This window comes from Erinaceus europaeus, chromosome 4, assembly GCF_950295315.1.
Source record: "Erinaceus europaeus chromosome 4, mEriEur2.1, whole genome shotgun sequence".
Classification (NCBI taxonomy): domain Eukaryota; kingdom Metazoa; phylum Chordata; class Mammalia; order Eulipotyphla; family Erinaceidae; genus Erinaceus; species Erinaceus europaeus.
The window spans coordinates 56,222,680-56,365,691 of NC_080165.1; the positions used below are offsets into that span (position 1 = coordinate 56,222,680).

At 41.0% G+C, this 143,012-nt stretch overlaps 6 protein-coding genes and 1 non-coding gene across 9 annotated transcripts; 2 read left to right on the forward strand and 5 right to left on the reverse strand.

Annotated features, from left to right (window-relative positions):
- The first annotated feature begins 2,488 nt into the window (after positions 1-2,488).
- Positions 2,489-11,066, forward strand: LOC103117419 (HLA class II histocompatibility antigen, DQ beta 2 chain). Its single transcript, XM_060189565.1, has 6 exons — positions 2,489-2,629; positions 3,513-3,782; positions 7,115-7,396; positions 8,124-8,234; positions 8,657-8,680; positions 9,469-11,066. Exons 1-6 carry the CDS (start codon positions 2,533-2,535, stop codon positions 9,480-9,482), a joined length of 798 nt encoding a protein of 265 aa, XP_060045548.1. The 5' UTR covers positions 2,489-2,532; the 3' UTR covers positions 9,483-11,066.
- A 25,928-nt stretch (positions 11,067-36,994) lies between these two features.
- LOC103117420 (HLA class II histocompatibility antigen, DO beta chain) lies at positions 36,995-51,702 on the reverse strand. 2 transcript variants are annotated; one of them, XM_060189567.1, is made up of 7 exons: positions 51,442-51,702; positions 45,275-45,544; positions 43,856-44,137; positions 39,505-39,615; positions 39,238-39,269; positions 38,064-38,139; positions 36,995-37,948 (listed from the first exon to the last, which is right to left on the reverse strand). In XM_060189567.1, the coding sequence occupies exons 1-6, from the start codon at positions 51,533-51,535 to the stop codon at positions 38,104-38,106; spliced, it is 825 nt and encodes a 274-aa protein (XP_060045550.1). In that variant the 5' UTR covers positions 51,536-51,702; the 3' UTR covers positions 36,995-37,948; positions 38,064-38,103. The 2 variants fall into 2 exon arrangements, with proteins under 2 accessions (XP_060045550.1, XP_060045551.1); XM_060189568.1 differs by lacking the exon at positions 39,238-39,269.
- Positions 51,703-70,621: 18,919 nt separating this feature from the next.
- TAP2 (transporter 2, ATP binding cassette subfamily B member) lies at positions 70,622-81,277 on the reverse strand. Of its 2 annotated transcripts, XM_007527410.3 has the most exons (12): positions 81,218-81,277; positions 80,482-80,978; positions 80,279-80,393; positions 77,434-77,564; positions 76,952-77,157; positions 76,612-76,809; positions 76,330-76,458; positions 74,727-74,915; positions 74,384-74,557; positions 73,841-74,000; positions 73,383-73,519; positions 70,622-73,013 (listed from the first exon to the last, which is right to left on the reverse strand). In XM_007527410.3, exons 2-12 carry the CDS (start codon positions 80,972-80,974, stop codon positions 72,834-72,836), a joined length of 2,112 nt encoding a protein of 703 aa, XP_007527472.1. In that variant the 5' UTR covers positions 80,975-80,978; positions 81,218-81,277; the 3' UTR covers positions 70,622-72,833. The 2 variants fall into 2 exon arrangements, with proteins under 2 accessions (XP_007527472.1, XP_060045549.1); XM_060189566.1 differs by lacking the exon at positions 74,727-74,915.
- Positions 81,278-83,007: 1,730 nt separating this feature from the next.
- PSMB8 (proteasome 20S subunit beta 8) lies at positions 83,008-86,663 on the reverse strand. Its single transcript, XM_007527411.3, has 6 exons — positions 86,309-86,663; positions 85,448-85,595; positions 85,199-85,310; positions 84,418-84,547; positions 83,559-83,763; positions 83,008-83,336 (listed from the first exon to the last, which is right to left on the reverse strand). Exons 1-6 carry the CDS (start codon positions 86,627-86,629, stop codon positions 83,248-83,250), a joined length of 1,005 nt encoding a protein of 334 aa, XP_007527473.2. The 5' UTR covers positions 86,630-86,663; the 3' UTR covers positions 83,008-83,247.
- Positions 86,664-87,660: 997 nt separating this feature from the next.
- TAP1 (transporter 1, ATP binding cassette subfamily B member) lies at positions 87,661-96,893 on the reverse strand. The gene is made up of 11 exons (XM_016190109.2): positions 95,992-96,893; positions 95,380-95,494; positions 94,690-94,820; positions 93,443-93,648; positions 92,866-93,063; positions 91,858-91,986; positions 91,516-91,704; positions 90,798-90,971; positions 90,123-90,285; positions 89,695-89,831; positions 87,661-88,451 (listed from the first exon to the last, which is right to left on the reverse strand). Exons 1-11 carry the CDS (start codon positions 96,602-96,604, stop codon positions 88,239-88,241), a joined length of 2,268 nt encoding a protein of 755 aa, XP_016045595.2. The 5' UTR covers positions 96,605-96,893; the 3' UTR covers positions 87,661-88,238.
- Positions 96,894-97,014: 121 nt separating this feature from the next.
- On the forward strand, positions 97,015-102,745 carry PSMB9 (proteasome 20S subunit beta 9). The gene is made up of 6 exons (XM_007527413.3): positions 97,015-97,206; positions 99,674-99,741; positions 100,585-100,716; positions 101,461-101,590; positions 101,792-101,933; positions 102,582-102,745. Exons 1-6 carry the CDS (start codon positions 97,147-97,149, stop codon positions 102,707-102,709), a joined length of 660 nt encoding a protein of 219 aa, XP_007527475.1. The 5' UTR covers positions 97,015-97,146; the 3' UTR covers positions 102,710-102,745.
- A 21,095-nt stretch (positions 102,746-123,840) lies between these two features.
- On the reverse strand, positions 123,841-124,004 carry LOC132538342 (U1 spliceosomal RNA). Its single transcript, XR_009549739.1, has one exon. It is a non-coding gene; the product is annotated as a U1 spliceosomal RNA (small nuclear RNA).
- Positions 124,005-143,012: the final 19,008 nt, after the last annotated feature.

A 143,012-nucleotide genomic window follows, 5' to 3' on the forward strand; every position in this document is an offset into this window, starting at 1 on the left:
TGGAGTTGAAGCAACATAATGACTACAGATATGGAAGCTGGAGGAACTATAGTTTCAGGAAATACACCAGGAATCACTAGGAAACATAGAAATTGCAGAAGGAAATCAGAAATGAGAAAAATTACATGTGTAACTAAGAAATGAGTGGGTGAACAGCACTGGCTCTACTGAATAGGAGAGTGGATGTGGAGACTGAAAGAGAAAGAAATTGGATAAATAAATAAATAAATAAATACCTTACAGCAAGCCCATAACAGGCAGTGTGGTTTATCATGCCATTCTCCTGTCTTCAAGGTCATTGTCCTATAAATAGAGTCACTGTGAGATTGGTGAACTCTATACCTGTATAGATCTACTTTTTACCACTTACCTCTAATTTTCCAAAAATTTTGTATGTCCTGATTTTCTATATTCTTTCAAAGCCCTTTCCCAAGGGGTTCTTTACTTTTTAATATCCTCTAAGATACTACTAGAGTTTTCTTCATAAGCCTCGCTTAGCAGAGCACTTTCTGAGCACAATCTTTTGATGATAAAGGATGTGTTCTTCAAAATGTTTGTGTCAGTCTCCAAAGCCTGGCATCTCTCTCTTGTCTGAAAATGGTTCAGAAACAGAGATTCTGGGGGGAAAAGAGAAGATGCTGGGATTAGAAGGGTACAGGGTCCAGTGGGGGAGCTGTAGTGCAGAAAGGAAGGAGCCATTGATCAGAGGGGTAGAGGTGAAGGTGTGGCAAGAATTGGAACCTGCAGTCATGACTTGGCCTTTTGAGTAGAAGACTGAGAAACAATATTCTAAAGGGATCATATTCTACAAACTTATCAGTCTAATTCTTACCTGAATAAAAACTGTAGAAAAACTGGTATAAGAGTATGCCACTGTATCTATGTGATAAATTATTGACAAAGAGGGGTAGAGATAGGAGAGGAAAGTGGATAATAATAAAACAAGGTGGATAATGACACAGAACAATTCAACAATGATACCTAGATTAAAATAGAATAAAAGTACTTATGAACAAAATCTCATTTTCTTTTCTCTTTGTCTCAGGTCTCCCAGCTACCTAGAATTTTCATTAGAGGGTTTTGTATTCGAGAAGTCTGATTTAGAAACAAGGAATGAGTAAATGTAACTTGAAGCTGGATGTCCTGTGTATACTGAAAGATTCTTTTATCCAGTATGATGATTATTCAAAAGCATATAAAACAGGTTCTAAAATTGTATAGTTAACTATCATTCATTTTTGCCTTTATAAATACATTTGTTATAAATTATCATGGAAATTAGGCTTGCTTCTTAGTGGAAAGAAAGAGTTGGAACCAGAGAAAAAGAGGATGAGGGCCATCTCTAAGTTAGAGAACCCAGGAACTAAGAAGGTTGTATCATTGTCCTTTAATACACCTCCAAGTTATCTAATATGAATTTATTCACACTTTAGAAATAAAAAAATGAAAAAACATAAAAATGAGTTTGAGGCACAGCTTTCATTTTGACAAAATTAGCAGTGGGTCATTGTCTAATTCCTCAGTAAACTCACTCTTAGTAAACTGGGTTCATCCAAGTTAACCTGGCTTTTTTTTTTTTACATTACATAAAGCAATTTGCACATTCTGCTTCCAACATGACTTTGTAAATGGAAAGGTATTTTTCCCCATACCTCAGTTTAAACTCCATTTGGTCTTGTAATACTGTGACAGCACTACACTATTTTTACCACACTTAAGAACCTCTAGAGTGGGGGCCAGGTGGTGGTGTGCCTGGTTAAGTATACACATTATCATGCTCAAAGACCTGGTTTTATCTGCCTCTTCTTACAGGGGAGAAATTTCATGAGCTGTTCTTCTTCTGTGAAGCAGTGCTACAGGTCTCTCACTCCTGTTACCTTTCCTTCCCTTCTCAATTACTCTCTGTCCTATAAAATAAAATAAAAATAATAAATAAAATAAGGAAATCTCTGTAGTAATAATTGTATCTTTTTTGAAATACGATTCCCATTTGTTTTCACCTATAAACTGCACTGAAGAAATAGCATCAGATTTGTATGCTTCAGGTTCCAGAGGCCCCAGGTTCCATCCCTGGCACTGTTAGTCTAGTATATTCCAGAATTTAGAAGTGCTCTGGCCTCTTTGTCATTCTTTCTCTTCACTTATTTCTCCTAAAAATATACAGATAAATCATAAAAGTAAAATTTGTTTTAAGCAACTATCACAAAGATGTCTACTTGAATAATTCTGGTCTTTTAAACCTTTGTGGAATTTAATTTTTAGATCTTCCAAAACTAAGAGAAAATCTTTACTTCAAATGTTGCAATTTCATGAAGAAACTGAAAAATCTTGGCTTGAGCACCTTCATAAAAAATGTCTGCCTAGAGATAGATGAGGTACTTCAATTTCAGTTTTGATTGGTTACTTTTCCAGCGGTTCTCCAATCCTACTGTACATACACAGGTTTTTATTTTCTTAAGTGAGTTCATTTCCATTAGGTGTGAGCTGTATTAACTGTTACTACTTACTCTGTTCTAAATTCTTCCTGTGAAAATGACCCTGTGTATCTCCAAAGGCATGTGGACAGTAGCTGTGGTGGTGGTGCTGGTGGTTCTGAGCACCCCAGTGACTGAAGGCAGAGAGACGCCAAGTAAGTGCAAAAATAATACTCTGGGAACAGGCTTTGAGGAATATTTGAGCTGGGTGTGAAGGAAGGATGCTATGATCTCAGAATACAGTGTTTTATCATATGTTTCTTCTCTTTGGGAAAGAGAGAGAAGATACATTCTAATTTCCATCTTCTCAAATGATGAAGTAAGAATATTTCTGTCAACAGGCTTCAGCATGGGAATATTGTAGTGGTGAGGAGACAGTGCGTGAGTCTACCACAGAGTAAAGTGAGGCATGGAGGGGCAGGGGGAGAGAGAGAGGGATGGAGGGACAGAGGGAGGGAGAGAAAGGGATGGAGGGACGGAGGGATGGAGGGACAAACGGAGAGAGAGAGAGGAGAGAGAGAGAGGAGAGACCAGCTCTGTTTCATTAGATGCAGTATTGGGGATCATCTCCCAGAGATGAGTAACCGTCCTTCCTTAAAGGAAAATAATTATGGAACATTGGCTCCCAGTTCCTTATCACCTTCCTGCCCCCCCCCACCCCCCCCCCCCGTCTCTAAGTACCTGAGCAGGAGCAGGAGTAGGTCAGGTCCCTTAAAGAGAGAGGTCTCTATCAGGGGAGGGGGTGGGATGTGGAGATCGGGTTATGGGAATTGTGTGGAATTGTACCCCTCTTATTCTGTGGTTTTGTTAATGTCTCCTTTCCTAAATATAATAATAATAATAATAATAATAAAAAGAGAGGTCTCTGAAGATCCAGGGTTCAGTGAGGCAGGTGCAGGAGCTGGTGGGGTGCGGGAATCTGGGGTCGCACCGTCAGGTTTCAGGTTCTTCAGTCTGTCCTCATGGCTTCCATAATGTTGGGCCAGGCACAAAGGTTGCTATGGGCTGAGTCTGACTGACCGCGATTGTTCCCCGCAGAGGATTTCCTGGTCCAGTTTAAGGGCCAGTGCTACTTCACCAACGGCACGGAGCGGGTGCGGCTTGTTACCAGATACGTCTACAACCAGGAGGAGTACGCGCGCTTCGACAGCGACGTGGGGAGGTACGTGGCCGTGACGGAGCTGGGGCGGCCGGACGTCGAGTACTGGAACGGGCAGCAGGACATCCTGGAGCAGACACGGGCTGAGCTGGACACGGTGTGCAAACACAACTACCCGATGCAAGAGAAATTGATCTCACATCAGCAAGGTGAACGGTGATGGCTCAAGGGTCTCCGAGCACTTGGGTGTGTGGGTGCAGCTGCTGTAAGGCTGAGTGAGACCCCATCGCGCAGCGACCCAGGGCAGCCTCAGGGAGGTGGAAGGAGGCGGGGCAGATCCACAGCGTGTTCCTTTCATGTTCACTCAGAGGGTGGTCAGGCATATTCTAATATGCTGATACTGGTACATGAGCACTGTAAGTAATTAGCCCGACTGTGCTTCACCAAATCCTGAAACCTCCCCATAACACACAAGGCATTATATTCTTTATTGTCTATAGTGTGCTCTGGGAGTAAACGCTTCATTTAAGCTGATAATGACCAGAAATAGCAATATAAACTTATTAACTGCATATTTTCAATGTTGAGGGACAAAATGATATTCCCACAGGTCTGAGCAATTCATCAGTTAGCTATCTGATGCTATCTATGTATGTTTAGATGAATTTTTAGAAACTGACTTTATACTTTTGCTTGATTCTCATCTATATTCTAATGCCACCACATATTTATATTTTTGCTGTTTTATTTTTTTATTCAATACAATGTTTTATTAGTGATTTAGAGACTATAAGATTGCAGGGTATAGTTTCACATTGCACTCATCACGGAAATCCTATGCTTCCACTATGTCTATTATTATTTTTTTAATCTTTAGTTTAGACAGAGAGAGATTAATAGGGGAGGGAGGTAGAGATTGAGAGTGAGAGAGACAAAGATAATTTCTCATAAAATTATCCCAATTTCTTTTAGATACTTCTTTTTAAGTTTTTTATTTATTTATTATACTTGACAGGAGAGAGAGAACTTGAGAGGGAAGGGGGGTAGAGAGGGAGAGAGAGATACCTCTAACAGTGCTTCACTGCTCATGAAGCTTCCCCCCTGCAGGTAGAGACTAGAGACTTGGTCCTGTGTCCCTGTGTACTGTAATGTGAGCTCTCACCCAGACACACCACTGCCTGGTCCCTATCATAATGTTTTACTCATGAAGTTCTGCTGTCTTTTTAATTTTTATTTTTAAACTCTCAATCTGTTTGAGGTGAACAGACTTTATAGTCCATACAGCTGACTATGATTCCACTCAGACTCCAGTATGTAGAAACTAAACAGAGAACAAAAGTTAAAAACGATCTTCTAGATGATACTCATGAGTGCCATTCAGTTGGGGTGATGAAACTGCCAGCTAATCTCAACAAGTTTCACTCCTGTTTATATGTTTGTGTCACATTGTCATTAATCCAGGACAATCTCTGAAACTGTTTCAAAATAGAATATGTTTTACAGAGAACATACATGACAATGCCTAATTTCAGAACAAAGTGAACATTTTTAAACTTTATTTATTTACTTATTTTGAGAGAATTTCTTTGGCATATGTGGTGTCAGAAGGTAGACAGAAGAAGATACAGCTGTAGCAATGCTTCACCACTCATTAAATTTCCCCACTGGTGAGGCAGGGAGTTTGAACCTGGGTCCTAGCACATTATAGCACATGTACTCTACTAGGTGAGTTGTTACCTGCCCCAGGAAGAAATTCTTAACAATGAAATGGAATATGATAGACAGCTATTGTTTGATTGATTGATTGATTATCACAGGGACTGCATTCCTCCAATCTGATTTTTTTTTCACAGAAACAGAGAGGGAAAGACACCACAACCAGAAATGTTCCCTAGTGTAAGGGGTGTGGTTTGAATTTCAGTTGCACAAATGACAAAGCAAGCATACTTCACTGGTGATCTGTTTTGCTAATCTAACAATGAACATTTTTCTCATTTGAAGGGCTGAAGAAACAGCTCAATGGGTAGGCTTCTTGCATTATTATACTGGCAACCCAACTTCAAGTCCCAGTACCACATGGGAAGTGCTATAACAGTGGAGGAAGCTTTGATGCCACAGTGTTGCTTCCTTTATTTCTTTCTCTGAATGAAAAAGTTGCACAAGAGGTCTTATTTATGCTCCGCCACACACTTCAAAGAAAGAAAAGAAGAAGAATGAAATGTAAACTCACTTGAATGTTAAGAGAAAACTAGGAAGAACATAAGATATAGTCATAGTAAAAAAAAAAAGTGTAAACAAAAGAAATGAAAGATGTAAAATGACTGGAAAGGTAAAAGATAAGAGATGTAAAATAGGAAGTGTTTCTTCTTATTTTCTTTTTTTTACCATAAATAGCAATATTTTGGTTTCTCTTTAGATTGTATAAATCTTTCACTGTTTACAAATTTCTCTTTTTGTTGAATGAATAAAAAATCAACAAATAAGCAATTATATGTAAATAACATTTATGATGAAGTTGAAGTTTATGTATTTAATAATTCATTTTACTGTGGGGTTCTTTAAAAAAGTGACATGAGCTCAAGTTATTTAAAACCTGGATACCTTGTTAATCTGCTACATGTAAGAAGTACTATTGTTCTTAAAATTTTTTAGTATTAAAGACCCAGAATTACAAAATGTAGTTTGTTTGAGAAAACTTACTTTTTAGGAAGAATATGATGGTCACTATTTTCCTACCTTGTTCGATGTAGAAAAATCTTAATTCTCAGTCCATATTACTATTCCTGGGGTCATGATACTTGATGGTATCATAGTAGCAGGGAAAAATCAAAAGTTGTATCTATTTTTCTCTGCTGTGAAAAGCATCAGAACTGGCAAAAAAAAAAAAAGTATCACTGGGTAGGGGAGATAGCATAATGCTGATGCAAAACAGACTCTCATTTCTAAGGCTACGAGGTCCCAGGTTCAATCCCCTAACCACCATAAACCAGAGCTGAACAGTGCTGTGCTAAACAAACAGAGAAAAAAACCCACTATCACTGTCTTAGAGTGAGTCACTGTAGTTGATTCTGATGGTAACTTCCAATAGATGTGAAAGAAGGGTAAAGAAGTCCAGGTTTACTATAAAAAGTTTATGAATAGTGGCTTATATTACATAGCAATTTGTAATTTTAGTGTCTTGTGTTATCAACTAGGATTAACAGAGTAACTCCTATAGGATTATCACTGTTAGGCTGGCAGAATAGCTTACCTGGACAGTGTGCCTGTTTTGTCATAAATGCAGCCCAGACTCAAGCCTGACCCCCACCTTACTGGAGGAAGCTTTGGTGTTGTAGTGTCTTTTCCTGTCTCTTATCAGAAAAGACATTCTAGGGTGGTGAAGCCCCAGAGGGGACCAAAAAAAAAAAATTATTACCTCTTGAGTGATCAAGCTTGGATCCTATTATTTGGAATATTTGGAAAGGCTACCCCATGAGGACACTTGCTGTATGTCTCATATCTCATTATGTATTTTTTTTCCCTTGTATGTTACTCTCTTCAGCGGAACCTACAGTGACCATATCTCCATCCAAGACAGAGGCTCTTAACCACCACAACCTGTTGGTCTGCTCCGTGACAAATTTCTATCCAGCACAGGTCAAAGTTCGGTGGTTCCGGAATAACCAGGAAGAGACAGCTGGCATTGTGTCCACTCCCATTATGAGGAATGGAGACTGGACGTTCCAGATCCTTGTGATGCTGGAAATGACACCCCAACGTGGAGATGTCTACACCTGTCATGTGGAACATCCCAGCCTCCAGATCCCCATCACAGTGGAGTGGAGTAAGGGGCATCTTGCATCTTTAAAAAAATTAAAATTATCTTTATTTATTGGATAGTGACAGCCAGAAATCAAGAAGAAAGGGGGAGACAGAGAGACACCTGTGGCTCTGTTTCACCACCCATGAAGCTTTACCCTTACAGGTGGGAACTAGGGACTTGAACCCAGGTCCTTGCACATGGTAATATGTGCACTCAACTAGGTGTACCACCAGGACCTAGCTTGTATCTTTTTACCCAGGGATCCCAAAAATCAGTGGGAAGAGCTTTCTCTGGTTCATTTTATCATATTTCTTTTCTCAGCACCACTGAGCTGGAAATCTTAGTAGAATAGAGTGCCTCTTGCCCTGTACCAAGAATATCAGAATAATCCTAGTTTCATTGTCTTTCTAGACACTGGGGAGATCATTCCATGTACCATGACCTCAGAATCCAGCACTGATAGTTCTGCTGGATTGATTATAGTTGTTACCTGGGATCTTAAGGTCTAAGATTTAGGATGTTTCAAGCAACTGTGATCCACCACTCCCCACTTTCTCTCTCATTTACCCACTCAATCCAGGAGTATTCACGATTCTTTCCTTGTGTGTTCAGTATCATATGATCAGAATGGAGAACTAGGTTCTTCTGGCACCTCCACCTCTCTTCCTATCGATGAACTCTAGGTCCTCAGCCAAGAATCATGTTTGGGTGTGGCAACATACATTGACACTCAGACTCTACTCCCCAGGGGCACAATCTGAATCTGCTCGAAGCAAGATGCTGAGTGGCTTTGGGGGCTTCGTGCTGGGACTGATCTTCCTTGGACTGGGTCTTTTCCTTCGTCACAAGAACCAAAAGGGTAAGGCACTGGGGGTATTATGGAAGATAAACTGTTTCTTTCTAGATGAATCTCCTTTTTCCTGGTCCTGAAAGGAAGGAGACTGATTTGGTGATGAAAGGAGACAGAACAATATAGGGGAAGACTTTGGAGACTACTAATTGTAGTGAGTCATCATAAAGGTGGAGTGTTCTCTAAAAATTTGCCAACAGTCCATTGTTGTTTTGGTGGGTCCTTTTTGAAAACGTTATCCTTTAAGAGGATGAGGAAATCAGCATTCTTATCTTCCAGTGACAATATTATTCATTTTGGGAGATTTTAGCCTAAGGAGGATAATGTCTGTATAGAAAGAAATAAATGTATAACTTGTATATCTCATTTCATGTTGTAGTAAGGAACTGACTCTGTAGTGAGACCCTTTTCTGCATAATTTTCTTTTGTAGGACTTCGTGGACCTCCACCAGCAGGTAATATATCTGTTCTGATTCAGTGGGCATGTGGGGACAGGTAAAAGAGGAAATAGCATAACGTGAGTGAACCTGGGCAAAGTGGTCCCATTTCACGGCCCATTTCCTGTGACAATATCAGGAGTTAGGGGGAGCATTCCTATTTTCTAATGGGAGTTCTGGAAGTTGTTTTCAGAACCAGGGTATGCTTTAGTGGCATCTTTCTGTGAAACTTGAAGGCAAATTCCCATTTGGGTGGTAGATACCAGGATGATGCCCACTTTGTGCCATCTGTTGATGACCATTGAGTGTGTGTGTTTGCAAGTGACTTGAAAAGAATATTATTGGTAGAAAAAGATGAGCATCATTATAATACTAAAAATTGGGGCTGCTAAGTAACTCAGTTAGTGTGCTACTTTGTTTCATGTACAAACCAGGTTTAAGCTTAATCTTATCACTTGAAGGAAGTTTCAGTGTTGTGATCTCTTTCACTGTCTGCCTCTACCAAAGCAAGACAAAGGCAAAGGCAAAGGTGAAAAACAAAACAAAACAAAAAAGCTCTTAAATACTGAAATTTTCATATCCTCTAGACAGATAACTGTTCCTCCAAATGCCAAACATCTGAATGGATTTGTAGTTCTGGTCCTTGTTAGCTGACTTAACCTTTATAAAGATATTAAGGGAGGTGGTGATCATATGCCCTGGAATTTTTTTTTCTGATATTGCAGGATCAATAAGTGTAAGGGGGGTGGGTGGGTGGGTTGTGTTTCTTAAGGTGTTCTGTGCTAATCATCTTCTTTCCTCTGCAGGTCTTCTGCACTGATTCTTGAGGATACTATAATGAAGATTAGTTTTTGATTTCTGTAGTGTCTACCTATTCTTCCCCAGAATTCTCAATTACCTATATGTATGTCCTTTTGGGACCAAAATTCTAGATAATTATGGCAGTCACCAGGTCATCGTCTATGAGCCTGCCTTACGGATCTGACTATGATACAACTTTGTGCTCTGATCCCAATGCTTGTCTGTATGCTGCCACCAATTTCTACTCTGATGACAAGGATGCTTTTAAATTTTTTCATAGTGTTCAGGAGAAGCACATTGAAGCAATGTACTTGGCAATCAAATTTTGTCATAATTAAACATGATTGTGAGTGGTTTATATCCTGAGATTTACACCATGGGCCGCATTTTTTAAAAAAAAAAAGTTTATTCCAATCATAGATCTTTGAGACATAATTGACATAACATGATTTTCACACGTACAACATAGTGGCTTGATATTCATGTATATTATGAAGTGATTGTGACAAAGAGTCTAGTTGACATACTACCACGCATAATTATCTTTTTTCTTTTTTTCATGTTTTAAAATGTAACTTTTATAAAAAGATGTTTAGCAAATCACAGTTCCTTAATAACTACTTTCATTTTTTATCTTTGTACAAATCAAACATATCTATTCATAAGGTTACAAATGATAATGGGTGCTCAATTACACAATGTAACACCCTAAGAATACCCCAGATTTTAAGTTCAGAAGTCATAATAACCCAGAAACTTAGTAATATATTTATAAATACAATGTGGGAAACACCAAAATATCTCTGTACTTCTGTTAAATGCCTTATCTCATGTGTAACAGAGGAATCAGAGACAGAAACCACTGGTAGTCTCCAGATCACAGAAAGAACATAACCAAAGATAAAAAAAATTTCCATGCTTTTTCCAAAAATTTCCAGTGACCACAAAGTGGGATATGCTAGTTTATGAGATACATATGAGAATTCTGTCTCCTACTTGTATTATTGGGGAAATATTTACAAGACAGCTGTTGTAAATTGGGAATAATTTCTTATTTCCCCACAACAGCACACCACTTCCCAACTTCCTCCACCATTGTTTACCTGGGTGCCTCTTAACACTCCATTAAGTCTTAGATTCCTACTAGTTGATTTCTATTTTAATTCATCCAAGTATATGATATCATTAACTGCAATCACTAAAGTATACATTATGCCTCTAAGTCTTATTTTATGAATGAAAGTTTGTACTTTTTTACTATCTTCCTCCTTTTTGCTCATTTCCCTCCTACCACCAATATGTTCTCTGTCTCTATGAGTTGCTTTTTAAAAATTCCATATATGTGAAATTATAAGGTGTTATTTTACTCTGACTTATTTCATCTAGCATTGTGCCCTCAAGGTCCATTTATGTTGTTGCAGATAACAAGATTTGCCAAGAGTTTCTTCTCCATGCTTGAATAATATTCATATCTATCTGTAAACATACACATATATACATTTTATTCACTCATTCATCCATAAGTAGGAACTTGAGTTGATTCATATCTTTCATGTCTTGGCTATTATAAATAATGCTGAAATAAAATGAAGATGTATATGTATTTTCCAAGTTTGTGTTTTTGTTCCCTTTACATAAGTATCTAGGAATAGAACTACTGAGTCATATAGTATATTTTTAACATTTTGAAGAAACTCCATACTATTTCCACAGTGACCTTACATTTCCAACAATATACAGAGTCCACTTATTCCATTTCCTCACCAACATTTGTTATTTCTCATCTTTGAGATGATAATTACTCTAACATTCTAACTGCTGGGCTAGCGTGGGGGTGCCTTTTCTTAGGTGCCTACTCTCTGTGTTGCAGAGAATGTGACCCGAGCCAGCCTGGGCTGCTACTCACTAGGAGATGTGAGAGAGATGACCCAGGAACAGAGCTCGTGATGGTGAGGTGATTGGACTCTTTATTGATCAGAGAGCCAAGGCTTTTAAGAGTCAGACCTGGAAGTGGCAAGTCGGAAACTGAAATGATTAGGAAAGGGATAGAGAAAGGCGAAAGGGGCTGGGAAAGGTAGGAACTTCCTTAGCAACTGTTGCAAGGGTTTTAACTGGTAGGATAAATAATACCCTGCAGGCAGGGAGGATCTCCATTGAAGCCAGGCTAAGAATGTGGAGGAAGTGTCAGTGGGGGTTGGGGGGGGATGGTTGAATGGGCACTGGGAACCCAATACACAGTGGTATACAAAAACCTAAATTAGTGGTGGAATCAGTGTGACCTATCCTTGAAGGATGAGAGAGATTATACCCATGTGACAATGACTATCCTATAAATTGTTATTTTAAAAAATGTTACTGAGATTATATGTGGTATTTGTGATTTGTATGTTTTTAAGTTATTAAGATATTTGAACTACCTAAATTAAAACAAAATTCTCTTCATTATTTAAAATTAATATATGCTTCTGAATACATTAAATATAGCAATATATACTTACTTATTGGCCTTCACATATTGGTTTTCTATATCCATTTCAAAATTATCCTTAAAGTAACTCCCCCAATAAAAATGGTAAAACATGTTTCCCCTCTGAATGTGGGTGCTACTTCTCCAGTTTTTGCAGTAAATGCTATTACTCTGGTGCTGAGTAATTAGAAGCCTCTATTTTTTCTTTCTTGTATTTTAGTATATCATATATATATATATATATATATATATATATATATATATATACATTATATCTTTTAAAAGTAAGAAATTTTTTTAAAAAACTGATTTTTAGTTTCTTTTTTTTAGTTAATGATTTATTATTAATTAACAAATTATAAGATATTAGGGGTGTAATTCCAGACTGTTCCCACCACTAGGATACTGTGTACCCATTCTTTCCATTGGAAACTGTGGTAGTTCTTCCAAGATCACAGATATGGGTTGAATCTTATTTCTCTATCTATCATCTATCTATCTATCATCTATCATCTATCTATCATATATATATATATATATATATATATATATATATCATCTATCTATAATCTTTCTATCTCTCTCTCTCTCTCTATATATATATATATATTTGCCCATTTTTTATGATTCTCCCTTCTCTTCTTTTCTAAGTCACACCTACACCTATTACTACTTCTGAGTGCCCTTCCTTTTTCCTCTTTTCTCTCTGGGTCCTTATGGAATTGGAGTGCATAACCCTCTGCTCATCTTCCCTTAATATTGCTCCCCTTCTGGGAATATCAACAAGAAAAAAAAAAATTTAATATGACTTCTCTTTTTAAAAAAATTTTTTAATTAATTTTTTTAAATTTTTATATTACAGAATTACATGTCAAAAATGGTTTGAATCCACACCATTCCCACCATGAGTCTGGAATCTTCACTTTCCCCATTGCAATCCACCATAGTTCCCCTAAGGTTGTAGACACGGGCCAACCATCTTCTCTACAACTATCTGTCCACATTTATACATAATTGCCCCTTCTTGTTCTGATTCAATCCTCTCTTCCCCTCTAAGACACTCATGACATCACAAATATCTCCATATGTCCCTCTAAGCCACTCAAAGCATTGTAACTACCTCCATATGTCCCTCTCCTTTTCCTTCTCTCTCTCTGGGTTCTGTTGGAGCTGAAGTGCAGAGCCCTCTTATCTTCATCTTATCAATTATATCCCACTGGGGTATGGATCAAGGTTGTTTATGGGGAGCAGAAGGTAGGAGCCCTGGCTTCTGTAGCTACTTCTCCACTGAGCATGGGTGATGACAGATTGATCCATACCTCTAGCCTGTTTATTTATTTTTTAATTTTTTATTTATAAAAAGGAAACATTGACTAAACCATAGGATAAGAGGGGTACAACTTCACACAATTCCTACCACCAGAACTCTGTATCCCATCTCCTGGCCTGATAGCTTTCCTATTTTTCATCCCTCTGGAAGTATGTACCCAAGGTCATTGTGGGATGCAGAAGTTTGAAGGTCTGGCTTCTGTAATTGCTTCCCCACTGAACATGGGCATTGACAGATGGATCCATACTCCCTGCCTGTCTCTCTCTTTCCCTAGTGGGGAAGGGCTCTGGGGAAATGGAGCTCCAGGACACATTGGTGGGGTTGTCTGTCCAGGGAAGTCTGGTCAGCATCATGCAAGCATCTGGAACCTGGTGATTGACAACAGAGTTAACAAAGTCAAACAAGTTGTTGACCAATCATGGACCTAAAGGCTGCAATAGTTCAGATGAAGACTTGGGGGGCCCTCCATTTTGTAGATAGCTAGTAGGCATATTTTAGTTATATTCCAACGGGCCTGTGGCTATACAAACTTTGTTTATTTGTTTTGTTTTGTTTCTTTTTTCCTCTGAGCCTGAAGTCTGATATGCTGGTGGATCCAAGTGATTGTCTGGGGAGATAATGTCATGACTGGAAAAAGGACCAGAAAGCTGGATCAGGGAAGAGAGTAGCTCCCTAATATGGGAAAGGGGTATAAATATTGTTGACTGTAAATCCCATCGATTTGATGTTATCTGGTGCCCATAATCAGCTTAGGAGCCTAGGTGACCTCTACATCCTTCTAGATCTGAGCTCACATTCTGTGGTCATGAATAGGAACATTCCAGGCTGCCCCAGTATCAACCCATCTTCCTCAGGTGTAGCAAAAAGTATGTTGCCCATCCTCCCTTTGGAGGATGGAACTTTCTCTACCATTATTAATCCAAGTTGAGGGCAAGGTCCTATGGGGGCCTATAAAGGGGTCTATTGTCAGGCTACCAATGTGATGGAGAGAGATGACCCAGGAACCAAGCTTGTGGCAGAAAATCAATACAAATATTTACTCATACAAACACCCCAGAGTCAACAGTAGCACACCTGGTTAAGCCACGTGACACAAACCACAATGTCCGGCATCAGTCTCTTGGTCTGCATGCCCACCCTATTCCAGCTCGGGACACTGAAGAGATAAGAAAAAAATAGAAGTGGCTTGACAATACCATACATGGTTAGGAAAGGGATGAAGAAAGGCAAAGGGGGCCAGGAATGGTATGGACCTCCCCAGCAACTGTTACTAGGGGTTTTAACTGGTAGGATTAATAATAATGCCCTGGAGCCAGGGAGGGTCTTGAGGGTAGAAAGAAGATAAATCAAAGGAATGGAATGGGTGGGGGTCTTTCAGGCAAAACAATGATTATGTATATGTCCCCTCAAGTCAAGCCCTACCAAGCTCAACCACATCCACAAAATTTCCCTACAGTCTATTTTGTTGTTCCTGGTAGAAATGACCAGTAACAATGGAGAGAGGGATTTATTTGAGGTTTAGGCCCATCATGTCTGTTTGGGAATCTCAGGACTGCCGAATTAGCGCCCCAGATGATGGAGTGGCCTAATAGTGACTAAAGAGTAAGCATTAAAGTATGCCAGTCTCTTGTCCTTATTCAGTTTTTGCAGTCATTGCTTTGATAAGGTTAGTTTTGGAGTGAGTGAGAGAACTGTAATAGGAAGTAGGTGAGGAGGGTATCTAAGTCTAAGTGGACACTATTTCATTATGAACTTGATACTGACTCACTAAAGACTATTGTGTATTTTTGCTTCCAGGTATATATTTTGCCCTAATTTATGGATACATGTGAACATATACTCTATTTATGGGACCTGGTCTATATCTATGTTTTGGTACTTTGTTAGGAAGTGAACCTCCTGGAATGGAATTAGAGAATACTATGAAAGGAAAGGTCTCACCTAAGTAATGAGGGTGAAGGGTTGACATTCCATGCCTAATGTCTCTGGACAGAGTCTGAATTGAAGCATGCTGAGGTGGTACTCCATGCATTGATTAGGTTGGGATCAGTGAGAGAAGCATGCAGAAAAGTGAGCCCCACCCTAGAGGTTCCAGGAATGGGGGAAATATAGGCTCTATATAGGAAGCAGGAGGTTCCTGCTGTCTTAGGGTTTAAGAAGGCAATAGATAGTTATTGCTATAACCAAATTATTTAACTTTGTGAAGTCTCAAAGAAGACAATATATAGTTACTGCAATAATCACATTTGGCAATTGGGTTAACTTTGAAAAATACCTTTGTTAGGATTTGCTGTATCATACACAACATCACCATAATTTATGTCCTTTGACATTATTTGCATATAGCTATGCCACCAGTTGCTTCTGTTCTCCTTGGACTAAGCTTTGAAGAATGTCAATATATCAAAGACTCAGCCTATGTATTAAAACGATTCAGAAAAAATAAATTAATTAATTAATTAAATGATTCAGTCTGTGCATAAAAAAGTTTGAGACATTCAATCAGTTTTCCCCCCTCATATTATTTAAATAGTGATTTATATGACTAAAAATTAATAGGAGTGTACATAAACACCATTCCCACCACCAAGACTGTTTCCCATCCCATCCCCTCACCTCTTCCCTCCCCCACCCCATGAACCTAAACATCCACCCTCACCCCAGGGTTTTCAACTTTGGTGTGCTACTACAAATTTAGTCAAATCCTGCTTTGAGTTTCCCTTTCTTTTATTCTTTCTCAACTTCTGTTTATGAGTGAGATCATCTCATACTCATCTTTATCTTTCTGACTTAGCTCACTTAACATAATTCCTTCTAGCTCCATCCAAGATGGGTCAGAGAAGGTGGGTTCATTGTTCTTAATAGCTGTGTAGTATTCCATTGTGCATATATACCACAGCTTTCTCAGCCACTCATCTGTTGTTGGGCACCTGAATTGCTTCCAAGTTTTAGCTATTATGATACAAATTGTGCTGCTATGAACATAGATGTACATACATCTGTTTGGTTGGGTGTTATTGAGTCCTTGGGGTATACACCCAGGAGAAGAATTACTGGGTCATATGGAAGGTCTAGCCTTGTGAGAGTTCTCCAGACTGCTCTCCACAGAGGCTGTACCAATTTACATTCCCACCAGCAGTGCAGAAGGGTTTTTCTGTCCCCACAGCCTCTCCAGAATTTGTTACTGCTGTCCTTTTTGATGTATGCCATTCTCACAGGGGTGAGGTGGTATCTCAATGTTGTCTTTACTTGCATTTCTCTGACAATCAGTGACCTGGAGCAATTTTTTTATGTCTTTGTTAGCCTTTTGTATCTCTTCTGTAGTGAATGTTCTGTTCATATCCTCTGCCCATTTTTGGATGGGGTCATTTACTTTTTTGTAGCTATGTTTCCTGAGCTCTTTGTATATTTTAGTTATTAGTCTCTTGTCTGATGTTGCTGGCCTGTTTTTCTATCTTCTCCTCATGGACCAGAGCTCTGGACACATTGGTGAGGCCATCTGCCCAAAGAAGTCAGGGTGGAGTCATGGTAGTATCTGTAGTTTGGTGTCTGGAAGTTGGTATGACCTAAGTTGAGACAAGATGGTTAATGAACAGGAAAGCAAAAAGTAGAATAAGAGCAGATGAGAGTAGGGATTTTATGGTAGAAGAAAGCTAGGAGAACCATTTTTGATGTGTTCCTGGGGTCATACAACTATAGAAGTTTTGCTTGAGTTTGGTAGCTTAGCCCGAGGCTGGATGAGAATATTGTCTGAGAGAATCTTGTCAGAGTAGAGAAAAGGGCTAGACAGTTGGATTAGGGCAGGGTATAACTCCCACTCTTACCAAAAAAAATTCCGTGGCTAAAATTAACTATTTACTTCCATCCACCTGCTCCAGGGCCCACAAGTAAATGCATATTTATTAGTACCAGAGCCTGTGTAACCTCTAAATCCTTATTGGTCTGAGCTTCATAGTCACATCTGAGGAACACTGCAGGCTGCACTTATTTCATGACCAGTCCTTTTCAGGTGGCACGGCAGGATACCCCCAGCATCCCTTCAGAGACTGGGGTTATCCCTACTGTCATTGCTTTACGGTAGAGTCAAGGTCTTAAGAAGGCCTACAAGGTACTGTTCCTTATGGAAGTGACCAGTGGTAGTGGAGAGAGGGACCCTTTAGGCTTCAAGGCCCATCATATGTGTATGGGAATCCAAAGATTCCCTAACTAGGACCCCAGATGATAAGATGGTGTGATATTGACCAAGCAGGCCATTATTCAGTGGTCCAGTCTCTTGCCCTTACCAACTTTTGCAGTCCTTTCTTTATCTGATTATCTTAGATTTTCTGTCAGTTGTTAAGGCATTGAGTAACATTTGTTGAGCCCAACCAGAGTTAGGCTTTGGAGATCTGTCTTCTTTAGGTCTTTCTGCTAGGCTGCCCTGCTAATTTGGCCTAAATTCAATCAATTACAGAATACCTGATGCCTTCTTTAGGCACTTCAACCATTATTGAGCAGTTTGACTTTGAGTTATATGATTACCCCTTGTTTATGGATACGTGTACACCTGTATCTGGTACCCTAAACCCTAGTCTAATCTGGTATCTGTTACTTAGTTAAATGACATTCCATATAACTTGGATATAGGTGGTCCCATGTGTTAGGAAAGGTCTCACTAGATTTGAATAGTTGTGAGGTTGACTTCTCAGGTTGGTATCTCTAGCTACAGTCCACAGGAGGATTTCAGTAGCAGCATAATGTGGGATAGCAGCACCAGTAGCGATTTGGTTGAAGTCAACAAAGTTGGTATGGTGGTATGGAATCACAGAGAAGAAAGTATGGGCATATTCTAGAGGTACCAGGACTAGGAGAAATGCGGGTCTTAAAGAGAATTCAAGAGGTTTCTCATAGTCTTAGAGAGTTAAAATATCAATAATTAATTATTATAGCCAGGTTAGTTGGGGGTGTCATATTTATATTAATAGACTTGACTTCACTATGCTTTGAACCCTTTTAGTGGTATCTGAACCTCTTTGTATTTTAAATACAGGTCAAAAGGTCTTGACCTGTCTGGCCTAAAGCTATAGTTGATTGATGTTTGCAGAGCTATATTTTCAGATACATTTTTAGGGATCCATGAACAGTTAATCCCCTTATCAGAGTTTGATTGTTTTGCAAATCTAAGATAAATATTAGCAAAAGCTAATATTTGTGCTTACGGCTACAGTCTAGGCAGTTGGGAACTTGATATATTAAATCTATTCATCCTCCAACTTGTCGCATTACTATTGATAGGAATAAACAGGGATAAGACTAGAGTTTCACATCTCCCCTGCCACCAAATGTCTGTGCCTTCCCCACTACCCCCTAGGTAACCACTATAATTTTCCCTATTTAAATATGGGTTATGTTGTGACTGGTTATTTATTTATTTTATATTTTATATTTATTTATTTATTTTCCCTTCTGTTGCCCTTGTTTTATTGTTGTGGTTATTAATGTTACTGATGTCATCATTGTTGGATAGGACAGAAAGAAATGAATAGAGAAGGAGAAGACAGAGAAGGGAAGAGAAAGACAGACACCTGCAGACCTGCTTCACTACTTATGAAATGACTTCCCTGCAGATGAGGAGCTGGGGGCTCGAACCAGTACCTTTTCGCCAGTCTTTGCACTTAACCCACTGCACTACCACCAGACTCCCCCTGGTTGTTTATTTTAAGTATGTGTATTCAGTTCTCTAACTTCCACATATGAGTGAGACCATCCTGTAGTTTTCCTTTACCTCCTTGCTTATTTCACTAAGCATAATGTTCCCAAGTTTCATTCATTTTATCCCAAAGGATGTAAAATTGTCTCTTTTTTTCTTCCTTAGTAGTACTCCATTTTGTATATGTCCCATAACATTTTAACCAGTCATCTGTGGAGGACATTTTGGTTGCTTCCAAATTTTTGCTATTGTAGATAATGCAGCTATGAACCTGGGGGTGCATATATCCCTTTGAATTAGTGATATTGTCTCTTTTGGATAAATGCCTTGGAGTGGGATTGCTGGATCATAAAGTATGTCCGTTTCATTTATGATTTCATTTAAGTTTGCTATTTCTCTATTGATTTTTTGTCCAGATCTTCTGTCTCTTACTGTGAGTGGTGTGTTGAAATCTCCTACTGTTATTGTGTTGTTGTCAATGTCTCCCTTGAATTCAGTAAGTGTTTGTTTTATATATTTGGGTGCTCCTAAGTTGGTGGCATATATATTTATGGTGGTTATATCATTTTGTTGGATTGAACCTTTAACCATTATGTAATGTCCTTCTCTATCTCTGATAAATTTCTTTGCCTGAAAGTCTATTTTATCAGAGAATAGGACAGCTGTTCCTGCCCTTTTCTGCGAGTTAGCTTGGAACATCTTGCGCCAACCTCTTATATTCAGTTTCCATTTGCCTTTTCTTTGGATGTGTGTTTCCTGAAGACATATAATGGATGGATCCTGTTCTTTAATCCATTTAGCTACTCTGAGTCTTTCGACAGGTGAATTCAGGCCATTCACATTTAGGGTGATTATTGATCTATTTTATTTACTCATGTCCATTCTGATTTTTGAGTTTCTTTGAAATTGTTGAATCTTTGCCCATTTGTTTCTATCTGACCTATTGTGTGGATGAGTTTCTGTGGTGAATTCCTCACTGATTTTTCTTGTGGTTTCTGTAAATCTCTATTCACTGTTTTGGTTTGTGGTTATCATGTGTGTAATAACTAGCATTGTGCAAGTATACAAGTATTTTTTAAATTGATATTGATTAACAAATGTTAGATGGGGTATTTTGTCTTTTAATCCCCCCCTCCATTTGCTTGTTGTTCTTTCCTATTTTATTGTGTTCTTGTTTCTAGTCTACTGCTGTTCACCTCCCTTAGGATGGGTGTTCCTTTGCTACCTCCTTTCCTGTGGGACTCCATTCAGTACTTCCTGTAAGGTAGAGTTTGATTGTGGTAAATTTCTTTAGTTTTTGAATATTTGGGAATAACTATTTCTTCCTCATACTTGAAGGATAATTTTGCAGGGTAAAAAATTCATGGCTGGAATACCCTTTCCTTTAGTGCCTTGAATATGTCATTCCACTCTCCCCTAGCCTCTAAGGTTTGTGAAGAAAAATTGATGAGACTCTGATATTTCTCCCTTTGTATGTAACTTCTTTCCTCTCCCTAGAAGCCTGCAAACTTTCCTCCTTGTTGTTGAGTTTTGATAATTTTACAATAATGTGCCTTGGTGTTGGTTGTTTTGGATTTATGAACCTGGATGATTGGTCTGCCTGCAAAATAAGTATGTTCTGAAGATTGCCTAGTTGAGAAAAAATTTTATCTAAAATTCCTCTGAAAATTACCTCTGGACCTTTTCCCGGTCTACTTCCTCAGTTATCCCTATAGCTCATATATTCAGCCTTTTAATGGAGTCTGCAATTTCACAGAGAGCAGCTTCATTCTTTCTAAACCTTTCCTCTGCCTCATCTTTGAATTGAAAGAGTGGGCTAATTGTATCTTCTAGATTGGAAATTCTTTCTTCTGCATGTGTGAGTCTATTTCCTAAGCCTTCTACCTGAGTTTGAACTTGACTAAATGTGTCTTTCAGTCCTTGCTGTTCTGTCTGAAATTTTTCCTCCATGCTGCTTAACTGCTTATTGCACTCTGCTTGGAGTTCATCTTTCATGTTTTGTAGCTTCTTATCAAATTCCAAAGTAAAATGCGCTTTCAACTCTTGCTTAAATTCTTGCAGAGTTCTCATAAGCTTTATATAGTTTATCTCTGATAGACTCTCTGCATCTGGAATTTCTTGGACTTCATCTGGTTTGCTTCTCTCTGAATGATATGGCATATTGTTTATCTGTCTACCTCTTCACTTTTGCATGTATGATGTTGGTTATTGTTGGCCAGCAGGTGGTGCTGTTGTGGTCTTTGCAGTCCATTTATTTGTATAATCTGCAGTGGTTGGTGGGGGAGGGGTGTTTTGGGCTATCTTGTGGGCTGAGTTTTGTCTTTGTCTTGAATTCAGACCGAGAAGAAACAAAAGCAAACACTCACAAAAAAAAATAATAATAATAATAAACCCGAGTCAAAGACTGAGAGGTTTTAAACTCCAGTTTCTTTTCTTCTGGGGAGTCTGATAATTGTGTTACTGTCCAAAATGGCACAGGTCGGTGCCGAGTGCAGTCTGCCCAGAGCTCTCATTTCTACCTACCTTGTCTTCTAACCCACTCCCCTGTTTCCTCAACTGTGCGTGCTGGCACCCACCTGTGGCTGTGGATTTTTTTTTCAGCTGTAGATTATGTGTCCAATTTGATCTCTTGTTGTGTACAATAATTGTATCAGGAAGAGCAAAGGTCTGGTTGCAGCTACTCCATAAACCACGCCTCCTGTAAGTCCCAATATGACTTCTCTTTTAAAATTTGTTTAATTATCTTTATTTATTTATTGGATACAGACAGGTAGAAATCAAGAGGGAAGGGCAAGATAATAAGACAGACAGAGACACACCTGCACCACTATTTCACCAAAAACTTTGCAAAGCTTTCCCTCTACAGGTGGGGACCAGGAGCTCTAACCTAAGTCTTTGCTCATTGTAACGTGTGCTCAACCAGGTGTGCCACCACCCAGCCCCTTGATCAAAATTCTTTATGGGGTACAGAAGGTGGGAGTTCTGGCTTCTGTAACTGCTTCTCTTATGGACACAGGCATTGGCAGGTCAGTCCCTATACCCATCCTGTTTCTACCTTTCCCTAGAGGGGTCGGGCTCTAGAAAGGTGAGGTTGAACCTGTTTTAGTGAAAAATGTCTATTCAGATCCTCTTCTCATTTTGAGTCTTTTTCTTTGGTTTGGTTTGGTTTGGTTTGGTTTGGTTTGGTTTGGTTTGGTTTGGTTTGGTTTGGTTTTTTTTTGCTGTTGGATTGCATAAGATCTATGTGGTTTGGATATTAAGTCCTTATCAGATACTGTTCAACTTTGGTCTATAATAGAGCTGGGAATTAAATCCCAGATATTTGGAGCCTCAGACATGAGTGGTATATCATATTGATTTATGGATGTTGAACCATTCTTGAATCTTGAATAAATCACTTGACCATGCTGTGCTATACTTACTGTAGTATTAAATTTCATTTAATAATATTTTAAATACAAATTTATTGATTTTTTCATTGGCTTACAAACCTACACAAATTTCATAGTACCATGTCATATCTCTTGTTTGTATATTCCATGGGAGTGGGTGGGGGAGGGGTGTTTTGGGCTATTTTGTAGTCATAAAAGCTATCTGATTTTTGTGTCATTGTCTTAAACTCAGGCTGAGAGAAAAAAACTGAGTCAAAGATTGAGAAGTTTCAAGCTCTAATTTCTTTTCTTCTGGGTTTGTTAACTGCGCTGCCATCCAAGATGGTGCAGGTTGACACTATGTCACCACCTGGAGCTCTGGATTTGACTGTGTCTTCCAAACTGCTCCCCTATTTGGCCCAACCACATGAAGCACCCACCTGAAGGTGTAGATCTTTCAACTGTATATTATGTGTCCAATTCTGTCGGGGTTGCATGGCGGGGGAGAGAGAAGAGACCAGGAATTTTGTGGTGGTTCAGGGACGCAAATCTTTATTCACGTTAATACCCCAGAGTTGTGTGAGAGCACAGTGGTTCGGGCCACATGGAGCTAGCAAAATGGCCACCTCATGCTATGCCCAACAACCCTTCTCCAGGTCTGGTCATGGAAGAGAGAAGAGCAAATAGAGTGAAAGCAGAAATACAAGCGGCTTTTATGGGAGGATTCCGGAAGTGGCAAGTTGGGACAGGATTGGCTATGAAAGGGGGTGAGCAAAGGGCATGTTGGGAAGGTGGAAGCATCCTTAGCAACTGTTGCAATGGTTTTAACTGAATTATCAATACCCTGAGGGGATACGTGGTGGATATCTGTAAACAATGCTTGCATTGAAATATAGTGGTTTGTGGGCCCTGCCAATGTTTGACCACATCTGCACAATTCCCCAACACAGTTTGATCTCTTGTTGTGTTTAATTGTTATTTTGGGGAGAGTGTAGATTGGATCCCAGGTAATCCATAAACAATGTCTCCTGGAAGTCTGTCATATCTTAATATATATAGCAACCTCACCCCACACACAACCAAAGTTCTAGTGCCATCATACTATTAAAATTATCCACTTTGCCTATTCCTCAGACTCTTATTTCCCTTTCCCTCTAGTGACCACCATATTTTCCAAAGAATCTGAGCTATTTTTGTTGGTTTACCAGTTCAGTTTATTTGCTTTAGTTATTTACACTCCACATATGAGTAAAACTATTTAATAAATGTCTTTTTATTTTCTTTTTTAAAAATTTCTTTATTGGGGGATTAATGGTCTACAGTCAACAGTAAAATACAATTGTTTGTACATGCATAACATTTACATATAATAATACAGCCCACTCTAGGTCCTCCTCTGCCACCATGTTGCAGGACCTATCTCCATCCCAAAGTCTTTTACACCAGAAATACACCAGCTACAGTCCAAGAACTGCTTAGAGTTTTCCCTTCTGATCTTGTTTTTCAACTTTTGCCTGGGAGATCATCCATATTCATCCTTTTGTCTTTGACTTATGTCACTTAACATATCTTTGAACTCCATCCAAGATGGGGTAAAAAAGATGAGTTCATGGGAGTCAGGCAGTAGCACAGTGGCTTAAGCACATGTGGCAAAGCACAAGACCCACTTAAGGATCCCAGTTCAAGCCCCTGGCTCCCCACCTGCAAAGGAGTCACAGGTGTCTATCTTTCTGTCTCTCTCTCTGTCCTCCCCTCTACTCTCCATTTCTCTCTGTCATATACAACAGTGATGACATAAATAACAACAACAATTAGAACTACAACAACAATAAAAAACAAGGGCAACAAAATGGAATAAATAAATAAATACTTTTAAAAAGGAGGTGAGTTAATCATGAGCCTGAGACTTTGGAACCTCAGGAATAAGAGTGTCTTTGCATAACCATTATACCATCTACCCCTGTTCACATATCTCAGTTTTCAACATAACAATTCAGTGCCCATCTAGGTCCTCCTCTGCCATCTTGTTCCAGGACCTGAACCCCACACACCCACTCCAGAGTCCTTTACTTTGGTAAAACACACCAGACCCAGTCTAAGTTCTACTTTGTGTTTATTGTTCAACTTTTTTTTGGTAATAAGATATGTTTCATTGAGGGTGCCTTTAAAATTTAGATGAAAGAGACTCTGCCAATATTTTCCTCTAAGTATGTGAGAGTTTCTGGTCTAACATCCAAGGAATGTTGAAATTCACTACTATTACTGTGTTGTTGTTAATTTATTGCTGTAGCTCTTTCAGTTGATGTTTTATGTATTTAGATGGCCTCTCATTGGGTGCATAGATGTTAATAATTGTTAAAACCTCATGATTGACTGACCCTCTGAATCTGAAGTAATGTCCATCCCTATCTTTTAAAATTTTACTTGTTTTAAGGTCTATTGTGTCAGACTGAGAATAACTGTTCTGTCCCCTTTTTGTGGTCTATTGTATCATAGTTTTCCATCATCTCACTTTGAGTCTGTTTGTCTTGTTGAGTTAGGTGGGATTCCTGCAGACAACACATGGTTTTGTTGTGTTTTCTGATCCATCTTCCTACTCTGTGCCTTTTAATAGGTGAATTCAGGCCATTGAAATTTATTGGGATTATAGACAGAAGCTATTTTAATGTCACTATTCTAAAATTTGAGTGTTCTGCTATATGGCATATTTATTATATGATTATTTATAGGAGACCTTTCAGAACTTCATTCAGGGCAGGCTTAGTGATAGTTGATTCCTTCAACTGTTGCTTGTCTGAGAAGATTTTTATGCCTGCATCTAGTCTTTGATGCCTGCATCTAGTCAAAGGTTTCTTTGAGATCTTTTACTTATTTCTTAGTTTTCTTTAATTCATCCTTGATCTTGCTAATTCAGTATTCTACCTCATTTATTCTATACTCTCTCTCCCCTCTGTTTTCTGTAGCTCAGCTATCTTTTCACCCTGTTCTGATACTGTATTAGCTTTTTCAGCTAGTTGTGTTCTTAGCTCAAGTATTTCAACATTCAGCTCTCCAATTACCTCAAAATAGTTAATGTTCTCTTTCATAGTCTCATTTGATATTTTCCCATTTCTGATGATATTACTTTCAAACCCTTTCCTCACTTTTGTGACTAATACTTCAATTAGTGTTTGAATCTTGTCCTCAAAACCCTTTGAGAATATTTTATCTGGGCTTTTGTCCTGGTTCATTTCTCCAATGTTTCTTCTTGGCTTAACCTTTGTACATAGTGTGTTATGAGGTCCCTTTCCCAGTACCATTCAATCCACTAATCACAACTGCTTGGACTAATTTGTGTCTGACCAGGGAGAGTAGAGAGATGCAGTTGCTGCTACTCTGTACTGGTTATTGATGGCCTGAAGGTGGTGCTATTGTGATCTCTAGGCTTCTCTTGTTTGATTGACCTATAGTGGGTGGAATGGAGTGGAGTGGGTGGTTGTTTTGGTCTGTCTTGTGGTCATAAATGCTCTGTTTTATATTGTGCCCTTGCATTAAATCCAGAAATCTAAATACCCCCTGAGTCAGTGTTTGAGAGGTTTTAAGCACTTTTCTATTTTTTTTCTGGTACTAGAAACAACCTTAATTGCTTGCTGCGCTTGAAGTGAAAGTGGCAAAATGGCACAGCTCAACCCCATGCCACCTGGAGCTCTGATTTAACTTTGCTGCTCTTCAACCCACACCTCTTTTTTGCCCCAACCACACGTGAGCACCCACCTGAGGCCATAGAACTTTCAGCTGTGATTATGACTTCAGCTGGATCTCTTGTATTTATTTGATGTTTTGGGAGGAGAGAAAATTTGATCCCTGTTATTCCACAGCCATGCCTGCCAGAAGTCACTGTCTTATTTCACTTGGCATTGTCACTTCAGTTTCCATCCATAATGTCATGGCAGGCAAGATTGGTTTAAACTCTTTTAATAACTGGCTTATATTAACTAATTATCTATAGCATAACTTCTTTACTTAGTTGTCTGTAAATAGTTTTTAAGTTGATTCTATGTATGATATATATCTTTACAATTTGTGTTTACATCTTCTTTAGATAAATATCTAGGAGTGGAATACTAGTCAGTCAATATATTTTCTTTAGAAATTTTTATGTAATTTACACAAAGATGGGCACCAATTTACTCTGCTACCAGCAATATATAAGAATTCCTTTTTTCGGCACACCATTGCCAACACTTGCTTCCTTTCTTTGGTATGGGCCACTCTCACAGGTATGAGATGAAACTTGATTGTGGTTTTGATGTGTATTTTCCTTAATGAAGTGTTGTTGAACATCTTTTCATGTACCTGGGTGTTTTATTTAGAGAATTATCTATTCAGGTCTTTTGCCCATTTTAGATTTTGCTGATCTGAGTTTTTGTTTTTTGTTTTTTTATATAAAGAGGTAGAGAAAAATCTGAATTCTAAGCCATGTAAACTCAAATATGTACTTACCAATATATATCATAATTAAAATGGTAAAATTAAAGATAAAGAGAATCCTGATGACTAGAAAGTTAACTCATAGATAAAGTTCATGCCTTGCTAAGTTTGTAGCCCAGGTTTGATGCCTGCTGCCACATGAAAAGTGTTACAACACTAAAGTAATTCCTTCTAAAAAGCAAAATGGAGCAGTGAAACCACAAGTGCACATACCTCAGCAGTAAAACCACAGGTGCACAGCACTGAGAACAACAAAACAAAATGAGAAAACTCTGAAAGCAGCAAGAGAAAAAAACAGCAGACTGTCATATAGGAAGAGAAACTCCATAAAATTATCAGCAGGTTTCCCAACAGAAAGCCTAAAATCTGTAAAAGAATGGCAGGATATCAAAGAGTGCTTGATGGAAAAGACTTCTACTCCCTCCAGGTAATTCCCATTTGATGGAGCAATAAAAAAATTCTTATACAAGTAATTATTGGAGGAATAGAATAATAGAGTAATAATAATAATAATAATAATAATAATAATAATAGTAATAATAATAGTAATAATAATAATAATAGAGTAATAATAATAGAATAATAGAGTAATAGAATGAATCTGAAAACATATTATAATCACTTACTATCTACATGAGACTCATTAAAGTCTTAATGACAAAAATGGTTTAAATCAAAAGATTAGAAAGATATATAAGGGGTCAGGTGATGGCGCACCTGATTGAGTGCACATGTTACAATGCTCAAGAATCTGGGTTCAAGTCCTTAGTCCCCACTTGCAGTGGGAAAGCTTCACAAGTGGTGAAGCAGAGCTGCAGGTGTTTCTCTGACTCTATCTCCCCCTTTCAATTTCTGGATTTTTCTATCCAATAAATAAATATAATAAAAAAGAAAGATATATAAATAAAAGTTTATAAGCAGGGATAGTCAGACTTATCAAACACAGTAAGATTTAAGATAAATATTTAAAAGGATAGACATTATATAATAACCAAGGGATCATTTTATCAAGAGGGCAAAATACTTATTAACATATATGCATTAAATGAATTATTAACAGGGCAGAACATAGATATAATAATACAGTAATAGAGAATAATTTAATTTTTTGTTGTGAGAATTTTTTATTAGTGATTTAAGTTTTATTTGCAAAATTATAAGATAATAAGAGTATAATTTCTCACTGTTTCCACCACCAGAGTTCTGTGTCCTTTTATTGGAAACTGTAGTAGTTCTCCCAAGGTCACACATAGCTGACAGTTGACTTTTATAACAATCTATGCCTATATCTATCTATTTATCTACATAACTCTCTATTTTGTAAGCTCTCCTTTTTTTTTTGCCTTCAGGGTTATTCCTGGGGTTCTGTGTTGGCGCTATGAATTTCTTGCTCCTGGCAGCCATTTTTTCTTATTTATTTATTTGTATTGTATAGGACAGAGAGAAATTGAGAGGGATGGGAAGACAGAGAAAGAGAGAGAGACCTATTAGCCACTTGTAAAGCTTCATCCATGTTTGTAGGGAGCTGTGAGCTTGAACCTTGATCCTTGGCGGGTCCTTGTGCTTAGTACTATGTGTGCTTAACCAGTTGTGCCACTACCTGACCCCTTCTGCACACTTTTTTTTTGTTCTGCTTTCACTTACTTTTACTTCTGTTTCTGACTTATTTTATTTATAAAAAGGAAACACTGACAAAACCATAGGATAAGAGAGGTACAACTCCACACAATTCCCACCACCAGAACTCTGTATCCCATCCCCTCCCTTGACAGCTTTCCTATAATTTAATCCTCTGGGAGTATGGACCCAAAAATATTTTATCCTATTAGTGATTTAAGAATAATTTTTAAAATTATGAGATAATAGGAGTATAATTCCACACCATTCTTACCACCACAGTTTTTATCCCTATTTCTCCCATTGGAAGCTGGAGTAGTTCTCCCAAGGTCACAGATATGGGGTGAATCTTATTTATTATTATTATCTTTATTTCCTGCATAGAGGCAGCCAGAAACTGAGAGTTAAGGGAGTGATAGAGGGGGAGAGGGACAGAGAGACATCTGCAGCACTGCTTCCCCGCTTGCAAAGTTTTCCCTCTGTAGGAGGGAACCGTGGTTTGGAACTTGTGTCTTTGTGCATTGTAACATGTGCACTCAGCCAGGTGCACCACCACCTGGCCCAGAATCTTATTTCTATAGCAGTTTCTCTATGTTTTTGCCCACTTTTTCTATGATCCTATCTTCTCTTCCTTTCTAAGTCACACCTACACCAAATAGTACTTTTGGGTGTCCTTTCTTTTTTCCTCTTCTCTCTCCAGGTCCTGGAGGAATTAGTGTTCCAAGCCCTCTGATAATCCTCCTGTAACATTTCTTTCCCCCTAGGAGTATGAACCAAAATTATTTATGGGGTACAAAAGGTGGAAGTTCTGGATTTTATAATCGCTTCTCTGATGGACTTGCCATTGGAATGTTTCTATCTTTTCCTAATGAGGTACAGCTCTGAAAAGGAGATGCTCCAGGTCACATTGGAAGTCAGAATAGAATCATAGTAGCATTGGAAACTTTGTGACTGAAAGGCAGCAAGATATAAAGTAGAACAAAATGTTCAATAAACAGAAGCCAAAAGGTAGGTATAGAGAAGATGAAATTAGGGATCTTAGTAAGGGAAAAACTATGAAGTCTATTTTATTTTATTTTACTAGTGATTTATTATTTGTTTACAAAATTATGAGATAACATGGGATAATTCCACACTGTTCCCACCACCAAAATTTTGTGTCACCATTCCTTCCATCGAAAACTAGAGCAGTTCTCTTAAGGTTACATATATAGGTTGACAATTCTATATCTATCTGTCTCTAGTTATATATATTTGGCAATTTTTTCTGTGGTCCTGCCTCTATTACTTTCTTTTTTTTTTTCTTTTCTTTTTTAAATTAAATTAATTTATAAAATAAAAAAAGTAAAATATCGGGAGAACCATAGAATAAGGGGTGAAACTCCACACATTTTCCACCACCAGAGTTCCATATAGCATCACCTCCATTGGAAGATTTCCTATTCTTTATCATGGAGGAATATAATTTGGAATCGACCAAGTGGACATGGGGGCTACGGAACCATACTGGGGCACAGTATTCTGCAGTGGAATAGCATAATGCCAGAGATGATGATCGTAGTGTGGAAGTGCTCGCACCCCATGAGGAGCTGGCCAGTCTTGCAATGATGTTATTCCTCGCACCCACCTTTGCTGCAGTTTTTATGAGATGTTCGTGAAATGACAGAGTGTGATCGAGAATAACGCCAAGATAGACTGGCTGGGCTTCATGCCAGACTCTCGTATCGCCAAGCTGCACATTAAGCTCACGCGAGGCCGAGGCATGGTGTAGATGGAAAACAGATGATACCGTTTTTGCAGTGCTAGGGATTAGTCGCCATTTTTTACAGTAATCAGATATCAGAGACATGTCTTTCGTGAGTGTTTCCTCGAGGATGTCGAACTTGGATGCCTGAGTTGAACAGCAGATGTCATCGGCGTAGATGAACTTCCTTGAAGAAGTTTCTGGGAGGTCATTGATGTAAATATTAAATAGCGTAGGAGCCAGAACAGAGCCCTGGGGGAGGCCACTTGAGACAAGTCTCCATCTGCTAGACTTGTCACCCAGATGCACCCAGAATCTTCTGTTTTGGAGAAGAAATGATATAGTGTTGGCCACCCATGGAGGCAGGCATCTTGAGATCTTGACTAGGAGACCATGGTGCCAGACCGTGTCATAGGCTGCTGTGAGATCAACAAAGACAGCACCCGTCTTTAAATTCTTCTGGAATCCATTTTCACTGTAAGTTGAGAGGGCCAGGGCTTGTTTGCAGGTAGATCTTCCTGGGCGGAAACCAGCTTGGGCGGGTGATAGGAATTTCTCTGTAAGAGGAGAAATACGTGACAGAAGCAGCCTCTCAAGGAGTTTGTAACACACGGAGAGGAGAGAAATAGGTCTATAGCTGGTGGCCAGTGTTGGGTCTTTCTTTGGTTTCAAAACTGCTATTATCTTCGCACGATGCCAAATTTTGGGCATATATTCAGATTCCAAGATGTGGGACAGGAATGAAGTGAGCCACTTCTTTGCCACAGGGCCCAAGTTAAGAATGAGTTCTGGGGTGATGTTATCATAGCCAGCAGCCATTCCCGGTTTAACCCTCTTCAAAGCGTCTTCCAGTTCAGACAGTGATCTACCCATTTTTTTGATTAACATGTTTCTTATTTTTATGTTCTGTTGTTCCTCAGTTGTTGTGTTTTGTGTACAAGTAACTGTACTAAATACCTTTATGACAAATGCAGTCACCTACCTCATAAATTACAATAGCAGCTTAAGCAAGGATTGAAGCAGTTTAACCACTACCAGTTAGCCAACCATGTCTCCAGTCTGTGAAAAAATAGCAACCAAGTCCAAGTGAAAAAGAAACAGAAAGGAAAAAAGGGATAGCAAGAATAGACAATTATGCAAATCTACTATCCACTGCATAGTCTAGGGGTAGCAAGAGGAGAAAGGGAAGTAGAGCAGAGAGACACACATAAAGAGGCCACTCTGAGTCAGATGTCTTCACAAAATTAATTCACAAATGAGTATAAGTGAATTCAGAAAGCTGAAGGAGGAAGGAAGGAAGGAAGGATGACAAGAATAAGAAAAAGATAAAAACAGAAAAGAGAGAAAAAAAGAGAAAGAAAAAAATATAAAAAAAAAGAACTGTAATAAAAGAGCAGTGATAGGAAAGAGTTTTTATTTTATTTTATTTTATTTTTAATTAGCTAGGAGGAGGGAGAAGGGGAAAGTGGGTAGAAGAGGTAGGAGGAGTTAAACAAGTTCTTCTCACAATGGATAAGACACCCAGTAGTACCCTAGCAATGGAAAATACACTAAGTTAATTCTGGTCAACCTGAAGGAGGGGGGGAAAGGATACACCTATATATAATGTTAATAATAAAATAGAGCAGGGTAAAAAACCTGTCCTGTTTTCAGCTTGGATGGCTCCAGATTGCCTCAAGCCATCTGAGCAGAGGCAGCTGATTGTTAAGAAAGTAAAACAAAAAAAAAAAAAAACACCCTAGGGCAGTCTTTCCTGTTTGTAGGTCCAATTGTTGACTTAGACAGAAAGAAAAAGGGCCTGGGGTTTCAGAAATGAATAGGGTTGGAATGAAACCCCTGTTGGGCCAGGAATCTTGGTAAAGAAAGAAGCTCAGCAGGGGAGGCTGCTAGGAACAGCTGTCTGGCATCCAGAGTCTGGTTATGGGTGGGGGGGGTGGCAGGGGTTCACTTCGGGAAATATAAAAAATTTTTTCCTTTCTTTTTTCTCTATATTCTAACCCAAACTGAGCTATATTCACCCCCTTGGTGTCACAACTAGGACGCCAAATTTACTGTCCTGCTGAAGGCAAAAAATCCTACTGTTTCCAGCAGATATTGTCGGAACTCAAACCAGTAGCTACTTCTCAGTCCTCATCTTGGCTCTGCCCCGTTTTTTACTTCTTTTCTTAACTCACTGAATAAAATTATCATGAATTTCCAATATTTTATCCCAACAGACAGAAATCTTTTTTTTTTTTTTACATTCGACAGTAAACACAATAGTTTGTACATGCATAGCATTTCCCAGTTTTCCATGTAACAATACAACCCCTACTAGTCCTCTGTCATCCTTCTTGTACCTGTATTCTCCCTCCCACCCAGCCCAGAATCTTTTACTTTGGTGCAATACACCAATTCCAGTTCAGGTTCTACTTGTGTTTTCTCTTCTGATAATTCCTGCCCTTTTTTGTGGGCCATTGGCTTGTATGATAGTTTTACATCCATTCACTTTGAGTGTGTGTTTGTCTTGTTGAGTTAGGTGGGGATCCTATACATATTGTTGGGTTGTGTTTTCTGATTGATCTTCCTACCATGTACCTTTTAATAGGTGAATTCAGGCCATTGACATTTATTGATATCAAAGATTGAAGATATTTTCACAGCATTCTTGTACATTTTTAGAGTGTTCTGATATAAGGCATATTTATGGTGGTCTGACAATTTATAGGAGACCTTTCAGAACTTCTTTCGGAGAACTTGATGATAGTTGATTCTTCCAACTGTTGCTTGTCTGAGAAGGTTTTTATGCCTCCATCTAGTCTGAATGACAGTCTAGCAGGATACAGTAGTCTTGGTTGAAAGCCTTTCTCATTGAGCACTCGATAGATATCTTGCCATTCTCTTCTGGCCTGTAGTGTTTGTGTGGAGAAGTCTGCTGCTAATCTTATGGGTTTTCCTCTGTAGGTGACTCTTTATTTTTATCTTGCAGCCTTCAGGATCCTTTCTTTATCCTTATTCCTTTCCATTCTAAATATGATGTGTCTTGGTGTCTTTAAGTCTGGGTTAATTCTGTTTAGGACCCTCTGGGCTTCTTGAACCTTTATGTCTTTGATGTTGTCTAGACTAGAGAAGTTTTCAGCTACTATGTCCTGAAGAATACTTTCTTCCCCTCCCTCTCTTTCTTCCTTTGGTAAGCCAATAATGTGTATATTATTTCTTTTGAAGTCATCCCATAGGACTCTGTTGTTGTTTTCAGTATCTCTTAATCTCTTTTTGAGATCTCTTACTTCTTTTTTAGTTGTCTTTAATTTGTCCTCTATCTCTTGCTAATTCTGTCTTCAGCCTCATTTATGTTACTCTCTCTCCCCTCTACTGTTTTCTGGAGTTCATCTATTTTGTTACTCTGTTCTGATACTGTTTTAGCTTGTTCAGATAGTTGTGTTCTTAGCTCAGCTATTTCAGCTTTCAGCTCTCTAATAACTTTGAGCTAATTAGTACTTTCTTCCAGAGTCTCAGTCCTTGTTTCTGCATTTCTGATGCCAATTCTTTCAAACTCTTTACTCACTCCTGTGATTATTTCCTTAACTACTGTTTGGATGTTGACCTCATTATTTTTTATTCAACCTTTGGGGGTATTTTAGCTGCATTCTTGTCCTGGTTCATTTCTCCAATATTTCTTCTTGTTAGTTTAACCATTCTATATATTACATTATGAGTTCCCTCTCTCAGTACTTTTAAATTACTGATCACTCTTGCCTGGATTGACTTGTGTCTAAGTAAGGTAACAGTTGTGGAAACTAACAGTTATTTCAATATTATTTTAATCCCTGAGTTGGAGCACAGTGGCTTAAAAGCCTCGTTTGTGCTTTTTCTTCCCTGTAGGTTTTGGGAGCCTGAAGGCTTTTAAACTATAAGTAAGCTTCTTAGCTTAATTACTGACTCCTGACCAAGAGATACAGTAGGGTGGGGCAGAGATAATACAATGGTTACGCAAAGAGACTCTCACAGCCCCACTGATAGGCCACTGAGGTATAGATCTTCTCCTGAGTTTCCTGGTTAGTTTTCTGTCCCCTGTCAGCACAGGGCCTCCACCCTGCTGTTCAGCTTCTGAGAGCAGTAGCAATGGAGACCCACAGTTGCATTTAGTGAGTCTTAGTGGTGTCCTCTCCTCCCTTAAGGACTACTACCAACCACTTAATCTCTCCCTAGGCTCCTCTCTGTCCATGAGCCACACATATTTGCACTAACTGGTGATTTGGTGGGTTCCTAAAGTCATTCTAGTCCTGTCTTGTTGTGGTCCCAGGTGGTCTCCTTTGGTATTGCTAGTTGACCCGTGAGAAGAGAGGAGAGGAACACAGCTGCTGCTCCTCCTCCGTAGTCTTGCCTCCAGCAGTCAATCCACAAGGTTATAATTACACACAGTTCCCAACACAAGAGTTACATATACCATCCTCTCAATGGAAACTTCCTTACTGTTTATCCCTCTGAAAGTATGGACCCAGGGTCATTATGGGGTGCAGAAGGTGAATGGTCTGGCTTCTGTAATCACTTCTCTGCTAGACATAGACATTGTAATGTACGCCCAGCCTGTTCCTATCCAGATCACAATAGCACCACCAGCTGGCTGGTCATGAGTAACCAGCACACAAAATAAAAACTTTAACTGGTTGGAGGCTGTAGTATATACAAGTTTTCCAGAATTTTAATTTTTTCTAGAAAATTTTAATGTCCACATTCATTACTGTTTTCCTTGAAACAGCAAACTTCCTTTGCTCACTTTCAAGATAATGTCTACTGCTGGCACTCCTGTGGAAGGGATCCAGCCAGAGGTTAAGCCACCGAACCTCCCTTACTGGCTCTCAGGAACCACGTGATTCAGACAGGAGGCTCTGGGGAGTATTCTGGTACAAACACTGATTTATTTGGAGATGGGTACAGGTTTATATAGAGAGTTAAACAAAGAACATTTTTCAAATATGTCAGAAATTACAGGTTTCTTAAAGGTCAACTCACCCCTATGGTAGGGGGGCTAGTATGACAAGAATTGATGCAATACATAAAGGTCAAGACAATTAGTCTCCATGATTCAGGCATTTTAATTATCTAAAGGCATTTGAGAGAAGCATAGGGGTTAAACCAGTAAGGTAATGTAGAGACAAAGAAAAACAAAGCTTGATGTAAATCACAGATATCAAGGAGCACAAGGAAATAGAAGTTGGGGGTTTCATTGTCTGGTAGTGTGGGGTGTATGATAGAGTGTGTTCTCCTTTGTGATCAAAAGATGAAGTGGATGTGTGAACTTTGAGTGAACCCTAAAGCAGGCAACCATTTGGCCTGCTGCTATCAGGGGAAACTAAGTATGAGAGGCTTGTAGGCTTTCTGTGAGCTTGAGAGACTAACAAGGAAAAACTGAGTCTGGGAGACTTTTCCCTCTTGACTCATCTCTATAAGGAGAGAGGCTAACAAGTGGGGTGTCTTTTCAGACCTCCATCTGAGGATGGGAGAGCTCCCCTAAACTCTACCAAGCTTTCACATAGTCTCACAGTCTACCAAATACTCAAGTTCAAGCAAGCAGTGTGTTTTGAGTAATGCTTTCAAAAAAACTGATGGTCAGTAAAAAGAAAAGTTATTCACAGCACTAGAGCATGATCTGTCCATAGCTCCTCTCATGTACTGTGGGGACTTGGGGAGCACAGAAGAAGCATGTGCCCTACCTGATGAGTGTTTTACTTACAGATTTTTGTGCTCCCATCCTTTATATCAGTAGCTATCTCTCTAATCCCCATTTTGATCCATAGAACTGGTTGCTAACCCAATCATTAGTATACCACTGCAAATCAGTGCCAAATAAATAGGATTGTAAAATAATTCAGATAAGACCTCTGATAATGCACTTATCTATTACTTCCATGAGTTACTAAACATGTATTAAACTCTAACAATTAATCACTGTAGGTATCTGTATTTCTTGATGTCTCAACTAGCAAGATAAAATCAATTTTGTCATTAAAACTTTTAAAAAAATAAATGTTGAGTTTTACTTACAAAAAAACATAATGTTTTCCTACAAAACATCTGTCTTAGGAGTCGGTCGTTAGCATAGCAGGTTAAGTGCATGTAGCTCAAAGTGCAAGTACTGGCATAAGGATCCTGGTTTGAGCCCCCGGTCCCCAACCTGCAGAGGGGTCACTTCAGCTTCACAGGCGGTGAAGCAGGTGTACAGGTGTCTTTCTTTCTCTCCCCCTCTCTGTCTTCCCCTCCTCTCTCCATTTCTCTCTGTCCTAACAATGACATCATTAACAACAACAATAATAACTACAACAATAATAAAAAACAACACTGACAACAAAAGGGAAAATAAATAATTTTTTAATTAAAAAATCTGTTCTTCCTATATGCCGCAGAAATGTTATCACTTTATCACATTGGTTATTAGAAAATATATGTTTATTGGAGACCTGAGGTTTAGTAAAAATAATATTTTTATTGCTTCATCTACACTATTCTTAGGTTAAAACAGTCAGGCAGTGGTACATCTGGTAGAGTGAACATTACAATGCACAAGTTCCTGGCTCCCTACCTGCAGGGGAGAAGCTTCACAAGTGGTGAAGCAAAGCTGCAAGTGTCTCTCTTTCACTTTCTCTTGCTCCCGGTCTCCCTCATCCCTATCAATTTCTCTCTGTCTCTATCCAGTAAGTAAATTAAATGTTTCCTATAAAGAAATTATTTGAAAAATAAAAGACTGTTCTTAGGTGAAATAGGCTTTATTGTTGTTGTTTTTACTGTAAACATATGTCAGTAGAAAATAGAATATGTATATTTATATAGAGAGATATAGCTATACACAATTTAGTGTCACTGCTTTGAGTTGTGTTAAGGTTTTAACTATGTTAGATTTTGTACCACTTAGAGAAAAACTGCTATCTCCTGCCAGGGTTCTCTAAATGCCAGAGAGTGGAGTTTCATTATGCCTCAGGATTAAGAAATAAACTTCATTGACCATGAGTAGTGAGAGAAAAAAGATATTTTGTTTGTTTTATTAGGGGACACTAATGGTTTACAGTAAAACATAACAGTTTGCAGTAAGATACAGTAGTTGGTGCATGTGTAACATTTCTCAGTTTCCTGCATAACCCCCACCTCAGTCTCACAGCATACATCTGACAATGAAGTTCTTCTGAGTGTCTCCCATGCAGGCACCATGAGGTTCTGCTGAAATGTCTCTCACTTTATATCTATCTAATCTCTCCAATCTCCCCTGCAGGCTTACTGGCCCTCTATATATTGAGTATGTGTACATACAACTATATCAAGTATAAACATTTTATGGGTATACACAAACATAAATATAAACATCATGAAGGTACTTGTTATCTCCAGTTCTAGTCATTATATCAGATTCTATGTTTGCTTTGAAAATCCTGACCTTACCCCAAGGATACAGGCATAAATCAGGGATCAGATAGGGCAGGCTTTGTGTCAGCCTGAAGGCCTATTGACCACTATCTGATATGGCCAGAACACCTCTGGGAGCTGGAGACAGAATACAGAGATATCGAATAATGTCTGACATGTCTGGTGGAAATAACAGACATTATAAATCAGAAAGCTATGAAGAATTAGGAATTCTTCAACAACCACTAATCTAAACAATACAACAAAGATAATATCCTAGTATTATTATATAATATTTGATTATAATAATAGTTCTAATTTTGCAGAACTCCAAAAAGAGTCCCAGATGTGAGAATCATACCTGAGGGACATTGACATAAAGAAAGATTCACATCTAATTCCACTCCAATCTCTCGTAATTTTCTGGAAACACATAGGACAGAGGCACATGTTAAATTTTCCAAGGTATGGACATCTTGATCATAACTAAATCAATTTAAAAAGTTCCCAAGGTATGTGCAATTAACAGGATACAAACCAGAAAACTGTATGTCGAATGAAGCAGGCACTTCAACGTATTAATCATAAGAAAAAGAAGCAGGTGGAGGAGAAACCTGTAAGCATAGGACATGAGAGATAACTAAGTTATAGTGCCCAGGAATTCAATCAAGAGTGAACAGACAATGCAGAAATTCAAAATAATGGTTACTATAATAGTCAGGATCTGACCACTTTTGAGAAGAGGGAGAGGGTTTTGAATGGCCTAAAGCACATGGAGACTTCTGTAGTAGCCAACAAAGGTCTATTTCTTAATTTGGTTGTTATAATTTTGTCTTAATTCATTAAATTAAGCATTTTGTGATTATCTATATCCCAGTATTATTTTATCAAAAAAATATTTTTAAAAAGGACAGTGAAAAGGAAATAATGACTCTAAGCATGTGTCACCAAAGATGGTGGAGACAGAAGTTGGAAGAGGGAAATACAAGGTGATAATTTATAGGGCAATGGTGGGACCATAACAGCAAACAGTTTCAGACAAAAGGAGTTGGCATTTCTGGACACCATTCTTGGAAGTGGGTGCTAACGGCATACACAAGCAGGAGGAAGATGAGAGATACAGAATCTCAGACACAAAACTCCATCAACAGTTCAAGACTCTTCCTAATACTCATGGAACAGACACTCCTAAACATTAACCTCTAAATGTCCTTTCTTAGTCTATGGCCCAGGCTACTGAGAACTATTATTTCTCAATATTTTATTATACTTATTTATTTATTTATTTGAAAGAGACAGCCATAAATTAAGAGGAAAGGAGAGACAGAGAGGGAGAGAGATAGAGATACCTGCAGCACTGTTTCACCACTTATGAAGGGCTTGAATTTGGGTTCCTTGCTCATTGTTAACATATGAGCTCAACCAGGTGTACCACCACCTGGCCCCTCACTGAAAACTACTTTAGGCTACAGGAGAAAGAACTTCAATTAGGGCATGATTGTAGTATCAGAAGAGTTTTTGAAGAACTGTAACTAAAGGAACTGGCAGGAACAGTAATTAAAATGTTGTAAGGGACTCATAACCCCTTATCCAGGAACTTAACTGACAGACACTCATCCAAAACCCCATGATATCTATCTCATCTATATGATATCTTTCTCTGACAAAAGAACCCAGAAAAATCTACCATATAAGGAAAAGAAGGACAGTACCTCGTCATCAGTCAACTGAGTAGCCACATATCCTGAAATTAGAGGGAAGAAATAGAATACCCATTTAGGAATCAATGTGGGGGTAGAGAATGATCTACAGTATCAGGACTTTATCCTTACTTACTCTAGAAGTTTCTGGCTTCAGAAAAGACTATCTTAGTGACCCCTAAGAAGTGTGATCAGTCTTCCCTGATTTACATCTTTGACATTAGGAAAAGTGGGGTATGGGGGAAGCCACAGAATAGGAACTCCTCAGAAGCTCATTACCTTTCCAAGCCTTGAGATGGACGGTGATCCCCACCAAAAGGAAGATTAGTCCAAGAAAGAAGGCTGCAACTCCAACCAGCATCTTTCTCCAGGAATATTCAGACTGAGCTCCTTTAGGAAACAAATTATAAAGTTGGTAAGATGCCCCCAGTATTTGGTGTACCTATCTGAAATTTCAGAGCCAGTACTGGACACCAAATTGAAAGCTATCTAGAAAAGGAATAGAATTAGATTCTTTACAGCAGGGATTTAACCAATTAACATTTTATTACTGACTCTTGTAGCTCAAAAAATGACACCTGAATGCCAAAACAAAAATTTAAAGCATATTTGGGGGACTTCCAGAGGCAGGGCTACAGAGAACAGCAGCTGTGTTTCTCTCTTCTCCTATCCCCAGTCAACTAGGAATGTGAAGGGAGACTACCTGGGACCAAAACAAAACAGGACTAGAACGACTTCAGGAACCCACCAAATCACCGATGAGTGCAAACACATGTGGCTCATGAACAGCGAGAAGCCTAGGGAGAGATTAAGTGGCTGGTAACAGTCCGGCAAATCAGTTGAGACACCACCTCCAGTCTGTTTCACCAACAAAAGACGACTGAAGGGAGGAGAGGACTCCCCTGAGACTAAATGCAACTTTGACTCTCCATTGCTACTAGCCTCAGAATCTGAAGCAGCGGTGGGGAGGCCCTGTGCTGACACCAGGGAACAGAGAACTAGCCAGGAAATGCAAGAGAAGATCTATACCTCAGTGGCCTAGTAGTATGGCTGTGAAAGTCTCTTTGCATAACCACTGGATTATCTCTGCCGCACCCTGCTTTATCTCTTGGTCAAGAGTGATTAAGCTAAGAAGGCTGCTCATAATTTAAAAGCCCTCAGGCTCCCATAGCCTACAGGGGGGAAAAAAAAAGAGGCTTTTAAGCCAGTGCACTCCAATCAGGGATTAAAATAATATTGAAACAACTGTCAGTTTCCACAACTGTGAACCCTTTAATTAAATTAATTAAATGGTCAAGTTCCTAGATACCTAGATACCTACAAACTTCCAAAATTAAGTAAAGAGAAACTAGATAATATGAACAGGCCCATCACTGCTAATGAAATTGAAACAGTAGTTATCAAAAACCTTTCCAAGAATAAATGTCCTGGACCAGATGGTTTTACAAATGAATTCTACAAAACCTTCAAGGAAGAAATAATACCTCTACTCTTAAAAGTCTTCCAATATATTGAAGACACTGGAATACTCCCAGCTTCTATGAAGCCAATATCACTTTGATACCAAAAGCAGACAGGGATCCAACCAAAAAAGAAAACTACAGACCAATATCTCTGATGAACATAGATGCGAAAATATTGAACAAAATTCTAGCCAACTGGATACAGCAGTACATTAAAAAGTTTGTTCGACATGACCAAGTGGGGTTTATCCCAGGGCTTTAAGGTTGGTGTAATATACGTACATCAGTCAACGTGATCCACCACATCATCAAAAGCAAGACCAAAAACCACATGGTCATATCAATAGATGCAGAGAAAGCCTTTGACAAAATACAACATCCCTTTATGATCAGAACACTACAAAAAATGGGAATAGATGGAAATTTTCTGAAGATAGTAGAGTCTATATATAGCAAACCTATATATAGCCAACATCATATTCAATGGTGAAAAACTGGAAGCATTTCCCCTCAGATCAGGTACTAGACAGGGCTGCCCACTATCACCATTACTATTCAACATAGTGTTGGAAGGTCTTGCCATAGCAATCAGGCAGGAGCAAGGAAGTAAAGGCATACGGATTGGAAGAGAAAAAGTCAGACTCTCTATCTGCAGATGACATGATAGTATACATAGAAAAACTGAAGGAATAAAGAATAATAGTTTCCAGAAAGAAACTATTGGAAACCATCAGGCAATACATTAAGGTGTCAGGCTACAAAATTAACATTCAAAATTCAGTGGCATTCCTCTATGCAAACACTTAAGTGAGAAGAAGTTGAAATCCAGAAAACAATTCTTTTACTATAAAATCAATTTGTTACTATAGCAACAAAAACAATCAAATATCTAGGAAGAATCCTAACCAAAGAAGTGAAAGACTTGTGTACTGAAAATTATGAGTTACTACTCAAGGAAATTGAAAAAGACACAAAGAAGTGGAAAGATATTCCATGTTCATGGGTTGGAAGAATTAATATCATCAAAATGAATATACTACCCAGAGCCATATACAAATTTAATGCTATCCCCATCAAGATCCCAACCACATTTTTTAGGAGATTGGAACAATGCTACAAATGTTTTATCTGGGACCAGAAAAAGACCGAGAATTGCCAAAAACAATCTTGAGAAGAAAGAACAGAACCAGAGGCATCACACTCCCAGATATCAAATTGTATTATAGGGCCATTGTCATCAAAACTGCTTGGTACTGGAACATGAATAGACACACTGACCAGTAGAATAGAATTGAGAGCCCAGAAGTAAGCCCCATACCTATGGACATCTAATCTTTGACAAAGGTGCCCAGACTATTAAATAGGGAAAGCAGAGTCTCTTCAACAAATGGTGTTGGTAACAATGGGTTGAAACATGCAGAAGAATGAAACTGAACCACTACATTTCACCAAACAAAAAAATAAATTCCAAGTGGATCAAGGACTTGGATGTTAAATGAGAAACCATCAGATACTTAGAGGAAAATATTGGCAGAACTCTTTTCCGCATAAATTTTAAAGACATCTTCAATGAAACGAACCCAATTACAAAGAAGACTAAGGCAAGCATAAGCCTATGGGACTACATCAAGTTAAAAAGCTTCTGCACAGCAAAAGAAACCACTACCCAAACCAAGAGACCCCTCACAGAATGGAAGAAGATCTTTACATGCCATATATCAGACAAGAGGCTAATAACCAGAATATATAAAGAGCTGGCCAAACTCAAACAACAAGAAAAAAAATAACCCCTTCCAAATGGAATGAGGACATGGACAGAATATTCACCACAGAAGAGATACAAAAGGCGAGAAACACATGAAAAAATGCTCCAAGTCTTTGATTGTCAGAGAAATGTAAATAAAGACAACAATGAGATACCACTTCACTCCTGTGAGAATGTCATACATCAGAAAAGGTAACAGCAGCAAATGCTGGGAAGGTTGTGGGGTCAAAGGAACCTTCCTGCACTGCTGGTGGGAATGTCAATTGGTCCAACCTCTGTGGAGAACAGTCTGGAGAACTCTCAGAAGGCTAGAAATGGACCTACCCTATGATCCTGCAATTCCTCTCCTGGGGATATATCCTAAGGAACCCAACACACCCATCCAAAAAGATCTGTGTACACATATGTTCTTAGCAGCACAATTTGTAATAGCCAAGACAGGAAAGCAACCCAGGTATCCAACAACAGATGAGTGGCTGAGCAAGTTGTGGTACATATACACAATGGAATACTACTCAGCTATAAAAAAATGGCAACTTCACAGTTTTCAGGCGATCTTGGATGGACCTTGAAAATTCATGTTGAATGAAATAAGTCAGAAACAGAAGGATGAATATGGGATTATCTTACTCTCTGGCAGAAGTTGAAAAACAATTATCAGAAGAGAAAACACAACTAGAACCTGAACTGGAATTGGCGTATTGCACCAAAGTAAAAGATTTTGGGGTGGGTGGGAGGGAGAATACAGGTTCAAGAAGGATGACAGAGGACCTAGTGGGGGTTGTACTGTTATATGGAAAACTGGGAAATGTTATGCATGTACAAACTATTGTATTTACTGTCAAATGTAAAACATTAATTCCCCAATAAAGAAATTTTTTAAAATTTAAAGCATGTTAGTTCCCAAAATTAGGACTAAGTGATGAGTTGGTTAGGCTTTTTTTTTTTTTAAGATACAGGGTACTTATCTGGAACACAAGAAATCCTATTTCTCTTTGTTGTTGTTGTTATTGTCATTAATTTTCTTAATATTTAGTTATATGGTAGAGTCAGAAAGAAATCAAGGGGGAAGGTAGAGAGAGAGAGAGAAAGAGAGAGACCTGCAGTACTGTTTCACCATTTGTGAAGCTTCCCCCTGCAGATGGAGACCAGAGGTTTGAACCCAGGTCCTTGAGTACTACATATGCTTTACCAGGTACACCACCACCTGACCCCTGAAATCCAGTTTCTTTTTTCCTTTATTCCTTTCTTCCTTTATTTATTTATTCCTTTGTTTCTAATCCAATTTCTATGGCTCCCTTATATCAGGAAAAAACTAAACATGTGACCAAGATGAATGGGCCCATATAGAGCCAGAATGACCCCAAATTGAGCCCAGAAAGCACAAGAAGCTGACTCTCACTCCACTCCACAGAAATGGGGTTCGACAGACTGGGGTGCTCAACAAGGCAGGTGTAGACATCTCCAAGTTGAGGAGTCATTTCCAGCATCACCATCGTCTGAAAGGTCCAGTCTCCATTCCTGATAAGGCCGGTGGACATGAGCCCTGCTTTCTCCTCCTGCCCATTCCGGAACCACCTGATCTCAATGTCCCCTGGATAGAACCCTGTCACAGAGCACAGCAGCAGATTGTGGTGGTGCAGGAAGGGGGTCTTCTCAGGATACACTGACACCTCTGGTTGCACTAGAAAGGGAAGAAAAATGAGGTACTGTAAATGAAAAAATACTAAGCCAAACAGGAGTCAGTCTCTCTCTCTCTCTCTCTCCTTTTCTTTTATAAAATATGTATTGCCATCAGGGTTACTGCTAGGGCTCAGTGCCTGCACAATGAATCCACCACTTTTGTAGGATGCTTTTTACCTTTTTCCTTTTTTTTTTTCTTCTTATTTGATAAGAGAGAAAGAAATTGAAAGAGAAGGGGAAGACAGAAGGAGAGATCAAAATAGACAACTACAGCACTGATTCACCACTTGTGAAGATCCCCCGAGCCATCATCAGGTAGAGTCTGGAGGCTTGAGCCCAAGTCTCTATGTGGTGAACCACTGCTAGTTCTAACAACTTTTTTGTTTTGTTTTGGATTTTTGGTTTTTGTTTGTTTGTTTATTTGTTTGTTTTTGTATTTTTTTTCCTTCAGGGTTATCACTGGAGCTTGGTGCCTGCACCACAAATCCACTGCTCCAGAAGGCTATTTTTTCCACTTTTGTTGCCCTTATTTTATCACTGTTGTTATTATTGTTGTTGTTATTAATGCCATTGTTGTTGGATAGGACAGAGAGAAATGGAGAGAGGAAGGGAAGACAGAGAGGGGGAGAGAAAGATAGACACCTGCGGACCTGCTTCATAGCTTGTGAGGCGACCCCACCCCCACCCCCTGCTGGTTGGGAGCTCTAAGCAGGATCCTTACTCCTGGCCATGTGCGCTTAGCCCGCTGTGCTACCACCTGGCCCCCAAGACTTTCTTTAGGAACTATCTCTGCCAAACTCACCCAAGTGAAAATTGTAAATATTGAGAAATTTCAACCTCCACAGCTTAAAAACTGGTTATATCAATGTCCCCAAGGAAGACATGTCTTCTTAGATACTCTCATGGTTAGTCCTTCTGTTTGAGACTTCTTAAAGTCCCTGAAAACCTTAGGGGTCTGGAACCCAAGTCCCCATGACCTTATCTGTGATAATTATGAGCACTGCATATGCACAGGCTCCCTGTTCATAACTCTGATGAAGCAGGAAGCTTCTTGTCATAAAGGAAGAAGAGCACATGGACAGATTCACATGGGGAGATTCCTGCGTCAACCCACCACAGATGTCACCTTTCACCTTACCTCTTCTCCCCACAGTGAAGGGTGCCCCCAGTCTATAGTTGTGTCTGCACAGCAGATCCACAGAAGCTCTGCTCCTCGCCAGGATATCTGAACGATTGTTCCACAGCTCAGCATCTGGCTTCCCCAGCTCTGTCAGTGCCTCAAACATTCCCACATCACTGTCAAAACGTGCATACTCCTCCAAGTTAAAGATGAACCGGACCACAAACTGCACCTTTTTGGTCCCGTTGGTGAAGTAACAGTCAGCCTTTGCCTGAATCACATAATCTTCTGGAAAATCAAAAGGGCAGAAGTGGAGGGAGTTGTGAATCAGTCATCTCCTTTAGGAATGCTGTACCTAATAAATTGTGTGAGACCACATGGATTGAAGCAAAGACTTTAACCTCAGTAAACAAGCCAAAAATACTCTCTTCTCCCCTGGGCCCCTTGGCTCCATTTAGCAAGGATACATACAAAGTAGGAAGAACTCTGAGGCCCATCTTCACAGGCCAGACAAGTAGGAAAGAAACAAATCGGGGCTAGGTAGTGGTGCATCCGGCTGAGCACACACATTACCAAGTGCGAGGACACAGGCTCAAACCTCACACCCCTTGAACAGGAGACACTACATGACCTATAAATCAGGGCTGCTGGAAGTTGGGCAGTAGCGCAGTTGGTTAAGCGGACATGGCACAAAACACAAGGACTGGCAACCCTGTTCGAGCCCCAGCTCCCCACCAGCAGGGGAGTCGCTTGACAAGCAGTGAAACAGGTCTGCAGGTGTCTCTCTTTCTCTCCCCCTCTCTGTCTTCCCCTCCTCTCTCCATTTCTCTCTGTCCTATCCAACAACAACGACATCAATAACCACAACAATGTTAAACATCAAGGGCAACAAAATGGAAAATAAATAAATAAATATTTTTAAAAAATTTTTTAATCAGGGCTGCAGTTGTATCTCTCTCTTCTTTTCCTTTTTTTTTTTTCTCCAGGGTTATTGCTGGGGCTCCGTGCCTGCACTAAAAATTCGCTGCCCCTGGAGGCTATTTTTTCCCCTTTCGTTGCCCTTGTTGTTTATCCTTGTTGTTATCATTATTGTTGTTGTTGTTGTTGTTGTTGGATAGGACAGAGAGAAATAGAGAGAGGAGGGGAAGACAAAGAGGAGGAGAGAAAGATAGATACCTACAGACCTGCTTCACCACTTGTGAGGTGACACCTCCCCCCAAGCCAGGGGCTCAAATCAGGATCCTTATGACTGTCCTTGCCCTTTGTGTCATGTGTGCTTAATCTGCTGCACTACTGTCCAGTCCACCTCTCTCTCCTTTTCTATCTCTCTTTCCACTCTCAGTTTCTCTCTATCCTATCAAAATAATTAATATTTTTTTAAAAAGGAAACAAATCAAAGAAAATTTGAAGATATGTAAGAATTCATACAACCAATATTTATTCATTAACTTATTAAACATTTACTGACTGTGTCTTTTCCCAGACACTGTGTGAAGCTTATCCAACTCAAGTTCTCAGAAGCCCAAGGTTTTCACTTCCTGCCTTATCATGTCAAAAAGATGCATCCCCACCTAGTATTAATATACTCTTGCCTGTTCATTCTACATATTTCTGCTAGAGGAAAGTGAAGTAGTGATGGAATGAGAAAAGGAAATGCAGAGTAGGTAGGTATTAGCTGTAAAATTAGCTCCCCATCTCCTTTCTACTTGCTAGGGACTTTCTCTAAGAATTTTCTGCTGGGTCTATTTCTTTAGATTCTTACTCAGAGAACTTATCCTTGTTAATTACTCTAATTGAAGTAATACACTTCACTATTTTTGTGGGTCCATGGTTTGAAGAGTAATTCCCAAGAGCATCTAAAGTGGATCTACAATTCTAATAGTTGCAATGACATGGTGATAAAGATTATAAGGTTGAGGCTGCGTGGTAGCACATCCAGTTGAGAAGACATTAGGCACAATGTGCAAGGACCCAGGTTTGAGCCCCCACTCCCCTCTTGTAGAAGGGAGCACTTCACTAGTAATAAAGCAGGTCTATAGGTATTTATCTCTCTCCCTTTCTGTCTTCCCTTCCCCCTTTCAATTTCTCTCTGTCCTATCATCTAAAAATAGAATTAAAAGAAAAAATAAGGGAAAAAATGGTGGCCAGAAACAGTAGACTCATAGTGCCAGCACTGAGCCCCAGTGATAACCCTGAAGGCAATAAAAACAATAAATAAATTAAAAATATTATAAGGTCATCTTAAACCTACTTTGGGGGATTTGATATTAAATGCTGCTATTGAAAATGAAGTAAATAATCCAGTTACATTACCTTTTATAGTCTTTGAAAGTACCTTGCTAATATTGTTAGTGATTGTCTGAGCTATATATCATTTTCATATAATGTAACTCTTATCTAAACTGCTATGCTCTTAGTGTATTTTAATTTTTGAAAGCTATTCAATCAATCATCATAGGTAAGAAAATGGATAGTCCTTATTTGTAAAACACACATGTGCTATGGTCTGAATGTTTATGCACTATTGCCCAAATTCATATGTTGAAATCAAACCTCCAAGATAATGGTCTTAGTAAGTGTCATCTTTGAGAGTTGCTTGGGTCACGAGGTTGGAACTTATGCTTTTAAATTTAAAAAGACTCCAGTGATACTCCTAGACACACCGACATGTGAGGACACAGGAGAAAGGTGCCATCTATAACCAGGAAAAAAGCAAGCAATGCTTATAACTGGATCTTTGACTTCCCAGACTTCAGAACTTTGAGAATTAAAGTTCTGTTGTTTATAAATCACTCAGTCTGTGGTGTTTTTGTATAGATATTCAAACAGATGTAGACAGTGTTGTCTTAAGTTTGAACATCTGGAACATTTTAAAGGGCAATTTTTTAATGTTTATTATTTTAATTTTATAGGACAGGAGAGAACAAGAAAGGAAGGGGAATAGAGAAGGAGAGGGATAAGGAGGAAAGAAGGAGGGGAAAGAGAGAGGAAGAGAGAGAGATGTGGATAGGGAAAGGGAGAGGGGAAGGGAGAGGTCTGCACTACTATTTCACTGAAACGTCACACCTGCAGGTGGGGCACAGGAGCTTGTACCTGAGTCCTTACGCGTGGTAATGTGTGCATTCAACCCATAAGTGTGCCATCTTATAGGCAAAATTTTAAATTCTTTTCAATGATACTTGAGTTAATTTGAACTCTGGTTCTATGCCCAGTAGTTCTGGACAGCTGCTCTTAGCAGGCCTCCCGGTGAGCTATTTTCTTTACCAAGATTCCCGGCTCACCAGAGGTGTCATGCCAAGCCTTTTCCTTTTTGTTTAACTTCTCTATTTTTTTTTAAGTGGCTGGATCTCTATTTGAGTGACAAAATACCTGACCAATCAGTCTGCCTGGGAAAGACTACCTGGAGTTTTTTGTTTGTTTCTTTGTTTCTTTGTTTTGGACACTTCTTACAATTGGCTGTCTTTGCTCAGGCTGCCTGCAGCCAATCCGGAGTGGTCAGGCTTCAGACTGACTATTAGGGTTTTCTACTCTATTCTATTTTATTATTACTATTAATATATACAAGTGTCCCTTTCCCCCCTCCTTCTTCAGGTTGACCAAAGTTAACTGTTGTTGTTTTTTCCATTGCTAGCTGACTGGGTGTCCTATCCATTGTGAGAGGAACTTGTTTCTCTCTAGCTCTTCCCTCCACTCTCCTTTTTCCCTCCTCCTAGCTAATTTAAAAAAAAAAAAAAAAAAAAAAAACACCTCTTTCCTTTCACATCTCTCTTTTTTTTCTTGTTCTTGTCTTCTTTTCTTCCTCCCTCCTTCTTTTGCTTTCTGAATTCACTGATTCTCATTTGTGAATTATTTTGTGGAAGAAATCTGACTCAGAGTGGACTCTCTGTGTGTGTCTCTCTTTCCTACTTCCCTTTCTCTTCTTCTATCCGAAGAATTTACAGTGGACAGTAGATTTGCATAATTGTTTATTCTTGCTTTCTCCTTTCTATTTCTTTTTCTTTTGGATTTGGTTGCTATTTTTTCTTGAACTGGAGGTGTTGTTTGGCTAACTGGTATTGGGTGAACTGCATCAGCCCTTGCTTAAGTTACTACTGTTGTAATTTCTGAGGTTGGTGACTGCATTTGTCATAAAGGTATTTAGTATAGCGTGGTTTATACTCAAAACACAACAACTGAAGAACGATAGAACAGAAAAATAAAAAACGCATTCATAAAAAAGAAAATGGTTAAATCAAGAGCAAATAAAACTGCTACCACAGTGAATCAAGACAGGAGCCCAGAAGAAACTCCAAATCAGTCAGAAGTAACCATAGATAAGAAAAGTATGCAAGTAATAATAAAACTAATAATCACAGAAATGAAGACAACTATGGAGGAAAGGACTATCAGAATTAGGGAAACAACAGATGAGACCCTCAAGGAAAACACAAGCTACCTCAAGGTAATTTGAAATTAAAATAGTAACTTTCAGGTTGCGACAATAGCTCACTTGGATAATGCACTGTTTTGCCATGTATACAAACCAGATTCGAGCCCTGCTTCTAGTGCATTGAAGGAAGCTTCGATAGTGTGATACATCTCTCTCCTTCTCTCTCCTCTCTCTCTGTCTCTCTCTCTCTCTCTCTCTCTCTCCTGCCCTCCCTCCCTCCCTCTCTGTCACCTCTCTGTCTAAAAAAAACAAAAGGAAAAAGGAAAGTGTCACTTATCTCAAGTTGTAAATTCACTTTCCTTTCTAAGTGCAGAGACCTCCTCCTGGAGCTACTGAGCTGAGTTGAAGGATGACAGTGTCCTCCCTCATCAGCCACCTATTTCTCTCTCAATAGAGAGAGAATCAGTTACTCTCAGATGCAGCTCTAACTTTCAGTTCTCTTCAGTTTCCTCTTAAAGTCTTCATGAGAAAAAAATTAATTTTATGATTTTATTCAGATCTGTGTCAGATTTAAGATCTGAGATGATTTTTGTGTTGCTTGATGGACATTACAAGCTCAGAGAACTTTCTATGCTCTAAAAGCAGTTCTCTTCCCCACCCACTCTCCACCCCAGGTTTGTTCCTCTTTTTGTATTTGATGAGACATTGACATTCAAATGAGTTCTGTTTTTAGCACAAAATATCCTGTTTTCTGCTGAAATATGTCCTCATGGCTTCATGTTTACATAGTCTACTGCCTCACCAAATATATATATGTATGTGTGTATGTGTGTGTATACATGCATATATATTATATATATAAACAATAAGCACATGTATCCAGTGAAGAGAATGATGCATTCAACTTCTCTTATTTCTCAAAATTATCTAGTACAGTTCTAACCACATAATAAAACCATAATAAATATCAAATGGAGCAGCCTTTGTTTCTACTTTCTGTTGCTACATATACTTCAGTGGAATAAATATAGAAACAACTAAATGGGAGCCTGGTGGTGGCACACCTGGTTGAGCACACATGTTACAATGTGCAAGGACCCAGGTTCAAGCCTCCAGTCCCCACCTGTAGGGAGAAGGCTTCAAAAGAGGTGAAGCAGTACTGCAGGTGTCTCTCTGTCTCTCTCCCTTCCTCTCTATCAACCTCTTCCTTCTCAATTTCAGGCTGTCTCTATTCAATAAAGACAAAAAAAATAATTTTCTAAATAAAAGAATGTCTTTAAAAAATAAGAACTAAATGATCATCAGAGCAAAGCCCTAGCTGAAAAATGGTAACTATTCTCAAACTACCTACGTTTAGGCTTTTATTTTGTTGTTGGGGGGATGGGGAGGTGTTCTGTTATGTCTTTTTATGTAGTTCTCTGAACTAACATCATTACAATAAGAACCTTAAGCAAGACAATATCCCCTTCTTCCTGCCTCCCTGAGGTTCTGGTATGTGCAGTTCACCTAACCAGTACTCCATTGTGAATGACAAAAGGATAAGAATACTTTTCTGCCAAGGAAAGAATGCTCTTTGAATCGAGATACCATGTCAAGTCTCGTCTATAACCTGAAATTATGCGAAAATATATTCCTTTCCCATGTTAATTTTTTCCAAAAAAAATTCATTTAGCATTGGTTTGCAAAATAATAGGATCTCAAGGATATATTTTTATACACACACACACACACACCAATTCACCCACCACTAAAGTTTCTGTTCCCATGCCAATTCTTGAATACATACCTGGGGGGGGGGGGCTCATTCTATTCTTACCTGGAGAGTCTTGACCTTGAGTCAGGGAAGAACTCAGTCTCACTGAATTCACTAACAGGACCACCACCTCCCAAAGAATCCATTCAGAAATCATATTAAAAGAAAGAGAAAAAAAGTGAAACAAAATAAAATTTAAAATAATCAGCCTCTTCAGAACAGGACTTATCAAACAACTCAGTCAAAAATACTCATTAAGAGTATAGATCCATTTCTGCCTTTCCAGGATTGGAAACTGATGATACTGACAACCAATCAAGACAGAAAAGTAATACATCATCAGCTGCTGGGTAGAATACTTTCACAAAGTTGAGCTATACTACTCATGAATAATTTACATGCAGAATCCCTGAAAATAGCTTAGATGTGTGAAAAAAATGGGCTGGGCAATAAAGTAAATGTCTTTTTTTTATTATTTAAGAAAGGATAAACTAACAAAACCATAGTGTAGGAGGGGTACAACTCCACACAATTCCCACCACCCAATCTCCATATCCCACCCCCTCCCCTGATAGCTTTCCCACTCTCTGTCCCTCCGGGAGCATGGACCCAGGGTCATTGTGGGTTGTAGAAGGTGGAAGGTCTGGCTTCTGTAATTGCTTCCCTGCTGAACATGGGCATACTCCCAGTCAGTCCATACTCCCAGTCTGACTCTCTCTTTCCCTAGTAGGGTGGGTCTCTGGGGAAGCTGAGCTCCAGGACACATTGGTGGGGTCTTCAGTCCAGGGAAGCCTGGCCGGCATCCTGATGACATCTGGAACCTGGTGACTGAAAAGAGAGTTAACATACAAAGCCAAACAAATTGTTGAGCAATCATGGACCCAAAGCTTGGAATAGTGGAGAGGAAGTGTTAGGGGGGTACTCACTGCAAACTCTAGTGTACTTCTGCTTTCAGGTATATATTTTGCAGTAGTTTATGGATACGTGTGAACATATGCTCTCTCTCTCTCACAGAAACTGGTGTATATCTAGGTTTTGGGACTTTGTTAGAAAGTGAACCACCTGTGATGGAATTAGAGTGTACTATGAAAGGACAGGTCTCACCCGAGTAATGAAGCTGAAGGGTTGTCATTCCACACGTGAAGTCTCTGGACACAGTCTGAAGTGAAGCATGTCGAGGTGGCAATCGTTGAGTTGATTAGGTTATGATCGGCAGATGCAATATTATTTGGTATGGATTGGGAGAGGCATACGGGAAAGTGGGCCCTATCCAAGGGTTCCAGGACTGGGGGAAGTAGGGGCTCTATAGTGGAGATGTGAGGTTCCTGCTGTCTTAGGGTTCCAAAAGACAATCAATAGTTAATGTTATCATCACATTATTTGGTAATTGGGTTAACTTTGAAAAGTCCTTTTGTTAGGGTTTGCTGTACAGTACCCAGTATCTTATATATAGCTGTGCTATTAGTTGCTTCTGATCTACTTGGTCTAGGATTTTGAGAGAGTCCGCACATCAAATGCACAGCCTATATATTAAAAAGACTCTGTCTGTGTTTTAAAAACTTCGAGACGTACAATTAATTTTCCCCCTCTCATATTAATTAACTAGTGATTTATATGACTACTCCTAGTAAATGTAGTAAATGTCTTTTTTATTGTATGGCTCTAGAGCTGGATGGATCATTTATTACATATCATGCTATCCCTGACCTAGGCTTCAGCATTATAGAACAACTTGTGCAGCTAGAGACAGAGACAAAGAGGCAGAGAGTGAAAGAAACCACAGCATTGTAGCTTCCTCCACTGTAGTAGGGACTAGGCTCAAACCTGGGTCATACACATGACAAATCAGAGCATTATCCAAGTAAGCTATTTGGCCAGCCTCTGGCCTATTCTAATCACTAAGTTTCCATTTCTGTGGAGTAATTAACACTTCCAAAGGAAGAATACATAAATAGAGGAAAATGTAAACAGCATTTTGAAAATGTCTTAAGGGATTGTCAGTAAAGAAACTGGAAAGATTAAAAAAAAAAAAAACATGGAGTATGATTTCTTGTAAAATAAGAAATGGAGGAGAAAGAAAGGAAGAAAGAAAGAAAGGAGGGAGGGAGGGAGGAAGGAAGGCAGGCTCTTGAATGAATTAAGTGTTGTTCAGGGCAGGAGGCAGGGGCAGGTGGTAGTGCACCTGATTGAGCACACACATTACAGTGTGCAAGGCCCTAGGTTCAAGCCCTGGGTTCCTTCCTACAGGAGGAAAGTTTCATAAGCAATGCTGCAAGTCTCTATCTCTCTCTCCCTCTCTATGTCCCCTTCCCTCTCAATTTCTTTCTGTCTCTATCCAAAATAAATGAATAAACAAAATTTTTTTTTTAATTTTTTTAATATTTATTTTATTTATTTATTCCCTTTTGTTGCCCTTGTTGTTTTATTGTTGTAGTTATTATTGTTGTTGTCATTGTTGGATAGGACAGACAGAAATGGAGAGAGGAGGGGAGGACAGAGAGGAGGAGAGAAAGATAGACACCTGCAGACCTGCTTCACCGCCTGTGAAGCGACTCCCCTGCAGGTGGGGAGCCGGGGTTCGAACCGGGATCCTTATGCCGGTCCTTGTGTTTTGCGCCACCTGCACTTAGCCCGCTGCACTACAGCCCGACTCCCAACAAAATTTTTAAATGGTCTAGAGGATAAATATATAAGAAACAATTATAATGAATGAGAACCTTCGGTAGGATATAGAATAGAAAATATGGGCACTATATTTTAAGGAAAAAAACAGTGGATTAGAAATAAAGGCAGTAGGGAGTCGGGCAGTAGCGCAACAGGTTAAGCACAGGTGGCACAAAGGGCAAGGACCGGTATAGGGATCCAGGTTCGAGCCCCCAGCTCCCCACCTGCAGTGGGGATCGCTTCACAAGTGGTGGGTGAAGCAGGTCTGCAGGTGTCTATCTTTCTCTCCCCCACTCTGTCTTTCCCTCCTCTCTCCATTTCTCTCTGTCCTATCTGACGATGACGTCAATAACACCAGCAATAATAACTACAACAATGAAAAACAACAAGGGCAGCAAAAGGGAAAATAAATAAATATTAAAAAATAGAAATAAAGGCAGTTACTATAAATCGTCTGTCAAGAGTTTTGGAAGAAAAACAAGGAGGAAATGGGACTCTATCTAAAGAAAAGTTACTTTTATGATAGGGAAACCCAAGCAATTTTCTGAATTAAGTGTAACTCAGCTTTAGATAGAAGAAATCCAATATAAAAAAAGAAGATAAATTACTCTCAAATGCTTAAAAATTCAAAGAATGAAATTTTCAGGTTCTGGCAATTAAAAGGAATACTCCCAGAGCTGATTATAAAGATGGGTATTTTGGAGTGAGAAAGAGAACAAAAAGAGGTCAAAGGACTTCAAAAGACTGTGTCAGGCAAGGCAAGATCTCTTGCTAAAAAAGTGGAAACAAGATATATTTAACAAGTCAGGAGAGAAAGCTCCTTTGCATTACCATGTGTTTAGTATAGAGCCATCCATACCTAATATAAGAGCTTAGGCAGTGAAAAGATAGACATGTTCCTTGTCTCAAGAAATGTATAACCTACAGAAAGTAACAAAAAAATCCACTATAATGTCATTGAAAATGAAATGTTTGGGCATATAAGAATAAATTCTAACCATATAGGGAAAGTTCTTGGTGATATTTATCCTTTTAGAAGTGGAATAATAAGCAGAGAATTTTAGAATTTTAGAATTCATAATACCCAGCAACTGGATGTGAGAGATGAGACAAACAATGAAAGTTTACCTGGAACTGCTTAAAGTTTCCTGATTATTCATAATAAATAAATAAATAGTCCTAATAACTTTACTGAATAGGAGTAAGTACAGCAGTCTGCTTAACCATAGGAAACAAGCTATGGTGGCAATGTAAAGAGATATCATAATGGTATTTGACCAGGCAACCCAGAAATACCTAAGCTTTTCCTTACTAAACATGCTGGGATCCTATCAAGAAAATTCTAACCCTAAACAGTGATAGCAAGCTATAAATCAAAAACTTGTTTTATCATTAACTGGTCAAATCTCCAATAGGAGGTATTATGATAAGCTTCTGTGAAGCACAAGAGCCCAAGCAAATTCTCATGTTCTGTTTGTTCGTTCGTTTGTTTGTTTGTTTGTAAGGTGTTGTTATCAGAGCACTGCTCAGCCCTGGCTCATGGTGGTGCTGGCATTGAACCTGGGCCCTCACAGCCTTAAGCATGAAAGTCTTTTTACACAAGCATTATGTTCTTTTCCCTACATTTGTTTCCCCTTCAATACCACTTAAGCCATTAGTAAGTATTAATCCTGAAAGATAAAGAGTTCCCAAGTATTTGAGTAACAATATTACAATATTGAAAGAAGAAGATTGGCAGAGAGAGGGAGAGGTGATTGGGTCATAAAGGGACTCTGTTCGAGATGACAGAAATAGGATTCAGAAAAGAGAAGTGATATGATGCAGCTATATGCTTGCTTTTTTCCCTCCATGGTTACTGCTGGGGCTCAGTGCCTACACTCTGAATCCACTTCTCTTGTGGCCTTTCTATCTGTTTTCTCTTTTTTTTTGCATCCGAGGTTATTGCTGAGGCTTGGTGCCTACACTGTGAATCCATTGCTACTGCAGGCCATTTCTTCCCTTTTGTTGCATTTGCTATTTATTGTTGTTGTTATTTTTGTTGTCGTTGGTGTTGGATAAGACAGAGAAATCAAGAGAGGAGAGGAAGACAGAAAGGGGGAGAGAAAGATAGACGCCTACAGACCAGCTAAACCACTTGTGAGGCGACTCCCCTGCAGGTGGGGAGCTGAGGGGCTTTTTCTTTCCTGCCAGATTTCTCTGGAGCTTCATTACTCTGAAGTGGATCCACCACTCCCAGTAGACTATCCCATCTGTCTAGCTTTCTCTGTGTGTCTGTCTCTGTCTGTCTCTTTCCTTCCTTTCTTTCTTCTTTCTTCCTTCCTTCCTTCCTTTCTCTTTTCCAGGTAGAAAGTCAAAGGGAGAGAGGCAGAGAAAGAAGGAGAGACACCTTAACATCTGGGCATGGCTTTTGTATGCTGCTCGCGTCATGGCTGGAGACATGAACCCATGTCCTCGCACTTGGTAAATTGTGTTCTCTATAGTGTGAGCTAGCCTCCAGCCACCTATGCAATTTTTTAGTGTGCTTGGAACTACTCTTAGTAAATATGTGCTGCCCTGGGACCTTACATATCAGAATAATGACCTCCTGGGAATTCATGAGAGAGTAAAGGAAGAGATGGGAAGGTATGGAAATATCACTAGTGTTCACCAATGTCCTCTTACCAGCATACCTCTGCTAGGCACTTGAAAACTATCCCATTTATATTTGTGGAACTGTGAGAATAGTTCTGGCCAGTTGTAAGTAAATAAAAAGGTTCTTGATCAAATAATGCAACTGCCATTGTGTGCTCTCCCTCACACACTCAGAGCATATAGCCCTGATTACATGTCCTCTCCCTCACACACTCAGAACATGTAGCCCTGATTACAAGTGCGTCTTCTAGAGGCAGATGATCGCTTTGCTTCCTTTGCTTCCAGTTGAGAGGATGTGTGTGGAGCTGGATGAATTCTCTCTCATATTATTCTCTTCTTCCACAATTGTTATTTCCTATAATTCCCTGACCTACCTTAGACTAAATACATGTCCTTAAACTAGATGTATATATCCATGAATTAAAAGAGTCACCACGGGCCAGAAAATGGTAGCTTCTATAAACAAAGAATGTGACCCTAAAGATAGATGGTTATTTTGGCTCCAGTTGGAAAAGGTGACTATGGGAGGGAGAGGAAGATGGCGGCCTGAGAAGTTGCTGACAGCGAGCGCTCTGACCGCATCGTCGGCAACGGTAGGATTTTCTGCCTTTAGCAGGCCAGTTAATAAGGGGTGACACCAAAGAGTGGGTACAATTTAATTTGGGTTAAGAATTAGAGTAAAGGTGACACGGACTAGCGGGGCTCCAGAATTCCCAGGGCGCCGGGCAAGGCAAGTGCGCCGGGCATTGTCCTCCGCCCGCCCAGGAAGGCGGCTCCTCCGCCGGTTGCAGAGCGCGGCGGGCAGAGGAACTGGAGAGAGCACTTTAGCTCGGGGGCTTCCTCTTGGGAGAATCCAGGGTCCACCGCGACCCTGAGAGCAGATCCAAAGACTTCTTGAGTATAGCTCTCATTGGATCAAAGGATTTGGAGCTAGTTTTCATTTTTGAGAAATCCTTTAAAAAAGTCTGGAGGGGGGGGTTTCCCGGAAGATGGCGGACTACGGAGAAGCGGCTAGCCTTTGAGCTCCGGACACATCTCGTGTAAACAATAGGATTTTCTGCCTTTAGCAGGCCAGCCAATAAGGGGCCACAGCAGTCATACCAAGGTGTCTATAACTTAATTTGGGTTAAGAATTAGAGTAGGGGAAAAAAATTCTTTTTTCTTCCTTTTAATTTTCAAGCATACATCCTTCCCGCCGCTCCCCCCGCCCCACCATAAACAGTGCCTGGGACCAGCTACTAGCAGGATACCCCATACCACCAAACAGGGGTTTTTTTTTGTTTTTTTTTTAAACTCACTGATACACATTTGGGAAGTTCCTCGCACTGCTCTTTAATTACAACCCTTCTTCTTATATTCTCCCTTTTCTCTCTCTTATCTCTCTCTATCTCTTTTTTTATTTTTTATTATTACTATTTTTTTTTTATCCTGTCATACACTTCTTTCTTCTTTGCCTTTCTGAATTTGTGAATTACTTTGGGGAAGAAATCTGACCCAGAGTGGACTTTCTATGTGTGTATCTCTGCTCTAGTTCCCTTTACACTCTTGTTACCCCTAGAATATACACTGGATAGTAGATTTGCATAACTGTCTATTCTTGCTATCCTCTCTTTCTTTTCTCTTTCTTCACTGGGATTTGGTTACTATTTTTTCACGGACTGGAGAAATTGTTTGGCTAACTGGTAATGATTAAACTCCCTCAATACTTACTTCAGTTGCTACTGTAATTCCGGAGGTTGGTGAGTGCAATTGTCATAAAGGTATTTAGTACAGTGCTACTTGTGCTCACAACACAACAACTGAGGAACAACAGAGCATTAAAAAAAAAAGAGAGAGAAACACATAAATAAAAAAAATATGGGTAGATTAAAAACAAATAAAACTGCTACCCCAATGAATGAAGACAAGAGCCCAGAAGAAACCATAAATCAATCAGAAGTAACCATAGATAAGAAAAGTATGCAAGCAATAATAAACTTATTAATCACAGAAATGAAAACAACATTGGAGGAAAGGAATGGCAGTATTAGGGAAATAACAGTTGAGACACCCAAGGAAAATACTGATTATCTTGAGACAATTAGAGAACTGAAAGCTGAAATAGCTGTAATGAAGAAAGAAGCTGAGGCAAGGGAAAGCAGACTAACAGAAGCAGAAAACAGAATTAGTCAGACAGAGGATGAGTTAGAGAAAACTAAGAAAGAGGTGAAAGAGCTTAAAAAGAGATTGAGAGACACTGAAAACAACAACAGAGACATATGGGATGATCTCAAAAGAAGTAACATTCGTATAATTGGCCTGCCAGAGGAAGAAAGAGAGGAAGGGGAAGCAAACATTCTAGAGGAAATAATACAAGAAAATTTCCCAGACCTGAATAACAGAAAGGATATCAAGGTGCAAGAGGCCCAGAGAGTACCAAACAGAATCAACCCAGACCTGAAAACACCAAGACACATCATAGTCACAATGAGAAGAAGTAAGGATAAAGAAAGGATCCTAAAGGCTGCAAGAGAGAAACAAAAAGTCACATACAGGGGAAAACCCATAAGACTTTCTGCAGATTTCTCCACTCAAACTCTAAAAGCCAGAAGGGAGTGGCAAGATATCTATCGAGCCCTGAATGAAAAAGGGTTTCAACCAAGGATAATATATCCTGCTAGACTTTCATTCAAGCTAGATGGAGGGATCAAAACCTTCTTAGACAAACAACAGTTAAAGGAGGCAACTATCACCAAGCCGGCCCTGAAAGAGGTACTAAAAGACCTCTTATAAACAAGAACATCACTATAATACTTGTAATATATCAGAGTAAACAAATCGTTTTTTAGAACAATGGCACTACAATACATTAAATCCATAATATCAATAAATGTCAATGGCTTAAACTCACCCATCAAAAGGCACAGGGTGGGGGGATGGATCAGAAAACATAACCCAACCATATGCTGCTTGCAAGAATCCCATCTGTCACAACAAGATAAACACAGACTTAAAGTGAAAGGATGGAAAACTATCATACAGGCTAACGGTCCACAAAAAAGGGCAGGAACAGCCATTCTCATCTCAGACACGATAGATTTTAAATTAAATAAAGTAATAAAAGATAGGCATGGAAAAGGTGACTATGGAGCTGAGTTTGAAAACAAAGAGAAAGTGGAATAGGTGCGATATCAAATGGTTATGCAAACAGACACTCATACCTCAGGCTCCAAAGTCCTAGGTTCAATCCCTAGAACCACTGTAAGCCACAGCTGAGTGGTGTTCTGGGAAATCAGACAAATAAATTTTGATTTGTGATTATAGTGGGTTACAAGATTATAAGATTACAGGGTATAATTCACAATACATCCACCACCGAAGTTCTGTATTCCCACCCTCCCTCCTGCCAAAGACAACCACCACAGTTATCACAAGTCCTAGAAACAGTTTTCTTGCTTTTATGTTTTGTTATTTGTTTGTTATTGTTGTTGTTTCTAAGTTCATGTGTATCAGTTCTCTAGATTCCACATCCGGTAGTTGTCTTTAATCTCTGTACTTATTTTGCTGAGTATAATCACCTCCAGTTCCATCCATTTTGTCCTAAAGGTCACAATATCATTTTTTTATTGCAGAATAATATTGCTGGGAGTATATATCCCATAGTTTCTTTAGACAGTCATCTGTGAATGGGAATTTATTGCTTCCACTCTAGGCCACTGTGAATAATGCAGCTATGAATATGGTGTTATCTATGTCCCTTTGTATCTTGGTATTTACGCTAAATGTCATTTTTATAGACTCCCCATAAATCAGGAATAGAACAACAATTTCTCAGCATAATAAATCCATACATAATAAACCTACAGCTAATATCATCCTCCATGTGGAAAAACTGAAAGCATTCCCCTAAAATCTGGAACCAGACAAGGATGTCCACTATTGTTGTTAAAATTCAGTGGCTCTAGCTGGCCGGGCTAGCTTCACGGGCGGGTAACAGAGACGACCAGAGACATACGGCTGGGCAGGGAAGCTGTATTTCTTTATTCAAGAACAACGATTCATAAACTAAACCAAACTAATCACCAAACAGAACTCTGCTGCCTCTTTGCCCCGCAGCGGCGCCAAGCACTCTCAAACTCTGGAACTCTGGAACTCTGGAACTCTCTCAGGGTTCCTTGGGGCGGGGACAAGCGGGCCCGTGAAACTAGCAGGACTGAACCAATTTTCTTGGCAGGGGGAGAGCTAGAACAACCCAATGTAAAGCATACAACACACTATCACCATCACTATTTAGCATAGTCCTGGAGACCTTCAGCATGGCAATCAAGCAAAATAGAGATATCAAAAGCTTACACATGGGAAAGGAAAAAAATCAAGCTACCATCACTCACTGATGACATAATGGTATGCCCAGAGAATCCCAAAGACTCCAGGAGAAAACTACTGGAAAAAAGTAATAAATGCAATAAAGTAGCAGAATACAAAATTAGCACACATAAATCTGTAGCATTTCTGTATACAGATGGTGAATTAGAGGAAAGGGAATTGAAGAACCTAATCCCATTTACAATCAAGCTGAAAAAAATAAAATACCTCAGAGCAAACCTCACAAAGGAGGTGAAAGACCTTTACAGGGAAAACTATAGGTCATTGATAAAAGAGGTAGAGGACACACAGAAATGGAAGAACATTCCTTCTTCCTGAATTGGAAGAATAAACATTACTAAAATGGCCATTCTACCAAAAGTAATCTACAATTTCAATCCAATCTCTTTTAAGATCCCAATAAAATTGTCTTAAGTGGCAACCAAAAGAAACTCAAAGTTGTGGGGTCAAAGGAACCCTCCTGAACTGCTGGTGGGGATGTAAATTGATCCAACCTCTGTGAAGAACAGTCTGGAGAACTCTCAGAAGGCTAGAAATGGACCTAAACCTATGATCCTGCTATTACTCTCCTGGGGATATATCCTAAGGAACCCAACACACTCATCTAAAAAGAGCTGTGTACACATACGTTCTTAGCAGCACAATTTGTAATAGCCAAACCTGGAAGCAACCCAGGTGTCCAACAACAGATGAGTGGCTGAGCAAGTTGTGGTATATATACACAATGGAATACTACCCCGCTAGAAAAAATGATGACTTCACCGTTTTTAGCCGATCTTGGATGGACCTTGAAAAATTCATGTTAAGTGAAATAAGTCAGAAACAGAAGTATGAATATGGGATTATCTCACTCTCAGGCAGAAGTTGAAAAACAAGATCAGAAGAGAAAACACAAGTAGACCCTGAACTGGAATTGGCGTATTGCACCAAAGTAAAAGACTCTGGGGTGGGGGTGGGTGGGTGGGGAGAATACAGGTCCAAGAAGGATGACAGAGGACCTAGTGGGGGTTTTATTGTTATATGGGAAACTGGGGAATGTTATGCATGTACAAACTATTGTATTTACTGTCAAATGTAAAATATTAATTCCCTAATAAAGAAATTAAAAAAAAAAACTCAAGACACTTCGCTTTCACTTCTTCCTTTCCTCCTCCTCAAACTTACCTCAGTCTTTGCCATATATTTTATCTCATTCAAAATGGAGAAAAATATTTTACTTCTAGTGAATGAGTACATAAAATGGAGATTATTAAACTCATGACTGGCTAAATGAGGAATAATTCTAAGCCTGTTGCATTCCTCTGCAGGCAACAGCCTTACAGGGCTTCTGTGACTTCTCTCAGAGATAGAAGAGAAGGAGTGGAGCCTAGAGAATATAAACCAAATGGGGGTAGCTGAGGAGGTGGCTCAGTGGTAGGGAGCAGGACTTGTACATGAGGCCAAGAGTTCCAGCTTCAGCAATGCATGTGTCAGAGTCCTCTCTCTCTTCGTATCACTTCCTATCACTCTCATTGATAAATATTTGAAGATACAGTAAAGCAAATAAGGTGTGCATTTAGATTTAGGGGGAGAGAAGAAACTAATAGATGGCAAAGGGTGGTGAAAGAAAAAAAGAAGGCTGTAGACCCAGAAGTCTCACTCCTGGTATGAATGTGTCTAAATTCCGCAAATGCTAATTTTTTTGTCTATATGATAATAATAATAGTTATTATTTGCTAACTGCTTACTGTAAGTCAGGTTTCTAAGCACTTAGTGAACGTGAGAGGTGTGAAGGGAGCAATTCATCGTAGCAAGCCTTCCAGCAAGCACAGTGATGACCTCTCCTCTATGGGTGAAGTGAGGAAGGGCTGCACCAGCAATCATACGAATGGTGAGTCTCTGGGCTGCAGTTTTCCTATGCATGCTTTTTCTAGCTGAGGAATCCAGGAAAAATGTATTTCTACAGTTCCAGTAGGAAAAAAATCACCTTATAATGATAAGATGCACAAAGAGGCAAAATAAATGAAGAGTTTTATTATAACTAGTTGGTAAGTTAAAAAAAAAAAAACATGAATTGCCAAGGAATGACCCAGAAACTACCATCTTTCTTGAGCATAAGCATAAGGCAAAAGTCAAAATTCAGCTGGTCTAGTTCAGTCAAGAGATCACAGCTAAGCCTTCATGCAGGAGTAGGGAAACTATTACCTGAGACACAATATTCATCAACCTTAAAAATGCACAAAGCTGGGAGTATGGATCGACCTGCCAACATGCCTGTTCAATGAAGAAGCAGTTATAGAAGCCAAACTTCCACCTTTTGCACCCCATGATGATCCTGGGCCCATCCTCCCAAAGAGATAAAGAATAGGAGAGCTTTCAATCACTTTTATTAATACCACTATAGATTTCATCGTGAAACTCTTTAATATTGGTATACTGTAAAATTTAAATTTTTTTCATTTTTACCACAATGCTGGAATCTTATTACTGGCAATAAATAATTTCAGTTGTTTTTGTTGAAGTGATTATCTCACTTTGTTCATTTGAGAAAGTCTGCCAAATACCCACATGTCAATAAGTGTGGTTTGTGAAATTGTATAATGAAATGTGTCAACTGTTAGAAGGTTTGTATAACCAAATGAAGCAGTATTTTTGAAATGACCAAAAACCTAATGCAAGTACAAGAGAGAACAGATTTTAAAAATAAAGGAGTACAATAAGTCATTGCTATGGTCCAATCTTTAGGAAGTCAAAATAATCACTTGAGGGCTGGTGAGATCACTCCCCCGGAAGATTTGCTTTGCCATGTGCCCCACTCAGGTTCAAGGTCAGTCCCCACTGCACTGAAGGGAGCTCCGGTGCTGTGGTGTCTTCATCTGTCCCTGCCTATCTGTCTGATAAAATAGGCCCAGAGTGGTGAATCTCCAAAGGCAGAAAAGAAAGAAAGAAAGAGAGAGAGAGAGAGAGAGAGAGAGAGAAGGAGGGAGAGAGGGAGGGAGGGAGGAAGGAAGGAAGAAAGAAAAGAAGGAAGGAAGAGAGGGAAAGAAAGAGAAGAGAGAAAAAGAAACAAAGAAACAAGGAAAGAAAGAAAAAAGAAAGAAAAGCATGATCGCTTGTTAAATTTATTAAAGTAGACATTAAAATATTTATAAAAATGTAGAACAGAGCCTCTTTTTTCAGCATTGCTCATTAAAATCTTTATTATGTTTTATATAATGGACTATATTCCTTTAAAAATGTGGTATAAAAATTGACCCCAGGGTGCCACTCTACCACTGAGCCACTTCACAGGCTCAGTGTTTCATTTTATATTTTTATGAGAGAGACACCAAAGCACTAACTAGTCCGCCGTTCATGGAGTTCCGCGTCTTTGTCACTCATATAGTGTCTGGAAATAAACCTGGGACCTCACACATAGAAGTTGTGAACTCTACTACTAAGCCACTTCCCTGACCTGGGCTATTATTTTTCATGAATAAATTAACACTTTTTCACAGGGCCAGATGGGGACTCACCTGAAAAAAAAAAAAAAAAAGAATAGGAGAGCTTTGGGTGGGCAGATGGGATATGGAGTTCTGGTGGTGGGAATGTGGGAATTGTACCCCTTTATCCTATGGTCTTGTCAATATTTCCATTTTATAAATTAAAAAAAAAAAAGTAAGTGCACAAAGAGCAGCCCATCCACAACTCTTGACTTCCAGGTGTGTGAAATCTGACCGCCATTTTCCCAAAATAGGTTAACAGGGGAAAAAAGGAAAATATATATATATGACATTGATTTATTGCCTCAACATGTAGATAACATCCAGTCAAGAAGTATATCTGCCTGACTCACTCAAAAATGTTCTTAATTTTTTTCTATAATATCCCCTCTCTATAAGCACACACTATAAAATCTTCACAACAGGACCCAGTCTTTGGACCAGTTTCCTCAAAATAATGTAAGGATGGTTCCTAGGTTCAAGTTACTCCTAGACTAGAGTCTTCACATAAATATTTGAATTTTAGGGAGTCCGGCGGTAGCGCAGTGGGTTAAGCGCACGTGGTGCAAAGCGCAAGGACCCCCACAAGGATCCCGGTTCTAGCCCCCACCTGCATGGGGTTCCCTTCACAGGTGGTGAAGCAGGTCTTCAGGTGTCTTTCTCTCCCTCTCGCTGTCTTCCCTTCCTCTTGCCATTTCTCTCTGTCCTATCCAACAACAATATCAATAACTACAACAATAAAAAGGGCAACAAAAGGGAATAAATAATTAATTTAATTTTATATAGTTTTCATTTATCAAGAATAAGAATAAACCTCCATTACATCCTACCTCATATGCCATATGTGTCATATGCCACAAGCAAGTAGTGGTGTACAATACCCCCTTAGCATGGTGGCCTTTAATTTGTTCTAAATAAAACTTTTTATGTAACCATTTCAAGAGTATTTCTACTACCAACTCTTATAAAAAAAGGCCATTAAGCGCAGGTGGCGCAAAGCACAAGGACCGGCATAAGGATCCCGGTTAGAACCCCGGCTCCCCACCTGCAGGGGAGTCGCTTCACAAGTGGTGAAGCAGGTCTGCAGGTGTCTATCTTTCTCTCCTCCTCTCTGTCTTCCCCTCCTCTCTCCATTTCTCTCTGTCCTATCCAACAACGACAACAACAATAATAACTACAACAATAAAACAACAAGGGCAACAAAAGGGAATAAATAAATAAAATAAAATTTTTTAAAAGGCCATTGGTGACTTTATTCTATGTCTTTACTTATTTTTCCATTTTATCTAAAGGTATTGAGAAATGTATTTCTGCTTTTTTAAAAATATTTTATTTATTTATTAATGAGAGACATAGAAGGAGAGAGAGAGAATCAGACATCACTTTGGTACTTGTGCTGCCAGGGACTGAACTCAGGACCTCATGCTTGAGAGTCCAATGCTTTATCCATTGCACCACCTTCTGGACCAGTATTTCTGTTTTTATGATCTCACATATACTGTGATTGTGTTGCTAAGTGTAAAGCCAATTAAATTGTAGTATAATATCCTAGTGATATATCTTATTACCATTATACAGTGATCATCTTTGTCTTTAATGACTTTGGTCTGATTTGTATATATCAGTGTACCAATAAGGTTGTCTTCTGTTATTATTGATTTTGTGTATTGTACTGAATATTTTAACTTTTTCTTATGTTTAGTTTTTCTTAGCAACCCATATAAAGGGCAGATAACTGGATTTGTTTTTTCTGCCTCGAGGGTTATTGCTGAGGCTCAGTGCCTGCACAACAAATCCACTGCTCCTGGCAGCCATTTTTTTTCCATTTTACTGAATAAAACAGAAATTGAGAGGGGAGAAAAGGAGAAAGACACCTGAAGACTTGTGAAGCGTCCCCCCTGTGGGTGGAGAGCCAGGTACTCAATTTTGTGAAAATATTAACCTACCATGAGAATCTTTAACTTCTTTTTTTTTTAGTACTATTTTTTATTGGGGAATTAATGTTTTACATTCAACAGTAAGTACAATAGTTTGTACATGCATAACATTCCCCAGATTCCCATATAACAATACAACCCCCACTAGGTCCTCTGTCATCCTTCATGGACCTGTATTCTCCCCACCCACCCACCCCAGAGTCTTTTCCTTTGGTGAGATACGCCAATTCCATTTCAGGATCTACTTCTGTTTTCTTTTCTGATCTTGTTTTTCCACTTCTGCCTGAGAGTGAGATCATCCCATATTCATCCTTCTGTTTCTGACTTATTTCACTCAGCATGATTTTTTTCAAGGTCCATCCAAGATCGGCTGAAAACGGTGAAGTCACCATTTTTTACAGCTGAGTAGTATTCCATTGTGTATATATACCACAACTGGCTGAGCCACTCATCTGTTGTTGGACACCTGGGTTGCTTCCAGGTTTTGGCTATTACAAATTGTGCTGCCAAGAACATATGTGTACACAGATCTTTTTGGATGGGTGTGTTGGGTTCCTTAGGATATATCTCCAGGAGAGGAATTGCAGGGTCATAGGGTAGGTCCATTTCTAGCCTTCTGAGAGTTCTCCAGACTGTTCTCCACAGAGGCTGGACCAATTGACATTCCCACCAGCAGTGTAGGAGGGTTCCTTTGACCCCACACCCTCTCCAGCATTTACTGCTGTTACCTTTTCTGATGTATGACATTCTCACAGGAGTGAAGTGGTATCTCGTTGTTGTCTTGATTTGCATTTCCCTGACAATCAGAGACTTGGAGCATTTTTTCATGTGTTTCTCAGCCTTTTGGATCTCTTCTGTGGTGAATATTCTGTCCAAGTCCTCCCCCCATTTTTGGATGGGGTTATTTGTTGTCTTGTAGAGTTTGGCAAGCTCTTTATATATGTTGGTTATTAAACTCTTATCTGATGTATGGTATGTAAAGATCTTCTCCCATTCTGTGAGGGGTCTCTTGATTTGGGTAGTGGTTTCTTTTGCTGTGCAGAAGCTTTTTAATTTGATGTAGTCCCATAGGTTTATACTTGCCTTAGTCTTCTTTGTAATTGGGTTCGTTTCATTGAAGATGTCTTTGAAATTTATGCAGAAAAGAGTTCTGCCAATATTTTCCTCTAAGTATCTGATAGTTTGTGGTCTAACATCCAAGTCCTTGATCCACTTGGAATTTACTTTTGTATTTGGTGAAATACAGTGATTCAGTTTCATTCTTCTGCATGTTTCAACCCATTGTTTCCAACACCATTTGTTGAAGATACTCTGCTTTCCCCATGTAATAGTCTGGGCCCCTTTGTCAAAGATTAGATGTCCATACGTGTGGGGCCTCATTTCTGGGCTCTCAATTCTATTCCACTGGTCAGTGTGTCTGTTCATGTTCCAGTACTAAGCAGTTTTGATGACAATGGCCCTATAATACAATTTGATCTGGGAGTGTGATGCCTCCAGTTCTGTTCTTTTTTCTCAAGACTGTTTTGGCAATTCTATGTCTTTTCTAGTTCCAAGAATCTTTAACTTCTAAATTTAAGCTATTTTCACTTACTGTAGTATGTTTCTATTATCACAAATCTATAGTGTTATTTTTCTCTTTATTCTTTCAATTGATTTATATTAAATTGATTAAATGTTTAATAACCTCTAATTTACCTAGTTTGATTTAGGAATTTTAATTCTACTAATGTCACTACACTTTTAATATGACTACCTAATTTAGTTAGCAACATCTGAAATTATTATGTCTACAAAACCCTACATTGAAAAGCCAGTATTTCCTAAAACCACTAGATGGCATCAAACTCAAGTGGATGTTGCTTTCACATGGCACCAAAGAAACAAAGGAACAACCTGCTTTATATCTTACTGCCTTTCAGACACCAACATGCAGACCCTCTTTCAGGATGACACCATCCTGACTTCCCTGGACAGACAACCCCACCAGTGTGTCACAGAATCTCACCTCTCCAAAGCCCTAGCCCACTAAGGAAAGAGAAACAGGCTGGGCGTGTGAATCGGCCTGCCAACATCTATTTTCAACAGAGAAGCAATTACAGAAGCCAGACCTTCTACTTTCTGCACCCATAGGAAATTTTGGTCCAAACTCCCAGAGGGATAAAAAATAGGGAAGCTTCTACTGGAGGGAATGAGACATGAAACCCTGATGTTGGGAACTGTGTTATCTTTCAATCTTGTTAATCATTATTAAACCACTAATAAAAATTATGTTTCTTATTATATTTGTCATCTTTTTTATTTATATAATGGAATTATTGACAAGACCATAGGATAAGAGGAGTAGAATTCCACACAATTCCCACAGCCAGAACTCCATATTCCATCCCCTCCCCTTCCTGTTCTTTATCCCTCTAGGAGTTTCTTTATCCCTCTAGGAGTATGGACCCAGGATCATTATGAGGTGCAGAAGGTAGAAGGTCTGGCTTCTGGAATTGCTTCCCCACTGTAAATGGAAATACTCCCAGCCTGACTCTCTTTCCTTAGAGGGTCAAGGCTCTGGGGAGGCGGAGCTCCAAGACACATTGGTGGGGTCATCTGTCCAGGGAAATCCGGTGGCATCATGGTAGTCTGGAACCTGGTGGCTGAAAAAGAGTTAGGATATAAAGCATAACACACTGTTGACTAATCATGAACCTAAAAGCAAGAATATTGCAGATGAGATTTGGGGTGTCCATTTTGGAAAAAGCTAGTAGGTCTATCTTTGGTAGATTCCAAGGGGCCCATGATATTACTAGTTTTTGCATAAGTCTGACAGCTAACATGCAGGTGGACCCAAGGTCTTGTCTGAGGAGATGTTGTCATAGTTGGAAAGGACTAGAAAGCTGGATCAAGGAAGAGTAGCTCCCAAATAATGGGGAAAGTCTATAAATATTTTTAACTATAAATTCCATTGATTTAATCTGGGGCCCATATTCAGCACAGGAGCCTATGTAACCTCTGAATCCCTGTAGGTCTGAGCTCATATTCTGTGATCATGGCTAGAAACATTCTAAGATGCACTAATTTCAGGACCCATCTTCCTCAAGTGGTAGAGGATTTTGATGCAACCTCCCTTCCAAGAATGGGGCCATCCCTACCATTGTTGATCCCCATGAAGGGCAAAGTCCTACAGGGGCCCACAAAGGGGTCCATTATGTTGTTCCTGATGGAGATAACCAGTGACAGTGGAGAGAGGGATCTGTTAGAGGTCTAAGTCCATCATGTCTGTGTGGGAATTCCAGGACTCCCTGACTAGGACCCCAGATGATGAGGTAGCCTGGTAGTGACCAAAGAACTATTAAAGTATGCTGGTCTCTTGCCCTTATCCAGCTTTTGTAGTCCTTACTTGGTCTGAGAAGGTAAGCTTTGAAGTGATTGAGAGAAGTGAAATATGAAATAAGTGAGGTGAGGAGGGCATCTAGGTCTAAGTAGAAACTATTTGATTAGGTACTTTATAGAAACAACTGGTGGCATCACTTTATAAGATACAGCTATATATAACATTAAAGGACATTATGGAGAGGTCTTGTATGATACAGCAAATCCTAACAGTGGGATTTTCAAAGTTAACCCAATTACCAAACAATTTGGTTATAGCCTTCTTAACCCTAAAACAGCAGGAACCTTCCCTTTTCTCTACAAAACTCCTATTTCTTCCAGTCCTGGAACCACTGGGTTGGGCTCACTTTCCTACCAATTGGTTCTCTCAATTCCTACCAATTGATATTGCATCTTCTGGTCTCAACCTAATCAATGCAATCAGTTCCACCTCGAGATGTTTAACTGCAGATTGTGTCCAGAGACGTCAAGCATGGAATGTCAACCCTACAGCTTTATTACTCTGGTGAGACCATTTCCAGCTCCTAGGACTCCTTAATTCCATTTCAAGTTGTGCACTTCCTAACAAAACCTCAAAACCTAGATATATAAACCAGGGCCCATGAGATAGGGTATACATACACATGTATCCACAAATCAGTGGAAAATATATACCTTAAAGCAAAAGTGCACAATAGTTTCCAATGAGTCAACAAATGCAGCAAGCAAGTAGAAAGACCCAAAAAAAAATTTAAGGCAGAAAAAAATCATTCTGACAGCCTCAGAAAGATTATGTTCATTTTCAAAAAAAAAGGGGGGGGACAAAAACCTAGAGAAGATTTTTGTTTTTCTTATTCCCTAATCCTTCCCCCAAAATTTTGACAGCTAGGATATTATTCTTGATTCACAATGTAATTTCAAGTAGCTTCCCCACTAGAATGGAGCAGAAATGATCTGAAACTACCTCTAGGCTGTTTCTGCATTTGGTAGGGCAGTTGCTGTGTGGGTTACTTTGGGATCCAAAGAATTTCACTGAATACCATAAAATTCTTCCTGTCCACTTATATCTTCCTTTGCAAAGAGTAAAATGTGACTGAGTGGGAAAATAATGAAGATAGATGACAATAATAAGGAGAAAAATAAGGAGTGGGAAAATGACTTGAAGAAATAGGAGGTGGATAAAAAGAAGAAATTTTCTGGAGGAAATCAGCATTATTAATTGTAAGGGCACTCATAATGATGTGTCTGTCTGGGACCAATCTTCTGTGTCCCTGGCATAAGATTCACCTGGGGATTTCCAAGATAGCAAATTTTAGGGCCATTTTAAGGTCCTACGGTCTGCTGTCTTTTCCTATTTGCCCTTCAGGATGTCTGAGTTTTTCTCCTCTCTCACTAAATAATTGTAGTTTCAGGTCAATTTTCCCCTCTGTAAAATAAGCTTTGAACTGCTAAAGCCTTCCAGGCTTAAAGCTTTACAACTGTATGATAGTACTGAGGATGTCAAAATTTTAGCAAAACATCTCGCATCAGATAGTTTCATAAAGTTGGAAAGTTATTGGTCCAGTTTTATAAGCAGAGAAAGGGACATTTGGCATAGGAAGAGAAGGAGTCAGGACAGCCTTCTCTGTCTCTCTCTCTCTCCAAATGTGTATTTCACCTCAGTAGCATCTATAAACAGGTCTGGTACAGCAGGGCAGCAGCAGGATAGAGCAAAGTTTCAGCTTTATGAGAAGTTCCCTGCTCTCATCCAACCCTGCTCCAATAGCTGCCAGCCAGAGGGGAATCCAAAACAGTAGTTCCGGTTAGCTCATTGTTGGCACTGGGAAGTACATGTTATTTCTAGGAATGTGAAAGTTTCTCTTTCCTTGAACAGCAACTATCAAAGGTTAAGTTCCTCCAAGTAACTGGTACTAACTACAGCCTTGGATGTTCAGTGTTGATGTATACAGAGAAGATTAAGGACCTTGGAGGGAAATCTGTCCATTTATTCAACAGGCACATATGCACTGCCTGCCAGGCTACACATAGGAAGCTTGATAATATATATGATACGGCTGTCCCACCAGGAGTTCCTGGAAAGGGCACTTTCTCCAGACGGAATAGAGAGTGGAGGGTAGATAGCATAATGGTTATGCAAAGAGACTCTCATGCTTGAGGCTTCAAAGTCCCAGGTTCAATCCCCCGCACCACCATAAGCCAGAGCTGACCAGTGGTCTGGTTAAAAAAAAAAAATGCAGAGAATGCCAAGGAACACTACATGCAAAGATACAAAGGGCTAGATCTTTGTTATAGCTGCAACTTAATGTCCCTGGAAAGAGGAGACAACCCAGTTGGAAAATGTTGTATGCTCTGAAGAAGATCTGAGTAAAAAGGGACAACAAGCACTTGGAGAATTCTGCAGAAGTGTTTCCACCCCCTGTGCCTTCTAGAAAGAGATGTGTCTTTGTGGAAAGTGGCTAGAAGAGGTGAACCAATGATAGGGAGCCTCTGTATAGAGTTGAGATCATCCAGACTATAAACAGAAGTTATAACAACAGGACTGGACAGAAGATAATGTAGCAGTTGTTCTATGCCAAAAGTAAGAGGGCTTTCCTTGGCCTGATTATGACTGAGAGGTTATGAAGACAGGACACACTATAGTTGATTCATTAAGAGTGTGAACTCTGGGGTCAGACCTGGGTTCAACTCCAACTCCAGGTCTGTGTAACACTGAGGATGTTATTAAATCTCTGTGAGAAGAGTTTCCTCATCTATAAAATGGAGATAATAACCAACCACTTTTCCTTATGTATCAGTGCTATTTATTATAATAATAAAATATGTTATTTAACTATATTTATTAAGCTTCTATATACAATATGCCACTCAGTACCAAGCAAAGTTCTGTTTATCAAGGAAACAAGGTTCCTGCACACAGACAGCCCTCTAGCTCCCCCAAAATCCCATGCACACATGGTCCTTCAGCTCCAAAGAAACTTACAGTAGGAGCTACCATCAATCATGAAGATGGGCACAAGAAGGGTCCAGAGCCCCCAGACCCTTAGTCTTTCAGATGCTGCTGCACCAAATGGGAATAGAGGTCCTGGCCCTCCCTGAGCTGGGCTTGTTGCTGCAGCTCTCCCTGCTTGAGCACCAGAATCTGGTCAGCTCTCTGAATCGTCTGCAGCCTGTGCGCGATCACCAGTACCGTTCGGTCTCCACGGGACTTCCAGTCCTGCAACTGAAGGATGATATCAGAAAAGTCAGAAAAGGATGTACACCACATCCCAGCTCCTGTGGGGAGTTGAAATGTGGCTTAGGGTCAAGGAGGCAGGAGACACAAGATGGCGGAAAGAGTGGACATTAGGGTCTGCACTGCCCTTCTGTTCTGTTATTGGCAGAGGGCAGGCTGACCAGTACTGGAGGGTCCCCACTGCCATAGGAATGTCCTGACACTCCTGTTCCATTCTCCAGCCCTAAGAAGCCAAAGACAGTTTCCACTAGTGAGCCACTCATCCACCCATGCATGGCCAGGCTGATTCTAGTCTTGTCCTTCAAACATAGCCCCTCAGGTTCCACTGGCCTCTGGTCCTCCCACCTCAGTACTCACAGCTTGCTCGCACTGGACGTCCAGGGCACTGGTGGCTTCATCCAGGATGAGGATTCGGGGTTCCCGCACAAGGGCCCGGGCAATGGCCAGACATTGTTTCTGTCCCACAGCCAACTGTCCCCCTTTCTCACCTACATCTGAGGAAACCAGAGAATAGCGTTCCTCAGACACAAGTGATCAAGGCAAGGCCCAGTCCACCAGCAGGACAACACATAACAGGTGTTTCTACTGGCACCAGGTAGGAGGTTTGAGAACTGAATATAGTGAAAATATTGCTCTGTAGCCTCTCTGCTGGAATAAAGACTCCTGAGCAGGGCTGGTGGCAGCTGGAGAGTTCGTGGTGTGGGGAAAGGAGAAGTGGGAGCCAAGCAAAGAGCAAGGGAACAGCAACTATCAAATTACAAGGACACAACCCTCTCCCCAAGAGTAAGCTTGAGCTTTCCTCCGACTGAAATTACCTGTGTAGAGTCCATGCTCCATTTCTTTTATGAATTCATCGGCTTTGGCAGCCTGAGCGGCCACCATCACCTGCTCGTCACTGCAGCTCTTCAGCCCATAAGCAATGTTGTCCCTCACAGAACCCGAGAACAGCACTGGCTCCTGCCCAACCACAGTCACCTGTGCAGAGGTGGAAGCAGAGGGCTCCTTGTGTGTTAAGCCCCACAGTTGGGGTCCTCCTCACCTACACCCCTAAGACTCCTAATGGGGCCATGTGGTGGCAAACCCAGCTGAGTGCCCACATTATCATACATTTAGACTCAAGTTCAAGTCCCTGGTCCCCACCTGCAGGGAGAAAGTTTCATGTGTAATGAGGCAGTGCTGCAGGTATCTCTCTTTCTCTCATTATATGACTCCCCCTTCCCTCTAGATTTCTCTGTCTCTATTCAAAAAAATATTTGATATACATTCCTGGTGTTGTGTTTCTTCCCAGGGGTATCCCACGCCCTCTGCACAGGCTGCTCCACTCCTGTCTCCCATCCCTCTTGCTCCTCCCCACCCACCTGTTGGTGCAGGTAGTAGTGCTCATAGTGGGAAATGGGCTCCCCATCCAGCAGCAGCTTCCCTGATGTGGGCTGGTACAGATTCTGCAGCAGGGCAGCCACTGTGCTCTTCCCAGACCCATTGGGCCCCACCAGGGCCGTCATCTGACCAGGATGGAGGGTAAATGTCAGCCCCTAGTAAAGCCAGGAAAGAGTTAGGGGCCAGCATCCTCTCCCAAAGACCCCACCTCTTCCCTTTATACTAGCATCTCAGAGGCAAGTGATCTCCATGCCATGCTGGCTGGTCAGGCACAAGCAGCAGGGAATGAGGGGTCCAGATGTCCCCGGGGTGTCTTGCAGGCACCTTGAGCACAGGCTGGTCAGGGCGGTTGGGATATGCAAAGGAGACATCTTGGAACTCCACAAGCCCCTGCAGAGTGGGGGGAGCCAGCGTCCCTGGTGGAGGCAGGTTTGGCTTTCTGTCCAGGTAATGAAACACCTTCTCTGCAGCTCCCACACTGCTCACCATGTTCCCACATATGTACACCAGGGTCTGGGGAACAGGAGTGCAGAGGTTAGCTGATCAAACATATCTCCACCAAGACAACTTTCCAGCTCCTCACACACTCCCCCCCGCAACACTCCACCCTAGTCAGTTTCTCCTTCCCTCTTCAAAAAAAAAAAAAAAAAAACTTCTATTTTGAAATGTATGGTTTGGATGGAATTTAAAATTAGCACTAGTCCCCGTATTCCAATGAAATGAAAAGGCAGAGGTCATGCTTCGCCCACACAAGTTGCTTCAAGCCCCAAGCCTTTTCAGTCACTATTTTGTATAACATGTGCTCAGTTCTATCCTACCTGAAGGGACGAGAACACTTTAAAAGCAGGCACTGTGCCTATCAACTTTGTAATCACCAGAGTACCCTGCACAGGTCTCCACATAAGATCTTTAGTAAGTGTCTGCAATGGCTGTTGGGTCCAAGGCGAAGTCACTAATTTCACAAACTAGTAAATATAACTATATAAATATAAAAAGAACTTGTCTTTCCTCTCAAATCATACCAATGGTAGATATAGGGAAGTCTCCCTTCCTAGAAATATGCCAGCTAATGAAGAAATGGCAGAGCGTCACATTTTTTTTCTAAACCTGATAATTTAATGGATCTTATATAGTGCACATCATTTGCTGGCATCACCACAAACATATAAAAAAGAAAAATGTGATATGTAGGGAGTCAGGCAGTAGCACAGCAGGTTAAAAACAAGTGGCACAAAGTGTAAGGATCGGCATAAGGATCCCAGTTTGAGCCCCCAGCTTCCCACCTGCAGGGGAGTCGCTTCACAGGCGGTGAAGCAGGTCTGCGGGTGTCTGTCTTCTCCCCCTCTGTCTTTCCTTCCTCTCTCCATTTCTCTCTGTCCTATCTAATAATGATGACATTAACAACAATAACAATAATAACTACAACAACAATAAAAAAAACAGCAAGGGCAACAAAATAAATAAATATAAAAAAAGAAAAAGTAAAGAAAAAAATGTGATATGTACACTTCCATTAATGTGTAACTGAGACAACCAGAAACTTAACCACTACTGTATCTGGTGAACTTTAGGGGTCACTGTTAATTCTATAGGCTTTGTGGTTATATATTCTTATGCTTGTGTTTTAAATATACATACTGAAATATATCCAAATGAAACAGTATGGGTTTACTTCAAATAGTATGAGGGAAAGTAGGTGGAGATGGAGAAGAAACAAAACTGACCATGAGCTGATTACTGTCAAAGCAGGTGATGGATACATGCAACTTTGTTAGTCTATCCTTATTTTTCCCCCATGTATAAAGTTCACCCTAACAAAATGAGCTAAGTTTCTGTTTCATTTTGTATTTTTAAAAGAGAACAAAAAAGCCTAAGACCTAGACTGGGAGGTGGGGGGGGACAGTATACACCAAGACTCCAGACTCACTTGCACATAGCGGCCCACATCTTCCTGGTAGAGCACAAAAGAGAGCAGCCCGCCCCTGGTGAGGTCCCCAGACAGGATCTGCTGCAGCCCACAGTTCAGCATCAGCACCTGCACTCCCAAGTACAGACTCTGGAAGAGAGAAGAAAAGCAAAGCTGACAAAGAGTCTCCCCCTGCTTGCCCTGGTCTGCCTCACTAACAATGAGCAGCAGAGACCCCAGAAGCAGCTGCAGGCTTCCCCTGCCCCTTCTCCGGACACCTCCCCAGCCACTCAGCCTTCTCACCCTCCTTATGAGCAAGTAGAGAGCTCGTTCCAGATCTCTTCGCCACCACAGCTGACGGCATCGTTCAAGGGCCTCCTTATAGCGACACACCTCCTGCTCCTCAGCTCCAAAACTGCGCACAGTCTTCAGCCCTCCGACTGCTTCCCGCACTACATGGCCTGCCTTTGCCACTGCATCCTGGATCTCCAGAAGCACTGCCTGGAAAAGAGGGGCGCAGAGGATGGAAGACGCTGATGGGGCAAAAGACGGCAAATCTCCATGTCTCATGCCAGTCCTCCAGATCTCCCCCCAGTACGCGTAAAACTATTCTCCCCTGGGAGTCCCTGACTTTTGCGTATACCTGACGGCGGACATTGTACACTTTCTCGGCCGCTATTGTGAGAGGCAGGTCTAGCAGAGAGAGGAGGGTGAGCCGAGGTGACAGGCTGAGCATGAAGCTGTACAGCCCCACCACTTTCACCAGGCTTCGCAGGAGTATGTTGGCATTCAGAGAGAGCCAGTTACTCATCAGGGTGGTATCTGAGTTCAGCCGTGAATTCAGCTCCCCTGGAGGAGACAGAGCAGATGAGAAAACCACATTTATTGCAAAACACCCTAAAACTCTCTCCTGCCCATCCCTCTTACACAGCTCCCTCCTTTGAATGTGCCATGTGCCATGTGCCATGACCACGGGGGCTGGCTCGCCACCATGTCCCAAACACAGAAAGGCCACACCAGACACTGGTGCCATGGATTCAGAAAGAAACAGTGTGTGTGGAGGGAGGGAAACAAAGGGGGCAAGGACTGTCTGGGGGCATCCCAGACCTGGGCTCAAGGTCCTACCTGTCTTAGTCTCCTGGAAGAAACCGAGGTCCTGGCGCAGAAGGGAGGAGAAGAGTAGCTCCCGGATACGCAAGTTGACTCTGGACATGGCCAAGAGAAAGAAGCTTCCTCGGCAGCCAGCAGACAGTGAGCTGTCAAGGAGAAAGAGGTCAGATGGTGGATGAAGGGGAAAGAGATGCAGAGAGTAAGGGAATAGGTGGAAGAAGTAGAAGAGAAAGCGTGGAATAAAATGAAATACAAGGCACAGAAAGTATATCAGAAGAGGCAGAGAGCAGTAAGAGATAAGGAGAGAGATATAAGGGTGGGAAATAAACAGGAAGAAAACACAAAACATGAGATGAGAAAACCAGATGGTAAGCTAGATGTAGGGAGAAAAATCACAACACAAAATATATCAAGAAGACTGCTAGAGTGGGGCTGGGCAGTGGTGCACCTGGTAGAGCACACATTACCATGTATAAGGACCCAGGTTCAAACCCCCTACCCCCCATATACGGGGGAAGTTTCATGAGCAGTAAAACAGTACTACAGCACTCATGTGTGCTCACTCTCTCACTCTCTCTCTCTCTCTCTCCTCCCTTTCTCCCCCCTTTTCCTCTCCCTCTCTCCCTCCTTCCCTCTCTATCTCCTCTCCCCTCTCAATTTCTCTGTCCTATCAAATAAAAGATGGAAATAGAAAGATAAATGGCCCTGGGTGCAGTGGATTCATTGTACAGGCACCAAGCCCCATAGATAACACTAATAAAAATAATAATATTTTAAGAGTATTGATATAATTCTCCATGTGCTAGATACAGGTAAGTAATACAACAGAAGTTTAAAAAATAAATAAGAGTAGGAAGTCGGGCAGTAGCACACTGGATTAAGTGCATGTGGAGCAAAAATAAAAAAGAGTGTAAAAAAGAAATAACCAAGGGGCCAGGTGGTGGCACACCTGGTTGAGCGCACATGTTACAGTGTGCAAGGACCCAGGTTCGAGCCCCCAGCCCCCACCTGCAGGGGGAAAGCTTTGCGAGTGGTGAAGCAGTGCTGCAGGTGTCTCTCTGTCTCTCTATCTCACCCTTCCTTCTCGATTTCTGACTGTCTCTATCAAATAAATAAATAAAGATAATTTTTAAAAATAAAAAAAATAACCAATGATTTGCTTCTGACCTGACCTCCCTCAGAACTATCCTTCCAGGCTTCCCCTCTGTCTTGAACCCTTTTTCCCCATCCCCAAAATCTGTATTCCAGAAGTTCACACATGAATTCCCTGCTCTCCCACTTTCTAAGAGAGTCCTAGATTGTTCTCCATCTCAATTGTCTCTGGAGTTGAAGAATTCTTCTTAATCAATTTATTGTAAAACAATGAAATTTAACCAAAAAATGTGAAAGCATACAAGCAAGTACTTACAAAATATGAATTGCTAATACAAACCTAGTTGCTATGACTGGGGAGCTGTTGTGATATGCAGATGTAAGTTGATGAAGGTTTGAATTTTTTAAGTTTCTTTTTTATATTTATTTATTTATTTATTCCTTTTTGTTTCCCTTGTTTAATTCTTGTAGTTAATTGTTGTTGTTGTTGTTGTTACTGATGTCATCATTGTTGGATAGGACAGAGAGAAATGGAGAGAGGAGGGAAGACAGGGAAAGAGAAAGATAGACACCTGCAGACCTGCTTCACTGCTTGTGAAGTGACTCCCCTGCAGGTGGGGAGCTGGGGCTCCAACCAGGATCCTTGTGTCAGCCCTTTGCGCCACATGCGGTTAACCTGCTATGCTACCACCCAAATTTGTTAATCACAATCAAATGGGGTGGGGGAAATAGGAGAAAAATTTTTGAAAACAGGAAATGAGAGGGCAAGAATGTAAGAAAGAAGAGGAGCGAGAGGCAGAGAGAGAGAGGCATCACAGTATAGAAGCTTCCTTCAATGTGAAGGGTGCCAGGCTCAAACTTAAGTCATGCACATGACAAAAGAGCACACTATCCAAGTGAGTTATTTTGCCCATCTCTCTCATTAAAATTCTCATTAGGTCTGGAGAGAGCATTCAGTAGAGAATACACTTAACCATATATGAAGAGCCAGGTTGGGGTCCATGGCCACCAAATGGGAGAATCATTCAAACAGGAAGTTTCAGATGCACTGGAGTGATTCTGTGGTGTCTCTCCCTCCTATCTCTCATCCTCTATTTGGAAAAAGAGTCTACCAGGAGCAGTGAGATCACACAGATATAAGACCCCAAAGAAGCCCTAGCAGGAAAAAAAAACTGTCAGTGGACTAACAGGTTTCTGTAGAAAATGTATTTCAGACAAAAATTTGTTTAAATTCTTTGTACAAGCCTGTTCCCTGTGACTGCCATTTTAATAGAATCTGATCTGTGAGTTACTTTGCATTCCCAATGAACATGTCAATGTTTTTCAATATTTTCTACTTTAAAATCCATTTCATATGCACACAAAATTCTCTTATGAGGATGGCTTTCCAAGCAAACTTAAGAGTGGAAGGTAAGAGGTAAAAAAGAAGAAGGAGGAAGAGGAGGAGGAAGAGGAAAAAAGCAGACCAATAAGGAGGTAGAAATGCCCAGAGACATTACCATTTATACACAAGCTCCTTTTGTATTACAGTCACCTATGTTTGGGTTTGCAATAATAGAATAAGCCCTGAGAATGCTGGATAAATATAGTGAAATAATAAACGATTGAAGTGATACACAAAACAGAGTGGTGAATAAATAAACATGCATTTTCAGTTTAAGCATTTTGTGGGTTTGTGCACAAAAACCATCTGGAAACAGAAGTAAGAAAGTGTGGTCCTTTGTAAAGATGGGAGGCTAGCAAGTGGAACTAATGGCCCATCACCTACCTCACAATGGAGAAGAGAGACATGAAAAAGATGGCACTGGTAAAGGCATCAGGGTCAAAATTGCTGCCCAGGATGTCAATCACACGCCCAGAATAGTGAGGAATTAATGTCTCACCTGAAGGAAACATGAAGAATGTGCTGGTGAATGTGCTGGTTCCAGGGTCTTCTCCCACCCCCAGTTCACAGTGCCATCCCTCACTCACCCAACACAGCCAGAACCAGGAACAAGAAGGCAGCAGTGAGGAAGGGCACGTCTGGCCTGGAGAGCTTCAGCAAACGCCACATCAAGGCTTTGTTGTTCTCCTGGCCCTGCTTGTTCTCCTGGGCTCCTGGGGGGCTCAGCACGGCCCACACCGCCCAGCCGAGCCCTGCAGCCCCGTACCCCAACAGCAGCCAGCTCCAGGGCCCTGAAGCCACTCTGAGCGGAGGTGCAGATAAGGCCCCTGGGACCAGGCCCCTCAGGGAGACAAACAGGGGGGTCACCAGGCAGAATGGGGGCAGCAGTGTCCCCACAAGCCCCAGCAGTCCTCCGAGCTGGAGCAGCCACCACAGGCTTCCAAGTCGCAGAGCACCCTCCAGCCACAGTCCTGGAAGGCCTCCTGGCAGCAGCGCCCCCAGAGTCCCCTGAAGCAGCCAGAGTATGGCCGAGTCAGCCAGCAGCAGGAAGGCCCAAGGTCTCAGATCTGAAAGCTTCATGGTGCTATGTAAGGTAGAAGGTGAAAAATGATAGCAATAGAGTCCGGATCCCAGTACCCACCACTACCTCTCCCCCACCCAACCGGTCCACTGGCTCCACCCTAAAAGTCCCCCTGGTGCCCCACCCAGCTCAACAGCACACCCTCTCCCACCACTCCGCCTCAATAAGACGTCATTTTTAGGGTGAGGGGGTCTTACAAATAAATAAGTAAATAAATGGAAGTGGACGGGGCGGTGGCTCACCTAGTTGAACGCACACTTCACAGTGCGGAAGGATCTGCTTAGAGGCCTGGGTCCCCACCTGCATGGGGGGGAAGCTTCTCAAGCAGTGGAACAGTGCTGCAAACCTCTCTCCCTCTCCCTCTCCCTCTCCCTCTCCCTCTCCCTCTCCCTCTCCCTCTCCCTCTCCCTCTCCCTCCCTTTCTCTCGACCTCCCCCTCCCTTCTCAATTTCTCTCTGTCCTATAATATATATGTATACTTTTTAATTTTTAAGAAGTTCCCTTCCTGTGACCTCCTCCCCGCCCCCCAGCCCGCCCAGCTCCCAGGCCCGGGGGCTCCCTGCCCGGCTTCCCTTCCCCGCAGCACCTTCCCGGGTCCCCTTGCGGGCGGTGGACTAGGAGTCGCCGCCATGAGTGCTCCAGGATCCCCTTCGCTAGGACTCACCCGGGCGGCTAGGAGAGCTCTGCTTCCAGAGCAGGCGTCTGGGCTGGGAAATGCCTTCCCGCTCTCTCAGTTCAATCCCCTTTCCCTCCGCCCGAGATCAGCCTCTGGCCAGGCGCGGGCTCCCCGGCTTTCGCTTTCCCTTCCCCAACGCGTCCTGGTACCGAGCGCCCTAGCCACCGGGGGGCGCTCGAGACCCGCCGACCGCAGCCTGGGCCCAGCAACTCCAGCCAGGTCCCCAGTGTATCACCTACTGCAGCTGTTACACCCTGATAGAAAACCACCATGACTTGTAAAAACTCAGTAAATAAAAGAAAGCTGTTTCAAAGAATGAAGTACTTTGTAATTGGAAAGTCATAGTATTTTCTTATCTCGATCTCTTACTACCCCTCTTCTTCAGTTGTAGGGCCTTGGGGTAAAAATCCCGATTCTGAGTAAGAAAAAGGTCCATTTCTCAGTAGAAGGTCCCAGACTGCTAACCAGGACTTGGTTGGGTTTCTGGTTAAAGGTTTCGAACGGAGATAGCCTTGACGTCCTGTCTTCATCGGACCTTTACAACACAGCACCCTGAGCAGAGCACAGATTCAGAGACTTCTAATTTTTGTACTCTAAATTGCATTGACAGCACCTGCGGCATCAACTGTCTTAATACTGATTATATTAATCTATGCTCTGTAGGTCCTGCCTGAACCAGAGCCTATCTGTGGAACATACAGCTTTTTGTTCTTTGTTTTTTATTTTATTAACCTGAGCACTATTCAGCTCTGGCTCTATCCTGAAGTTCCAGAATGACTCAGAAAAAAAAAAAAATCTCTCTGTGTCTGGCTCATTCTTCTAACCTAGTGGCTTTTTCCTACTATCCCCTTCAGTGAGTCCTTTGTAGCACCACCACCACCCCACGCCACCACACCCCCTTCAGTCATGAAGCTAAACCCTTAATGTCCCGTCTTTCTCCTCAATACTGAATATCTCCAAATTGTTACTTAAAGTAAGTGGTCTCATGTTTATAGTTATCGGATACATCAGGTCAAACTCGCCTCTTTGTAGCATTTCATCCAATTCTATAAGATCAATAGGAGTTGTTCTAGATCTCCCAGACACTAAACCATTAAAAATGAATCACACCGGAGTTTCCAGGATTGCATTCCTAAAGAAAGGACCCTAACCTAAATTAAACTGCAAATAAGTGTTCTCAGACAACAGTTACCAGTCTTCCTGAGGTCCTGGAGACTTAGGTGTGAAAGGAAAACTAAGTCTTTAGCTAAGGGTGTAAGTCTCTCTTCTCAGGAAAAGTCTAACATTATTTCCTGTCACCCACTTCCCACTTCACAGTAACCATAGCTCTAAGTCCGCTCAGTCACAACACAGAGGTATTTATAACCATATTTCATTTATTGTACTTTGTGGGATAACTCAGGAAACTGATATAGAGAGGGTGGGTGCTTGTTGAAATAACACAATAAAGAGTAAGTGATGACTGATTGCATTTCTCCATCTCTAGGCTCAGGTTAGGTTCCTTTTTCTCCTCAAGCATAAGCTGACTCAAGTCCCTGAGATGCCAGGCCTTCCAAGAGGAGGCCTGTCCAGCCACTGTCACTGCCATCACCACCATTACTGACTGGCCTCCTGGTACTTATGCATCAGGTCACTGACATCTGTGCTTTCCACCTTCACCCAGCCATCTTCCTTCATGTGGTACACTGTGGGAAGATAAGAAACAGCACAGAGTTACCTTTGACTTCAGTAAGTCTCTGTTAATAATGTCTTGTAGACAGTGACAATAACAACACATATAGTCAAAGCCCTTTTACCTGGGACATCAATGTCTTTCTTCTGACTCTGAAAACCTCCTCCCTCTCTTGGGAGCCTCCCAATCTCAAATCCCCCTTAGGAAATCACCCACAGGAAGGGTTGGTTCTCACTATTGACAACGCCTCCAGAGTAGCTGTCTCGGTGGGTGGCATGAACAATAGCTCTGCGGCCCAGGTCATAGGCTTCTTCGGGACTAAGATCGTGCTGATAACCACTATCCATGACCCCATAGGCGTAAGTGTTCCCACTACCAGTGGAGAACATATTCCCTGAGAGTCGAGTCCCATTTTCATCCACGTAGTACAGTCCAGGACCCTAAAGGAGACAACAGTGTTCTGGGTTGGAGCTGAAGAATTGTTGGTAACATGCAGGCTACAGTGAGACATTAAAAAAAAAAAAAAAAAAAGGTGCTTTAGTGTCTATTCTTCCCTTCTCACTTCTCTAAGAATATAGAATAAAAACTGAGCTAGGGAGGATGCCTAGTAGTGTTGCCTATGCACGAAGCCATGAGTTCACTTCTAATATGGCATTTATGATAGGAAAAAACCTTGGCTGGCAAGATAATTCACTTAGGTAGTGTTCACTTGCTTTGTGATGGATCTTACCCAGGTTTAATGCTGGCCCCCACCACACTGAAGGACTCATAAATGCTGTGGTGGCTTTCTGTCTCTTTATCTCTGTCTCAGTCTTTCTATCCAAAAGTCATCTTGGAGTAATGAACCCCCAAGTAACAACAAGGGGGGAGAGAAGGAGAGGAAGAGGAAAAGGAGAAAGAAAAGGATAGCTCTTTTATCAAAGGGTCTAAGTTTTGTGAAACACATATTATGGTTCACATCTGAACCAAGATGGAATCAGTGGACCTACTAAAACAGTTCTCTAAGAAGACTCTCTATATTGTCTGATGGTGAGGAAGTAGGAAACAGATCCCTCATCCAGGCTGGGGAGACTTGGTGAATGGAAAGTACTCACCTTCTTGTCCCAGCCACAGATCATACTGCCCATGGAAAGGCCCATGCCCCGGTACTGGCACATCATGTTGGACAACAGCTTGGAGGCTGCAGACACTGAGATACGCTCCCCATTCCGCAGATAGTACAGCCTAGGTGGAGTGAGAACAGGGTGATAGGGGAGAGAACTTAGAGGAGGCAGGAGAAGATTAGCTCTCTATGGTCAATTTATAAGCAAGGAAAAATTGAGGAGATATGCATTTTAAAGGAATGGTTTTATAAAATCTAAGATCAGGCACAAGGAGAACTTTGTAATTTGGGGTACATAGCTACATAAAGAAATCCTAGTAGATGGTACTGTTCTACCAAGCTTGATCATGTTAATTATAGCTGACAAATTGCTGGACTGATTGGCAGGAGCACAGACAGAAATATTTGGAAGAAGTTGGGGGGGTTGCTTATTTGTTTTAATTGGATAGAGATAGAGAAATTGAGAAGGGAGGGGAGATAGAGAAGAAAAGAGACAGAGACACCTGCAGCCTGACTTCACCACTTGTGAAGCTTTCCCCCTGCAGGTGGGAACCAGAGACTTGAGCCCAGGTCCTTGTACACTGTAATGTGTGTGCTTAACCAGGTGCACCACCGCCTGCTCCCCCCTTCTTTTATCAATGAAAGGCTGTTTTGTGAAATACTGTCTTGCACTAAGATGCTATTATCACAGAGAGAAGGGTAAAGACCACCGGTTTGAAGGATTCAGTATCTAGGAGGGACCATGGGATTTGGAAGGGAGATGACAACACTACCTGCATTCCTTGGCCAGCAGACGTTCCCAGAACTGACAGTCTGCAGCACAGCCAGACATGGTGCCAAGCAGATAGGGGTTAATCTCAATCACCTTGTTCATCCTTAAACTGGCTGAAAGAAAATGGAGTTTGGGAAGAGGAAGTATGGCCCTACAGCTCTCCTTAGTTGTCCTAAATCAATATCACCCTCTGCTTTGGTGCAGGTATTAAGCTTCTGCTGAGAAGAGGACCAACTGTTCACACACTCACCAATATAACTCCCAGTAGAGGCCCGAGAATCCACAGCCACAATCACTCCATGCTGGAACTTGAAGGCCAGGGTAGTAGTGCCATGGGCCATCTCAATCTGCACGTTGCTTTCCCCATTCCCATTCAGGGACTGAAAGAAATCGGTGGGCTGATGAGAGAGAAAAGACAAGAGAAAGGGCAATGAAAACTTCTGACACTGGAGACTTCAAGAAAGGGTGTTTTAAGAGATTGGGAGAGAGAAACTGCAGAAATTCTCCAACCAACAAAATATGGAGCAAGTAGTAACCAATCTCTAGTAGGAAGTGACTTGGAGAAAGAAGGAGAAGGGAAGGCATATCACACCACCTTTTCCATTTTCCAGAAGAATGAAAATCAAAGAACATAAATGTGACCATACTTTAATATTTTAAGGTGACTTTAGTGGGAGGTTTCCCCCATTTCTAAGTTCATGAGTGCTCTCAAAATACATTTTAATAAGAATATCTCCTTTTTTGGAACCTCAAGAGTGGGTAACTGAGGCAAGGCTAAAGAATAAAGCTCAGAAGTTGTCCAACAGGCTACACAATCCTTATATGATATGATGGCCTCATAAGATAGGTGTGTGATAGAGCCAGGGCAGCGGAGTCTTCTGTCCCCAGTGGGAGCCCCCATCTCAACTCCCCCTCAGTGCATTTTATAACCTGGGGCGGCCATTCACCCCCCAACTTGGCCCACGTGGCCTCTCCCAGCGGGGCAGTAGACGCTGCTCTCCTGGGCAGTGGCCAGTCCTCCTGGGGCGGCCTGGCGGCAGACCTTCAACCTCCTGCTTCCCGCCTCCCTCCCTCGGGGCTCCCTCGCCCCCCACCCCCACCCCGCCCTGACCTGCATCCCCCGGGGGAGGGCGAGCTCCGGAGAGCACATGGAGAAGCTGTAGTGTCCAGGGTCTGAGCGGAGATCGCTGTCCAGCGCGGGGAGGGCCCAGCTGTCCCGCTGCCCCCGGGGGGCTCCGCACACCTCCAGCAGCGCCATGGTCCGCTGGCACCGCAGGTCTGCCCGCTCTGTTCGCAGAGGAGGAAGCGAAAGCGAAAGCCTGAAAGTCCGCAGCAGCCTCGAGGGGAGGGAACCAGAATCGGTTTTTCCTCCACATCCCCCCAACCCTTTCCGCAAAGAGGCCAGGGTGCGTCTGGAAAGCAGGACTATCATATTGGGGCGCAGGTCTCACTGCCCTGCTCTCACTAGGGCTGGGAAATAAATGGTGGGGACACGCCACCGTCAGAGCAAAGGAAGAGAGCGGGTGGCGCTTCAGAAGCCCCCAGGGCCTGAAAGTGACAGTGAGGGACACGCGGGCCAGGGCATCCTCTGGGAATAGTTGAGGGGCTTGCAGGGGTGATAGCACCTAAGGGCGTGGTCTCGAACAAAAAGCTGGGGGAAAAGAGAGAGAGAACTGGGAGAAGTTTCATGTCGAAGGTGGGAGGATGAGAGTATGGACATCATTTTATAGAAGCAGTAGCAGTATAGGAGTAGGTGGGGGCTCTGAGTCTAGAGGACTGGTCCTCGGAGCAACAGGTGACAGACAGGGTAATGGGAGTGTGGGGGCACCAAGGAGAGGGTACAGTGCTGAAACTTTCAAAGTTGCCCCTCACAGGGCTTCTCTGGGATCAATGGTCTCTCAGCCCTGTAGCCGCCCATAGGAACTGTCCTATCTGTCCTCACTTGGTGGCATAATTTACGCTGGGCTCGACTTCTGAGTTGAACTCCTAGAAACCACGCCTCTCTTTGCAACCTGTACGGGCCTAATCTGCCCAGCAACTGCTGACGCCACACTACCATGGCCTTCTGAATGGAAGATTCGATTCACTCACTAGCCGCCCTCCCAGAGCACTGAGCCAATCTCCACAGGCGCCGCTTCTGGACCCAGCAGGGTGGATCTGTGCGGGGGCGCTACCTACTAGGGCACTCGCCCTTCCTCCAGTGGCATTGTCTCTCAGAAAAGCCAGGTGTCCTGGCAGCAGCTGCTGGTGCCCTTGAAGACATTGTAACCCAAAGTCCTCCTGGGGGATGTTTCTGGGAGCATGGAATAGTCATGGGAAACAGAAAACTTTGGGGAGAAGTTGATGCATTCAGGACTGTGAGATATTGAAGATGCTAAAAGAGGGGGACACTCCCTCCTTCATTCCCAAAAAGTACTCTGCCAAAGTCAGGGTGCCATACAGTGCACTGAAAACGCGAGAAACCACAATACAAAACACCAATTTATTATAAATATTATGAGTCCACAGGGCTTGTGTGTGCCTGCCTTTGGTCACAGAGGGGAGTAATAAGAGCCTTCCCTCCCTGTTTATTTGAAATATATGGTCTCATTTCCAGTGTGATACACATACACCAATCCTGCTGCTTTTGTTTGTTTGTTTGGCTTCTTCTTCTTCTTTTTTTTTTTTTTTTACAGAGACAGAGGCAGAAAGACAGTGCAAAACCACAGCACAAAAGTTTCTTTCAATGTTCATATCTCGGTCATGCACATGGCAAGCACAGCAATATCCAGGTGAGCTATTTTGCCTGCCTTCCAACCCTGACTTTAAACTTAGTTACAGCAAGGAGTTATAAACCTTTTCTTTCTTTTTTTTTTTTTTTCCCATAAAAACAGCATTATCAGGAGGATCTTCGAAAGAGGAAAACATTCATGGCAGGATTTCAGGTATAACCTAGGCATCACATTTTAGGGTGCAACTCCAAGAAGCAGCTGCCTACTGTGAAGCTCTGGTGAGATCCTTATTTCCAACTTCTTCCATATAGAAAGGGCCTGAGAATTCTTTCACTCTGGAGTGTCTGACCCACTAGGAGCCTGCACCATGGCCCAGTAGCGCCCCTCATTCTCCATGAGCTGCTGGTGTGTTCCCTCCTCGCAGATGGTGCCTCCTTCCAGAAAGAGGATGTGATCTGCCTGCTCCACAGAACTGAGGCGCTGGGTGATGAGCAGCACCGAGCGAGAACACCGTTCTGGGCTTTCATACAGGAGCTGCTCCACCTGAGAAAAGACATAGATTCTGTCAGGGACCACGCAGATGTCTGTGTTTCCAGAGGAAGCCTGCAGCCTCCACCAGCCACCCCAAGGAGTTGAGAGATTCTTGGGCTGAAAACTTCCCTGCCAAACCTTTACTTTGTTGATGACCATCTATATGAAATTGCAACAGTGGACTAAAATTCAGGGTCCTACTATGAATCCCATTACAGTCAGGGATATTGAATAACCTCTCTTTACTGTGGGATGAGCATTTTTACATTATTTTAGAGAAGTGTAGATTTAGTGGTAATGAGCATAAGCATTCAAATCAGACAGACTTGAACCCAAGGGTTCAAGCACAGATACTTAACAGCTAAAAGACAATGAGATTATTCAATGGGGCCAGGTGGTGGCACACCTGGTTAAGCACATACACTACAGTGTGCAAGGTTCCAGGTTCAAGTCCCCATTCCCACCTGCAGGGAGAAACTTTACAAGTGGTGAAGCAGGGCTGCAGGTGTCTCTCTGTCTCTTCCACTCTCTACCTCCCCCTTCACTGACAATTTCTCTGTCTCTATCCAATAATAAATAAATAAATAAAATATTAATATATATATACACAAAAAAGATTATTCAAGCTGTTTCAGTTTCTATTTATCATCTGTAGGTTGACATTCCGGGTGGGAAAATGAGTGAGACAATACATATACATGACTTAGTCCTATGTCTGTCACAGAGTCTATTAATATTATTATTATTAGGATAATATTATTATTATCTTATGTTTGGTTTTAGATATTCAGATCTATAGACAGTCTCTGGTTCTAGGAATCCTGGGAGAAAACTAGAATAGAGGGAATCGGGCAGTAGTGTAGTGGATTAAGCGCACATGGTGCAAAGCGCAAGGACCAGCGTAAGGATCCCAGTTCGAGCCCCCAGCTCCCCACCTGCAAGGGGGTCGCTTCACAGGCAGTGAAGCAGGTCTGCAAGTGTCTATCTTTCTCTCTCCCACTCTGTCTTCCCCTCCTCTCTCCATTTCTCTCTGTCCTATCCAACAACAACATCAATAATAATAATAACTACAACAACAATAAAAAAACAAGGGCAACATAAGGGAAAATAAATATTTTTTAAAATTTTAAAAAAGAAAACTAGAATAGAGTTGAGAATTATATAGTCTCAGGAAAATTATGTTAGCTTAATCAATACAAGATGACTAGAGGGAGGAACAGGAGGTGGAATGTATGCATTAAGATGACTCCCTCACCTGTAACTGGCTGTTTGCATCTAAGGCACTGGTAGCATCATCCAGGATGAGCACACGTGGTTTCCGGATCAGTGCTCGAGCCAAGGCCACTGCCTGTCGCTGGCCCCCTGATAGCTGGCTGCCGGCCTCACCTACCTCTGCAAAGGCAAAAGCAGAGGTGAGAACTGAATCACCACATGTGCGCCCACCTGCACTTGTATGCACATACCAAGAGCTGATGGGTGCAGCTGGGCAGCTGGATAGGGGAGGTCCTGGGCAGGTGAAGGAACTCCGGGAATGTGAGTATGAAGGAGTGGTAAGGACAGATCTTAAAACTTTAAATTCATGTCAGCAGAGTACAAGGAGTTACTGAATAAAGGCAAGATCACTGTGGCCGAATTAAACTGAAGGTTAATATGTCTGCGTGGTGACGAGAGTGGAGAGAGCACCTGTGTTATAGCCCTGGGGGAGTTTAGAAATGAAGCTATGGGCCCCAGATTCCATCGCTGCAGCCGTAATTTCCTCCATAGTTGGCTCCTGGGTCAGACCATAAGCAATATTTTCTTGCAAACTTCTTCCAAAAAGCTGTGGCTCTTGTCCCACTGCAGCCACCTATGAAATATGATGAAGAATCAGAGGACAGGGAACAGAGGAGTCTAGAAGACATTGAAGGCTCAAAATCTCAGTTGAGAGAGTCGGGCGGTAGCGCAGTGGGTTAAGGTAGCGCAAGGACTAGTGTAAGGATCCCGGTTCGAGGCCCCCCAGCTCCCCATCTGTAGGGGAGTCATTTCACAGGCAGTGAAGCAGGTCTGCAGGTGTCTACCTTTCTCTCCCTCTCTCTCTTTCCCTCTTATCTCCATTTCTCCCTGTCCTATCCAACAACGATGGCATCAATAACAACAATAATACAACAAGGGCAACAAAAGGGAATAATTTTTTTTTTAAAAAATCTCAGTTGATAGGATAGCACAAAATTATACACACTCTCTTCTGATCACTCCTCCATCTACACCCAGGGTCTCCTAATTCATTCCTGAATCTTCTTTTCAGAGTGCTTAGGGAGAGTATTCAATAAGAATGTTCTTACTTGGCTGCTCCCTCCACCATGCCAATCTTTAGCTCACCTGTGTGTGCAGGTATCGGTGCTCATACTGGGGGAGGGGCTCCCCATCCAGCAGCAGCTTCCCTGATGTGGGCTGGTACAGATTCTGCAGCAGGGCAGCCACTGTGCTCTTCCCAGACCCATTGGGCCCCACCAGGGCCGTCACCTCACCAGGTCGTAGGGTGAATGTCAGCCCCTGAAGGTCAGAGAATGACACAATAAGAGGCAAACTGAGACCATCAACCTTGAGACTGACACTGTCTTATTATACAGCAAGATATCCTTACCCCAGAAAAGGAGGGAAAGGTAGCAACTTCTACCCACCCATACACAGACTTCTGTTTTGATGCCTCCCCAAGGAGCAGATGGGAGAGGATACAAAAAATAACTACTATGCCACACAATATCTTAAGAAAATTGGGGGAAATTCACATTCCAAATCACACTGGAAAGGATTTATGCAAAGATAATAGTGTGGAAAGGCACAAGTTTAGTTTAGCAATTCCTTAGGATGTAAGAAAAAACCTTCCTCCTGAAAGTTTTCTCTCTTATTCTCACTAGAAATTAAAACTGGTTCTGGATTGGGGGGAGGCAATTTTATGAAATAGATGTTGCTCATCTTTGTCTTTGAAAGTTTAGGTAGAATTTTTCCAGAGTGTAAAACATGCTAAGAGCAGGGGGAAAAAAATAGCATAGCAACACTAAGGGTAAGTTTGTAGGACAGAATGAAGAGGCTGTACCTGTAGCACTGGAATATCTGGACGATTTGGGTAGGCAAAGGAGACATCTTGGAATTGAACATGGCCCTCCAAGTTTAAGGGAGTCAGTACGCCACTGGCTGGGCACCGAGGGGTCCGGTATAGGTATTCAAATATTTCCTCTGAGGAGCCCACAGCCTTCTGTACATTAAAGTAGGTGGAGAGCAGTACCTGCAGGAGAAGTATGAACGAAGGGTGTTGGGGAGACCTAATCTGCTGATCAGCCTTATGTGATGTGAGATGGGTAAAGAATGAAAGGAAAGTGGCGCCTATGGTAATGGGATGAGGGCAAAAAGAAAAGAAGTGAAATCGAAGGGACCTTACCTCAACAGCTGTGGTGAACTGGATCTGGTAGAGAACAAATGAGACAAGGTTCCCACTGCTTACAGCCCCACTGGTCACCAGCTTCCCACCAGTGTATAGGATTCCCACCTTCAGCAGCATCCCTGACATCTGTGGAGAAACCAGAAAAGGGACTGTGGTAATAAATAAATCAATCAATCTAGCATTAAAGAGATAGAACGTCCTTATCCCCTAAGTAACAGCAGCAGGACCAGTGGATAGAAAGAAAAACTATAGAGACTAGTGGAATCTTACTCAGTTACCCATGACAGAAGCTATCACCATAGCCATTATCACCTTTTTGTTTGTTTGTTTACTTATTTATTTTGTCTCCAGGGTTATCGCTGGGGGGGGGGGGCTCAGTGTCTGAACTACTAATCCACTGCTTCTGGAGGCTATTTTTTCCCTCTTGCTGCCTTTGTGGTTTATCATTGTTGTTATTATTGTTTTAGTTATTGTTGTTATTGATGTCATTGTTGTTGGGATAGGCCAGAGAGAAATGGAGATAGGAGGGGAAGACAGAGAGGGGGAGAGAAAGACAGAAACCTGCAGACTTGCTTCACCACCCATGAAGTGACCCCCCTGCAGGTGGGGAGCCCCAGGCTCAAACCACGATCCTTGCACTGGTCCTTGCGCTTGGCGCCATGTGCACTTAACCCGCTGCACCACCACCCAGGCCATTATTGCTTTTTTTGAGCAGTACTTTGCAAAGAAAATTTTCATTTTGCAGAGGAAAAGGGAGAAGATTTTGTAAAATACAAAGAGAAGACTTTGGGACTAGGAGACATGGCATCTCCCTAAAAGAGGACTTGGGTGGATTTTGTGTGCTAGGGTGAAAGGAAGTCATCTAGCATGTCTGAAAGTAGAAGTGAAGTTGCTAGAAAGAGGCTACTGAGCCAACCACTTTCCAGTGGAGGAGGAGTGTGGAAGAGACTCATGGGAAAGACTTCCTGGTAACAAGGGGGTAGGCATTCATCTTCAGATGCTCACAGTGGTGGTCCATTGATTGACAGCATAGGCCAGGGCCTCATTCCGGCTGAGTGTCTTCATTTGCTGAAGCTTCTGTCTAAACTTCTGGGCCTCACCCTCTTCATTGGCAAAGCTTCGAACTGTAGGCATAGCCGACAGAGCTTCAATGGCCACCTGGCTGGCCTCTGCCAGAGATTTTTGTACCTCTACTGCAAGAGACTGTGGAGACATGGGCAAGAGATGTCACACAGAGTTGGCAAACCATAAGGGACACTAGTTACATAGTTGAAGACTAAAAGTGAGAAGAAGCAGAGGGGCAGGAGAGAAGAATAGGGGACATTATTATATCCCTTGTATACAAAAGAGACACCAGGGAGAGGGAAATCACTAGGAATCATCACCAGAGGTCACATTCAAGACTAGCGAGCATAAAGGGCAGGTGTGAGGAGAAGTTAGGAGGGACAACACAGAGAATATGAAGATGAGCACTGAGCAGTCTAGGGACACAAACTACAAGGACAGGAAGGCCAGGAAAATTACATTGAAAGTAACTGTGTTTGCCAGGTTTTGGTAGATGGAGCCAACTTCCTAGACATACCTGATGAAATTTTCCCAGCTTCTTGGGTAGAACAAAGAGTGCAGGCAGTGCAACCAGGGTGACTATGGTAAGGGACAGTGATCCCCAGAGCATGAGCCCCAAGAAACACAGCCCCCGCACCAGGTACCACAGCAACAGACTCAGCTTCTCACTCAGAGACTCGCTCACGGTGGAGGTGTCTTCTGTTACCCTTGATGTTATGGCACCTGCCAGATGTTGGGGAGAAGAGAGTGGAATGAGTGAGAGGTCCTGAGTGATGGGAGGAATGAGCTGAGCGGTGGCATGGTGAGTGAGGGTATGCATGGCATACCAGAGTGAGGGTATTTCCTGGTGCTCTAAGGAAGCTGGGAAGACAAGGTGGGTGATATGGGAAGCTCTGGGTATCTCAAGAAGAATGAGTAGAGAAGAAAACTCTGCTCAAAGACCTTTATTTTACTATATGGAAAACTGATGCTCATTTACATTTCTACTTCTCGGGAAGATGTCTGTTCTATAAAGAAGTGGTGTATCCCATGTTGAAACTGTAAGAAGAGCTTACAGGAGGGTGCTGCTGGAAAGCAGCTAAGGAAGCTGCATGGCACATTGGATTGAGAGTCACGAGACTGGGGTTCTATTCTCAATTGCATCTTTAGTCACCAGTGACCATGCAATTTTCAGCAAACAAGGATCTAGGCATCCCTGTAAACTGAGGCAGCTGAATTCAGTGGTCTGGAAGATATATATGTTTGAAATCCTGGTTTCTAAGTACAAATATACGACGATTACATTTATGGGATAGAACTTTTGGATGAAAAAATACGGGTCTTTTTTCAAGGAAGAGAGTAAAATATTTTTCTTTTAATGCATATCAAGAATAACAAGTGGGGCTAGGCATGTTACCATGCACAAGAACCTGGGTTCAAGTCTCCACTCCCCATCTGCAGGGGGAAGCAGGGCTACAGGTGTCTCTCTCTCTCTATCTATCTCTCTCCCTTCCTTCCTTCCTCCTCTTCCTCTCTCAATTTCTCTGTCCTATCAAGTAAAAAAAAAAAAAGAAAAGAAAAGAAAGGAAAAAAATGGTTGCTGAGAGCTGAGGATTTATAGTGCAGGCACCAGGCACCAGTGATAACCTTGGTGATAATTAAAAGCAAAAAAAAAAAGAATAACAATTAACAATGTATATGAGAAAAAGACTAAGATTCAAAGCAAATGAGGATTGTGAAGATAGACAATATATAAATATGTAATAAAAGAATTTCAATAGAAACCTGCTTGGTTTTGTTGGAAAAACTCTGTTTCCTGGCGCAGGACAGCTCGAAACACCTCTCCCTGCAAATGGCTGTGCACACGGCCCATGGTGCTGTTATAGATTCCATCACCCACGAATTCCAGCACTGCGCTAGAGAGAAAAAGAAGGAAGGGCAGGGTGTGTTCACTTAGGATGGCAGCCCCTAATTCCAACTCCTTTTTTTTTCACTCCTTTCTTTCTTCCTTTCTTTTTTTTATCTTCCCTTTTGTTGCTTTTGTTGTTTTATTGTTATTGTAGTTATTGTTGTTATTGCTGATGTCATCATTGTTGGATAGGACAGAGAGAAATGGAGAGAGGAGGGGAAGACAGAGAGGGGGAGAGAAAGATAGACACCTGCAGACCTTCACCGCCTGTGAAGCGAGCCCCTGCCGGAGGGGGAGCCGGAGACTCAAATAAGGGCCCTTACTCTGGTCCTTGCGTTACCGCCCAACCCCCTCTTCCTTTCTTTTTAAGATAGAGACAGAGAGGCAGAGTATGAGTGGAAGAGACCAGAACACTGAAGCTTCCTTCAGTGTGGTGGGGGCCGGGATCAAACCTGGGTGGTGCACACACCAAAGCATCACACTATCCAAGTAGCCGATTCTACCGGCTCCTAACTCAAGTTTTTCAGGGGCCCCCATTCCCAGCCTTCCGTCTTCAGCCCCCAGACCTGGCTATGGTGAGAACAGACATGAGGGTTATGTTCCAGGTGAAGGCAGTGCCTGGTGCATCTTCTAGAATCCAGTCAGTAAGGCGACCAGTGAAGAACGGAATGGCCGTCTCCCCTGGAGGAGGAAGAAAGGTCAGTCACAAGAAGCAAGTCTAAGCAGGCCAGATCCAGCCAGACTACCCCCAGCCCACCCTCTTCCACGTTCACTGCTGTCCTGGAGAGCAGTATGATCACAGCAAGGCATCTGAACAGACCACTCAGAAACTCACAATGTCGTGATTCCACTAGACTCTCAGAGGTTTAATTAGAAAGGTTAGAGCCCCGCAGAATAAAGGGCTTGGGTATTAAAGATGAGGATTTGTGGCTCTAGAGAAAAGAGCCCGCCTGGGGCGAGGCAGCGAGAGAAGCAATGGCCGGGGCAGCCCTGGCGACCAGGACCACTGGCTCCCACCCAGTGCAGGGCCCTCCCCGCGACTCTGGAGGGCTGGGTCGCCTTCCTTCCCTGTTTCCCCGGGCCCACACCAGCTCATCTCACTGAGCATTACTCTGTCGCCCTGCCCTGTCCCCTAGCATCCGTCTCCCCCTCCCCCCCCCCCCCCCCGCCACCCTTACCGAGACAGGAGAGAACCAACAGGAACAGGACGAGGGGGAAACGGCGGATCTCCGAGCCCAGGCAGCCCAGAAGCCGGCGGATGGCGACGCCAGAGCTCCTGGGCACCCCAAGGCTCCCGAGCTTATGCCACAGGGCGGCCGCGGGCAGGGCAACCGCGTAGCTGAGGGCGAAGGCGTCGGGGCGGCTCCCCCAGTGCAGGAGCCTGCTGCCCGCGGAGTCCTGCGCGGCGCCCCACGAGCCCAGCGCCCGGAGCAGAGCGAGTGCCGGCTGCGCCAAGCCCAGCGCGGCCGCCAGCGGCTGCAGAGCGGCCAGCCAGCCCCGGGCCGCCCCGTCGGGGCGCTGCGAGCCGCCGGCCTCCCAGAGCACGGCGCGGGCGCCCAGCCACAGCGCAGCCCAGCGGCCCAGGCCGGCCGCCCAGACGCGGAGCAGCGGCCGCGCGCCCGGCACCAGCAGCGCAGACACGCGGGGCAGCGCGGGCCGGAGCAGCAGCCAGTCGGCGAGCAGCAGCAGCAGCAGCAGCAGCGGCGGCGGCGCCCCGCTCCAAGCCGGCCGAGCGCGGGACGGGGACAGGCGGGCGCCCCCGGCGGGAGCCGGGCACCCCGAGCCGGCCATGTCTGCGGACGCAGGCGGGGTCAGCCCGGGCTGGGACTGTCCGCGGTCCGCAGCCTCCCGGCGCTGTCCTGTCTGCGTCCCGCGGGGCGGGCGGGGGCGGGACTCGGGAAAGCCCCGGGAACCGGCTCAGCCAGGCGGCGTTGGCTGGAAGTGAGCCGTTTATGAGAAAGGGAAAACGAAAGCGCGGCTGTCTCCTAGGCCCGCCCACGCTGGAGCTCGGCCAGCCCAAGCTGCATTGGGAGCGGATCCCGAAATCACACCCGAGCTTCTAGCACGCAGACGAGGCGCTCCGCTTCTCCGCCTCGCCGCGCCCTGTCTCGCTGCCTCCGCCAGCGGCTTACCAACCCCAACCCCGGGCGGCCGCTGACGTCACCTGTCTCCGGGCAGATGTGAGCTGGACAAGTTAGAGCGGAGAGGAAGCCTGGCCGGCGGGTCGCTAGCGCCCCCTGGCGGGCACAGGGAAGGGGCGGGGCCGAAGCTCGCTCCGCGCGCTGTCCGGAGTCGGCAGGTTGTGTCCCAGCAGCGAGAAGCGTACTGCAGGGATGCTGCCTAGCAGAGCACCAGCCGTGGCAATGTCCCGGGTCGGAGAAGTCCACACCGGGGTAATGAGTCTGGGCTCGAGGGTTTTCAGAGGGATGGAAGAGGTGGGGCGATAGGGATACTCAAAGTGCCAGGAAGTGAGTGCGGAGATTTAATTAACAGGTGTGAGAGGTTAACTTGTAGCTGCTAGTGCATGCACCCCGCTATGAAGAGAGAGTGTCTCTAGGCTGAACAGGGTCAGCTAGGGGTTCTCGAAGGGACAAGACATGCGAAGTTCGGGGGAGAAGGGGTGCGTTGGCTCTTAGCTGGAAGCGTCATGGGGAAGCGGTTCTAAAGCGCTTTCGCTTTCACTCTGAACTGCAGAAAGGGGCTAGTGAAGTCAAGATAAGGGGTTGGGGAAGGTGGAAAAACATGAGAGTATAGTGCCTTGACTGAAACAGGACACCACTGGAGAGGGGAATTGGGAGCTGACTGCGAAAACAACTCATCACTGCCCACTGGGTTGATCATAGCCCCAGCAGTGATGTGGAGGATTCCAAGTGAACTGGTAGCACCCTTCCTCAAATTTGGCCCCAAAGGCACCTGCCTGGGCCTGGACCTGGGGCTGCCATGCCCACTCCCTCGTGCCTGCTGGGGAACTTTGCCCAGACTGGGCGCCTGAGGTGGATGGCTAACCAGTTTCTGCTCCCAAGCTACTGCTACCACTCCTGCCCAGGGGACAGCTTTGCCATAGAGGAATAACCGCTAAAATGGGGTTTCCCCTGTTCACTGCCTTCTAAGAATGAAAAATCCATATGTCAGAAAGTACATTCCTGCCATTGATGGGAGTGGGAGAATCTTACTGCGTGGTAAGAAAGATGGGAGTAAAAAAGTAAAAAGCATGTATAACAGGTGGCGTGAAGTGCAAGATCCAGCGCAAGGATCCTGGTTCGAGCCCCCCCCACCCGCTCCCCACCTGCAGGGGAGTCACTTCACAAGCAGTGAAGCAGGTCTGAGGGTGTCTACTTTTCTCTCTCCTCTTCTCTGTCTTCCCCTTCTGTCTCCATTTCTCCCTGTCCTATCCAACAATGACATCAATAACAACAACAATAAAACAACAAGGGCAACAAAAGGATATATATATATATATATATATTTTAAGTATGTTTAAGTTAGAAGATCTGGGCCAGTGAGATAACTTACCTGGGATCACATCTACACCACGAAGCGTGGGACCTAGGTTTGTTTTTTTTAATTTTCCCCTTTGTTGCCCTTGTTGTTTTCCACTATTGTTGTAGTTATTATTGTTGTTGTTATTGATGTCATTGTTGTTGGATAGGGCAGAGAGAAATGGAGAGAGGAGGGGAAGACAGAGAGGGGGAGAGAAAGATAGACACCTACAGACCTGCTTCACCGCCTGTGAAGTGGCTCCCCTGCAGGTGGGGAGCCGGGGGCTCGAACCAGGGTCCCTACACCCGTCCTTGCACTTTGTGCCACGTGTGCTTAACCTGGATACCTAGGTTTTAATCTAGACTCCCAGGAACTGGGGGAGGTTCAGTGCTGTGATGTCTGTCTTGGTCTCTGTCTCTTCCTCCGTGTGTGTGTGTGTGTGTGTGTGTGTGTGTGTGTGTGTGTGTGTGTGTTTCTGTCTTTCTCTGAAAAAAATAGACACAGAGAGGCAAAGCTCTAGCAATGGGGGAAAAAAATTCTGTCACTGTCAAATGAGTAGTGGAAAGTAAGAAGCAGAAATTAAAAGAAGGAACAGCAGTTAGATATGAGTGTAATATTTGCTCTTAATTCTTCTAAATTTCTTTACTTCCTTTAATTTCATTACTTGATCTGGGAAAAATCAGTTCAAACTCTCCAATTAAAACCTTTCTTGGTATAAATCTCTTCCCCATCTATTGAGATTCAGCTCTTGAACAGAAAACTTTAAATGAAACTGTTGCTCTAAACTGACACATGCTTTTCTTCCCCTCTCCCTTGACTTGGGACCCTAGTAAGCATTTACCTACTTAATGTCTTCCATTCACTAAACTGCAAGAGCTGACTTTTGATTAAATAGGGGTGGAGGATTCTGGGCCCCAGAAAGATCTGAGTTTATTTCCCAAGTTCACTGCTACCTATTGTGTGCTTACTCTGACATATCTGCACAGAAGGTGGAGGTAATTCACCTGTGGGGTTGCCTCATCAGTGCTTGGAAGCACCCCCTCTGAGTCTTTCTCTCAAAGGCAGCTCCACCTGCTAAAATGCTCTTCTCCACCTGTATCTTTACAGTGGGAAATATTCCACATGGGAAGATTGTGGCTTAGGGATGCAGTTCTTCCTGTGCTCTATCATGGTCACATTGTGGCATTCCTTTACATCCAGGAGAGAGAATAGATCAAAATGAGAAGATAAGGAGGGGGGTCCTTTACTGGGATTCAGCTCTGATCTGAGTTACTATATGATCTTGAGCCAGTTCCCTGCCCCCTCTGGGTTTTCCCATCTTCAACATGAAGGAGCCAAGACACTTGTTGACCTGATGGCTCATTTTCTGTGTCATTGCAGACAACTATCATGGCAGTAGAGTTTGATGGGGGCGTCGTGGTAGGTTCTGATTCCCGGGTGTCTGCAGGGTAAGTACTAGTGAGGGGGAATGTTTTGGGAAGGAAGCTAATGGCCCCAAGTGTACATTCATAGTAAAAGTGATGTTTTGGAGAAACAGAGTCAACCTTTTCAGACAAATCTCCCTAATAATACATTGGGTGCATGCTGGGTCCCTGAACCCATGGAAGAGAATTTAGAGTCTGAATGCTTATGTGGCCTATCCTTGAATGGAACAGAATTGAAGGGTCTGGATCAGCAAAATAGCTCACTTACATAGTGTGCTATTTTGCCTCATTATTGACCTAGGTTCAAGCCCAGACCCCAGCACAGTGGAGGAAGTTTTGGTTTTTTGACACCCCCCCCCCTTTCTGCCTCTCTGCTTGATCTTTAAAATCCCAGGTCCTGAATCTCCAGAACATTCACATTCCACCTGTGGTTAAAAATAAGCAAGATGGTTTTCAACCAACCAGATTCTGGTTTCTCATCTATCACATACTGAACTCACTTTGTTTCTTTCTCCTTCTTGCTAGTTTTCTCACATGCAGATTCAGTATATGGGGTCAGATCTATATTACTTTATGATCCATGATATTTCCTTCATAACTTTCTCAAAATGGTCAGTAGCAAAGAAAGATTGATAAGAAGACCATTATTCTTAAGTTGACACTTTTTGTTTTAAGATCTAAATCTGAAAGTAAGGCTGATGTTGATTGTTACTTGGATTAGAAATGGTTCTATTTGCTTTCTGATTCAAGCATTAAATGTATACACGTCTATGACTTTTCTCTTGCCAAGTATATTTAAGAAGTACTGAATAGCCATAGGAGTTTCTGCAGCTCTACGGTAAATGACTATTGACTCCTTCCTGACAGAGAAGCAGTAGTGAACCGAGTGTTTGACAAGCTGGCCCCCCTGCACCAACGCATCTACTGTGCTCTCTCTGGTTCCGCTGCTGATGCCCAGGCCGTGGCTGACATGGCTGCCTACCAGCTGGAACTCCATGGGTATGAAGATCAGTGGTCCTCAGTCCACACCTGCTAGACCTTTCCCAACCAGGAACATGGCAGTGGAAAGTGAATTTTTTTTTTTTAACTTTGGTGCTGTGGGTCAAACTCAAAGCTTCACATGTGGAGAATGTACTCTACCATAGAGCTCCATCTTCAGCACCAAATTAAAAATTCTTATTTCAGCTCCCACTTTTTGAACACAGCTTTGAACTGGCACTTGAAACTCTCAAAGCTGATTTCTGCATCTGCAAAGTGGAGATTGTAGTACATATGCTATCTCACAAGGTGGTTATTTTGAGAATCAAATGACATATGTGAAGGCAATTTGAAAACTGTAAGCCACTATTCTAGTATATATAAACAACAAGAGGAAAAGGTGATAAAGTGCCCCTATAACTGCCAAAGCAGCAGGCAGTACCTAGGAGAAACCAAGGTCGTTGAGGTGGATGTAAAGCTTATCTGCTTTTCCCCACAAGGCCAGGGCCCTTGTAGGCAAGAGTGAGTTATGTCATGAGGGTGAGGAGGGGTGAATAGGGTAGGACAGAATGGGGAGAAACAATTAAAATCTTACCAATTGGTGGTGTGAGACTCAGGTCCCCCTGTATGTGTGGGAGCAGAGCTGGAGTTTGAACCATCATACTCAGAGGTTTCAGGGGGTACTTGGCAGTGATGGTGGTAGCTGCACAGAACAATGGGACTTCGGGACATTGTACTGATCATTAGTCCTGATATTTTCTTCAGGATAGAACTGGAAGAACCCCCACTTGTTCTGGCTGCTGCAAACGTGGTAAGGAATATCACCTATAAATATCGGGAGGACCTGTCTGCGCATCTCATGGTAGCTGGCTGGGACCAACGTCAAGGGGGACAGGTGCGTCTCTTCCAGTGTGCTCCCACCCTTGGGGTCCCCTACACTCCTGTAGAGGGAGATGGATATCATATATAACTGCCTCTAAAAACATAGTACAGTTTCTCCCAGAGTGGGTGTGGGACACTGCACACTGTAGAGTCTCAGTGGCAAGGAGAGGACTAATATGTCTGTGGCCTGATGTGGAGATGCCTCCCTCCCCAGGTGTATGGAACCCTGGCAGGAATGCTGACTCGACAGCCCTTTGCCATTGGCGGCTCTGGCAGCACCTACATCTATGGTTATGTGGACGCAGCATATAAACCAGGCATGTCCCCTGAGGAGTGCAGGCGCTTCACAACAGATGGTAACTAACCAAGTGGAGTGGGACCTGGGGGAGGAAGTAGATTGTGAGAAACAGGAAAAGGAATGTGTTCGATTAAATGCCCAGAGTGGGACACTTTGTGAGTGAAAGGGGAGAGAACAAATACTAGATGGTACTTCAAGACAAAGCACATAAACCAGGACTGGTCCAAGTATGCCAAATTAAGATGTATGGTTGCCTTGAGAACAGTCTGTGGAGGGCTGAGGAGATAGCATAATGGTTTTGCAGAAAGACCTTCATGCCTGTGGCACCAAAGGTCCCAGGTTCAATCCCAGTGCTCTAAGGGGAAAGAAAACCAATTGTGGGGGAGGGGAAAACTGGTTTGATAGAACTGACTTGCACTGGCTCAATTGTTAAATATTCAGGAATTTGTAAGCATATTGTTAAATTGGTTATAATTTTAAATAGGTGATAGTGAGAATTTTGATACCATAGATGGCAGGAGATGCTACATATGAAGGCTTTTTTTTAAGCTCATTTATTGGTACACTACTAAGTATTCCTTTCTAGGAGATGGGTTTTGAGGTCTGAAGGTTGCAGTAGGCATATGGATAAGAGGGAAAGGAAAAGATTTTGAAACTAAACCATTCTCATTCTCTTTCTCTTTGTCTCTCTTGAAACTCTCTGCAGCTATCACTCTGGCCATGGGTCGCGATGGCTCCAGTGGAGGTGTCATTTACCTGGTCACTGTTACAGCAGCTGGCGTGGACCATCGAGTAATCTTGGGCAATGAGCTGCCAAAATTCTATGATGAATGAGCCTTTCTATTTTGTAATAAACAACTGTGAACATAACCTGATATAACATTGCCAGTAGGAAGCGTGAACAGTCTATGGGAACCAACTGCTCTGGGAGATAAAAGTTGGGGTAGTGGGCTCCCTCCTTTTTTTATTCTTTTATCCTGAGATTTGACATATGTGTCCCAGAGAAGTGAGCAAAAAACAAGAAAGAGCCCTAGTGACATGTGCAGAATTTGAAATAGTATTAACAAGAAAAATTCTCATTCTGATAACCAAGGGAATAGGGTACAGATAAAGAGTTGAGATTGATTGCTTTATGGCTAAGATTTGATATAAGCAGAGAGGGCAACTGCATACCTCAGAACGGGCTAAGAGCACCGGCAAACCCACATGTGAAATAATTCCTTTCAGGGGGAGTCGGGCTGTAGCGCAGCGGGTTAAGCGCAGGTGGCGCAAAGCACAAGGACCGGCATAAGGATCCCGGTTCGAACCCCGGCTCCCCACCTGCAGGGGAGTCGCTTCACAGGCGGTGAAGCAGGTCTGCAGGTGTCTATCTTTCTCTCCTCCTCTCTGTCTTCCCCTCCTCTCTCCATTTCTGTCTGTCCTATCCAACAATGACAACAACAATAATAACTACAACAATAAAACAACAAGGGCAACAAAAGGGAATAAATAAATAAAATAAATATTTTTTAAAAAGTATTCCTTTCAGGAAGCTTCAGGGATGGTGAAGTCGTGCCATGTTTTTTCCTCTCTCTGTCTCTCTCCCTGTGTCACTCACATTCTACCTGGAAAAGAAAGGGGGGAGTCTATCAGGAATGGTGGAATTACATAGGCCAAGAAGCCCCCAGTGAAGCCCTGGCTGAGAAAAATTAAAAAACAAAGAGAACAAAACAAAAATCCTATTTGGAAGCTAGACTACTTGATCTAATAAAATTCTTTTTTTTTTTGGTATTTGTGCTTTCTGAGAAATACCTTTAATTTTACCATTCAAAACTTTCTAGAATATTTAATTTTTATACTTTAGTTTCCATGAACTAGTTTTTTTTTTTTACCTTTATTTATTTATTGGATAGAGATAGCCAGAAATCAAGAGGGAAGGGGGTGATAGAGAGGGAGAGAGAGAGACACCTGCAACACTGCTTCACCACTTGCAAAGCTTTTACCCTGCAGGTGGGAACCAGGGGCTCGAACCCAGGTTCTTGCACATTGTAACATGTACACTCAACCAGGTGTGTCACCACCCAGCCCCTCCATGAACTAGGTTTTACTCTCAAATTTCCCTTCATTTTTATAGGATTCATGTTTTATTTCATTAAACAATAATCATTAGGCATAAAAAGTTATTTCATAATGGATTCACTTACATTAGAGATCAATACATGATAAACACTTAAGTATTGGGGTACACTTTTGACTGTCAAAGAATAACAGTTAAAAAAAAAAAACCTGGGAGTCGGGCTGTAGTGCAGCGGGCTAAGCACAGGTGGCGCAAAGCACAAGGACCGGCTTAAGGATCCCGGTTCGAACCCGGGCTCCCCACCTGCAGGGGAGTTGCTTCACAGGCAGTGAAGCAGGTCTGCAGGTGTCTGTCTTTCTCTCCTCCTCTCTGTCTTCCCCTCCTCTCTCCATTTCTGTCTGTCCTATCCAACAACGACAACAACAATAATAACTACAACAATAAAACAACAAGGGCAACAAAAGGGAATAAATAAATAAAATAAATATTTAAAAAACCTCCATTTATTAAGCCAAACATTCAATAAATGCTCAAACTTTATTAGATCCTAGATAAACAAGCAAAACTTTACATAGGTACAACTACTACTTTGTTTAAAGGCAGATAGAAATGTACAGAGTTAAATTACTTGACCAATATCACAAATTCCAAAATTCACGTCTAGGACTTAGTTGTACATATGTCTCTCCTCTCCCACTCCTTTCCATTTCCACAAGCTTTCCTTCATATATCATCTCTTGAAAGCAGCAGTGATTATCCCCATACATTAGTTGGCACTTAGACACTTGTTACCAGTGCCTCATAAGTGCAGTAAATAAGTGGACTTATGGTCATCTGTACCAGGCATTCCCTGAGTGACCTGATGACTTTTTCTCCTTCTGTGACATTTGGATTTTTCTTACTTCCTCTTCCATCAAATGACTGTGTTAAGTGACTTCTTAGGTAGTTTACAGCTCTGACATCCAATGCCAGTTTGCTAACAAGTGAGCAGTTACAAGTGCCATTTAATAGATGTACTAGTGGGCCACCCAGGAAGCTTCTGTCTTCTCTTTCTGGATCTCAGACTAAGCATACCAATTCTAAATACTCCATAATAGCTTTCTACTCTTGGGAGTGTATGTTTGGTTTGGAGGAAAATATCTAAAAGTACTAGAGCCTTGGGGTTTTTTTAAACTGTGCTATTTAATTTATGTTGAATTTTAAAAGCCTGTGAGGGTATGGATCAACCTGCCAATATTCATGTCCAGCAAAGAAGCAATTATGGAAGTCAGAACTCCCACCTTCTGCACCCCGTAGAAAATTTTGGTCCATACTCCCAGGAGGCTAAAGAATAGGGAAGCTTCCCTTTAATTTACTATGGTCTGCTGTAGCAGATCCAGGGTCTGTAAAGGGTAGAGGCAAGGAGAGGCTGAAAAGGGATTAGATACTCCATGTCCTATAATGGAAAAAGACAAATTAGTGGAGGGTACAGTGTGCTGATACCTATCGCGCAGAGATATAAAATAAAACTATTCACCAGTGATAGCAGTCTTGTAAATCAGTGTTACTCCATTAAGGTGATCTAAAAACTAAAAATAATAATAGGGAAGTTTCCAATGGAAGGGATGGGACATGGAACTCTGGTGGTGGGAACTTTATGGGATTATACACTTGTTATAAATAATTATTAAATCACCAATAAAAAATTTTAAAAAGAGTCTGAGCTAGAAAAATAGCATAATAGTTATGTTAAAAAGGTTTTCATTGCTGAGACTTCAAAGTCCCAGGTTCAACCCCCAGCATTACCATAAGCCAGACTGAACAGTGTTCTGGAAAAAATAAATAAAAATATATTTTTTAAAGATTTTATTTATTTATTCATGAGAAATGATAGGAGAGAGAAAGAACCAGACATCACTCTGGTACATGTGCTGCTGGGGACTGAACCCAGGACCTCATGCTTGAGAGTCTAATGCCCTACCCACTGAGCCACCTACTGGACCACAATAAAAGTATTTTTTAATCCTGGAGGTTGGGTGGTAGTGCAGCAGTTTAAGCACATGTGGCGCAAAGCGCAAGGACCAGCATAAGGATCCTGGTTGGAGCCCCAGCTCCCCACCTGCAGGGGAGTCGCTTCACATACAGTGAAGCAGGTATGTAGGTGTCTCTCTTTCTCTCCCCCTCTCTGTCTTCCCCTCCTCTCTCCATTTCTCTCTGTACTATCCAACAACAACAACATCAATAACAACAATAATAAAATAAGGACAACAAAAGGGGAAATAAATCAATTTTAAAATTAACCTTTAAAATATTTTTTTAATCATGTCACTCCTACTGATCACAATAAGATATATTAGTGAACCAGAGGACTCAGAAAAGAAACAAAATTAGGCTAACTGTGAAAGAGAATCAGAACTTGAAGAGACAATCCTCCCAGGGTTGGTTTCCAGGGGTTTTGTTTGTTTATTTGTTTTTGTTTTTTCCCCTAGTTTCCTCTCAGGACTTGATACTGACACTAGGCCTCAAGTACAACATGCACTGCAGTTTCTCCAAGAAAAACATCTTTGTTCTGGTCAGAGGGACCTAGAACGGGGATCCTGTGGATATGAGAGTGTAGGGGAATCTCCTAAATGAGAGAACTGAGAAAGGGAATTCCCTAATCTAACTAACTGTGAGTCTTCATGAATGCCAGACAACCCTGAGCTGCATACATGGGTGACATGGCGAAAACAACAGAACAAAGTCTTTGAAAATTGAACTAGTATTTAAAATTCTTCAGGGGCCAGGCAGTAGTGCACTTGGCAGAGCAGACACATTACAGTGCATAAAGACCATGGTTCTAACCCCTGATCCCCACCTGCTGGGGCGTTGGGGGAGAGAGGTTCATGAGCAGTGCTACAAATGTGTATGTGTGTGTGTGTATGTGTGTGTGTGTGTGTGTGTGTCCCCTCTCTGTCTCCCCCTTTCTATATATTTCTACCTCTATCCTATAGATAAATAAAATGTTAAAAAAGAAATATGTCAATATATTAAAATAATAACTAGTAAGGTCATTCAAATGAGGCTATCTCTTTATCAGTCAAAGAATTGTGTCCTTATGTTCTTGTTCCAAAAAGGGTTTGTAGCAGTGTGCAGGAACAGACAGTTCATAAAAAAGGAGATACTGTCTATGGCCATACCACCTGGAACATTCCTAATCTCATCTGATAAGAAGATATTGAGGCAAAGGCAAAATAAAGAAAATTTAATTTGTTTTTAATTTATTTTTCTTATCACACAGGCTTCACCACTCCAGGCTTTTTTTTCTATTTTTTTATCTTTTTTTTGTAAATCTTTATTTATTTATTGGAGAGACATAGCCAGAAATTGAGAAGGAAGGGGGCTATAGAGAAGGAGAAAGAGAGAGAGAGAGAGAGAGACCTGCAGCCCTACTTCACCACTTGTGAAGCTTTCCCCTTGCAGGTGGGGACCAGGGACTTGAACCTGACTCCTTGTGCACTGTAACATGTGTGCTCAACCAGGTGTGCCACCACCTAGCCCCTCTTTCTATTTTTTAATTGGATAGGACAGAGATAAATTGAGAAGAGAGGAGAGATGGGGAGGGGGAGAGAGAGAGAGAGAAACACCTGCAGACCTACGTCACCTCTCATGAAGCATCTCCCTGCAGGTGGGGAGCAGGGGCTCAAACCCAGACCCTTGTGCAAGGTAACATATGTGCTCCAGGCTGACTTTTTTGGATAGAAACAGAAAGATACCATAGCACTGAAGATCCCCCTAGGGTACCATAATACAACCATTTGATATTACCAGGGGCTCAACAAACATTCCCTCCCAGGTGAGCTATTTCACTTCATAGTTAAGAAAATGTATGACAACAAAGGGTGAAACTAAACACAGCATAATTATCTCTTTTTTTTATGGCATATTGGAGTTATCTCATACTGGGTAACAAGTGCAAATTTCTTTTTCTTTTTTTTTAATTTATTTTTTATTTTATTTTTTTTAAATAATTTATTTCTTTATTGGGGAATTAATGTTTTACATTCAACAGTAAATACAATAGTTTGTACATGCATAACATTCCCCAGATTCCCATTTAACAATACAACCCCCACTATGTCATTTATCATCCTTCATGGACCTGTATTCTCCCCACCCACCCACCCCAGAGTCTTTTACTTTGGTGTAATACTCCAATTCCATTTCAGGTTCGACTTGTGTTTTCTTTTCTAATCTTGTTTTTCAACTTCGGCCTGAGAGTGAGATCATCCCATATTCATCCTTCTGTTTCTGACTTATTTCACTCAACATGATTTTTTTCAAGGTCCATCCAAGATCGGCTGAAAACGGTGAAGTCACCATTTTTTACAGCTGAGTAGTATTCCATTGTGTATATAGACCACAACTTGCTCAGCCACTCATCTGTTGGACACCTGGGTTGCTTCCAGGTTTTGACTATTACAAATTGTGCTGCCAAGAACATATGTGTACACAGATCTTTTTTGGATGGATGTGTTGGGTTCCTTAGGATATATCCCCAGGAGGGGAATTGCAGGGTCATAGGGTAGGTACAAGTGCAAATTTTTTTTAAATAAATTATTTCTTTATTGGGGAATTAATGTTTTACATTCAAGTGCAAATTTTTTTTAACATTTAAGAGTTTTGCAAGGCAGATGTTAATCCTTTATAACTTAATACGCAGCACGGTAAAAATTAACAGAAAAAAATACATTACTACAAGGTGGTGCTGTTTTGTTTTGTTTTGTTTTGTTTTGTTTTGTTTTGTTTCAAAGGATACATATTTATCAACTTGCTACCAGAAAGTGAAAGACCATTCTGAGCTACAGGGTAAGGAAAGCAAAGAAGGAAAAATGACTAGATTCAAAAGATTTTCTTAAAGTTACCCCATATGTTTTTTAAGTTGCATTTTTAAGAACATTTTACTGCAATAAAATAAGCACTATGCCATAAAGAAAATGCCAATAAAGGTCTAGATTTTCTGACTCTTTGAAATTATTTACATTTTGTAACCAGGTTAGAACTTGATAACATCCTAAAATCCTCATATTTTGCAGACTAACAAGCATTGGTAAATAGCATGGATTTAAAAGTCAGTCATAAGAAAGTTAACATATCTAGAACCAATTAGTAAGACTTAGTTGGGATGGATTTGGGTTGTATGATATGAAATGGGCACATGTGAGCTGACATGGAAAGATCTGAGAGCTCGGAATCACCAAACCCCCCCCCTGAATATCCCTGTCGGAAGAAGCAGACACACTGCAATAGTTATCACATCCACAATGTTAGTTACCTGTTGCTGTGGAGCAAGGGGCATCAGAACAGCAGCTTAAAATCACAAGCATTGGCTGTTGGGCATTATGAAGACAAAATGAGTTATGTGAATATGGGCTGTGTGTGATAATACTGTATTGATTTTAGGTGCTATTGTGGCTATATAGAAGAAATTTCCATGTTCTTAAAACATACTTGCCAAACTGTTTCAGGGTGAAATGTCATGATATCCACAAATAACTCTCAAATGATTTAACCGAATAATTCCTCAGCAGTAAATAAAATATGCCCTGCATTCATACAGTGGAATAGTCTGTAAGGAAAGCATACTAATGAACCAACATAGACAAGTCACTTAGGAACAATATTGAGTGAAGAAAACAGACACAAATATGTATTTTAGTTTCAAACCACCTGAAAATTTAGTAACTTGAAACAAAACAATAATCTTATTATCTTCTAAGAGACTTTTGGTTAACTGGGCTTTAAGAACCACTGGTATTGCCTGTGCTCAAGGCACTTATTGCCAGCAATCATTCTACACAGATGCTAACACTCCCTGTAGGGACACTCAACCAGTTTTCTGGAGGGTCATCAGATTTGAGTATCTTCAGGTGACTGTAAAACTGTTCCTTCCTTATAAGTTCTGCTTCCCCATAGGCATATTCAGAATACTCACTTCCCCTAGACCTTTTTTTAAAAAATATTTTTATTTATATATTATTTACTGGATAGAGTTTTTAAAAAATCAACAGGGGAGGAGGAAATAGAAAGGAAGAGAAAGAAGAGAAAGCATCATGCCTTCACTCCTCATGAAGCTTTTCCCCTGCAGATGGGGACTGGAGGACTTGAACCTACATCCTTGTACATTGTGACATCTGTGCTCAACCAGGTGCACCACTGCCCACTCCCTCCTGGCTCTCCATCCCTTTTTGAAGATGGGACACAAATTTAGGACCTAAAAATCCCACCAATCAAATCCATCGACTGAAATTTAATTTTGAAAACTGAGCAACAGGGGGAAAGTACATTAATTTTGTTGGCAAAGGTGACAGAATAAGCAACTACCTTTGGGGGAAGCAGTGGGACAAAAAGGAGAAATTCATGGGGCGGAAGTGGCTTAGGCGGTGTCTTCAGTTAGTTTCAGCCAAGTCTCATTACTAATATCAGAGCGAAAGCAACATCTAGAAGGGCTGGGGAAGGAGCAGTGATGTGGCTTACTACATCTGGTGGGGAAGCATTTATTCTGTTTATATTGAGCCCCATCTTATAGTTCCAGCCATTTCCCTTCTAAAAAAAAACAAGTTTTGAGATAAATCTAAGTTGTGTCAAGCTTGTTAATAAGGCAACCAGAAAGAGTAAAAGTGCATCTATAAAATAAAAATGTATTTAGTCAGTCAGAGAAAATCGCTATGCTAGAGATTCAGATTGGTTAATGTACTACAGGGTAATAAAACCATGACCTTGTTGTTACCTTCTTTACTAGAGAAAAAGAGAAGCCATAATACTTTGTCAGTCTTATCACTTGTAGTATAGGGCCTGCTGGGTTCGTTTTAGTCAGGTTGCAATTTCTTTTTTTATTATTTATTTATAAAATGGAGATAAGAGGGGTACAATTCCTAACACCAGAGCTCCGTATCCCATCCCCTCCCCTGATAGCTTTCCCATTCTCTATCCTTCTGGGAGTATGGACCCAGGGTCGTTGTGGGTTGCAGGAGGTGGAAGGTCTGGCTTCTGTTTCCCCACTGACCATGGGTGTTGAAGGTGGATCCATACTCCCAACCTATCTCTCTCTTTCCATAGTGGAGGAAACAGGGCTCCAGGACACATTTTTTGAGGTCATCTGTCCAGGGAATTCAGGTTGGCATCATGGTAGCATCTGGACCCTGGTGGCTGAAAAAGAGTTAACATATAAAGGCATACAAATTGTTGATTTATAATGAACCTAAAGGCTGGAATATTGCAGATGAAGATTTGGGGTCTCCGTTTTGGAAATAGCTAGGCCTATTTTAGGTATATTCCAAAGAGCCCACAATTCTATTAGTTTTTTGCCTGAGTCTGTTACAATTTCTAATATACTCAGACTTTGATAAACGGGAATATGAGAGAATATTAAATCAGCAAACATGATTTTTCCATGTCTAGAAAAATTTTAAAACATTTTCCCACATACCTCCTGCCCCTAAGGTAGAATTAACCAAATGGGACTTTCCAGAAAGGTTCTAATGCAGTATCATTAATTAGATAGCCTCTTGTTTGACATATTTTAGGATTAGGATACAAAGCCCTCCTTACTGTGTAGCTGAGAAATCAAAGGTCTTAAGAATTAAGACTAGGGCCTAGTTGAGCACACATGTTACAGTGTACAAGGACCTGGGTTCAAGCCCTCTCTCCCCACTTGCAGGGAGGGAAGTTCATGAATGGTGAAGTGGTGCTGTGGGTGTCTCTCTTTCTCTGCCCGTCTCTATTTCATTTCTTTTTGTCTCTGTCCAATAAATTAATAAATGAATAAAGAAAACAATAAAGAATATTTTAAAATCTCTTAAAACATAACTATAGTTATAAAAAAGAATTAAGACTAAAGAATCCACATCTGTCTAGAAGGTTTTAACTCATAAGGTCATAATTTCAATCACTTGTATCCTGGCCAGATATACATTTTATTGCTGCTTATTAGCTCATTTATTCCAAGAACCTTCCCCCAACTCTCCTCAGTGCCTTTGCTTATAGCTGAATGAAATCCATTTTCTCTCAAAATGCCCCAAGTTCACCAGTGATCCTGGTTCACCAGTTGTCAGATGGGGACTTAAGAAACTACCAGCAGTGCACTGGGAGGATTTTGTAGGCCTTGTTTCTACATAGGAGCTGTAGTACATTCTCTTAGACAAGATTTTCCTTTGAATGTGACAGAGCAGGTCATTGGTGAGGAGTGTGATGACTTATACACACCAGGTTTGAGTTTGAAATTATATCACTGAAAATTTATAATTTTTTAAAATTTATAAAAATTAAATAAGTTTTAAAAATTCTTTAAGATTTTCTCAGGTTATATTTTTTCTCCCTCATGATGTTATAATGAAACAAGGAAACAAACGAACTAACATTATTCAAACGGTTTCCTCTTTACTTGTTTCGATTTAAGACAAAGTCCCTTTCATGTGTGTGCAATTTTTCTCCTTCATTAAAGTAACTTTTTGTGTAAAATAATATATACTCATCATTATTTTTAAATATCTCATATAGGGGATAGATAGCATAGTGGTTATGCAGAGGCTGTTAAGCCCCTGGTTCAAACCCCCACACCACCATAAACCAGAGCTAATTAGTACTCTGGTTAAAAAAAAAAAAACTACTATAGAAAGGTAAACAAAAAGATTCTATTAATATATTACCCTGTATCCAAAATAATCATCACTCTCACCGGATGAACATCCCTCTGAATGTGTGTTTGTATGTATATCCCGGCTTGAACCTGGATCCTTGCTCATGGTAATCTGTATGCTCTACCCAGGATGCCATCACCCAGCCCCCACTCTGAATATTTATCAGTCTAGACTGACATAATTTTAGAAAAATTGAATCGATGCTTGTTTTTTTAACATTATTTTCATTCTTATTTAGGAAACATAATAAAAAGTCAGGAATCTCTGAATTTCAACTAGCCATTTCTTCTCCATACTATCTCTTAATAAACTCTGAATTTCTGAGAGCCTATCAGTAGCATCAAGCGAGGACCCAGGCTTAAGCCCGGCCTCCACAGTCTGAGGAGAGCTTCACTTCTTCTGAGATCAGAGGGGACCTGGTGTGTTCAGGGTGGTATGGCTGTCGACTGAGCTTCAATTCTGTGGTTTCTCTACTTCTTTCTTTCTCTGTGTCTCTCCCTAGATGAAAAAAAAGTTGGCCCAGAGCAATATAAACCAGAGATGACAAAATAATAATAAAACTGTTATGATTATATACTTATAATTTTATTATTATCAAATATTTGGTCACTTGTTTTTAATAGTCTTCTTGTTCCATTCATCATGGACTAACAGACCTTCAATAAACACAACCACTTCAGTACTAAAGTAGTCTCATCAACTCCAAATGTTTTAAATATTCATTTGTTTATTTATGACAAAGAAGGAGAAAAGAAAACCAGAACATCACTCTGGCAAATGGGGTATTGGGGATCAAACTCAGGACCTCAGACTTGAGAGTCCAATGTTTTATCCACTATGCTATCTCGGGGATCACTAAACATCAATTTTTAAGCCTTCTGCCCCTGGTACAATCTGACAAGTGTCAAAAGGTAGCAACATCATCTTAGATGGGAAAAAGTTGTCTTAGAATTCTATTCTCTGCGACAGTAAGAGTCAAGAATCTGGTAGAGTCACTTTCAGTGAGACTCCGAGAGAGACCTTTCCAGAATACCAAATTTTTGATAATCTTTTAAAAAGCAACTCTTCATACAAGCATGAGAAAAAAGCAGAAGCCATCTGTTTAACACAAGACTGAATGGTTCAATTCAATTAGTTATTGTATCTTCATGTTCCACATCCACAGATTCAATCAAAGGAAAGACATATAGTTAAGATTGTGACAGTTGCCTCTATACTGAACTTAGAAAGTCTTATTTTCTAGTCATTATTACCTCAAAAGTGCACTGTAACTGTTATTTGTGCTTGTCTGATTGATTGCTTTTTACCAGAGCACTGCTGAACTCTGGTTTATGGGATTGCCAGGGATTGACCCTGAGACCTCAGAGTCTCAGTCATGAACTTCTATTGTATAACTGCTACACTATCTTCTCAGTTTTACAAGTTATTTATATAGCATTTATGTTGCATGAAGTACTATTAGTAATCTAGATAGCATTAGGGTTATGTAAAAAGAGTGACTAAAGGCTAAAAGGTCCCAGGTTCAATCCCAGGCACCAATATATGTCAGAGCTTACCAGTACTCTAGTAAAAATTAAAAATTAAATGATAAGATAATAGCATTTATACTCACTATTCCAGATTCAGAATGTGAACTTTACAACTCATGAAAATTGTCATTAAAACATATATTAATTAAAAAATTATGTAATTATAAAAATTAAACAAAGATATATTGAACTCCTATTTATTGTTGTTGGTTTTTTCACACTGCAGGTTTGTTACAAAGGGAAGCTTTCCTAATAGTATGGAATAAATTATTAGCTGAGGCATGCCAAATGAATCTAAAACTACTTTATAGTGAAAGAGTATGGCTTTGGTGCCACCTAGTGGTCAAAATTAGTATCTACCTATTGGAAAGAAAACGAATAAAAGTGACAGTTTTAGTAATTCTGAATTCAGAGTCTGGTCTTCAGAAAGGCAGCAACAAAAAAAGGAAAGAATTTTCAGAGGAAATATTTCACATAGTTAATATAACTGTACATATATCTGAGGGTGAGATATTTGCATAGATTTGCATCTAAATAGCCAGCATGACAATAAAACAATTCTAAATGAATATAAGAAAAATAACATAATTATAAGAAGTTTTAGTTCTCCCAAAGTAAAGTACTTTGTTGTTTGTCTTATAAATGATTCAAGAACATGACAGTATCAGCACAAAGCACCAAAAATTATCAGGATATGGAGTTGGGAGCAGTCTGATTGATTAAGAAATCTCTGCCAGCTGAGTGGTGTCACACGCACCTGGTTGAGCACACACAATACCATGCTTCAGGACCCCAGTTCAAGACCTGGGTCCCCACCTGTAGGGAGAATGCTTCACGAGTGGTGAAATGGCACTGCAGATGTTTCTGTCTCTCTTCCTTTCTATCTCCACGTCCCCCTCAATTTCTCTCTGTCACTGTCCAAAATAAATGAATAAAATAAATAAAAAATTTTAAAATATAACATAAAAGCTTTAAAGAAAGAAAGAAGAAATCTCTGCTACCAAAGCTGATTACATTAAAGAGGAAAGAATTTTTCCACTTTTTTTTTTGTAATTTTATTTATTTATCTTCCCTTTTGTTGCCCTTGTCTTTTTATTGTTGTTGTAGTTGATGTCGTCGTTGTTGGATAGGACAGAGAGAAATGGAGAGAGAAGGGGAAGGACAGAGAGGAGGAGAGAAAGACAGACACCTGCAGATCTGCTTCACCACCTGTGAAGCGACTCCCCTGCAGGTGGGGCCGGGGGGCTCGAACTGGGATCCACATGCCGGTCCTTGCGCTTAGCGCCACCTGTGCTTAACCCGCTGCGCTACCGCCCGGCTCCCTTTCCACTTCTTTTTAAGAGAACAATGAATATTCCAAAACCAGTTTTGAACTTAAAGCCATCTCCTTTTTTACATTGTAGCTTTAATTAGTCTTTATGTTTGTACTAATAATTTTTAAGTATTTATTTACATATTGATGAGAGTTGGGGGGAGAAAAAGAACCAGAGTATTACTCTGGCACATACAATCTGGCGATTGAACTCATGACCTCATGGTTGAAATTCCAATACTTATTCACTGTGCCATCTCTCGAGCGAATATGTGTTTTAAACACAGAGAAATATTCATAGTTAGCTGAAAATGTTATTTAAAGTTTTCAAATGTAGTTTTAAATTATGACTAATCTTATTAATGTATTCATGAATGTGTACACTGAACTAGCCACCTTAATTTTGAGTTTTGTGAAAAGAATATGTAAACAAGAAATATATATATATATATATATATATATATATATATGTCTTATTTCTTTAAGAATTCTGCAGTTACTCATAAAAAAATAACATCCCAATCCAAAAGTGGTCAAAAGATAGTGAAAATACATTCCTTCAACTCAGACACACAAAATGCCATAGACTCATGCAAAGATACTCATCTTCATTTGTTGGAGCAATGTAAATTGAAATCACAAGATATCACCTCACACTTGTGACAACGGATTACATCAAAATGAATCATAACAAGAAGTTCTGGTGAGGGTGTGAAGAAAACACTCTTTGTATATTGTTGGCAGAACTATAACTTGGTGCAAACATTTTGTATATGTGCTGCCAAAGCAAGCAAGATGCAACCATTCTGAACAACCATGTAATGTTTACTCAAGGAGTTGAAAAAGAAGCTCTCGCAAGACTCAAAAACCCCAATTCTGGCTATCTACCCAAAAATATAAAAACATTTACATGGAAAAAAATACATATATATATCCACCCCAATATTTATTGCAGCATTATTTGCAACAGCTAAGCAGTAGAAACAAAAAATGTCATATCAATAGATGACTGGAAAGAGATGTGATATATATGCATATTCATTATATGAAAACTATTCAACTCTTTAAAAGATTGGATTTTGCCATTTACAATAAAATAGAAGGAAGATGGCTGCTGTATGAATCAAAATAAATCATAAGGAGAAACACAAATATTAGAATTATTTCACCTATGTATGCAACATAATGAAATAAAATTGATGATCAAAGAAAAATGAAAATCAACCCACAGACACTGACAATAAAGCCAAGGTTACTCAAGAGGAGGTGAGAGGAGATGGAAGAAAGAATGGAGAGTTTGGATGGAAGAGGGGTGAATTTTATTTATTGATACTGCTTTTTAATTTAGAAATTTTACACATAATCAAAAGGCATTATCAACTAAATGTAAATTAGCCAAAAGTCATAACCTCATTAAGGTTAAGATTACAGAGTATTAAAATCACTATTGGTCTTAGGATTTTTTCAATTAAGTGCCATTTTTAATTTTATGAAGAGAATAAATGGAGTCACTAATTCAAATGAAATGCAGCACTGACAGAGTTCAGAGGAGACATCAGTTTAAAAATAAGAGCATCTCCTATGATACTTTCTTAATATTTTATTTATTTATAAGAAAGACAGGAGGAGAGAGAAAGAACCAGACGTCACTCTGACACATGTGCTGTCGGGGATCGAACTCAGGGCCTCATGCTTGAGAGTCCAAAGCTTTATCACTGCTCCACCTCCCGGACCACTCTCCTGTGGCATTTTAATTAACTTAAATGCATATGTTTATATTTGTTTCCATCCCAGAAATTGAGATAATAAATGGATCTGACAGGGAACAATTTTCTTTGAAAAATAGATGGTTTCCAGTTTTTTGCTCCCAACAACATAGAAAGGGGGCCTAATCAAGCTATCAACTATTACATACCATGTAAGTTTAGAACTATTAAAACAATTTCATGATACTTTACTTCACAACTCAGTAAACATAATTTTGCAGAAATTCAAACAGGTAAACAAATTTTCTATAACAAAATTTCATACATTAGCATCTATTTTTATGTGCACAAAGTTTCCAAGTACTGATAAATATTTAAAAATTAAAATAAAACAGATACTAAATTTTTTTTAATTTCTTTATTGGGGGATTAATGGTTTACAGTCAACAGTAAAATACAATAGTTTATGCATATGTAACATTTCTCAATTTTCCACATAACAATTCAAACCCCACTAAGTCTTCTTCCACCATTATATTCTAGGACCTGAACCCTCTCCCTGTCCCCAGAGTCTTTTACTTTGGTGCAATATGCCAAAAATATTAAATTTTGTCTCACTTTAGAAATATTTGTTCATTTGTATATTCATTAAATTAACTAGGAAACATCTATCTTATTGCTAATATGATTTTACTTCTTATAGCTGAAACTTACTTATAAAAATGTAAAATAACTGTATACTGTTTTTATCTGTTCCGCATTGTGCCTAATTTCTATAATATGCCAAACAAAAAGCTCTTAGAATGCTATAGGCTATAAATATATATATGGGCCCTAGGTCAGGTGGATGGAGGTAAATAGTTAATTTTATCCACAGAATTTATTTCAAGAATGGGAGCTACTCACTGCCCTAATCCAACTTTCTAACCCTTTTCTCAGACAATATTAGACAATATTTTTATCCAACTTCAGTCTAGCTACCAAACTCAGCAAAACTACCATAGTCATGAGCCCCTAGGAACATGTCTAAAATGGACTTCCTTGCTTTCTTCTACCCTAAGATCCCTAATCTCATCTGCTCTATTCCTACTTTTTGGTTCCCGTTCATTAACCACTTTTTCTCACTTTATGTCCTGCCACTTTCCAGAGACCATGTTGCAGATGCTACCATGATTCCATCCTGACTTCTCTAGGTAAAAGACCTCACTAGTGTGTCCTGGAACCTCAACTCTCCAGAGCTCTGGGCCACTAGGGAAAGATAAGAACAGGCTAGGGGTATGGGTCAAGCTGCGAATGCCCATGTCCAGCAGAGAAGCAGTTGCAGAAGCCAGACCTCCTACTTTCTGCATCCCCAAAACAACTTTGATCCACACTCCCAGTAAGGGAGAAGTGATAGGAGGAAGAAGATTAGCCGTCTCTGAACTCCAGCTCCAGCAGCACCCAGAGAGAAAGGAGATAAAACAGAGGAACATATGGAGGTTGTTAAGGTGTTATGAGTGGCTTGGAGGGGAAGAGAGGATTGGATCTGAAAGAAAAATGGGGCAATTATGTATAAATGTGGACAGATAGCTGTAGACATGGTTGGCTCCTGTCCACAAGCTTGGGGAAACTACAGTGGCTTGCAGTGGGAAGACTGAAGATTCAGAACTCTGGTGGAGTGAATGGTGTGGAATTGTACCCCTGTTGACATGTAATTTTGTAAATCAATATTGAATCACAAATGAAATAAAATGAATGTTATGGGCCTGGGGAGATGGCTTAGTGTTTCTTAATGGGTTTTTCTATTTGTTTGTTCTTAACCAAAGCATTGCTTAGCTCTGGCTTATGGTGGTGTGGAGAATTGAACCTGGGACTCTGAATCCTCAGGCACTAGTCTCTTTGCTATCTACCATTATGCTATCTACCCTCACTTGCTTAACATTTCTTTAAAAAAAGCTTCCAGGCCTGAGGCTCCTATGTCCCAAGCTCAACCCCAGATACCACTGTAAGCCAGAGCTGAGCGTACTCTGGTTAAAGTTTTAAAAGAAAAAGAAAAAAAGAATATCCTGACCACAGAAACTTCACATTAATTAACATTATTATAGAAAAGTATGATATAGTGATCAGCAAAAATAAATAAAAGTTTAAACATAGGACAGCATTTTGGTAAGCAAAGCAAGTATGAAATTGGGAAAAAGAAAAACACTAAAAAATATCTGAAAGTTCTGATTTATAAAAACAGATAATGGCGGGGGCTGGGCTGCAGAGCAGCAGGTTAAGCGCACATAGTACGAAGCACAAAGACGGGCATAAGGATCCCAGTTCCAGTTCCTGGCTCCCCACCTGCAGGAGGGTCGCCTCACAAGCGGCAAAGGAGGTCTGCAAGTGTCTATCTTCCCCTCCTCTCTCGATTTCTTTCTGTCCCATCCAATAGCAACAACAACAATAACAACAGTGGCAACAAAATGGAGAAAATGGCCTCCAGGAGGGGTGGATTCGTAACGCAGACACTGAGCACCAGTGATAACCCTGAGGGAGAAAAAAAAAAAAAAAAAAGATAATGGCAAGTATTAAACCTTAATACTTTTGCCCCCACTAGGGTTGTTGCTGCAGTTGGGCGCCAGTGGCAATGACCCCCAGTGATAATCCTGGAGGCAATAAGAAAGGAAAGAGAAAAAGAAAGAAAGAAAGAAAGAAAGAAAGAAAGAAAGAAAGAAAGAGAGAAAGAAAGAGAGAGAGAAAGAAAGAGAAAGAAAAGGAAAGAAAAAGAAAGAAAGAAAGAAAGAAAGAAAGAAAGAAAGAAAGAAAGAAAGAAAGAAAGAAAGAGAGAGAGAAAGAAGGAAAGGAAGGAAGGAAGGAAGGAAGGGAGGAAGAAAGCCCTAGTTGGGGAATCCTGATATTCCCAAACAGACGTGATGGGCCTAGACCTCAAATAAATCCCTCTCCCCAATATTACCAGTCATCTCTATCAGGAACAACACAATAAACCCCTTTGTGAGCCTTTGGTCTTTGCCCGCAACTTGGATCATCAATGGTAGAGAATGTTACATCCTCTGAAGGGAGGGTGGACAACATACTCTATGATACACCTGAGGAAGATGGGTCCTGAAATTGGGGCAGCTTGTAACGTTCCTACTCATGATCACAGAATTTGAGCTCAGATCTACAGGGATGCAGAGGTCACATAGGCTTCTAAGCTGAATATGGGTCCCAGATCACATCAAATCGATGGGGTTTACAGTCAATAATATTTATACACCTTTCCCATATTTGGGAGCTACTCTCTTCCCTGATCCAGCTTGCTGGTCCTTTTTCCAGCCATGACATCATCTCCCCAGACAATGACTTGGATCCACCTGCATATCAGATTTCAGGCTCAGGAAAAAAAAAAAAAAACACTAGTATAGCCCTTTGGAATATAACTAAAATAGGCCTACTAGCTATCTACAAAATGGAGGATCCCCCCTCCAACTCTTTATCTGCACTATTCCAGCCTTTAGGTCCATGATTGGTCAACAATTTGTTTGGCTTTATATGTTAACTTTCTTTCTAGCCACCAGGTTTCAGATGCTACCATGATACCGACCATACTTCCCTGGACAGACAACCCCAACTATATGTCCTGGAGCCCTACCTCCCCAGAGCCCCGCCCCACTAAAGAAAGAGAGAGGCAGACTGGGAGTGGATCGACCTGCCAATGCCCATGTTCAGCTGGGAAGCAATTACAGAAGCCAGACCTTCCACCTTCTGCATCCCACAATGGCCTTGGCTCCATACTCCCAGCAGGACAAAGAATAGGAAAGCTATCAGGGGAGGGGGATGGGATATGGAGTTCCGGTGGTGGGAATTATATGGAGTTGTATCCCTCTTATCCTATGGTTTTATCAGTGTTGCCTTTTTATAAATAAAAAATAATAAAAAAGAAAAAAGAAAGGAAGGAAGGAAGAAATGGGCCCTGTTCTCTAACCCCTATAGTGTCAATGGAGAAGGCATCTATCCCACCCCAGTAATGAAGAAGCAATTCCCTGCTCCTCTGCAGTGCTGTCAGACTATGCCTAGTGTGTAGCTATGCTGTTTCCCCAAAACCATTTATTGAAAGTCTCTCTTTTTTATTACTTTGTCCAAAATTAACTGTCCATCTGTGTGTTTATTTCTAGTCTTCCCATTCTATTTTATGGATCTGCATCTGTCTTTATTACAGTATGACACAGTTTTGGTTACTATAATCCTGCCATGGTCTTTTGTGGTGCCAGACAAATTTCTGCAACTATATTCTAAAATATACCTTTTAAAAATTAATGAATTTCCATTAGGTGGTAGTAGAGAGCCACTAGAACTCTGAAGCTGAAAGTACTTGTTAACCTAATTAAATTCTGTAACAAACTTGGAGGATAAAACATTTATTAATGGGAGTCGGGCAGTAGCGCAGCAGTGCAGCGGGTTAAGCACAGGTGGCACAAAGCACAAGGACCGGCCATTTCACGCCCCCGGCTCCCCACCTAAAGGGGAGTAGCTTCACAGGCGGTGAATCAGGTCTGCAGGTGTCTGTCCTTCTCTCCCCCTCTATATCTTCCCCTCCTCTCTCGATTTCTCTCTGTCCTATCCAACAACAATGACATCAATAACTACAACAATAAAACAAAGGCAGCAAAAAGGAATAAATAAATAAATAAATAAATGTTTTTAAAATGTATTTAAAAGAACATTTATTAACAACTTCAGTCTAGAGTTTAATTTATTAATGCCAAGTGATATACCTTATTCTCTTTTGAGCAGTGTTTTTCCGCTAGGTTCTCCTATAACATACTCATCTATAAACTGACCTGAGATGTTCCAGAAGTGAAATTGGACAGGTTCATTAAGATTAGAAGTATATGGGGGGCCTGGTGTTGGCACAGCTAGTTGAGCACACACATTACAATGCACAAGACTCCAGGTTGGAGCCCCTGGTCCCCACGTGCAGTGAGGAAAGCTTCAGGAACAGTGAAGTACTGCAGGATATCTCTGTGTCTCTCCTCCTCTATCTGCCTCTCCGCTCTGAAATTTTTTTCTTTCCTATCAAATAAAGAAAGAAAAAGAAAACAAAGAGAGAAAGATAGAAAAAGAAAGAAAGAAAGAAAGAAAGAAAGAAAGAAAGAAAGAAAGAAAGGGAGAGAAAGAAAGAAAGAAAGAAAGAAAGAAAGAAAGAAAGAAAGAAAGAAAGGAAGAAAGAAAAGAAAATGACCACTGGGTGTGGTGGATTTGTGTACAGGTACAGAGCCCCAGCGATAACCATGGTGGCATAATAATAATAACAATAATAATAGAATTATGGAAGAGACACACATGCTGATGAAAAAAAGAAATAATGCTTACTTAGATGAGATGAAATTGTAGTCATAAACACTGAATCTGAAACATTTCTTTCATAGAATTTAGTATGGGTGAGATGTATAGGTGCCTCTTTTGGGGAGATGTGAAACTTTACCCCTATGAAAGTAAGTCTTGGGAAACAACATCTCCTTTGGATATATATGAGTAATAACAGATATTTGTGAGAGAGATAAGTATTCAAAAGCAGAAATAAACACAAAAGGGCTACAGTGCAATGTTTGTCCAGTCTACCCATCAATTTGTATATCTTGGCCCAGTTTCTGTGCCCATTCCTGTATTCTTTTTTTTTAATTAATTAATTTATTTTTTAATATTTATTTTATTTATTCCCTTTTGTTGCCCTTGTTTTATTGTTGTAGTTATTATTGTTGCTGTCGTTGTTGGATAGGACAGAGAGAAATAGAGAGAGGAAGGGAAGACAGAGAGGGGGAGAGAAAGATAGACACCTGCAGACCTGCTTCACCGCCTGTGAAGCGACTCCTCTGCAGGTGGGGAGCCGGGGTTCAAACCGGGATCCTTATGCCGGTCCTTGTGCTTTGCGCCACCTGCGCTTAACCCGCTGCGCTACAGCCCGACTCCCAACCATTCCTGTATTCTATTCCATCCCCAAACTAATTCCAACTCCAGGGGCCAGGAGATAGCTCAGTGGGTAGAGCACATACTTTATCATGCACAAAGACCTGGGTTCAAGCCCCTAGCCACCACAAGGGAGCACCTTGCAAAGGGAAAGCCATCATGTGTTTCTGATACCATCTGTATCACCCTGGTCTGTAGAAACTTTTAAACAGGTGGCCAAATTCACTTCACTATAGCTGAAAGTCATCTTTCTCCTTAAATTAATTTCTCTTAGTATCTAAAATTTTCCAGAGCTGGACATCAGTTTGATTCTTGAATGTGTTCTTTTAGAACCTGGCTCATGACCCTTTGTTCTCTCCCTATGCTGGGTCTTATTTAATTTTCATTTATTCTAACTAGCACAAAATTCCAATTTGAAATGTGATTTTAAAGGCAATTCTACTTTGTAACTATTGAATGGGCATACTTTTTAATATATTTATTGATCATTTATACTTTGTAAATATCTATTTAGAATTTGATCATTGTTCTCTTGGATTATAATTAAATGCTTTAGTTGTAAATTATGTGTTATGCAAATACAACTCACTTATGGCCTTTGTATTCTTTCTTTAACTCTACTTTGATAGAAGCTTCTAATTTTAAAGCAACCAAACTTATTAATGTTTGCTTTTTATTTTTTTACATATGGGTGTCTTATTTAATAAATATTGCCTACCTTGTTGTCATATGGTTATTTCTTTTACAAGTCTGAAAGGTTTTGTTTTTGTTTTATTTCAGGGGAGAGCACGATCGCAGTCCCCCACTACCACAAATTATGCAGTTGAGTTTCCCACATTTGGTGAAATTGCAGGGGTTAGCACATCTGAAGTGCAATGGATGAGCCTTACCCTGGGAAAACCACCTTCATGATCATGGTATCTCCCCTGCCAGGTAAGTATTACACATCTGGAAGTTTTAATGTTTGTTTTTCTTCAATACTGTAGACCTTAGCTCACCTGGAATTTGTTTCATGTGTGATGAGTAGATGTCCAGTTGTTCTTGTGTCATTTATTGAACAGCAATTTTTTTACTTACTGCTCTTTGATGTCTGCTTTTGATATGCTGTCGAGCATTAAGCCAGCTCCCCTGAATTCTTGATACTATGGCCTATTTACATTGTTTTGCCTGAAAGATCCCCACCCAATTCCATACCTTTGATCTATCTTCTTTCTACCTCGAGACCTGCCCTGCCTGCAGGGTAACATTAAGCCCACCGGTTAAAACCTTCACAACAGTTGCTAAGGAAGTTTCTTTCTACTTTAGCTCACTTTTTCCTTTTCTCCACCCCCTTTCCTAGCCATTTCCTTTTCCGACTTACCACTTCCAGTTCTATCCTGTAAAAGCATTGTCCTTCATCAATAAAGACACATTGTGTTCCCACTCCGCCACAAGTTCCTGGTCTCTCTCCCGCGTTGCTGAGTAAGCAGCAGCTGGCTCCGGTCCAGTTCTCTCCAACCCAGAGAGTATGCGCCTGGGAAGAAGGCACCCCCATACTAGCCCGGCAATATACAAAAGAACCTAATACAGTCTTGCCATTCTATACTATTTGTGCAGTGTCTATACACCCTACCACATCATTTTCATTATAATAACTTTATAACATCCTGCTATATAGTCAGGAAATCCCCCAACCTTTCCTGTATCAGTGATACTTTGTCTCTTCTTAATTCTGTATTAGTTCATTTCAGCAACTATGGAGAGTGTTTTAGGAATTACTGTGAAGTTGTAGAACATATTGGTGAAAACCAATATTTGTATAATATATACAGGTTTCCTAACTATGATTGTTTTCCATTTATAGTGGAAATCTTCAATGTTTTTCATTGTTTTTACTTCCCCAGTAAGATTTTGCATATCTTTTCTTTCTGAGAATTTACTCTTGATTATGATAAGTTTACTATAAAGTTGAACCATTTTAATATATTTTCTACTCTTTTTTTGGTAGACGAGATATAGTTTATTTTTGTGTATTTATTCCAATTCCTTTCTAAATTTTATTAATTTTTTTTCCTTTATTTTATTTTACTATATTTGATAGAACAGAGAGAAACTGAAAGAAGATAAGAGAGGGGATCGGGTGTTGGCACACCTGGTTGAGCACACATGTTAGAATGCACAAGGACCTAGGTTCAAGTCCCCGGTCCCCACCTGCAGGGGAAAAGCTTTGCAAGTGGTGAAGCAGTGCTGCAAGTGTCTCTCTTTCTCTCTCCCTCTCTATCACCCCCTTACTTCTCAATTTCTGGCTGTCTCTATCTGATAAATAAATAAATATAATACAATAAATTTTAGAAAAATAAAATGCCTATTTAAAAAAAGAAGATAAGAAAGACACCTGCAGCACTGCTTCACCATTTGAGAAGCTTACCTCCTGCAGATGAGGACAGGGGGCTTGAACCTGGGTCCTTGCACATGGTAATATATGTGCTCAACAAAGTGCACCACTGCCCAGTCCCCTATTAAGTTTTATGTCTTGAATTTTTTGTGTATTTTTTTCTGTAGACAACTATATTACCTATAAATAATGAAAGCTTGCTTTCTTCCTTTCCTAAGGTTTTGATTTTTTTCTTTCATCCTTCCTACCTTTCCCTTCAACTGCTGTTTAAAAGTCCCCTATTGCCTAAGTAATTCTACTATTTCATTTTCCATTTCACAGCATAAAATTTGATTTTTTTCATAAAAGCACTTATCCAAGAAGATCTGTACAAGCCTATGTCCATCACAGCACTATTTCTAATAACCAAAATATGGAAACAACCCAACTGCCTAATGTAGGTGGACGATTAAGGATATAATAGTATGTATACACAACAGAATACTACTGAGCTATAAGAAAAGATGAAATGTTCTATTTTGCTACAATGTGGAGAGAGCCAGAGGAGAATCATGTTAAGCGAAACAATCCAGAAGGATGAACACTAGATGATCTTACCTATAAATCTGAACTAAGAAACAAAGCAAGGGAAAATACAAGGCAGAACTTTAATGGACTGTGGTCTATTGCAGCAGAACTGAGGATTCAGGGTGGGAGCTGAGGGGTGGTATGAAGAGGACCTGGGGACTATGGTGAAGGAAGATGACAGTTTGGTGGAGGGTTAACACCTTTCTTGGAGAGATGTGGCACTTTAGGCGCCGGGTGGTGGTACACCTGGTTGAGCGCACATGTTATAATACACAAGGGCCTGGGGTCAAGGTCCCAGTCCCCATCTGCAGGAGGAAAGCTTCACAATTGATGAAGCAGTGCTATAGGTATCTCTCTGTCTCTTTTCCTCTCTATTTCCCCCTTCCCTCTCAATATCTGGCTGCCTCTCAAATAAATAAATATGATACAAATTTTAAAAGAGAGAGAGATGTGGAACTTTATCCCTGTGACAGCAATCATATAAATCAACATTTTTTTCAATAAGGTGATAAACAAAGAAAGAAAGAAAGATTTGACTTCAAAAAAGGGTTCACCTCCTTTAAATTCAATGCCAATGGTGGATTCTTAGCCTTGAAAAGCTGGTAACAAAACACTCAGCAAGATAAAAAGGGGCAAAAAATGTTCTTTCACACCCCCGAAGCCAGGGAGAACAATGAGTGTGTTTTCCTTAACATTAAGTTCTCTTTGCAAATTATATTTCTAGTGAGAACAATTTGTCATAACCCCTAGACTTCAGAGGTCTTAAGCAAGCAATGACCCTTAGTAGGTAAAGCATCTGTAATTTTGACCACTCACTTTGCTTGGCAATTTATTGCCTTATTGATAACATTGTTAACATCTTCAGGAAGATAAAATTACTTGTGAATATTTTTAGTCAAACCAGAAAAATTATGACTGCATTTTTCCCTTCTCAAACACAGAGTAGAATGACGCTGCTGGACTTTTCATGAAACAACATGCAAAAGACAGTTGGAGGACTGAACTGAATAGAGAGTGAAGACAGAAAGAGGGTAATTTCATGGTGAGTCTACAACTGGGCACAGAATAACATGTTTTTTTAAATAAAATAAAAGGAATCTATCTATCTTTGGGAATTATTGTCCTCAGCTGGCTCAAACTTGTTGTTAAAGTGTTGTTATATTTTAAGCCATCCAGCACACACTTACCATTAAAGATTAATGTTGCTATTGTATCTGAGGTTGTTGCAGAACATTCAGCTATAACTCCTTAACAAACAGTAATTAACAAATCTTTCCTAGAGGTTTGTTCTGCCTGCTTTTTACTATTCCTGAGATGGCTTTCCTAAAGTCATCCTGTTTATTCAGATACCCTCACCCTGACTTCACCAAGCAGTTGCCCAGGTGAAAGATGATTTCTCGGCCCTTCTGCTTATTGAGAAGGGCCAAACCAAAGAGCTGGAGAAGGAGAAGCAGTTGGAACTGAGAGCATAGAGCTGAGCTAAGCTGAGCAGAGGACATATGAGGACTGAACCAGCAAAGGAAGAAACTGACTGGGAGTGCCAAACAGTGCCAAGCCAAAGACACACACACACATACACACACACACACACACACACACACACACACACACACACCTTTCTTGTCCTTTTTGTCCTTACTAATAAGGCAAACGCTAGAAGAACTCCTCCCTGAAACAAAGGAATAGAGAGACTGGTCTGAAAAAGATTCCTCCTATCTCCTACCTGAGGTTATCAAAACTGTGTTTTCTCTCCTCAAATGCCATTGTTGTTATTGTTGTTGTTGTGTTTTGTTTTAGTTCCAGACCGCTGTTGAATTTTGGCTTATGGTGGTCCAGGGAAGTTTATCTGGGACTTTAGGCATTTATTCTATCCAGAATTAGCTCATGCTACAAGTTCTGGACCCTGAATTCTGATGGAGTTTCCCCTTTACACCCTTTAATTGTTAATGATTAACAATTTGGGGTGCATGCATGGGGGTGAGGGAAAGGAGTAAAAAGTTAGCTTGCTTAAATGTCCTCATGGTCTTGCAAGCACAAGGAAATGGAGGGGAGGTTAAACCTGGAATTTGTAGGTGTCTTTTAGACCTGGTACAGATATTTGAAATTATTTTTATACACTACTTCAAAATCATTCCCTCTCTGTTTCTATCTGAGGGGGGGGGGGAAGTCATCCTGGAGTAACGAAACTCCAGCAATACAAAAAAATTTAAAAGCTTAAAAAACAAAGTGTGTGTGTGTGTGTGTGTGTGTGTGTGTGTGTGTGTGTGTGTGTGTGTGTGTGTGTGTATAGACACTATGCAAGCCAGGGCATTTCCAGTCTTCAAGTTCACATGAGAGAAGTCTGTCTAGCAATGTCCCTGGGCGCCTATAGGAAAAAATAAAAAGGCTCTACATGTGTGGAAATGGACACCTGTAAGAAAGAATTAAAATTACCTGCATCTCCTTGGGAGGCGGGCGGTGGCGCAGTGGGTTAAGCGCACGTGGCGCAAAGCGCAGGGACCGGCGTAAGAATCCCGGTTCGAGCCCCCGGCTCCCCACCTGCAGGGGAGTCGCTTCACGGGCGGTAAAGCAGGTCTGCAGGTGTCTATCTTTCTCTCCCCTTTCTCTCTGTCTTCCCCTCCTCTCTCCATTTCTCTCTGTCCTATCCAACAACAAAGCAACGTCAACAATGGCAATAATAACCGCGAGGCTGCAACAACTAGGGCAACAAAAGGGGGAAAAAATGGCCTCCAGGAGCGGTGGATTCATGGTGCAGGCACCGAGCCCAGCAATAACCCTGGAGAAAAAAAAAAAAAATTACCTGCATCTGCAGTGGCCTGGTGCTTCCAACCCCAGTTTCCACAGCTGAAAACAATGAAGTAATTTGCATAGGGACATAAAATGAACTTGTCTGATCTGGGAGAAAGCCCATAGGAAAACCTGGAAAATACTGAAAAAAGTTGGTTAAAAAAAAATGGGGGGGAGGAACTTGGAGGGGGTCTATCTGGGGTGAAATACCAGTGCCCCCACACTATGTTTTATTATTTTCTATTTTTTATTAAAATGTTTTTCCTGGCACAAATGAGGTTATGGGGGCTTCTTTTTTTTTTTAATTTTTTAGAAAGATGCAAAGAGAGAAGGAGAGAGAAACACCAGAGCACTGCTCAGCTCTGGTTTATGGTGGTGCAGGGGATTGAACCTGGGTCTATGGAGCCTCAGGCATGAAAGTCTGTTTGCATAACCACTATGCTATCTCCCCCTCCCTGGTCATGGGGGCCTCTTAAGGCAAGGGGCAACCAAACCCAGAAAGGCATATACCTTTGGCTCTGTTTTAAGTCTGAGATAACTCACCAGATAAGGTATTGTAGTAGGGGAGGCAAGAGGTAACAAAGGACACAGAGGCCACCTCTAAGCTTGGCGAGTAGACTTCTAGACTGACATCTACATGGAAAAATCACATAGGAGACAGCCATGTTTCAGGGAGATGAGAGATGGGTGTTATTGAGATAACGCAGGGATAGAAAAGAGAAAAAAATACACACTGTAGAGGAATGTAGACCAGAGAGAGCACATATGCACAAAGGTCTTTTATAATGGGTTCCAAGGACATGGGACCCTGAGGGGATTTATTGCAGCCATTGTCTTCAGGTGCTCACATCTGCATTTTATGGCAGATGGAAAGAGAGATACTGGTGTAGGATGCAGACACATTGGCACATCTTCTTCCTGGCTACCTGCAGGGTACAGGAGAGGTTGCTAACATCCTTCCTCCAAGGAGTCTTCCCTAAGCAGACCCCTAACAGTATGCTCTCAGGTTCAAGCCTGAGAGGTGCTATGATACCAGAAATAAAAGCTACCCTTAAAAGGAAAAGGGCGTGTTCTTTAACACTTCCACCATCTCCCACAACTCCTCTCATTCATCCTCCTCCAATTCAGCCCCTGTCCCTGCAGGTGGGAAGCCAGGGGCTCAAACCTGGATCCTTACAAAGGTTCTTGAGCTTAGAACTATGTGTACTTATACCTGGTGCATCACCATCTGACCCCCCCCCCCCAATCTACTCTCTGTATGACTGTTGCCCCATCCTTGATGAGGTCACTCTTAAGATCTGGGCTTTTAATTTCAACTTTCTACTGATTACCCTGATACAGAAGGGGAAGTCTAAATCCAGAACACAAGTCGTGTGGGCATGAGAACTCAGATGTAAGTAGTGTTGCTTTCTAGAGAGGAGTGGAGATACCCAGGCCCCTCAGCCTGTTCACTACAAGACTGTTGCCTTCAAGACTGTTGTGCTTCAAGAACCCCTAAGTATTATGGTGTGTAACTTGGTATAGAAAAAACTACGTTTCCCAGAATTCCTAGTACCAAGCAAAAGAAAGGAGAAATTGCCCCAAAAGAAGAATGCAAGGCAAATGATTGGACAAGAGGGGACCTGGAATCTGACCTATGACTCAGTTATAAATACCACGAGAGAGGAAGAAAAAGATCAGAAAGCAGCAGCATGGAAGAAGAACTGGAGATGCACTTGAGCTGGACCAAGCAGGGGACATGTGAGAGCTGGTCCAGCAAAGGGAAAAACAATGACTGGGGCATGTAGGGGGCAGCAGCTGTCATGAGCATTTCTTCCTTTCTTTTCTCCATTTTTCTTTCTTTCTTTCTTTCTTTCTCTCTTTTTCTTTTTTTTTTTCCATTTCTTATTTGTGATTAATAGTGGGTTACAATATCGTAAGATTACAGGGTAGTCTGACACCCACTACCAAAAGACATTTCTTTTCTGAGTGTTTTTTTATTGTCTCTGACTTAAAGGCAATAAAACCCCATTTTCATTCAATTAATTAATATATTGGTTTTATAGTGTCCTCTAGTAGGTAATAGCCTCAAATTAGTGATTTCTCTACTAATCTAGGCAAGAACCTAGTGATTTCTCTACTAATCTAGGCATATTAATTTGGGGGATATGAGCTCTCCCTGTAATAAGCCTGAGATGGGGGACAGGAATATATGCATAAATTTAATCTTATTTCAGAAACTCAAGAACCATCCAGGATGACTTAAACATGACCAGAGATTCAGCCTAAAGAGAATCATAAATTTTCTCCTACCTTAACCCTAGCCCTGATCATGAATTTTCTCCTGAATAACTTTTTTTTTTTTTTTTTTTTTTTCCTCCTCCAGGGTTATTGCTGGGCTCGGTGCCTGCACCATGAATCCACTGCTCCTGGAGGCCATTTTTTCTCCCCTTTTGTTGCCCTTGTTGTAGCTTCGTTGTGGTTATTATTATTGCCCTTGTTGACGCAATTCGTTGTTGGATAGGACAGAGAGAAATGGAGAGAGGAGGGGAAGACAGAGAAGGGGAGAGAAAGACAGACACCTGCAGACCTGCTTCACCGCCTGTGAAGCGACTCCCCTGCAGGTGGGGAGCCGGGGGCTCGAACCGGGATCCTTACGCCGGTTCCTGCGCTTTGCGCCACATGCGCTTAACCCACTGCGCCACCGCCCGACCCCCCTGAATAACTATTAAGGTATCTCCCCAGCCCTAGTTTTATTTTTATTTTTATTTTTTAAAAGATTTTATTTATTTATTTATTTATGAGAGAGAGAGAGAGAGAGAGAGATAGAGAGAGAGAAAGAAAGAACCAGACATCACTCTAGTACATTTGCTGCCAGGGATCAAACTCAGGATTCTCATGCTTGAGAGTCCAGTGCCTTAGCCACTGCGCCACCTCCCAGACCACTCCAGCCCCAGTTTTAAATAAAACTGTTATTTGGCTGGCACTAATTATTTTTCAAATACATTAACTCACAGTAGTCTCTTCCTTAACATTTGGAAAATTTATGTTGCTCCTTTTTCAAATCTTTGAATTTGTGTTTTCATTTTACCCCCGCCATAGAATTGTTGTGTTTTATTTGTTTGTTTTGTTTTGTTTTTTCTCAATCCTGCCTGCATCCTAATAAAATAAATGCTTGTTTTGGGAATTTTTTTCCTTGTCTGCCTGTTGCTCCTTTGCAACAGAATATATTCTTCTAATGGATATCTTATTTCTTGGTCTGAGTATTTTAAATGTCATATAGATTAAAATTACACAACAGATATACACAGTTGAGCAAACAAATAATATAAATATAGATAAATAAAAGTATATATATTTTAAAGTAAAGTTAAATTGGAAATGTATCTCTTACTAAAATGAACAAGGAATTTATTTTCTAAGCTTCATGTTAACAAATACTATTTCTTGTTATTATGAAACTTGTTCTATATTATTTCTATTCCTTTAAAAAATGTTAACATGAAATTACTAAACAAAAAAAAAACTTTCTCACATAGATAAGCATAGAAATAAAGTAAGTTGTGTGCACCTATGTTCATAGCAGCACAATTCATAATAGCTAAAACCTGGAAGCAACCCAGGTGCCCAACAGCAGATGAGTGGCTGAGAAAGCTGTGGTATATATACACAATGGAATACTACGCAGCTATTAAGAACAATGAACCCACCTTCTCTGACCCATCTTGGATGGAGCTAGAAGGAATTATGTTAAGTGAGCTAAGTCAGAAAGATAAAGATGAGTATGGGATAATCCCACTCATCAACAGAAGCTGAGAAAGAAGAACAGAAAGGGAAACTAAAAGCAGGATTTGACTAAATCTAGAGTAGGACACTAAAGTAAAAACCCTGGGGTGAGGAGGAGGGTGGACATTCAGCTTCCTGGGGCGGTGGGGGGTGGGGGTGGGGGATGGGATGGGACACAGTCTTTTGGTGGTGGGAATGGTGTTTATGTACACTCCTATTAAAGTGTAGTCATATAAAGCACTATTTAATTAATTAATATGAGGGATGAAAAATTGATTGTATGTCTCAAACATTTTAAAGCACAGACTGAATCTTTTTAATACATAGGCTGAGTCTTTGATATGTTGACTCTCTCAAAAGCCTAGACCAGGGAGAACAGAAGCAACCAGTGGCACAGTTATATACAAGATGCTGGGTATTATACAGCAAACCCTAACAAAGGGACTTTTCAAAGTTAACCCAATTACCAAATAATGTGATGATAACTATCCATTGTCTTCTTGAACGCTAAGACAGCAGGAACCTCACATTTCCACTATAGAGCCTATATTTCCCCCAGTCCTGGAACCTTAGGGTGGGGCCCACTTTCCTGCTTCTCTCAATTCATATCAAATAATATTGCATCCACTTCTTCTTCTAGCGTTTGCCCTTCTTCCGTAGCCAGTCAACAGCGTCAGGTTGAAAGCTGTCAGGAGCTGCTTGTTGCCGGCTTTGAAAGTGACTAGGATCCATGTGGATTCAGTCGGCTAGGAAGGATCGTCAGTTTCCCCAATGAATGGGTACTCACGGGATGCACCACGAGAAGGTCGATCCAATGCATCCCATTGCATCCACTGATCACAACCTAATCAATGCAACGAGTGCCACCTCAGCATGCTTCACTTCAGACTGTCTCCAGAGACTTCAGGTGTGGAAAGACAACCCTTCAGCTTCATTACTCGGGTTGAGACCTTTCCTTTCATAGTATTCTCTAATTCCATTCCAGGTGGTCCACTCCCCAATAAAGTCCCCAAACCTAGATATAGACCAGGTCCCCTGAGATAGAGCATATGTTCACACATACTCATAAGCCAGGGAAAAATATATACCTGAAAGCAAAAGTACACAATAGTCTGCAGTGAGTACCCCCCAACACTTCATCTGCACTATTCCAGGCTTTAGGTCCATGATTGTTGAACAATTTGTTTGGCTTTGTATGTTAACTCTCTTTTCAGCCACCAACTTCCAGATGCCAGCATGATGCCAACCAGACTTCCTTGGACAGACAACCCCACCAATATGTCCTGGAGCTACACTTCCCCAGAGACCCATCCTACTAGGGAAACAGAGAGGCAGACTGGGAGTATGGATCGACCAGTCAGCACCCATGTTCAGAGGGGAAGCAATTACAGAAGCCAGACCTTCCACTTTCTGCAACCCACAATGACCTTGGGTCCATACACCCAGAGGGATAAAGAATGGGAAAGCTATCAGGGGAGGGGATGGGATATAGAGATCTGGTGGTGGGAATTGTGTGGAGTTGTACCCCTCCATGGTTCTGTTAATGTCTCCCTTTTTAAATAAATTTTTAAAAAGAGAAAAAAGAAAGTATGGGATTGAAATAATTTTGTTGCAGTAACTTCACCTAGTTTGATTTTTTTATTAGTTCTAGATAACATGATTAGTTCTCGGTAGCAGAATGAGCTATTATGAAATACTACTTTTGGATAATCTCATAATTCAAGTGTACAGTTCAATTTTGTTGAAGCAAACAATTAAAAACTAGCCAATTTGCAAAATTTGTCTTCAGATACTAGATTATTTCAGTTTCTCTGTTCCTAAAAGTATACCTAAGGGGTTTTACAAATTCCTATAAAGTAACGAATAAATACACGTGTTAAGTTTTCATGTAGAAGCATCTTATGAAACTCAAATTACATTAGTCTAAGATTTTTTTTTAAATCGGAAGAATAAGTTTCTGAATGAAGATTCTTTTCCACTATTTTTTAATTTTATTTATATAAAGGAAACACTGACAAAACCATAGGACAAGAGGGGTACAACTCCACACAGCTCCCACCACCACCACTCCGTATCCCATCCCCTCCCCTGATAGCATTCCTATTCTTTAACCCTCTGGAAGTATGAACCCAAGGTCATTATGAGATGCAGAAGGTGGAAGGTCTGGCTTCTGTAATTGCTTCCCCACCGAACATGGGTGTTGACAGGTCGATCCATACTCCCAGCCTGTCTCTCTCTTTCCCTAATTTAATATGAGAAAGAAAAGTCAGAGCATCACTCTAGCATGTGTGGTGCTAGACATGGAACTAAAACTATGACAAAAAGCAGCATACACAGGGTGGTATTACTCTAAACTAAAAAAGTATGATAAAGATATGGTAGATTTCCTATATGTGCATTATCTTGAGCAGGTGTGTGTGCAATTTCATTTCACTATAGAAAATGATTGATATTATAATCATGCATTTGACAACTGTAGAGTAGTCATCACTATCTGGTAGAGAAAAAGTAATCCAAAATAAATAAATTTAGAATTCTAAAGTGGTCCAGGAGGTGGCGCAGTGAATGAAACATTGATTTTCAACCATGAGATCCTGAGTTGGGTCCCTGGCAGCACATGTACCAGAATGATGTCTGGTTCATTCTCTCTCTCTCCCTCTCTCTCTCTCTCCCCATCCTTCTTATTAATAAATAAATAAAATCTTTAAAAATAAAAGGAATTCAGCTTCCCCAGAGACACACCCTACTAGGGAAAGAGAGAGGCAGACTGGGAGCATGGACCAACCAGTCAACGCCCATGTTCAGCGGGGAAGCAATTACAGAAGCCAGACCTTCTACCTTCTGCAACCCACAATGACCCTGGGTCCATGCTCCCAGAGGGCTAGAGAATGGGAAAGCTATCAGGGGAGGGGGTGGGATATGGAGATTGGGTGGTGGGAATTGTGTGGAGTTGTACCCCTCCTACCCTATGGTTTTGTTAATTAATCCTTTCTTAAATAAAAAAAAAATAAATAAATAAATATAAAATAAAAGGAATTCTAAAGTTTAGGGTATTCTAAGATTGTATTTGGGAACATTTTGTTTTGTATCCAAACATAAGTGAATTATTACTTTAAAGTACATAATTTAGTCTACTTAGTGAAAATCAAAAGCAAACTGAGAAGGTAATAGAACTTTAATATATGTATGTGTAGTTTCACAGAAATTTTATTACTGATTGCTAAATACATTATTTATACCAGAACTCACAAATTATTTCCAACGAATTAATCCAACTGTAGCATATATATGATACAAATAAATAAATGAATGGAGAATCATTTTTTGTAGACTAGTTACATAAATAAATATATTTATATGATCCAGTAACATCTGGTAAAAGTTCATGAAAACATTTCCCTTATGAATCCAAATATTCATATTCAAAATCCAAATATTCATATTTCCTTATGAATCCAGATAAATTCAAGAAAACATATTAATATTATGTGACACTGAGAAAAGAGCCCAGCCTTCCCAGCCCTTTTTTTTTTAACAGAAGAGAGAAAGTTAGAGAAAACAGATAAGAAAAAAGACATCAAAACAACAAGGGCAACAAAAGGGAAAATAAATATATAAATAAATATTTTTTAAAAATTTAAAACAGTGGTTTAAGCGCAAGTGGCACAAAGCACAAGGACGGGCATAAGGATCCAGGTTTGAGCCCCTGGCTCCCCACCTGCAGGGGATGAAGCAGGCGGTGAAGCAGGTCTGCAGGTGTCTATCTTTTTCTCCCCCTCTCTGTCTTCTCCTCCTCTCTCCATTTCTCTCTGTCCTATCTAACAACAACATCAATACCAACAACAATAATAAGTACAACAACAATAAAAAACAACAAGGGCAACAAAAGGGAAAATAAATAAATATTTAAAAAGAAAGAAAGAACAGAACAGTTCATCTATCCATGGAGCTCCCCTCTGACTTGACACAATAAGACATGAACTTTGTCTACCAGGTGAGCTATCTTCCATCCTCAAAAAAAGATACATTATGAATGTCCCCCAGTATTTGTTTCTTTTTACTTCAAAATATGGTGTTGATCTGTCAGAAATAAATTTAGAGACTTTAGTACCTTGGAATTATACAAAAGAAGCAAGAAAGCAACAGCTGAGACTTGAGTTAATAGGATTCCATTAGTAGGAAGAGTTCTTTGTAGCAAATTAGTATGACGCTGTTGACTGGCTACGGAAGAAGGGCAAACGCTAGAAGAAGAAGTATGTATTCACATTATTTTAATAATTTAAAATATTCAAAATTCTAAGAAAAATTGAAACCTCAGGGCCAGGTGCTGACGCACCTTTTTGAGCACACATGTTACAATGTTCAAGGACTCAAGTTAAAGGCTCCAGTCCCCACCTGTATGGATAAAGCTTTGCAAGTGGTGAAGCAGTGCTGCGGGTGTCTCTTTTACTCTCTCCTTCTTTATCTTCCCCTCCCTCTCCATTTCTGGCTGTCTCTATCCAGTAAAAACAAAGATAATAGAGATAGCATAATGGTTATGCAAGAAGATTTCCATGCCTGAGACTCCAAGAACCTCTTGGGGGGGGGGGGTAGTTTCATAAGCAGTGAAGCAGGTCTGCAAGTATCTTTCTCTCCCCATCTCTGTCTCCCCTCCGCTCTCAATTTCTCTCTGTTGTATTCAACAACAACAACAATGGCAATAATAACAATAACGACAGCAAGGGCAACAAAAAAATGGGGGGAAAAATGGCCTCTAGGAGCAGTGGATTCGTGGTGCAGGCCCCGAGCCCAGCAATAAAACTGGAGACAAATATATATATATATATGCTCAAGTTTTACAGATCAAGCCTCAACAAAAAAAATTTTTAATTCTTCCAAATCAAAAGTAACTAAAGACACAAGACAATTAACTGTACTCTGTGAATCTGTATTGCAGGATAGTAGGTTAGAGGGACTCAGGACTAAAATAGTCTTTATTGAGAAAAGTAGTGAAATTTGAATATGTATTATGGATTCAATAATAGATTATATCTGAGACAAATGTCCTTAATGTTATCATTCTCTTATGTTAATATAAAATAATGTTATTAAGGAATCATTGAGCTATTTAGCAGTAAAGGGGCATAATGGGGGTGGGGATGGCATGCCCAGTAGAATATATCCAACAGAGCACATACACTACCATTGCAGAGGACCTGGGTTCAAGTCCTGGGTGCCCACCAGTAGAGAGGAAACACCTTTCCTGTTATAGAAGTGGAGAAGTGCTACAGATGTCTCTCCTTTATCTCTCTCTCTCTCCTCCCCTCTCTCTGTCTCACTATTAAAAAATTAAAACATAAAAAAGAATAGCATTTAGAAAGGGGGGGGAAGGAGAAGCATGGTGTCTGAGACTTACTCTAAAATGATTAAGAACAAAACATTAAAGAAAGACAGAATCAAAGAAATTAAGCTAGCATAGCAAAATGTTATAAATTATTAAAACTAGACAAAATGCCATAGGAACACTTTGTATTGTTCTAAAGACTTAAATTATTTTAAAATAAAAAGTTTTAATATTTCATAAATAAGATTTAAGTTAAATAAAAATTATTTTAAAATAATTAGAATTAAACAAAATTAAACCACACACAAAAATGAGTTTTTGTTAAATATAGTTAAAGCAGAACCTAGAGGGTATTTTTTTACTTTCACAGTTTATTAGGAAACTTAAAAATATATATATGTAAATTAAGTGAACTAAGCATTCAGCTCAGAAGCTAGGTAAGAGCAAAAAACAAACCAAAATAAAGGAAGGAAACAGCAAAGGTAAAGCTAGAGATCAATAAAATAGAGAACCAAAAGCTTTAAAAAATTTTTAAGTTGGTTTTCAGAAGATACATGTACATGTTGTCCCAGAAAAGAGAATGAAGAATAAGATTGGCTCAGCTTTTTGATTTTTATTTTTGTGATGTTGTTTGTTTGTTTGTTTGTTTGTTTTTTACCAGAGCACTGCTCAGCTCTGGCTTATTATGGTGCAGAGAACTGAACCTGGGACTTCAAAGCCTCAGTCAGGAGAGTCCCTTTGCATGACCATTATGCTATCTACCTTCTCAGCAATTTGTATAAAGAAATTTTTATTACAAAATTAAATAAGAATAAGTTTCATGTCAATACTTTATTAAAGTTAATATAACACCATAAGTACAATATTAACTAGTTAAGACCAACAGTAAATATATAACTATAGGATGAATTCATCCCAGGAATGCAAAGATATTTTGCAATTTAAAAAAATAAGCAGGCTAATTCACCATATTAAGAAGTTAAAAGAGAAAATACATATAATGAGAGAAACCAATGCTTTTTATTTCAATATCTACTCATGGATTGCAGTTTTGGAAGCAATATATCAACATTTCAATAATTGTAGTGAGCTTACAAATGATTTTTCTAAATTTCTAGAATGATAATTTTTAATCTCTTTAAAGAGTTTAATGGAACGAAGACAATCAATCATCAAAACTATTTTTTCTTTTTTTATCACTTTATTGAGGAAGTGATGATTTACAGGATTGTGGTGACAAGGATACAGCTCCACATTTCCCCAAGAAGGGTATCACCACACTTCAGCCTCCAGACATCAGCCATCTTCTTCCACCACAAGGCCTTGGCTCCATGGTGACCCTTAAACCTCCCTCCCCCCCCTCTGTCTCTGAATCTGCATGGAAAGACTACTGTCTACTAAGATTTAATCCTATATTTTCCCTCTTCTTTGTTTCTTAGGTCCTACTTATGATTAAGATTATATGAATTTTAATTTCAAAACTCTTAGAAAACTAGGAGTAAGGAAATCTACTTAACTTAGTGAAAAATGTTTATAAAAACCTACAGCAAGGTCTTTTGCTTTGAGAAAGATGGGATAGGCATCTTTTCCCCTAATTTTTCCACTAATACAGATCCTGGAAACTACATATAAACAAGACATAAAAAGACAGTGAAAGATAGTAACAAAATGGCAGATAATCTGGGACAACAGGGCCTGAGAACTGACATAATGGTGTGTTCCCTGGACTTTCTTTTTGCCTCATACAGCTCAAACTTGGAGATGAAGAAACTGGCAACTTTGAAGGTCAACTGGAACTCATACTAAAAAAAAAAAAAAAAAAAAAAAAAGTCTGCAATCGTTAGCCAAATGACAAGAATAGAGGCTGTCTTTTAAGACAAAGTTACTGCTAAATTCCAGGCAAACACCATAGAAGGAACTATGGCCTCATTCCAACTCACACTAGAAAGACCAAATGAGATGCCTAGACTTGCAACTGTAACAAGGTACCTCATCATCCTGCAATGGTATCCAAGGTCAATTAAAATGTCAAGAATTCCCCCAATATGTCTGTGAAGTTAGGAGTGAGAAAGAAATTCCACACCTGCCCAGCAGCAGTGATAACATCTAAAAGAAGCTCTCCAAACAGAATAATAGTGATGAACTAAGAAGCTTACAGTGTCAAGGAAGAATAAGGCAAGCAAAAAAATAGATAGATAGATAGATAGACAGATAGATAGATATCTTTTTCTCCTCCTGAGTTTTCTAAATTACATATAGTGTTTAAAGCAAAACCTGTATCACTATGTGATGTGGATCTAAATGTGTGTAGAGGAAATATTTAAATCAACTACAAATGAAGGAGGGAATAGGGACATAAAGTGGATAATGCTTCTATACTTCACTCAAACTGGAAAATGGCACCAACAAACTGTAATTGTTATGCATGTATAATGTCATACATGGGGTCTTAAACAATAGCCATTCAATTAAACATCAATCATGATTTTCTTTATCAGCAACATTATAACTAGGTGACATTAAATTAAATGAAATCATTTGAAGACCTGCTCTGTTACATGTTGTTTCCCTTAAAGTGTTGTTTTCCAAGGGCTGGCTTCACGGGCGGGTAACAGACGACCCGGGACTCATGGCTGGGTTGTACGCAGTATCTCTTTATTCATGCAGGATGCAGCGCAATCTATACCAAGCTAAGCTAAACTAAACTACTACAAACAATCTTGTCCTTATAAATATACTAGCCCAGTAGGGTGGGAACAGGATGCAACGCAGAGAGGGTGGAGAGAAAAGTGACTGGTGAAAATCAGGGTGTGACAAGGAGAGGGGGCGGAGCAGGCAAGAATTCTACCACTAAACCACCAATGCCCTGGAGGGAGGGTGGTGCTTGTTAACAGCGGTTATGAAAATAGAATGAAGTGGTTATGTAAATAGAATAGTATTAAGCAGGGGGAATTAAACTAAAGAAACAGAAGGGGTTTTTAGAAGCATACCAACATTAAAGTCTCCATTTCCAAGAACCTACTGATATTTAAGGAAGCCTTTTGTATCTGAAACAACTAAAAACATAGCTATACAAAAAGATATACTCAAAAACACTAAATAAATTTAAATGTTTTTGCTCCGAGAAAGCCCTGTGAAAATAAGAAAAGATGCTGCTATTGACCAAGAAAATGAAGCCTGGGATTCTTACAGTTCAAACTTTCCAGCTTCTGGATTATAGTCTGTGTGTTTTTTACATTTCATGGGTTACAACTCGACATTTATTCAGTGCTTCAAAGTTATAGTTCCAGAAACAGAGACCTTTGAAATGGATGCCCAAATCACCTAGCAAGGAACTGTGCCCACATAAGTAAGAGAGGGTAGAACTAGATCTGTCTCTATAAAGTGGGTGGGATGGTCTCAGTCATGCAGTTCTGATTGCTGGAAAGCTCATCAAGCAGTGATTGAGCAGTCCTGGGAGGCTGTGAACATACTTGTGCAGGCTTCTGCCCAATAGGTGCATCTGAGTGTGAACAAAACACTGGACGGGTACAGCTGGACTTGCCTGGGCTGACCTCAATAGCCTCTGATTCCATTTGATTTTTACCCAGACTCAGTATAACTGATTTTAATTTTATTATTATTTGTTATAAAACTGAAGCTTAATAGTAAAAGTAAATAGGGGAAAGAAATGAAGAGGCATTTGATAGAGCTGGATATATAGTGTAATAGACTATTGGGTCCACTGCCCACTATTGGCAGAAGCATAGTTACGTGAGGTATGACTATAGCAGCATCTACAATAATGGAATATTATTCAATTCTTTTAAAAAGGAAGAAAATCTTATCATATTCTACAACATGGACAGATTTTAAGAACATTATACTAGGTGAACTAGGCCAATTACAAAAAGATAAATACTATGTGAGGGAGCCGGACGGTGGCACACCCAGTTAAGCCAAGGACCAGGGCTGAAGCCCCGCTCCTCACCTGCACGGTTCTGCTTCACAAGCAACAAGCAGCGAAGCAGGTCTGCAGGCATCTGTCTCTGCCTATCTACCTCCCCATCATTTCTCAATTTCTCTCTGCCCAAATTAGAAAGAAAAAAAAGGGGAAAAAAGGGCCTCCGGGAGCAGTGGGTTAGTAGTGCCTGTACCAAGCCCCAGTGATAACCCTGGTGGCAATAATAAAGAAACAATACTGTGTGAGTACACTTACACAAAGCATCTAAAGTAGTAAAAACATGACTACCACAGGGGAGTACAGTGGTAGTGCAGCGGGTTAAATGCACATGGTGCAAAGCACAAGGGAATATCAAAAACCACCTGGGACTGCAACAAGACAGGACTAGAACAACTTCAGGAACCCACCAAATCACGGTGAGTGCAAACATGTGTGGCTCCTGGACAGAGAGGAGCCTAGGGAGAAATTAAGTGGCTGGTAACATTCTGGCAGTTTACCATTTGAGACACCTCCTCCAGTCTGTTTCACCAACAAAAAGACAACTGAAGGGAGGAGAGGACTCCCCTAAGACACACCAAGTGCAACTTTGACTCTCCATTGCTAATGCCCTCAGAATCTGGAGCAGTGGGGAGGAGGCCCTATGCTGACACCAGGGGACAGAGATCTAACCAGGAAACTCAGGAGAAGACCTATACCTCAGTGGCCTAGCTGTGGGGCTGTGAAAGTCTCTGCATAACCACTGGATTATCTCTGCCCCACCCTGATTTATCTCTTGGTCAGGAGTCAGTGACTAAACTAAGAAGCCTACTTACAATTTAAAAGCCCTCAGGCTCCCATAACCTACAGGGAAGAAAAAGCACAAAAGAGGCTTTTAAGCCACTGTGCTCCAACTCAGGGATTAAAATAATATTGACAACTGTCAATTCCCACAACTGTAAACCCTTTAATTACCTTACTTAGACACAAGTCAATCCAGGCAAGAGTGATCAGTAATTTGAAAAGTACTCAGAGAGGGACCACATAACATACTATATAAAGCACAAGGACCAACATAAGGATCCAATTCGAGCCCCCTGCTCCCCACCTGCAGGGGCGTCGCTTCATAAGCAGTGAAGCAGGTCTGCAGGTATCTTTCTCTCTCCCTCTCTGTCATCCCGTCCTCTCTCCATTTCTCTATGTCCTATCCAACA

Coding starts and splice junctions, on each gene's coding strand:
- LOC103117419 (XM_060189565.1), top strand. CDS start 2,533: ATGACCCTGTGTATCTCCAAAGGCATGTGGACAGTAGCTGTGGTGGTG. Junction 2,630..3,512: donor TGAAGGCAGAGAGACGCCAA/GTAAGTGCAAAA, acceptor TGTTCCCCGCAG/AGGATTTCCTGGTCCAGTTT. Junction 3,783..7,114: donor ATTGATCTCACATCAGCAAG/GTGAACGGTGAT, acceptor TACTCTCTTCAG/CGGAACCTACAGTGACCATA.
- LOC103117420 (XM_060189567.1), bottom strand. CDS start 51,535: ATGATTTCTGAATGGATTCTTTGGGAGGTGGTGGTCCTGTTAGTGAAT. Junction 45,545..51,441: donor TCAAGGTCAAGACTCTCCAG/GTAAGAATAGAA, acceptor TTGATTTTCCAG/AAGATTATGTGATTCAGGCA. Junction 39,270..39,504: donor CCATCTCAAGGCTTGGAAAG/GTAATGAGCTTC, acceptor CTCTAATTTCAG/GATATGTGGCTACTCAGTTG.
- TAP2 (XM_007527410.3), bottom strand. CDS start 80,974: ATGAAGCTTTCAGATCTGAGACCTTGGGCCTTCCTGCTGCTGGCTGAC. Junction 74,558..74,726: donor CTGACCAGCCTGTGCTCAAG/GTGCCTGCAAGA, acceptor TGGCTTTACTAG/GGGCTGACATTTACCCTCCA. Junction 74,001..74,383: donor ACTACTACCTGCACCAACAG/GTGGGTGGGGAG, acceptor ACCTCTGCACAG/GTGACTGTGGTTGGGCAGGA.
- PSMB8 (XM_007527411.3), bottom strand. CDS start 86,629: ATGATAGTCCTGCTTTCCAGACGCACCCTGGCCTCTTTGCGGAAAGGG. Junction 85,311..85,447: donor CTCTACTGGGAGTTATATTG/GTGAGTGTGTGA, acceptor ATTTTCTTTCAG/CCAGTTTAAGGATGAACAAG. Junction 84,548..85,198: donor CTGCTGGCCAAGGAATGCAG/GTAGTGTTGTCA, acceptor CACTCCACCTAG/GCTGTACTATCTGCGGAATG.
- TAP1 (XM_016190109.2), bottom strand. CDS start 96,604: ATGGCCGGCTCGGGGTGCCCGGCTCCCGCCGGGGGCGCCCGCCTGTCC. Junction 93,064..93,442: donor AGCTGGGAAAATTTCATCAG/GTATGTCTAGGA, acceptor ATGTCTCCACAG/TCTCTTGCAGTAGAGGTACA. Junction 90,972..91,515: donor CAGATATTCCAGTGCTACAG/GTACAGCCTCTT, acceptor TCTGACCTTCAG/GGGCTGACATTCACCCTACG.
- PSMB9 (XM_007527413.3), top strand. CDS start 97,147: ATGCTGCCTAGCAGAGCACCAGCCGTGGCAATGTCCCGGGTCGGAGAA. Junction 99,742..100,584: donor GATTCCCGGGTGTCTGCAGG/GTAAGTACTAGT, acceptor CCTTCCTGACAG/AGAAGCAGTAGTGAACCGAG. Junction 101,934..102,581: donor CAGGCGCTTCACAACAGATG/GTAACTAACCAA, acceptor AACTCTCTGCAG/CTATCACTCTGGCCATGGGT.